A 144,179-nucleotide genomic window follows, 5' to 3' on the forward strand; every position below is an offset into this window, starting at 1 on the left:
ATGGTGCGAAATCTTCTTCTCCCAGCTGAGGTTATGATAAGCCATTTTCGACATCATCATACTCTAAGCCCTGAGCAAAATTTCCTGCATAAGTGTCTCTTTCATCCTCAACAATCATATTATGCAATATAATACAAGCTCTCATTATGTTGGCAAGCTTCTTCTTTTCCCAAAAACGAGTTGGACCACGTATAATTGCAAAGCGTGCTTGCAACACTCCAAATGCTCGCTCCACATCTTTTCTTTGCCCTTCTTGGTATTGTGCAAATAACTTGCGTTTCTCCCCTTGTGGCTTTGAGATTGATTTGACAAATGTGGCCCATTCAGGATAAATACCATCTGCTAAATAGTATTGAAAGAACTGAAGATTGATGGTTTAGAAGTTATAGTAAACTCTCGTTGCAAGTATAGTTACTAAACCAAGCAATCAACCTTTCTTACAAACATTTTGGTTGTCACAACTAACAAACCCCTAAATAAATTGATAACGGAATATTTAAACCTCGGGTCGTCTTCTCAAGGAACTGCAGGGAAGTATGTCCTTATTATTGGTTGTGAAGATTATAAATTGGGGTTGTGAAGATGAGGAACAAGTAATTTAAATTGTAATTGAAATAAGTAAAAGACTGTAAAGTAAGCAAATAACAGTAAAATAAACTTTTGGCAAGGTATGAGAAATTAGAAGTCCTATCCTAGTTATCCTTATAAATGATGATGAAGATTGAATCTTAATTCCACTTAGTTAGCCTTTACTTAAAGTAAAGAAAAGTCAAGTGACTAATTAGTTTGATCTCCAAATCCAAGTTAATCCCTAAGAAAAGATTGGGATTATTGAAGTTCAATTCAATTAGCAAAGATAACAATTATCGATCACGTTGAGTTTGATAACTCCTGAGTTACTGATTTCTTAACCAAGACTAAAAGGGGAAAAATAAATCTACTGGAATAAAAATGTCTTCAGATTGGAAGCAAATATAAATAAAAGAAAGTAATAATAAACTGAAATACCTCAAATAACATTAATTCAAAAGAGTAATCTGTAACATAAAAGAATTCATAAACTAAATCGAGAAGATAAATAAAAAGAAATATTGAACCTGGTAAAAAGATAATTCTGAAAGCAAAAGAAATCCTAATTCTAAATCCTAAAAGAGAGAGGAGAGAACCTCTCCTTCAAAACTACATCTAATTCATGAATACTAACTAATTGGAGACTCTCCTCTGAATGGATGCATTCCCCCACTTCATAACCTCTGATCTGTGCCTTCTGGACTTGGATTTGGGCCAAAAAGAGCTTCAGAAATTACTGGGAGTGTTTTCTGTAATTTTTGGTGCGTGGCCTCTGTCACGGGGCCGCGTGGGTCATGCGGTTGCGTCAATTGGAGTTTTCCTTGTCACGCGGTCGCTTCAGTCAGGCGTCCGCGTCATATGCGTTTCGCTTAAGGCGCGCGGTCGCGTCAATCACGCGGTCGCGTCACTGCTATTTCGCGTTGGCACGCGGCTGCGTCGTCCATGCGATCGTGTCGCTGCCAGTTTCTTCAAAAACTCCGTTTTATGCTTTCCTTCCAATTTTGTATGTTTCCTTTCCATCCTTTAAGTCATTCCTGCCTTAGAAGATCTGAAATTACTCAACACACGAATCACGGCATCGAATGGTAATAAAGGGAAATTAAAATAATTACTTTTAAAGCATAGGAAATATGTTTTTCACATACATCACATAATAAGGAAAGGAAAGTAAAACCCATGCAATTAACATGAATAAGTGAGTGAAGGATTGAATAAATCATTTAAATTAGACACAAAATATATCATAAAATATGGGTTTATCAACCTCCCCACACTTAAACAATAGCATGTCCTCATGCTAAATCCAAGATAAAAAGTAAGGTAAGGTTGAAGTGGTGGAATCTCATGCAATGCAATCTATTCTAAATGCAACTATCTAAATGAATCATGCAATTCTAATTTTTATTCACTTGTATATAAAACTTACATGTAGTCAAATTAATTCACATTCTCAAGGAATCATATATGTATAGCCAAACCTTAGATAATGATAAAGCACTTTTACAACCGAGATGGGAAGGAAAAAAATATTTTATAAACTTGCAAGACAATTAATAATTCAAGCAGAGATATATGTTAATGAGCTATTGAACCCTCACTGGATTTTGTGTTTACTCTCTAGTCACTCAGTGTTTAGTGGGTTAATCATTCTATTCTTCTTTTTATCCTTACTTTCTATAACTTTGTTCTTCATTTAACCAATCAACAATTATAGAATATAGGCATACAAAAGTCATGAGGTCTTTAATTAAGGTTGTAATGGGGCCAAGGTAAAGTTAAGGGTATATGTATAAGGCTAAGTGAGCTAATTAAGCGAATCCTTGATTAGTCTAAGATCTCACCTAACATACATGTTTTGTAAAGCAAAGCTTCTCTACCTATTTTCCATATTTTTCCCACTTGTTTATGTTACATGCTCATATTTTTTTTTTTCATGTGCATTACTTTATTTTGTATTTGGGGAATTCTTTTGTATCCCCTTTATTTAAATACTGAAAAATAAATATTTTTTTAATGCACACGGTAATTAAATTATTTTGATTCCACATGAGCATGCTTCCCAAAATTTTTATTTTGAATTGTTTTTTTTTTCAACTTTCTACCCTTTGTTTTTATCATCCATGTTCCCAATAGGTTTCCCACACTTAAACAATTACACAATTTCTATCTTAAGCTAACCAAGGATTTAACTTGGGATTTTTATTTTGTTTTTCTGCTTAAGGCTAGTAATGTAGTTTGTAGAATAAGAGGGGATTTAAAGGCTCAATGGGGCTAACAAGGGTGATGTAAAAGGTAGGATAATTTGGGATAAGTGAGCTAAAATCAAACAATGGCCTCAATCACTCTCTTGGTATGTATTTCTATTCTATAATCGGACATATAGATTAAAACAAAGTAAAGAACACCAGAATAAAAAAGAAGGGCGGAACACACAGAAATAAAAATTATGGTTTGAATGTAACCATATAATTAAGCTCAAAACTCACAGGCTGTGTGTTTTCTAACTCAAAAATCATATATCAGTTATGTATGTCATGCAAGTAAGATTAAGAGTTTCCATTATTCTCAATGTAAATCTTAAGGTGGCTTTAAAGTTCTAGTGTTTCTCCTTGATGAAATGTTGTTAACTAACTAACATGGAATGCTATATATACAAGGTGTGTGGATTGCTTCTATTATGTTCAAGTCTCTAGTTTACTTCCTTTTATATTTTCAATTTAAACTAAGCTATCTTATGCTAAAAAGGGTAAACTATACTAATTAATCCACATTTTCTATAACTAATAAGTTAGAATTGCAACTGAACTAAATGGCTAAAATATGAACTAAAAGTGCAACATGCAGAAATATAGTAAAAATGCATGAAAATAGCAATGTATAAGTACTGAGAAATAAAAATAAAGATCAAAATATAGAAAAAGAACAAAATAAAATAAAAAGAGTCTGTAGTGGTTCACCAAAAAATACGCCAGAGATGGCGACCTCCCCACACTTAAAATGAAGCATCGTCCTTGATGCTCACTCAAGCAGGGTGTGAAGGGGTGTCATCACTGGAAGGACGGGTAGTTGGAGTCTCTGTGGTGGTGGTCTGAGGATCTGCCTACTGCAGAGAAAGTGCTGACTGAATAGGGATCTTTGGGTCTGCACCCTGAATCTGAGGCGGGGTCTCTCTCTGTGATGCAGCCTGCTCCGTGCCTGCCTACGCAGCCTCTGTCTGTGGATGGGTATCCGCCTCGTGATCACCCGCCTCCTCCTCAGATGGCTCTGATGGTGTGTCAGGCTCGGAGGGAATGTCGCCGTCAGAACGTATCAACAGCTTTAGGTGCTCATAGCGTCGCTTGCTACGACACTCAGATCTCTCGTATCGCCGCCGGTTGCGGCGCTCCATCTGGTCTAGCTGCTGAAACAGGCGGTGCACTAAGTGATAAACTAGCTCTGAGGCAGGTGGAGGTGCAGTGGTGGTAACAGGGGTAGCTGTAAAGGAAGAGGGGCCGGCAGATGGTGTGGCTGTCTCATCAGTAGGAGTGAGGAATGGAGGTCTGTAGCCCAAAGCCAGAAAGTTCCTACTGTGAGGGATAATTTTCTTGTATTCTACAGCAGGTGGCTTCTCATCAGCATCCTCCCAAGGCACGTCAGCTCGACGGCCTAGCTGTGTAATCAGATAAGGAAAGGGGAGAGTGCCTCGGACGTGGACCCTGGCCATATAGTACCGAATGAAGCGTGGCAAGTACAGGTCCTTACCCTCCAGCACACACCATTAGGAGGGTGATCATAGCGGCAGGTATCTCAGTCTCATGGGTACTCGGCATAACAAAGTTGCTAAGTATCTGATGCCATTGCCGAGCCTCATCATTTAAGTAAATCCGCTTGATTCCCTTTTGCATGGTGGTGTTCTGACCCATGATCCATGGAACGGTCGGGTCAAGGGTTATCTTGGCCTTGACTGCATCCCAATCAAACTTCATGAAGCGCATATCCTCCTCAACTCTTTGATAACCATCCAGCTGATCGGATTTAGGCAGAAGCTTCAGAACATCCTCTATGACCTCTTCAGTGACCAGTATCTGCTTCCCTCTTAGGTTCACTGCATCTAGGGAAGTTTTGAAGTAATTGCAATAAAATTTCCTTACCCAAGATGCATTGACCTCAGTCAGGTTTCTCTTCAAGAAGAACCAGCCTCTTTGTTTGATCTGATCAGAGGTGTATTGCTGGAGTTCTTCTGGGATTTTCAGAGTCCTCTCCAGGTACAGGTTCCTGGAGGTTGCAAACACTGGATACTTCAGCTCGCAGTATCGGTTTGCAAACTTAATGAGATCAGTAGCAGGGAGTAGCTGGTCAGCCTTCTCCTGCGGGGTAAAGTGTTTCTCCCTCCAGGAGTCATCATGCATGATGTCTATGATGGACATAGAGGCTTCTCCTCTTTTACGTTTGCCAGTTGTTGCCTTTCCTTTTCCTTTTCTTTGGGTGTCTGACATCCTGAAAAAAAAAACAGAAAACCAGGATATAATAAAAACAGAAAAACAAGTAGGCAATTAACAGAATAAGCACATAGTGGCAAAGGAGCAGTGGAGTAATGAAAATGAGTTAAGTAAATGTGCATTAAGGATTGAATAGGAGGTAAAAGTCCGAGAAGTAAAATTAACAATCCAAAATGTATTAGAAATCATGTTAATTAGGAAGAATTATCATCATGCCTTGGTTAGAAGGTTAAGGAGAATAGTGAAAAACCAGAAGATATATTTTGAAAGTTAGGTTGGTTAGGAATGAAAAAGAGGTTAGGAAGTTAAAATTAGTGAATTAGTAAAAAGTGGGTTAGAGTAAGTGGCATGATGAGCATTTTCTAAATAACGAGAATTCACAAATTAAAGCAACAGATAACTCAAATTCAAACAAGGAAGTTAAGGATGAATCAAATGAAAATAGCAAAAAGTGGAATTGAATCATCCAAGATGCAATTTATAAACCAGGAAATTAAAAAGAATAAGAAAGCTTGCCCTGTTATTCATGAATTGGTTTGGTAAAAGCTGAGTAAAGTAGAGTGCAAGTTTGCCAAAGCCAAAACAGGAATGAAAATCAAAACAATTTACAGAAATTTGGGCAGCAACCGGGCTAAAATTGGATGTTCCCGGAAAATAAATAGCAATCGGAATAGCTCATATGAATTAAAATATAGCTGCAATTACATAAAGGGAATATGAACATGGAAAAGCAGTGTAAAAAGCAGCATGAAATAAGAAATTACAGCATATGAACAATACTAACATCACAGCAATAGCAGAATTGCGAAAATTAGAAAACAAGGAACATGAACAGCACAATTAAACAGGCCTAAATCTACTAACCACATCCTAGGCTACCTAACAACCTAGAATCCACTATAACATGCATAACTAATTAGCCTAAATATGAACATAAACAGAAAAATAGGAAATTAACGATGAATGGAAAGAAGGGTGGCGTTCAGCAGAACTTGGAAGGCGTAGGAAAGAAAGTGGGGCAGAGAGGTGGCCGGGGGATGGTGGTGGTGGCGGCTGATGCGGCGGTTGATGGTGGTTGTGCGGCGGTGAGGGCTGTTCGGAGGTAGGGGGTTTTGGGGGTGGGTAATGGGGTTAGGGTTTAAGGGGAATGGAAGGGAAGGGGGTGTGGGTGGTGGTGGGTCGTGCGGCTGGGACGGAGCAGCGGTGGTGGCTGTGCGGTGGTCGCGGAGGGGTGGCAGTGGTGGTGGAGGGAAGAAGAGGAAGAAAGAAGAAGAAAGAGGGGGGAAAGGAAGGGAGTGGCGTCGCGGCGGCTTCTGGGTGGTCGTCGGGGGTTGCGGTGGGCGGTGGTGGTGGCTGGAAGTTGTGGGTGGTGGTTGTTTGGAGAGAAGAGATGAAGGAGAAAGGGGGTTGGGGGGGCGCGAATGGGTAGGGTTCGCATGACTGGGGATGTTAGTAAATTTGAATCCACGCGATCGCGTGGGGCACACGGTCACGTGGCAGGGGTGGAATGGGGGTCGACGCGATCGCGTGGGTGGCGCGATCGCATGGAATGGGTAAAAGAGTGAATGATGCGGTCGCATGAGGCACGCGACCGCGTCGCTGGAAATTATGCTAAACGCACAATTCCAGCGTCGTTTCAGCGCAACTCTCTGTCTCCTCTGGGGTGTTGTGCAATCCATGCGACGCGATCGCGTCGCTCACGCTGTCGCGTGGGATTGGTGTTGTACAAATGACGCGATCGCGTGGATGGCGCGATCGCGTGGGTCGTTTTGTGCGAAACGCACAATGGCCGCATGATTCCAGCCTAACTCTCTGGACGTTGGGGATTTACGCCGATCTCCAGATCATGCGGCCGCGTGGGTGACGCGGATGCGTGGGTGGTTGTTTTTCACAACTGACGCGATTGCATGAGCGATGGGGTCGCGTCGCACGTCCTTTTTTTTATGCAGGTATGCAATTATGCAATATGCAGTGCGAATGAATAATATTCAGGTTCAATTGAGAAGGAAAACAAAAATAAATAAAACAAAATAAAACTGAAAAAAGAAACGACCATACCATGGTGGGTTGTCTCCCACCTAGCACTTTTAGTTAAAGTCCTTAAGTTGGACATTGGATGAGCTTCCTGTTATGGCGGCTTGCGCTTAAATTCGTCCAGAAATCTCCACCAATGCTTGGAATGCCAACAGCCTCCGGGGTCCCAAACTAGGCATGTAAAGCTTCTGAGCAGCTTCAAACATATTCTCAGGCTCCCGGGGTGACGAATGTCAGAATAGATTCCAGGATCCCAAACTTTGCTTTTAGATCCGCCTTTGTCTTGATCTATATTTTTCCATCCGAGCGGTTTAGAAAGTAGATTCTCACCATGGTGACCAAACGATTTCCGAGATCCATTCGATTAATCGCGATGCCAATCCGTGTACTTCGAATTGAAGCATGGAACCTTATTGAACCTTGTGCACCAGCTCTGAGTGCGAGCCATTTCCCTCTTACTCTTAAAGCCGCAGAGAGCTCTAAGCTGGCCATCTGTTTCAAGCAAACCATATTCAAGTGGGAAAATAAAGCTAAGGGTTAAGGATTGTACCCACTTGAAGCTTGTATTGGGTGGCAATGGCCTTGGGATAGGTGTTTCTAGTGGTTTTGTAAGTTCTACTCCCTTGTGCTCTTCTGTGAATTTCTTCACTTCCTTGCAAACTTATTCAATTGGATCCATGTCCTAATCAAAGCCTTCTATGTCTTCCTCGTCACTGAAGTCATATATGGGAGGTTGAGAGAAATCTACCTCCGCATCATCTTCGTATTCACTTGGGGAAGATTCGTCGATCTCAGAGAATTCACTTGCTGATGCAAGTTCATCACTGGGAGAACTTGACTTGAGATTATCATCATCAAGGAAACTTGCTTCTTGGATTATTCCGTCTAGTTCCTTATAAAAGACTTGCCTTGGGGGTTGTGTACTATCCTCCTTAGCATCAATTGTAACGTCCTTGACAGAATTCTCCACAACTCTGGATTACCATAGAGGCTCAGCGTCTCTTAGGTCTTCAACCAACTCTTCTTCTTGTATAATGACAGCTTCCTCTACTTGTTCCAGTACGAAGTCATGCCCTGTTCTATCCACTGGAGTTTCTAGTATCTCCTTCATGCTACACTCATCATTAGATTGTCCACACGGAGTTGTGGGAGGTCCTTGAATGTTCGAACGTCTAGAATATAATTGACTTATTGCTTGCTCCAGTTGATAAAGGGTTGTTTGAAGTTGATCTACTGTTTCCTTAAGGCAAACCTCTGATTCTCGGGGTGATGGATTTGGACGTGGTACATTGGGAAGTGGTGGTGTTTGGGAGTAATTGGATTGGAATCGGGGTAAATGAGGATCATATGGTGGCGAATGGTGAAAAGGAGCTTGTGAGTGTGGTGGTTCGAAGTTGTGTTGAGAGGATGGTCTATAGGCATGGGGTGGGACTTGTTGGTAGTTTCAAGGTTGTCCACCATATCTATCAGTTTGTTACGCATTGTAGAATGGTCTTTGTCCATGATATATTGAAGGGTGTTGTTGCCTAAAGGGTTGATCAGATCCTCTTGGCTCCATCTATCTTTGATTGCTCTGACCTTGATGCATGTTCCTGTGATAACTTTCACTCCTTTCAACAATATTAGAACCAAACTCAAAGCGAGAGGGGTGAGGATTCATAGTAGCTAATGGAAATAAAAAGAGAAAAATAAAGATAAATAAACAAGTAAAAGAAAAATATTTACAATAACTAATAATAAGGCACACGATTGCAGATCCCCGGCAACGGCGCCATTTTTAAAGAACTGAAGATTGATGGTTTAGAAGTTATAGTAAACTCTCGTTGCAAGTATAGTTACTAAACCAAGCAATCAACCTTTCTTACAAATGTTTTGGTTGTCACAAGTAACAAACCCCTAAATAAATTGATAACCGAGTATTTAAACCTCGGGTCGTCTTCTCAAGGAACTGCAGGGAAGTATGTTCTTATTATTGGTTGTGAAGATTGTAAATTGGGATTGTGAAGATGAGGAACAAGTAATTTAAATTGTAATTGAAATAAGTAAAAGACTGTAAAGTAAGCAAATAACAGTAAAATAAACTTTTGGCAAGGTATGAGAAATTAGAAGTCCTATCCTAGTTATCCTTATCAATGATGATGAAGATTGAATCTTAATTCCACTTAGTTAGCCTTTACTTAAAGTAAAGAAAAGTCAAGTGACTAATTAGTTTGATCTCCAAATCCTAGTTAATCCCTAAGGAAAGATTGGGATTATTGAAGTTCAATTCAATTAGCAAAGATAACTATTATCGATCACGTTGAGTTTGATAACTCCTGAGTTACTGATTTCTTAACCAAGACCAAAAGGGGAAAAATAAATCTACTGGAATAAAAATGTCTTCAGATTGGAAGCAAATATAATAAAAGAAAGTAATAATAAACTGAAATACCTCAAATAACATTAATTCAAAAGAGTAATATGTAACATAGAAGAATCATAAACTAAATCGAGAAGATAAATAAAAAGGAGTATTGAACCTAGTAAAAAGATAATCCTAAAAGCAAAAGAAATCCTAATTCTAAATCCTAAAAGAGAGAGGAGAGAACCTCTCCCTCAAAACTACATCTAATTCATGAATACTAACTAATTGGAGACTCTCCTCTGAATGGATGCATTTCCCCACTTCATAACCTCTGATCTATGCCTTCTGGACTTGGATTTGGGCCAAAAAGGGCTTCAGAAATCGCTGGGAGGGTTTTCTATAATTTCTGGTGTGTGGCCTCTATCACGCAGCCGCGTGGGTCACGTGGTCGCGTCAATTGGAGTTTTCCTTGTCACGCGGTCGCTTCAGTCAGGCGTCCGTGTCATATGCGTTTCGCTTAAGGCGCGCAATCGCGTCAATCACGCGGTCGCGTCACTGCTATTTCGCGTTGGCACGCGGCTGCGTCATCCATGCGATCGCGTCGCTGCCAGTTTCTTCAAAAACTCCGTTTTATGCTTTCCTTCCAATTTTGTATGTTTTCTTTCCATCCTTTAAGTCATTCCTCCCTTAGAAGATCTGAAATTATCAACACACGAATCACGGCATCGAATGGTAATAAAGAAAAATTAAAATAATTACTTTTAAAGCATAGGAAATATGTTTTTCACATACATCACATAATAAGGAAAGGAAAGTAAAACCATGCAATTAACATGAATAAGTGAGTGAAGGATTGAATAAATCATTTAAATTAGGCACAAAATATATCATAAAATATGGGTTTATCAAGTATCCCATAGTATAATTATTACCATTAATAGTGTAATTTACCTCCGGAGCACAGTCGTTTAGAATATCATCGAATACTGGAGAATGATCTAACACGTTGATATCGTTATTTGAACCAGAAACTCCAAAAAACGCATGCCATATCCAAAGGTCTGAAGATGCTACAATCTCAAGTACTATAGTTGCAACCCCATGATAACCACTCATGTACATACCTTTCCACGCCTTTGGACAATTTTTCCATTGCCAATGCATGCAGTCAATGCTACCCAACATGCCAGGAAAGCCACGACCCTCCGCCATTTGTAGCAGGCGTTGTACGTCATTTGGTTTGGGTTTTCGCAAGTATTCATCCTCGAACACCGAAATGACACCTTCAACAAATTTTTCCAAGCATTCAATTGTAGTGCTCTCGCCTATGCGCACATAATCATCAACAGCATCAGCTCCTACGCCATATGCTAACATGCGTATCGCATCGATACATTTCTGGAGTGATGACAAGCCTCTTCTTCCAGTTGCATCAACCCTCTGTTGAAAATACGGATAGACGTTTGAGAGAGCGTCTACTATCCGAAGGAACACATGTCTTCTCATTCGAAATCTCTGTCGAAAAATGTCAGCATTGTACACCGGTTCATCTGCAAAGTAATCTTGAAAAAGGCGATCATGTCCTGCTTCTCGATCTCTGTTGATCCATCTACGAGTAATTGGGATAGAGCTTCTATCGATATCTTCTTCTTCTGAATCTTGGAGTAAACACTCATCGATCCAATTATCTATGACTGTGTTATCTTGCCATCTTCTTTTGCCATACAAAGCCTCATTAAACATATCATCAAAATTTCTAGCCATATTTAGAAATGTAATTTTTAGTTCTCTTTCGAGGTGAGAAATAAGAATTGAAGTGGAGTTGCAGAGTCATGGATAGTTGATATTTATAAGTGTGTCTGCAATAAGTACCTTAATGGTTAGTTAACGGCTAGTTTTGCAACGGCTAGTTTTGCAACGGTCACTTTCATGAACAATAAGGGCACAATAATATTGACTAATTTAAAAACTTACATCAGAAATAAATAAAACAAACTACATCATAAACCAGCAATACGCAAGAAAAATAAGAACATACTACATAACTCTACGAATACAAGGAACCATTAAGTAAACCACTTGGCGATTATTTTCTCACATGCAATCTCATGAAGAGCTTGTCGTTTTTCACTCATTGTAGACGTGTCAGCATTAAGTATTTGCATATCTATTTCCCTTTCCTTGGCCATCCTTTCTATTTCCCTTTCTTTTGCTTTTATCTCCATTTCTTTAATATACCTCTGAGTCTGTAATTCTTTTTCTTGCATTGCTGCTTGAGCTTGTAATTCTTGTTCTTTCATTGCCGCTTGAATTTGTAACTCCTTCTCTTTGATTGCCATAATCTTTGCTCTATGTTCCTTATCCTCTTCTCTTTCTTTTTCCCTATCCATTAGTTCCTTTTCTCTAACATTCTTAATATCTTCCATGAGAGATAATTTTTTGACAACCGATGATTTTCTTTCACTAAAATCTTCAGACATCTGTGCTTTTCCCTTACCTTTTTGCTTGCTCTTCTTTGATCCTTGTGGGTGAACGGGAGAGTCCACACCGGGTTCGTCAGCCAACGGTGTTTCTGGGTTTGATGAGGATGAGTATGCTCCAGTTGCACTAACCTTGGTTCTCTTTGAGCCGCTACTCTGTGTAGGTAGTTGGCTTCTCCATTTTTGCTCCAACCGAAGCATATTCCAATGCCTCTCAAAAGTAAACTTTTGACCATAATTTGTGGAATAAAGTTTATAAGCCAACTCCTTTATATCATCAGCGTTCGAACCACTCCTTATGTTTCGACTAGCTTGATCGTAGCAACCAGCAAATTGTGCAACAGCCTTGTTAATCTTATACCATTGTTTCTTACATGCAACTACCCCTCTTGTCATGTCGGAGCAAAATTCTACACAGTAGCTATGAATTTGACTCCAAAATGTTTTCCCCTTTTGATCGGTACCAACTACAGGGTCAGTTGAAACATTTAACCATCCACTGATCAGCATCTCATCCTCTTTCCAATGCCAGTGTTGAATACTATCTTGCCTCCGATCTTCAATATCATCATCATTAAGGTCGATAGCATCTAATACACAAGGGTTGACAAAATCTGAATATTACGAATTTGGACTAGATTGTATAGGAGTCTGAGAGGTAACTTGCCATGTGACAAGTTACCATTGGTTCTCCTTGAGTCCCTCTGACTCTGAGCATGGACTCATCTACCTTGAACTCCGTGAGGGAATTTGCTTCTCTGCTTCTCCAACGATAAGTTTCTCAAAGTGTCAGAAAAAAGTTGAATGGGGATCACCCATTGGAGATGCTCTGAAGGGTTGACCAACAATTTCGAGAACCTCTTAATCAATCAACATCCAAATTTAGAATTGCATTCCTAGAAATGATCCAAGAGATTGTTACTATGTATGGTTCATAATAACTCTCGTTTTTTCGATATAGTGGTATCCATTTACATTCCAATAGAAGCACAACGAGTTGGGCATGTCAAATGTGTTTACCAAGGCGTGAAGCTAGTAATTATGCGAGTGTTGTCAGCAAATATGATTGGCAGTGACCTTGCTACATATTTTTGGAAGTCTCATGAGTTTGCAGTTTTGAAGTCTTAACTAAGCAGAACAGCAAGATGCACACAAAAACCTTTAGATACTAAAATTCAATTTTACTTAACAAAGGTAACAATGAAGAGAGAAGTATACAGCCTAAGACATATTTCAAAAACCAAAACAAATACCAAACGCATAATTCCATATGCACAAGCATGACTGATGGTTCAAGGCTATAAATGGCCGATTTAGATGGTTCTAACGAGTTTGAAACTTTCATTAGTGTTGCAACCTCCTGCCCGGGACAGTGCAACTCGAAGGTGACCGAGAGATGGAAAGGATAATCGTCGTTTTTCAAGGAAATTGCGCTTTGAGATCCGGAGTCGCCAGCAATTAATTTTTCATAAGAATGGAATGCCAAAAAATGAGAAAAAGGTATATCATACTAGAATTTGAGTTAAGGAGTCGATTACAAATAGAAAAGGGATTAACATCTTATATTGTTTGATCTTAAACAATTACCTTTTGTCTATTATTATTTGTGAATTTAATTTTATTGGTCTTCTTTTAAAAAATATATGTTTTTTTATTTATTTTTATTATTTTGACAACTACATCTCATCAATACAATTAGCGAGAAGAACTATATTATATTCTAATAATGTTAACAGAAAAGATATTTATTTTATATTATTGTCATTCTTTTAATTAATAAAAATCAAATTTAATCAACGCTAATGATTAAACCTAGAATATAACCTTAAGAATATTATTAGAAAGAAGTAATTTTAATTGGTAGCCCAATCTTCTTCTAATTTCTATTATAGATTAATTTAAAGATTTATAAAATATATTATAGTAACATATGTTTATAATTATGATAATATTATATTATTTATAAAAATATTAGTCAAAGTAGTATGAAAACATAAATATTAATTAAGTATATTCTTGTCTAATATCACATCAAATTATAAGTAGCGGAGTGTTGAATGTATTATATGTTACAGTTAGGCTACACATCCATATAATTTTCTATCCAAGTCAATCTAAGGTGGTTCAACACCAAAAAAAAAATCCCAATCCCATTAAATGAGCGTGTATTACATGCGCCCAAACTCCCGAAAACGTTTAACATTCATTCGCACCTTCATTATGAAACAACGTTTCTTCTTCAACTTTGAAACTGGAGAACTTCGAATCTCTCTCAAAATCTCTCAAAGCTTGATCGTTTTATTTGCGAAAACTAATTCTACTCAAGAATCACGAGAAGATTTCGAAAGGAAGAAGAAAAAATAAACGAAAATAACAACAAAGACTGCGAAAGGTATGATAAAAACTACTGTTCATTTAAAATCTCGCAATCTCGTGTTTCTCCTAGTTGCATTTTAGGTTTACTGGATTGAGTTGCTTCGTTTAGTAGATTGACTTATTCTGAATCATTTTTTTTTTGCGTAACTAGGGCATAGGAATGGAAATGTGTTTTTATTTTTATTTAGTTCAGTGGAGTTGGTCATTTTGATTCACTTGATTGTTAGTGTGTTCAGTTGAGTTCTTTTGCATGCAAAAATGCTTTTGTTGCTGATTGAATATTTATCGCATTTTATTCAAAACATGAATGGTGTTCGGTTCAGTGGATTTAGCCATTTTGATTCACCTGATTAAAATATGCATGCTTGTGCTTGTTGGTGTATTGAGTGAAGTATTGACCAAATTTTTTTGTCTTAACAGCAAAAATGAAAAAGATGTTGGTGACAAAAAAGCAAAAGCCACGCTATAACGTAAGCATATGTACACATTAAATATATTTATCTCCTTTCATTCAAATAAACTGTATTTTGTATTATAAATATATCGTGACATACTGTTTCGAAACCTTGCAGAAAACTCACAATCTCAGATGCCAAACAAACGCAGTAGCGAGGGTGTTCAAGGCAATGAGTTAGGAAAAGAAAGATATAGTTGAAGAAATGAAATTCGTTGCGCTGGTACATGTCCCGGAAATGAACGTCTCTCACAGCCTCTTGAGAGAGTTGATAGCTTGCTATGATGACTATTATGGATACCTGAACACTCTCTATGGGAAAATATCCATAACACCTGACAAGATAGCAGCTGCGCTGGGCATAAATCACGGCAGTAATACACTTTTCTCCTTGTGCTTATTTCGGTTCATTGCTTGCTTTATTTTCGGTTCACTTGTATACAAAAAATAAAACTGAGCCTATTTGATTGGTTAAAATATTATAGGGGATCATTTTCGTGAAAAATTTGACTGCAACATACTGAATGAGGCAGAAAAGCAGATTATTGACGGCTTCAAATATGCTACCTTGACATCTTTGACAAAATCTTTCCTCGATATGAGTGTTGAAGGGGAAGAGAACCGGCAGAAATTCCAGAAGACTTTTGTTGTCTTCGTCCAGAAGTGCTTCTTGCTGCTGACGACGGTAAGCATGGCCTCCCTGATCCATAAGTTGCATGTCCTTCGTGTGGAAAACATCCAACAGTGGGATTAGGCAACTCATGTTCTGAGCTTCCTGAGGAAGGAGATTGAAAACAGGAGAAAGGGAAAGAAATAATCCGTTGATGGCTGCGTGTTTGTGTTGATGCTCATATATTTCCATGAATCCAAGTTCCCTCACTTGGATGTACCTGAGGCTCCCGGGCCACTGTGGGTGGCCCACTGGACATAGAACCTGAAAAGCAGGCCGGCAAGGAATCTTCCCCGAGGAGGACGGAACCAGAAACTCATCATTTTTTATAATCTTTCATGTTATATGATATTGCTTTTTCATTGTTCCTTTAAGTTGTAATTAGAATTCTTTTTCTTAGTTTTAATGGTACAGGATAATAATTCCGGGTCGTTATTGAACTTTTTTCTATTTAATGCAGCAGCCCTCTCAAAGAGCAACAGCAACCGTGCCAAGAAGCTCCGATGGCACAGCAATTGGAAGAAGAAGCACAGCCTAGTTTGTAAGTTTTCTGCTTGTTCAAATATGGATAATTTCGGTTCATTACATGGTTTAATTGTGGTTCAGTTGAATTCAGAAATCAATTACTCTCTTCTGTTTGTTACACCTCCCCTCCGGAACCCAAAAAGCAGGCCGGTGAGGAATCTTCCCCGAGGAAGACGGAGGCAGAACCTCCGTTGAATGTGTAAGTTTTAATTAATATAATTTTTTATTAGATTTCATGTTATATGCTATTGCATTTTCATTATTACTTAAAACTTTCCTCTGTCGTCTTGCAGTGCTTCTCTTCCTTCTTTGTGGGAATATGATGCACCTTCATTCGACCTTGGCATAAGTCCCCATCATCTTAACCAACTCCCCCGACCTCTCAGCCGACGGTGACACAGCTTGAAATCCTGGCAAAGGCAGTGATAGATGCTAGGGTGGCAGTAGCATTGAAATTTGCTGACGTAACAAGTGCCAAGCTGAGCTTCACAGCCACTGAAGGATACAAAACTTCGGAGAAAGAGAAAGAAATCACAGAGGAGATGAAGGAAAAGTATTATCATTGGATGATACATGTGAAAGAAACCGAAGATAGTACCAACGAATATGACGTCATATTCATCTTGAACCATGAAGCGAATTTCGAGGGGCTTAGACATCATTTCTTGTCTCTAATGCCTGAACAACATGTGGAAAGCACGGTAAATTCTTTGCCTATTGCGTTAACATTAATTATTTTTCTAAAGACTCGTATGCCGTATATCTTATAAATTTTCTTCCTGTAGGTGGTCAATGCATTGCATGATTCTCAACGACATAAAATGTCTCTAGTTTCAGGAAGAAATATACTGTGTGCTGACGGATATTATTGTAAGCCAAAATTTTTATTCCTTGAGTAATTTACTGGTTCTAATAAATAATTCGGTTCATTTGTAATTTACTAGTAAGCCAAATTTTTTATTCCCTGCAGATGTTTATGTTGGGAAGCCATGGCGAGAATTACATTGATCCAAAGACCAACAAGGCCTACCGGATAGATGTCGATCAATATACCCACTACCGCCGTTTTGTTGACAAAAGAAAACTCGCATTGCATCCATTTGTAAGTTATGATTTCTAAAAATTCTTCGATAATTCTCTCGTTTGCTATCGTTTAAACTGAAATATTCTATCATTTTTCCAAACTTCAGCTGTTTGTGCTTATTTGCAATGGAGGATACTAGTGGTTGTGGATTGTCGATGTCCAGAAAAAGGCATTTTATGTGCTTGACCCTGTGAACAAGAAGAAAGATGAAATACCTAACTTGAGAATTAAACTGAACAAATTTGTTATAAGTTATTTAAATCATACATATTTTGTTGTAAATTATTCAAACATGAGTAGAATTCGGTTCATTAGAGTTGGTGATTTACATTCAATTCATCCTTAAGTATTCAATTGAGTTATTTTGCATGTAGAAATATTTTTCTTGTTGATTTAATGTTTATCACGTTTTATTCAGAACATGAACAGAATTTGGTTTATTGTAGTTGCTAATTTTTATTCACTTTTTGTATCCTTTTCAGGGATTAATAATCTCCCAGATGAGGATTTACGCTGGGGCGGAACTCTTAATGGAGGACGGAGAGGGAGAAGAAGCAGAGTATATCAGGCTGAATGGTCAACGTACAAGGTAAAAATCTTTCTCTACTATAGTTCTATTTTTAATGTGTTTTATTTTATATACTATTAATCATATTTTACTTATTTTTTGCTTAGCTATGATTGTGGGATGTACATCATGAAATGGCTAGAAACAATTGATCCTCGAAAGATTAAAAAAAGAAAGAGGTATCAATATAAAAACTGGACACAAGTAAGTAATTTCTAAATAAATGAAATTCATTTAATTTTTTATTTCGGTTGGGTTCATTTCTTATGTAACTAATTCCTTTCAATTGAATTGTAGGAAGAAATTGATGCCTTCAAGCGCGAATATGGTCTAAACATTCTGTTGCACAAACTGAACAAAATCAGAGACCAAGTGATTCGGGTATCTGAAGCAATAAGACTCCCGAAGACATCTGCTGCCCTCTCCAGCCCTTTTTGTAAATTCACATTTGCGGATATAGATAGTAAATAGGATATACTTTGTTTGACTGGTTGTAATTAACACTATTTTGTTTAACTTGTTTAAAAAAGCAAACACTACTTCTTTCAATGTATATATGTGAATAGTAATGAAAATGTTATTGGAAATCTAATGTTAATGTATATATCTGATTCAAGATGGATTAGTCCTTGTTCTGTCGGTCTGAGATGTTAATGTATGTATCTGTTAGAACTGTCTGGCTGCTGTTTTGTTCCAGGTTCAAACTGAATGGAATCAGTGTATTTATCAAACATTAAAAGCCCAAAAATACAAATGAACTGAAACTAATACACTGGGTGAACCAAAAAATTCTATATATCAATATAGCTGATAGTTAATTTTAAAAAGATATTGCTATCAGTATTCAGTTTCAGAAACACCTGAACTATTTGACATAACAGAATAAATTGACTATGCAATAAACAAAAAAGTGACTATTCAATAAAGACCAACATCAGTCAGAAATTAACCCTCATATAAGTCTATAACTACAATGAACCAAAATTTGCTCATACATAAATGGAAATTTATGTTAATAAAAACTGAAACTCCTATAATCCTCTCTGGGATAATTCATATCCAGTGCATCGTAAAGGCTGGAGCTTGACTGAATTGTTGATCCGCCGTCTAAAAGGTTCAACTGCAAAAGAGAAAATAAATCGTATATTAGCAAAATGCACAAATGAATTTTTTCCTAATCGAAAACAAATCAATGTTACCTCACTTAGAGCTGGGTTTTTCTTTTTCTTCGTGGCGTTTGAGATCTTTCTTTCCTGGTTTGATCCCAGTCTGTTCTTGGGCCGGCCTCTTGTTCTGACACATGGGGGCTTTGAAGGTCATTTACATCGCTCAACGTTGCTTCTTCATGGGATAACGAACTTTTTTCTTTGCTTCTCGCTTGATATTCTTGCATCTCCGCCATGACATTGTCAAATGCTTGGTGCAGAAATCCAATCAGCTCCTCAGTCTCTGACGTAAATTTGCAGATATTGTGCAACCAAAAGACCAAATCGTCGAATCTCTTGCTTCTCGACTCTAGTAGAGGCTCATCTTAGTTGCTCTTGATGTGTGTGTGTGCCTCCTCTTTATGTTCTTTCTCTAGAGTTCCAGTATGTATTTTGGTGCCTGATGCACTACTATTTCGTGGTACATTTTATGTTGAATTGAGTGGATTTTATCCATTATTCTCACACTTATTCATTTAATTCGCATGTTTTATATTTTCCTTCCTAATTCTGTGTTTTGATTGAAAACGTGCTTCTTTGGCCTTAATTTCGCTAATTTTTAATCATCTCTTATTATCATTCGATGCCGTGATATGTGTGTTAAGTTATTTCAGGTTTTCTAGGGTAGGAAAGGCTTAGAGAATGGAAAGGAAGCATGCAAAAGTGGAAGGAACACAAGAAATTGAAGTTTGGAGAAGCTGGCAGCGACGCGCACGCATGGACGACGCGTACGCGTGACTAGGGATTTGTCCAAGCGACGCGTATACGTGGACGACGGGTACGTGTGACAGAGCGTCACATGTTGCATTAAACAGAAGACGCTAGGGGCGATTTCTGGGTTGTTTTTGGCCTAGTTCCAAGCCCGAAAACACTGCTTAGAGGCTACAAAGTGGAGCTGGATGGGAAAAATCACTCATTCACACTTCATACAACATTAGTTAGGTTTTAAATATAGTTTTCTAGAGAGAGAGGCTCTCTCCTCTCTCTAGGTTTTAGGATTTTTAGCTTTAGCCCTTCTCAATTTTAGATTTCTACTTTACTTTAATTTAGCTTTCTTTTACGTTTGTTTGTTCTAATACTTTAGTTTATCTATCTTCTCTTGTTGATTTATTTATTCTCCAATTTAGTTTATAAACTCTTCATGTTAGATTCAATTTCCATATTAATGCAATTTATGGTTTCCATATTTATGATTGCTTTCTTTAATTTGTGTTATTGATGCTTGCAATTGGTTATTTAAATTTAATATTCCTTGTTACTTTTCTATGCTTTTAATGTTGTGCCTACCAAGTATTTGATAAAATGCTTGGTAGGATTTTAAATTAGATTTTTGGTATTCTTAGCTTAGATTGAGTAATTTGGAGACTCTTGAATTGTCAAAGTCTCTTGTTGGTTGGTGATTGAAAGTTGCTAGTTGGCTTGAGCTTCACTAACTCTAATCTTTGATTAGGACTTGTGAACTCAAGTTGAATTGCTCACTTGACTTACTTTCAATTGTTAGAGGTTAACTAAGTGAGAGCAAAAGGCAATTGCCAACACAAGTGACTCTGATAATGAGGATAGGAATTCTAATTCTCAATCCTTGCTAGGACTTTTCTTAGTTGTTAATTATTTTCTTGTTATTTACATTCCTTACTTATTAAACTCAAAACCCAAACATATACTTTCCCATAACTAATAATAGCTACACTTCCCTGAAATTCCTTGAGAGACGACCCGAGGTTTAATACTTCGATTACTTCTATCGGGTTTGTATTTGTGACAAACAAATTAAATTTTAATTGAGGTTTAATTGTTGGTTTAGACTATACTTGCAACGCAAAATTTTTGTGAAAATCTTTACCGACAATTTTTCTACGTCAGTGCCATGTTATCTACTCGATCAAAACTTAAGACGCTCAGAGAACGGCGGCACAGTATGCCCCTTGACTCGAACAGCAGGCACTGGCACTTTACCTCTCGTGATACTGCGCCGTAGGTGACGAAAAATTTGTTGAATGTGGAGTTAGAAACCTGCTCTACGACTTCGTATGTTGTGAAACCTAGGGTGGAATTAATTGATCTTGTGATTCAATTCACCTTTCTTCTGAAATGTCCTTGAACTTCCCTGAACTTCTCGTGGGTATACACGTGCTGAAACTGAGCCTTTATTGCTAATTTTGTTGCGTACGGTATCATAGTGTGAAAATCTGCAGCATCCAATTCTCTCTCTCTTTGCTCTCTACTTGCTAGGCAATTGTCGTATTGCTTCACGGATTGACTCAAGGAGCTGTTGCACGTGATGAACTTGTTGAAAAATGTGTGCATGCTCTCGCTCCTTTGTGTGCTTCTCATCTCGTCCCAGAAGTGGTGATCCAGGTAAATTGGAATCCATATATGCCGATCTTTGTATAGCTTTGCATAATGAACCAAACACATAAGCTGGGTTAAACCAAAAGTTGTGCACGTTTTAACCCATAAAGTAACCGCATGAAAATAATTCGAATTAAAACCTCGGTTACCTGAGAGCCACTTGTTGCCTCTGAGGCCGAACTTTGTGACAAAATCATTCCAGTTTCTGTCGAATGCATCTTTTGTGAACAAGTTCCAAACAACGTGATTCATCTCTTGTTCGATTTCTTCGTGTCACTTCTATCCGTTTAGTTTGTTTGGGATCTTCTTCATTATGTGCCAAATGCACCACCTGTGAATTGTTGTTGGCATGCACATCTCGATGGCCCTTTGCATCGATGCGCATTGGTCAGTGAAAATGCCTTTTACTGCCTTCCCTCCCATGCAACGGAGCCAACACTCGAATAGCCATTTGAATGATTGAATATCCTCGTTTTTCATCAAGGCGCATCTGAGAAGTGTCGATTGACCGTGGTAATTTACGCCCACAAAAGAACCAAAAACCAAATTGTACCTGCATAAATAGACACTCTCACACAGTTATGAACCAAAATGTGTAGATTATGTGAATGTAAAGACTTAATTTCGGTGAATTGAATACCTGTTTGTGTTGTAGGTGGTGTCGAATGAAACCATGTCTCTGAAATACTCACATGCAGCCCTACTTCTTGCGTCGGCCGAGAATGCATTTTTGATGGAGTGATCGACTTCAAGGTTGAGCTCTAAAAAGAAATTTTGGTTCTTCTCTTTCATTCTTAATAGGTACTTTCCGAATTCTTTGGCATCGTCTTGTTTGGAAACATTCCGTACCTCCCTTGTGATATAATTCCTCACGTCTTTTTCTATAAAACTCAGTTCTCGGTGACTGCCAGCTACTGCTACGAATGATTGGTAAGTTTTTCTTGGTCTAATTCCGGTTTCCTCGCTGGTTTTGATGGTGCGACGCACGAACATGCTTAGCTCCCTGTGTTGTTTGAGCATCTCTGCCCGGTCTGGACAGCAGGGGCGTGAATGATTCAGAACAACTTTAGAAATTGTACAAAGACTGACGTCCTTCAATATGTGTACTTAAATCCTGGCTGGACAGTTTATGCCGGCTGAGGGATTTGTCTTCAGAGTTGGAGATATCTTGGATTCCCAACTCCCCTCTCTGCTGCATACGATTAGTTGATTGTTAATCTCGTCTCCCTTCCGAGTCGTGTTCCTTATTTTGGTCGAAAATCCGACAAGTTTGGAATAATTTTTGTAGAACTTTTTGGCTTCTTCTAGTGTCTTGAAAGTCATCCCAACCTTTGGAACAAATTATTTATCCATAACACACCTGGTCTGTAGAATGAACCGAAAGGTGAAACAATTATATAATACTAAATGAACGGAATATTATCCATTATATAAATTCAAATTCGAATGGCTGTCTGCATACTGAACCGAACATGTTATTAAGATAAAATAATTGTATAGTACTAAATGAACGGAACATTATCCGTTATATAAATTCAAATTCAAACAGCTTTCTGAACCGAACACATTATTAAGGTGAAACAATTGTATAGTACTAAATGAATGGAACATTATCCATTATATAAAATCAAATTCAAAACATCTGTGTCTGCAATTTAGAGATGATCGATTAAATTCAATTCAATTCAGAATACCTGCGTCCATTCAATTCAATTCGATTCAAAAAATAATTCAAACCTCGTCCGCTAGATTCGTTTCAGAAGAATAATTCAAATCGCTCTCATTCAACTGATTTGAAGTTGAATCATTCATTGTTTCAATTCAGAAGATAAATGCTATGTACAGATCGAAGAAGAAAACGAAGAAGAATGGGAAGAAGATAAATGCAATATAAACAGATCGAAGAAGAAAACGAAGAAAATGGACGCAAGCAGAGAAGAACGTTGAAACTTATTACGTTGAATGCAATGCAAATCGACAAAGAAGAATGCGAGCAGAGAAGAACTAGGAGAGCTTTACGTTGAGTAGATAGTTTAGGTTGCAGTAGAGAAGGTTTATGTTAATATGTTAGAGCGCGTGTATCATAAACAAGTTGGGGGTGGGGGAGGCGCGTCTAGCAAAAACTGCTTGGATAAATATATTTTTTGTATAGATGTAGAGCATTATTGTATATATTATATGAGAAGAGTTGAGTTTGATTCTCATCTCTTTCATTTTTAACATAAATCTTTAAATTATTAAAATAATAAATAAATTCAAAAACCCTTTACGAGAGAATCTTAGCTTTTAATTATAATAATAATAAATAAATTAATTAAAAAAAATAAAATAAAAAGAAAAGGAAGAAGACACGTTAAATAACAAAAATAAAGTAATGTAGAAAAAAAAAAAAGAAAAAGACAACATTAGATAATAATAATAATAGTCTTTCAATTATAATAATAATAAATTAATAAATGAAACAAAGAATGGGACTTTTTTTAAATAAATAATTTAATTATTTTAATTACCGAAATATATAATTTGTAGCATATTTATTAATTTACATCGCATTGATTTATCTCGTTTATAGTATAAATGAGATATGTATATTTATAAATATAAAAATATAATTTTTGAAAATAATAAAAAATATTAATAATTTAAATTAGACCAAACTCTTAAAAATAAAACATTTTAAAATAACAGAGATAGACGGTTTCAAATAATAAAAAAAGATGAATGATTTTAAAATAATATGAGAAATAGACCATAGTTATCAGAACCGAACCGGTAATTGATCCGGTCATATGACTGGGTCACTGGGTCACTGGTTCAACTGGTGGGTCACTGATTTACCCAGTTGACCCGGTCATAATTAAATAAAAATATAAAATTATAAAAATAAAAATAAAACTAAAAAATTAAATGCATGTTTTCAAAAAATATATTTATCATTAATCAAATATCAATTCTTAGATAATATTTATGGTGCAAAAATAGATAATAAATTAGTCACTAGTATAAAATATTTTCTCAATTTAAATGAACGAGAGAAAATAAAAGATAACAAAATCAATATTAATATATCAATATGTTTGTATATTAGGTATTGTTATTTGTTTGGTATCCATGTCAATTCATGTTTAAAAGAATAAGAAAATAAAAATTCATTTATGATTATTATATATTTAATTTTTGTCATAAGAATTATAAAGATGCTTGATAGCGTAGCGACAGGAGCGAGGGTCTGCATACTCATCACTCCATGTTCGAATCTTCCATGTTGCGTTTTTTGGAAATTGATGTGGACGGGAGCTCCTACTGTGGTTCAGCGGCGCGCATGTGTACCGTGGACCCGCACGGGTTTGATGCGGTCTGGAGCTCAAATCGGCCGGTTTTCAACGGATTTGACCACCGTTGACCGGTTCAATTACATATTCGGTTCAACTCACTAACCGAACCGGTCAGACTACCGGTTCACCAGTTTTTCGGTCGAACCGGTCGGTCCGGTCCGGTTCTGATAACTATGAAATAGACTATTTTAACTCACTAATTAATGTACGACTGAACCATATCATGTAATTAAAAACTATCCATTTAAAATTAATATATTATTTTTTTACAAACCAACCCATTTAAATTAATATTTAAAAAGAATACTTATACGGAAGAAAATTAAAAAAAAAATCAGATATCAAAATTACTAATGAGTATATAATTTGATATTCAGTATATAATTCGATATTGATAATAATAACTATTGTTATATTATATTTAAATTTGATTGTGTGTGTTGGTATTATTATATGCATCGAGGCAAATATCATGTACTGGTGGTGGCGAAGAACGCGCACGTTGAGGCAAATATTTAAATTATGTACTCTTTTTTACGATTAATTTAAATGGGTTGATTTCTAAAAAAATAATATGTTAATTTTAAGGGCAGTTTTCGAGTATATGATACGCTCAGTTGTTCATTAATTAATGAATTAAAATCGCTTATCTCCTGTTATTTTAAAATCATCCATCTTTTTTATTATTTGAAATCGTTTATTTTTTCTGTTATTTTAAAACATTCCATTTTTAAGATTTTAGTCTAATTTAAATTATTAATATTTTATTATTTTTAAAAATTATATTTCTGTATTTATAAATACACATATCTCATTTATAACTATACATAAACTTTCTAAAAGAATATATAAGACTTGTTTGATTTGGAAAAAAAATTATTTTCATTCTAAATATTTTTATTTTCAAGATTTAATGAAAAAGCAAATGAAAATGATAAATTAATTTCTATTTTTATTTTCTGTATTCAATTTTTTTCATAAAGTCTTAAAAATAAAAATATTAAAATAAAAATGGAAAACGTTTTCTGTATCGCTTGTTTCTTTTCCAATAATGAATGCCAGAAATTAATTTCCCTATCCCAGTTATACAGATCTTAAACAAAATACAAAAATCTCAAACTTATTCCCGGAAGCATAATTGATCTAACAATTACACGCAACTTACATAATGGAGCAGCTATCATTATTCCTACAAAGAAAAACTCATATGATCATAAGATTATCCGAAGTTCAAATTTGAAAAATAAGATAATTTTTCTATAAAAAAGAAAAGCTATTCTAAATATAAAACAAAACATTTGCCACAATTGAAATAGCTTATCATATCTTTAGTTGGTTTTATTTATTCAGATAAATTTAACATTTTATAATAAGCAAAAAGATTTGTAATTTTTTTTACAATTTTACTAAACTAATCTTAGGCACAAAACACAACATTTTCGCACCTTTTAATTTGCAAAAGAATAACAATAAATAAAAAAGTGAAAAAAAAAGGCCCTACTTTTTAATATAATCCAAATAAAGCGCTACTTCCACGTCATTTGATAAGTTATCTTTAGTTAAGTAAAAGTAGGCGATTTTAGACAATATTTTTTAAAAAAATATATAAGAACCAATTTTTATTAGTCAATTTTAGTCAATTTTTTATTTTAAAAGTTCTTTTTTTTTTTGAAAGTTTTGAGATTTAGAAAATTTATAATTTAAGATTAAAAATTTATAATTTAAAAACTAAAATTTAAAGTAAGTAAAATAATTTTAAATAAATTACCTGACATTGATTAAAAAAAAAATTGATTTCATAGAATTACTCTATTTTTTGTCCATCCATCTATCTATTCTTATGAAAAATGCAAAATTCGTACCCTTTCCTGTCTTCGTAACTGCTCAGAGCTTCCTCAAATTTGAGCCAAAGGGTATTTGTATCCTGAGGATTCACATTTTGAGGCCCTACACAATATGCTTGAACTACGAACTCTGGAGTTCTTTCCCTAAATTTAAAATAGAAGAGTTGAATTGACTTGGTTATACAATTGAAAATAAAACAAACAATTAAAATAGTGATTATCAACATTCAATCCTTTTTCTTTTTCCTTTTAAAAAAATACTTTTCAGCATGCATTTTTGTTTAGGGAAGTTATTACTATTGTCAGCTTAATATTCTTCTAATACTTACATGATACACCGAAGTTATCTGTTACCGTGAACATTTAACATATCAAGGTGATTCTTATGTGTCAAATTTTTTTATGTCAAATATAAATCCCCAAAAAGAACCAAATTGATCAATTTTATATTAAAGGACTTTCTTTTTACCTACTATAAACTAACAAAAATCGCAAGAATATAATGGAATGTTTAGATATGTAAAGAATTGTTTTGAATATTATTTAAATTTAATTTTCAAGAATAATTTAAAAAGTTATTTTCCAAGTCCAACTTTTTAGAAGTGTATTTTTGTAATCTTGTGTCTCTATCCTAATAAGATTTTGGGGTTATTGAGAGTGAGAAAACCATAAAAGTGAGAAAGAAGAGGGAAAACAGAATTTCCGTTTTTATGCAAAAAAGTAAATTTCAAATAGCAATTTCTCATTCGTTCACTGTTGGATTGGCTTGAAATGTGAACTGCGTGTTCTTCTCATCTTGTTCTACATTCTAGACGGCGAAGATGTTGATTGGAAGTCTGAAGGGGGAGAAACTGACTTCTCAAAAGAGAAAATAGGTTTTTCGGTTTCACACAGAGCAGCAATCTTTGAATAGCATTTTCTCATTCTTTCACCGTTAGATCGATGTAAAATTCGGATTCCAGATTCTTCTCATTTTGTTCTTCATTCTGAACGGTGAAGATGTTGATTGGAGATTTGTAGAGAGAGAAATAGGCTTCGAATAGCAGTTCTGTTTATTGGGTATTTTTCATCTTCTTATTTCTCATTTGTAAGCTTTGGTGCTTTGATGTTTTGACTGGTTATATGCACGATTTGTGCTTTATTTGAGACTCTCTTGTACTTTATTTGATCATAGTGGAGTTATTTCATTGGTATGGACGACTCGTGGTTTTTACCTCTCACATTGAGGGGGTTTTCCACGTTAAAATCTCGGTGTGTTCTTATTATTGTTTTACTTGCTATATTTGCTTGTTCATAGTTACTGCCATATTATATTGTGAGTGTTTCCATATTGTTCTTGTGTTGGATATTTGTGTTGTTTTCGCTGCTGGACTCTTTCATAATAGTATCAGAGCTTGTTGGTATTTTTCTGGGCTTGTGATTCTGTGAACAATGGAAGCTAATACTAATACTAATAGGATGATCACTCTTAATAGTTCTAATTATGATTTGTGAAAGTCAAAGATGGAATTTGTTACATTTAGGAGGAATTTGTTTACGTCTTATACTCTTGGTAATTTTGGTGATAATGGCTCATCAAGGTGTTGTAAAATGTGCCGGTGTTGGACAGGTTTGTTTAGAAACATCCAATGGTACTAAGTTGACTTTGAAGTGTGAGAAGCATGTTCTAGATATTCGGTTGAACTTACTTTCTGTTGGTAAGTTGTGTGATGAAGACTTGGATAGCTCATTTTCTCGTGATAGTTGGAAACTCACCAAGGGTTCCATGGTTGTTGCTAGAGGTACACAACACTCTACTCTTTATTTAACTCAAGCAAATATTGTAAAAGATGTTAATGCTATTGAGTTTGTTGATGAAACTGATTTATGGCATAAGAGATTATGTCATATGAGTGAAAAATGCATGGATATGTTATCCAAGAGGAATCTTTTATCTGGTTGCAAGGTTGCTTTGCTGGAAAATAAAACAGGGTTTCTTTCAAGAGCCATCCACCTTCAAGAAAGCTAGAGATACTTGACTTGGTGCATTCTGATGTATATGGACCGATGAAGACAAGAACACTTGGAGGGTCTATCTATTTTGTAACCTTTATTGATGACCATCCTAGAAAATTATGAGTTTATACTTTGAAGACCAAAGATCAAGTTTTGAATGTGTTCAAATAATTTCAAGCTTCTATTGAAAGAGAAATAGGGAAGAAATTGAAATACATTCGTACTGACAATGGTGGTGAGTACTCAGGTCTATTTGATGCTTATTATAAAGAGCATGGTATAAGACATCCAAAGACTCCTCCGAAGACTCCTCGGTTGAATGGCTTGGCTGAAAGGATGAACAGAACATTGGTTGAAAGAGTTAGGTGCTTATTGTCACAGTCTAGATTGGCAAAATCCTTTTGGGGTGAAGCTTTGAGCACTGTCGTTCATGTCTTGAACCGGACACCATGTTTTCCCTTACAATTTGAAGTGCTAGAGAAGGTATGGTAAAGTAAAGATGTTTCTTATGATCATCTAAGAGTCTTTAGATGTAAAATTTTTGTTCATATTCTCAAAAATGAGAGATTCAAGCTTGATGTAAAGACTAGGTATGTAGTGTATCTTTATTGGCTATGACATGGATGAGTTTGGTTACAGGTTTTATGATCCTGTTAGCAAGAAGGTGATTCGGAGTAGAGATGTTGTCTTTATTGAGGACCAAACATTGAAGGATGTTGATAATGCGGAAAAGCCAATGGTTCAACCTAGTGATGATTTTTCTGACTTGGATATTACTCCCTTTATGCCTATGGTAAAAGATGGTAGAGTTGAAGTTCAAAATAATGAGCATGATACAAGTGCAGGTGAAGATGAAACAGTTGATCCAATACTTGATGAATTTGGTGATGATGATCAAGATAAACAACCAGCTTTAGAAATTCCTGTAAATGCACTTAGAAGGTCTACTAGAGAGAGGAAGCCTTCGTCAAAGTATTCACCACATGAGTTTGTTTTGTTGATTGATGAGAGAGAACCTGAATTTTTCGGAGAGATTGTTGAAGATGAAAGCAAAGCTCAATGGCTTAAAGCTATGCAAGAAGAAATAAAGTCCTTGCTTGAAAATGATACCTATGAGTTGGTGAAGCTACCTAAAGGTATGAGAGTTTTGAAGAACAAATGGATATTCAGAATTAAGAATGAAGAACACAATTCTAAATCTCGGTATAAGGCTAGATTGGTTGTTAGAGGCTTTAGCCAAAGAAAAGGTGTTGATTATGAAGAGATTTTTTCTCCTATTGTGAGGATGTCATCCGTTCGTGCTGTGCTTGAATTAGCAGCTTCTCTTGATATGGAGATTGAGCACATGGATGTGAAGACAACTTTTCTTCATGGTGATTTAGACAAAGAAATCTACATGGAGCAACTGGAGGGCTCTGTTGTTAAAGGAAAGGAAGATTTTGTGTGCAAGCTTAAGAAGAGTCTTTATGGGTTGAAGCAAGCTCCAAGACAGTGGTATAAGAAGTTTGAATCTATTATGGGGAGCATGGTTATCATAAGACAACTTTAGATCATTGTGTATTTGTGCAAAAATTTTCTGATGGTGATTTTTTCATTCTTTTGCTTTATGTGGATGATATTTTGATTGTGGGCAAGAATGATTTGAGGATTAATGAGTTGAAGAAATAGTTGAGTAAGTTCTTTGCTATGAAGGACTTGGGTCCTGCCAAACAGATTTTGGACATGACTATTACTCGTTGTAGAGATTGCAAAAAGCTTTATTTGTCACAGGAGAAGTACATAAAGAAGGTGCTTCAAAGGTTTGGCATGAATGATACCAAATGTGTTGCTAGTTCTTTTGCTCCTTATTTTAAGTTGAGCACCAAGCAGTGTCCAACCACTGATGAGGAGAAACAAGCAATGGATGAAATTTCTTATACCTCAGCTGTTGGAAGCTTGATGTATACTATGATGTGTACTAGACTAGACATTGCTCATGCGGTTGGTATTGTGAGTCATTTTTTCACTAATCCGGGTAAAGAACATTGGAATGCTGTTAAATGGGTTATGAGATATCTCAAAGGTACAAGTAACTTGAGTTTGAGTTTTGGTAGTGAGCAACCTTTTCTAGTTGGCTTTACTGATGCAGACATGGCAGGAGATATTGATTCTCGAAAGTCTACTTCAGGTTATTTGGTCAAGTTTACAGGGAGAGCTATTTCATGGTAGTCAACGCTACATAACTGTGTTGCACTTTCTACCACAGAGGCAAAGTTTATTGCAGCAAGAGAAGCATGTAAAGAGTTGTTGTGGATGAAGAAGTTTCTTGTAGCACTTGGTCTCAAGCAAGACTGTTATGTGTTGTTGTGTGATAGTCAAAGTGCTATTCATCTTGCCAAGAATTCTACTATTCATACTAGATCTAAACATATTGATGTTAGGTATCACTAGATACGGGATGTGTTAAATTCTAAGTCATTAGAACTTGAGAAAGTTCACACTGATTATAATGGTGCTGATATGATGACAAAAGCATTGTCAAGAGATAAGCTTGAAACATGTTGTTTGATCACCGGAATGGCGAGGGCCTCCACCTAGTCGAGAAGGGGGAGATTTGTTGGACCTTTTTCTCTTCTTTGTGAGAGTCAAGTCCAATTTTTTGGAGGTTTATTCTTGCACCCTTGTGTCTCTACCCTAATAAGATTTTTGGAGTTATTGAGAGTGAGAAAGTGTAGCCATAAAAGTGAGATAGAAGAGGAAAAACAGAATTCTCGTTTTTATGTAAAACAGTAAATTTCAAATAGTAATTTCTCATTCGTTCACCGTTGGATCGGCTTGATATTAAATTGCATGTTTCTATCATCTTGTTCTTCATTTTGGATGGTGAAGATATTGATTGAAAGTCTGCAGTGGGAGAAATTGGCTTCGCAAGAGAGAAAATAGGTTTTCCAATTTTACACAGAGCAACAATCTTTGAATAGCAGTTTCTCATTCTTTCACCGTTGGATCAATGTGAAATTTGGACCGTAGATTTCTCTCATCTTGTTCTTCATTCTGAACAGTGAAGATTTTGGTTGGAGGTTTGCAAAGAGAGAAATAGGCTTCGAGTAGCAGCTCTGTTTATTGGGTATTTTTTTATCTTCTTACTTCTCATTTGTAAGCTTTGGTGCTTTGATATTTTGACTGGTTATATGCACGATTTGTGCTTTGTTTGAGACTCTCTTGTACCTCATTTGATTATAGTGGAGCTATTTCATTGGTCTAGATAACTCGTGATTTTTACCTCTCACATTGAGGGAGTTTTCCACGTTAAAATCTCAGTGTGTTTTTGTTATTATTTTACTTGCTATATTTGCTTGTTCATAGTTGCTACCATATTATGTTATGATTGCTTCCATATTGTTCTTGTATTGGATATTTTGTATTATTTCCACTACTGGGCTCTTTCATACAATGTATATTATTTAAATCGTTATATTTTGCAATAATTTATTAGGAATAGCTGTTAGACAAGTAAATTATTGTAGGCTCCAACGATTTAGTTGGGAGAATAATGTTCAGTTATTTTAACTGTACCCTCCAGTGATTTAGTAGGGGCTACACGATAAACTGTTGCATCTTTCAACGATTTACTAGGGCATACATGGTTTTAATTCGTTGCCCTTGTAGTGATTTAGTTGTCGAGTGTTGTAAATTGTTGCCCCCTCCCACACTACTAGTAAGAAAGGCCCTAAAATCATTGCTCCCTCAAGATTTATCATAATTTTCCTTTCTTTCCTCCATTCTTACAGCATTGATGGAAGAAAAAACAAAGAGGAAAAAGTGATCGTAATGGATGAAATAGAATGTCTGCACTGATTAAACGACATTACTCAAATTATAGGTTATATAAACGAAGAGGTTAGTGCAAATATTCTTGATAGATTTGGTAGATTTTGAATTAGATTAAAAGTAGGTTAATTCTGAAATAGTTTTAGAATAGTAGTGATAATTTTGATTAGATTAAGTTACAATAGATAAGGCTAAATTGGAGTATGTGGTATGCTGGAAAGATTAAAAATTCAATGCACATATCAAACTGTAACCAAGTTGTTTGTAAGGGTTAAGTACGATTTTGGTGTCTATGGTTTAGGCCGAATTTTTTTTTAACCTTCTTTTACATACAAAATCGTCATTAAGATTCAACATAGTTTTAAAATCATCCTTTTAAACAGATTAACTTTTTAAATAAAAAAATACCGATTCTCTCGCTTCTCACCACCACCACCACCCCACCCACTACCACGCCATCACCATTTGTACCAAGAAATAACCTTCAACAACAACCTTAAATAAATCAAAATCAAAATAGCAATTTATCACTAAAATAAACATGAACAAGAAACAAGAAAATTATCACCATCGTCAAAACAAACATTAACAAGAAAGGGAGGGAAATGGAAAGGGAGGGAAAGGGTGGTGGAGGGCAGGGAAGGAGGGGAGGGAAGGGGAAGGGAGGCGCAGCGCGAGGAACACGACCACCACCACCACCTCCCCAACAACGATGAGGAACACAAGGGCGTCGGCCAGGCGCGTCGCGGCAAAATTAGGGCACGAGTCTTTGTGCTGCGAGGGTGAGGGTGAGGGTGAGGGCCAAGCAACAGCGAGGGTAAGGTGCTATGAGGCAAGGGCGAATCGCGGCGAGATTAGGGTGTGAGTCGTGGCGCCACGAGGGCGAGGGCCAAGCAACGGCGAGGGCGAGGTGTTGTGAGGCCAGGAGCTCGACGTTGGAGGGAGTGACGGAGAGGGAGGAGTCATGGAGAGATTGCTCGATGGAGTGAGAGGTAGTGGTGGAGACAATATGGCAGAGGGTTTTGAAGGTGGGGGAAGGGAGGAGGGGCGGTCCAAGTAGGAAGGGAAGGGTTGGGTGCTGATTTTGCTTCTGGTGAAGAAGAGGAAGAGATGATATGATTAATAAGAAGAAGAGAAGGGTATTTTGGTCCAAAGAACATTTTTAAAATTTTGTTAAACTTTAAGGACGATTTTGTATGCAGAAAAATGTTGGGGATGAAAAAATTTTCGTCCTACACCTTAGGGACCAAAATCGTACTTAACCCTGTTTGTGATCACTAGAAACTTGAGTTGCCTAACACATGTAAGGTCCACTATAACTTCTAACTTTCCAGATACCCTTTCTCTTTCGAAAGGTGATTCTTTGATCATAAAAATGAAATATAAGTAGCTAGTAATTCATGACAAACAAATTGTTGCGCCTAAATCCTAATTCTACATCTAGAAATTCTTGTTGTATCTTGACCCTCTAGATTCAAAGTTGAAAAGTGTAGCAAGTATTACTATTTTCTGGATCTTGAGAAATATTCCTTCTGGCTAGATGCAATGCAACTTGTGCCCTCTTGTTGTTATGATCTATCATGGAAGACACCTCGTCCTGGTTATCCTCTTGAAGTGCCTCTTCTATTAGATTTGGTTCTATGGAATCCACAGAAGATCTAATCATAGGAGGAAGATGGAGATGTCATTGCAACCGCAAACTCACTAAATGTACAACTAAATCTACTCCAAAACAAGGAGATGCACTAATGCTACATTCGACGCAACCATAGACATTGAACTAGAAGCTCTTCCAATAGACCATATTGAGGATTTGAAGCAGATCCTCCAGTGTTGGGCTACCATATCCTCAATCTTGACATACAATTTTGTGACTTTTACCTTTAGAAAACTTTTATGGAATAATGAAATTTAACTTGAAAATCATTATCACTCTCTATCACAAAAGAATCATATTTCACAAAATCTTGCAGGAGAGAATTTTGAATCTTGTAAAATAAGTTGGCTACATCTAGATTTCACATACTACAAGTTTTTGTGGTATGCTATTTTCCAGTTCTGTAAACCTAGTTGATGGACGAATAAAGATACCAGTTGGATCCTTATCATCAGTAAAATTATTTCCTCTCCATATTTTTTCTAAATCTTTTGATTATGGTGTACAAGGGCTAAAAATTAGCTTTCAGCCATTGTATTTGCAACTAAACAACTCACATTCCCGTTGAACAAACTTAAGTGTGTCATTTATAAGCCCATATTGTCTGCTAACACATTGCAACATATTGTGTTTTATGAGTATCCCACTAAATTGTTAGAGGGTGCAATAATTTAGAGTGATAAAGCCAGCTCTGATCCTTGATAAATAGCAGGAGTTTCAACAATTTAGTGTGAGCAAGCCACCTTCCTAGTAAATCGTGAGAGGCTACAACAAATTTAGTTATATTTTTCTCTCAGTTTACTTTCATGTAAATTATTGTAAGGTAACACGATTTACAAATTACTTGTACATCGTTGCATCGTCCTACAACAATTTGGTAGGTGGTAGGCCCATTATACTAAATTTACTTAGTAACGATTTACTAACGTGGAGTTTACGTATAGTAAATTGTTGCAGCTTCTCAGAATTTATCCTGGAAAAACAGGTCGAACTTGTCGGGCCGGCTTGCCAAATCCACCAAAATGGCGGGCTAGGATGAAATTTTAAACCTGCAAAAAAAAAACCCCGCCTAACTGCACTGTTGAACCCGTGGGCTCCGGCGGGACAGAGCAAGTTGGGCCAGCTGGATGAGGTTTTAATTTTTTAAAAACAAAAGGTATTTTGGTAATATGTCAAATCCTAATGGTTGGAGGCTTAGTTGAGTTGCATATCATATGCCTCCTTTAACAACCAGACCTGGGTTCAAGTCCCACAGGAGAAAAAATGAACTCAAAAAAATAAATTCATGTAGTATGTGTGAATGTGTTATGTGGGTGTGTGTGTGACGCATGGATAATGCCTAGGATTAAGACTGTCTAATCCACTTGACCAAAAAAAATCCTAAAATTAAAACACCATTCTCTCCTTTCTTTCACCCCATCAAACATTCAGAATCATAATCACACCGCTTGTCCCCTTTTCTCTTATTCTCTCTTCGTCAACTTCATCATCGAAGCTCCATGCACTAACGCTTTCATTATCTTCATCATCTTCATCATCTTCGAAGCTTCTAAAACGAGTGTATTCTTCATCGCGCGACGTCAAACAAGCATCAGCTGTGGTGTTAGCACCAACTGCAGTCTAGCAACACTAGCGGCGGCGAGCCTCCTCCACCCTGGACGCCCAGCAACCAACCTCCTCCTCTGTTGTAAATCAAAGCAGTTAGCTCTCTCCTCCGCCATCAACACATACCAACAACCTCTTTGTGTCTCAGCTAAGCCATCAATCACGGCCTAGCCGGCCAACCCCTCACTCCAGTAGTTTTTCCAGATTCGTACAGTTGATGCTTCGTTTCTTTTATTATTAAAATTTTACTAAACCAGTTCTTTGTTGCTATGCTAGTTCTATTGTGGAGCTTTTGATTCTATTATAGGTATTGATTGTCTCTAAATTTTTGGATTATGATTGCTTATCTGTTCCTAATTGTCCATTTTTTTTATTTTGCTTACCCTCTGATCTACTGTTTTGATTTTCAATGCGGGACTATATTGATTGTTGAACCCGTTTTTAGTTGTTACTATTGATATATATTTATTATATTAATACAGATTATTTAAAAAAAAATAGAGAGAGAATGCGGGCAAGCTCGCTAGCCCACTAAGCTAGTTCGCCTTTTGATGGGATGGGATAACAAACTCAGTCTATATCACTTTAGCAGAGTGAGCTAATCTGCTCTGCTTTGTGACGAACTTTAACGGAGTGGGGTAGAACGGATTGACCCGCTTTACTATCCCTAATTGCATGGCAATCAATTTATTTATTTATTTGATTTATCCTAGAAACAAATAAAATAATACATATATAGTAGGTTTGAAGTATGTCAAGCAAAAATTATTTAATTATTTATGAATTTTATTACTGAAGGTATATTTTTTTTTCAATCTTCTATTTCCAAAATTACTAATCATAATTATGGATTTATTGCAAAAATCAGTTTATCAAAACCCAAAATAGTAAGAATTGAAATTATAGGTAATTAATAATATAAACAAATTAATTAGGTAAGTAAATAAATAAATAAAAAATAAGAAAAGTATTAATTATTTCAGGTCTTATTTTAAGAGAAAATATGATAAATGAAAAAATAACATCTCACTATAAATAATTTGGAATAAGATATAGTTTTAATATATTAAGGAGATAAGGAGATTTCTCCAAACGTATATGTATATATACTTTAATTTATTTAAACTACTAAAAATATTATGCATAGTTGATACAACTGAAAGAGAATATGCAAGTATATAGCTGAATTTAACATACCTCTCTTCATATTCGGATAACCATGTCACATAGGCAGCACCAAAGTACATGGAAATAAATGGATTGTATAAATCTTCAGGGGATTCAAGTTTATAAGCCCTATAGCCCAATTGCCTAAGAAAGCAAGAAGTTTTACCATAATTAAGGCTAAAATAATATCTAGCAACAATCGAGAATATTTTTTTTTACTGATATATCAAATACATACATGTAAATCCAGTAGGCTGTGGAATAGCTAATTCCCATTATTCCTGGTCGCTCTCCAACTCCATGTAGAAAACGCATGCTTACAACTTCTGAAATGGCACAAAGTATTGTCTTTGAACCAAAGAATATTTAGAGACAGTGAGAGGGAATCAACATTTCAAATGTTAACAGTAATTGACAATTTGAAAGAACAAGATTGAAAATTGTGTTGTCATTTACACCAAATCAACGCACATGAAGAACACTAGAAATCTTGTACCACAAGAAAAATATAAATTCCTTTCCTAGTTTTTCAAAACATGCAATATTATTGTTAGTGGCCAAGAACATATTTAAGCCCATGAAGAAAACATATATAATAACCATTGTAGCAAATGGATTCTTGTTTTCGTTCGTAACTTCAAGATATCTCAAATTAAGTTTTGATAAATAGCAAACTTAAATATCATTGAATAATTTTATTAAAATATTATTTAACGATTGCTCTAGTGTTATATGTAACTAAATTTATTGACACGGAAGTAAGTAGAATTAGTAGGTTAATTATATTAGTTAATTTTTTTTTGAAATAAAAGAACTCAACACAATAGAGTGGAGCAAAAATCAATAAACAAACAGACTACCAACACCTAGAAAACAACACAAATAATAAGGGAATACAAGTCCCAAATTGTTTAGAATAGTGAACTTTGTGTTATGTATTAGTCTCACATCGTCTCATGTACCTTTTATTTATGAAATACAATTGAAGTTGATTTGAATATGAAATAAGTTGTGTGCTTATTTTCCTCTAGGATCTTTGAGAGTAAGAGGTGCATCCTTGGCTTAGCCAACTAAGATGGGTTTATGGCTATTTTCACCATAGTGGGGTTGTTAACCTCGCTAAGATTGGTGACCCAAATGACGTCCGACGTCATTTATTTCCATAAGTAATATAAGTAAATTAGGTGTCTTCTCAAACTCAAAAAGTTTAAATATCAAAAAATATAAGAATATAATTTCAGAATTTAAGTTGAGTAAATAAGACTACCTCAAAAGCAAGATTCAGAAAATCAATCCAATCATAAAATGGGTGAAACTAAAGATTTAAAAATTTAGGAACGGAAATTGAATAGTATATAATAAAATTAAAAATATGAAATTTTAGTATTTTATTATTTTAAAGATAAACCACTGAAAATAAATTTGAATTATTTTGATGCTGACAAAAATACTTTCGAATTTTGTTATCGATAAAACTACTTTCAAATAATTTAAAAACATGCCAAAAATGTCCGATCGTGATCAAATACTTTCTCTGTTAACAAAAAAAAGTGTGATGTGACTTACTTACTAATGTCAAAATCTCACTGGCCACATCAGAATTAAGCTTCGTTTGCCACATTATTTTTTTCGGTTAATATATGACATCTCAGTTCATAGGTATGCATTTGTGTCACGTTTTAAATAATTTAAATATATTTTAGTCAATAACAAAATTTAAGAGCATTTTTGTCATAAAATAATTCGAGTGCATTTTTGGTGATTTATTTAAACTAATTAATCGCTAAAAATAAGGTCCGTTTAACTATTTTTTTTTTTTTAATTGGTTCACTAACATCCAATTTTTACCCTAAACCAATGCAAACTGATCTGGTGGTTAGTTTCCAATTAACCCGATTAAGTTAATTGGCCTTGGCCACTTCGGTCCAGTTCTTAGATTATTTAATTTCTCGAAGTAGTCAACCTATCTTAGAAGCAACATAACACAGTACACCTCAAAACTTCATATATCTTATTCCCATCTGTAAAATTAATAAGAGTGCCAAATTGCTAACCTCAAAAAGTCATTAATAAAACACACGTTTTAGCAGTCAGTCAGTCACCAAAAAAAAAAACACACGTTTTGGCTCCAACCTTTAAATTGTGACTGTGCTAAATAAGACAAACTATTTAGAGATCAAATGCTTTCTCTATTTGTGCAAACTTTTATATATGGCCAAAGTCGCCGATATAAACAAAAGTATCACCGTTTATTTATTGTTAGGAAAATATAAGGACAACGGGTGGAAAAGGTTTCCAAAATATACTCTGTGACTTGAAGACTATTTTAATAAAAATGTCATGGAGTCTCTTTAGGTTGACAAGGATTTTGAGAAGATCAAGATATTGAAGAATCTGCTCTCAAAACTTCCTCTCCGTATTCTCACCTCATAAGTTACGCACTTATGAATATCAAGAGAACATAATTTGTAATTTAGGCATACATCTCCAACTAGATTACATTCCGATAAGTTGTGTAAGCCATGCATTGGTTAGAAAGCATCTTTAGACTATAGTTGCTGACTTTATTAACTCACCAATATTTCTGCACACACTATTGGTCCTATTACCCAATAAATTCTCTTGTATATCTGAGATATGTTTGGTTTCTTAGGTAAAATCTGTAAATTATCTCATAACCAAGAAGGGTTCTCAACTAAGTTGTTAAACTTGAGAATTTCTAAACACCTTGGATAATACGGAGTATTTGAACTCAACGGTTTTTCGTTGTAACCTAATGTGGTAGTGATCTCTACCCTGAGAAATTTTAAGAAAAGAATATTTAATATTCTTAGATTAAGTTGCGATCTAATCTAAGTCTTGCAAGTAAGAAAATATCCAAAGTTCTTAAATGGGTAAAATATCCAATTTGAGTCATCAAGACTTGGCTTGAGAAATTTTAAAGAAATAATATCTAACATTCTTAAGTTAGACTCTGGTCTAATTTGAGTCTTGTATAAGAAGGTCAGGAGAATATTTAAAGTTCTTAGATAGGTTGGTGAAATATTTAATTTAAGTCACTTCTTAATCTAAGAAGACTTAAGACAATAATATCTAAAATTTTTAAATTGGTGGGGAGTTAGTCTAAATCTGAAGTCTTTTAAAGACCTTAGTAATGGTCTTGTAATCCAAAGTGTCTTGGAAGTTATTTTGATGATTGTAGTTAAGTTTGTTATTTAACTCTAATTCAGATCATAATATTTTAGTCCATAACTTCAGAAGTTATTTTAAACTAGCAAAAGGATTTTTTGAGCTATATGCTAATATATTGTGATGCATACAAGTTCAAAGACTTGGTAAACATTCATAATTTACTTGTTAAATATTCTAGCACGATCTCCTTCTCATATTACATCTTTACTACATTAATTCATTTGATCATGTCTGTGCCATTATTCTAATGTTATTTGTCATGATCAGCAAGACAGAGACGAAGAAGGGGAAACTGTCACTGTTATAATGATAAAAGAAGATAGCTCCCCAAATAAAAGTTTTCAATATAGTTATAATGGTTGTCAACTTTTTCAACAGGTTATATATATATATCCTAATAATAATTTTCTATTATTCTTATGCACGAATCAAAATCGTTCTTGTAAAATTGTCTACTCACAGATTTCATTTTCTTTGTTTGAAGGTATTTGAATAGAATTATATCTGCAACTGCCTGCAAGGAAAAAAAAAAAGAATAGTATGATAAAGAACCAATTCATATTCAAATTCATTTTATGTCAAAGATACATTTTCTTATGAAAAAAGGAGTTGTTCTATCTTTAATTATATGAAAAATAAGAGAGAAAATATTTTGGCTTTAGTTTATAAAAGTAAAGAAAATTCTATTCAATTATTAACAGATTTGGTACCCATTATGTGTGACCATGTCACTAGGGCAATTTTTCTTTAATTTTGTAAGCCTCTTTAATTTCTCCGCAAATACTAACATTTGGTTGTTTTTTTATTAAGAAGGACAAAACCATCATTTTTATGAGAAATTAAAAAAAGGAGGGAGGGGGACTGGGGAGAGAGTGTGTATTTTTTATTAAGAAATAAGAAGGACAATATCATCATTTTATGAGAAATTAAAAAAGAGAGACCATGAATCTACTTTATTTGCTCGTAAAAATAGGCGAGTCATGTTAATAATAAAAGTACGACTCATTTATAAACGGATTATTTTAGCTTAACTTATATATATTGAAAATTTATGTCATCAAATAAAAACTATATATTCAAACCTTCAATTCGGCTCGAGAAAGATATGGCCTATTCTTTTCATCACGAGCCATAAGCACTTTCCCTGGTTCCTGTTTGGATTTAATCCACTCTTTTCGGACAACAGGATGATTCCACATATCTTCCATATTTTCTGCAGATACTCTAGAGTCCCAGTATGTGTCACCACTTGTTTCTATATTTGAAGGGGAACAAAATTATGAGAGTATGAAAGAGGATACAACATTCTCACAAAAGCCACGTAACTAACCAAACAATAAACTTATCAATCCATTTGTAAATGACGCAGGTTAAAACCACCAGGGCAGAAGAGAGAGATGAATCTAAAACCCCACATAACATTTCGTTTTTTCCAGAATTTCATCCATCGGTATACAGAAGGGGGACAAGGAGTAAAAAAAAAATAGGAAAAGTATTATTGTCTGCTAAGATCAATACAATAATAGAATAAGCGAAGTGAAATTCAAATTATCAAAAAGAGCAATGACAGTATATATATATGGTGCACTTGGATGAATCGATCACTTACCTTTTGAAATATCTGATAAAAGTACAAAAGATCCGACAGATCCAGTACGAGAATGAGCTTGAGATAGACCACTCCTGAACTCAGATCTTCTTTCATCAAAAGAATTTCTGCACAAACTTAAAAAAATGGCAATAAGATATTCTAATCCACTCCTATTATATTCAATCCTTCCCTAAATTACAGCCTAAAAAAGAAATAATATATCTAGGATATTTCCCTTATTCTTTAATTTACTGTTTAAAGTTTATTAAAGACGATTGCGTTTGTGTGAAACTATTTGGGAAAGAAATTTTATATATGCCTTTTCTTATCTTACATACTGAATTTTTTTAATAATAAAAATCGAATTTTAGATACTTTTGCATGATAAGAATATGTGCACCGCGGAGCAGATGAGTCTAAGCCGTTGTAAATTAGTTAGAAGAGAGAGTGCATCTGTTAGTTAGTTATGGTTAGAAGTTACTATATATAGCTAAGAGCTTAACTAACAGTGTAATTAAGATTCATTTCACAGATTTAGCAATAATATACGGCTCCTTCTTTGTCTCAACTTCGATCTCTCTTCTCTCCCTCTCCCTTTCTTCCCTCATTCTCTAACTGAGTCTGGTACCTTTCATGGTATTAGTGGAAGCAAGCTCACAATCAGATCTAACTGAAGTTCAATCATCTATGGCACCAAATCTCAACTCATCATGAATCTATATGAAGCTTGATGATGACAACTTTCTCCAATGGAAAGATAAAAAAGAATCAACAATAGAAGGTCATGATTTGTTGAATCACACTACTAGTAAAGATATGCCACAGCAAATTGATGTAACTGGAGCAAGAAACCTAGAGTTTCAAAGGTGAAAAAGATAAGATGCATTGTTATGGTCTTTGTTACTAGCCTCCATGTCAAAACCTTTCACTACTCGCATGGTAGGTGTGTATATGCGTATCAAAAGTGGAAAAGGTTAGAAGATTATTTCTCATCTCAAATTAGAGCTAGAATAATGCAATTGATGAATAAGTTAAGTAGTATAACAATTGGAAGTGCAATAAGTGAATATGTATTAGCAATAAAAGGAACGATTGATGCCTTAGCCTCAGTAGGTGAAACAATTCGAGAAAGTAATCACATTAATGCAATGATAGAGGAATATGCACCTCTGACCACAGCTGTGGTGTGAAGACCAACCAGTCTCTCAGTTGGAGAGTTAGAATTTTTTGTTCCACATGAGAGTATGCTTGAAAGGTTCAGACAACCAGATTCATTAATTCAGGCTAATTTAGCTCAACACTCCAATAATTTATAATGGTAGAGGAGGTTTTAGAAGAAGCTTTAGAAGTGATTATAGAGGTGGCTTTCGAGGAGGCAGATCAGTGAGGGGTGGACAATTCTTTTCAAATGGAGGAAGGTATGACAATATTGATTCAGGATTCAGTGATAGTGGTCAAAGATTCGCTAATGGTGAGAGGCAACAGTATTATCAGTTCAATGATGGTGGAGGCAGGTCAATTTGTCCAGTCTGTGGAAAGATTGGTCATATAGCTCTCAGGTGTTGGTACAGATTTAATGCAAATTTATTTTGATGTTAGGAGAGTCAAGCCAGAGATCACAGTATGGTGATTTAGGATCACAAGCCATTCTTCTGGCAAATCTCAGCAATGTGGTGGCCACACCAGCAACAATGTACGATCAGAATTGGATCCCAGATAGTGGAGCCGCACATCATATGACTCTAGATCCTCAGAACTTGACAGAAGGAGAAAGCTATCCAGGATCAGAGCAAGTTGCTATAGGAAATGGCTCAGGTTACAAATCAACTCTGTTGGAAACTCATATTTCAAAACTGATTTAAGTTCTAGGCAATTCTTGTTGGCTAAGTTACTGTATGTACTTAAAATTACCAACAACTTGCTTATTTGCATACATTATGCTGGGACAATGGTGTGTATTTTGAGTTTCATGTTGACCAATGCTATGTGAAATCTCAAAAAACTAAAGAGTTGATTCTTCAAGGAAATGTAGAGAAAGGAATGTATAAGTTTTTTAATTTTACTCCTTTGAAAATAAACCCAGGTGCTTATAGCACTGCACTCACGACAATTGATCAATTTCTTTTCTGGCATGCAAGGCTGGGTCATGCATCAAATAAAGTAGTAAATGTAGTGTTGAAGTCTTGTACTTTATCTTTTCTTAAGAATAAATTAGTTTGTACAACATGTAATTCGGGAAAAACTCATCAACTCCCATTTCCAATTTCAAAGTCTGTATATACTACTCCCTTAAAATTAGTGTACTGAGATTTGGGAACCTGTCCCAGTCTCAGATCAATTTGGTAATTTTTACTTTATTAATTTCTTTGATGCAAATTCCAAATTTACTTGGCTATACTTGTTGAGGTCTAAAAGACAACTCAAATCAGTATTTCAAAATTTCAAAAAGATGGTTGAATTTTTCAGTCTGACAATGCTGTTGAGTATGATAGATTGTTAAAGTTTTCACAGAAGCAAGGCATAATTCACAGGTTCTCATGTCCACACATCCCTCAACAAAATGGCATTGCAGAGAGGAAGCATAGACATGTGGTAGAAATAGGGTTGACTCTTCTTGTTGGGGATGGAATGCCTGCTACTCAACTTATTAATACTCATCCAACACCAACACTTTAGAATCTGTCACCAAGTGAGAAATTGTTTGTCTAAAAGTCAGAGTATTTGGGTGCTTGTTTCGTCCTCACTTTAGACCCTACAATAAGCATAAACTCAAATTCGGATCATCACCATATGTTTTTCTTGGTTATGGAACTTGGCACAAGGATTACAAATGCCTTACCAATACTGGAAAGGTGGTTATCACATGTAATGTTGTTTTTGATGAGTAGAAATTCTCTTTCAAGGATGGTCAGTTCACTACAGAATTCCTATTATTCATAAGTCAGCTCAAGCAATGCAATCACAACCTCATCTCAATTCCCACCCTTCACCTCCCTCAAGACTAAATCAACTCTTGATCTCAACAGATAGCATTTGTCGCCGCACCACTTACATGACCTCAAACAGTCCCTCATCATCTATTGCTATTCACACTCCTCATCAATTCACTTCTCACACTTCTCAATCTTTCTACATATCACACGGCAAACAGTTTTGAGATTATCTTCTATATATAACAAATAGATCCTAACATTTATATAAGTTTACATAAGAATAAAGGATAAATACGGAGAAATAAGAAAAATTAGTCAATAATAATTAACTATCAGTCTATCACAAATTTTGTACATTGTGTTATTTAAAGTTTTGTTGACTAATTATGAATCGATTTTAATTGTATTATTCTTTTCTTATTAGAACTGAATAACAAGAGTAAAACGTTTCTAAATTACCATATTAAAGTTTGAGAATTTCGAAGGAACAACAAATTTTCAATAATCTATCAAGATGAGGGTTCACCTTGACGGAAAACTTTCTTTGGCTAAGAGATAGCTTTTCCAAAATTGCAAAGTTGATTTGTGAGTTACTTTTTTTGTACCACCTTTATATGCTCTCACAATAAACTCTTCACTTCTTGCTCTGCAAGATAACAATTATTTCAGAGGAAACATTTATTGTAAGCAAAAACAGTTAAATGTATAATTATTTATGTGTCTCTTTTTATCGGTATAAATTTTAAAAAGAATAGTTTTATGATATGATACCAGAATTTTTATGATTTAAAAGTCTAAAATTCAATTTTTGTTAACTCTTAAAAAAAATTATAGTATAAGATAAATAAAAAAATATATATAAAGAATTCAAGCAGACTTAAAAGAAGTTGATATATGAGGGAACATGTTAAAAATATAACTAATTAATTATTTATGTATCTCTTCTTATCCGTTTAAATTTTTGAAAAAAGTAATTTTCATCACAAACTCCTTGATGGCACACAAGTCACAACATATACATGCATGCACTGGTGTTCAAGATCCGGCTTGGACTCGAGATATATTTTGCCGGATTCAGATTTGCCATTTTAAATCAGTGTTATTTTTGGGTCGAGTTTGAGTTATGTTTCGAGTCATCTGGTCTCGTTCAAAGTTGTGTTTTACAATAAAAATATACATTTTACAATGAAATTAGTAATATTATATTATACTTTTATACTTTAATTAATATTTTTTTATATTATACGATATTATTTTTGTTTTAGAATAATTTATTTTGATACAAAAATATATAATATTTGTTAAATTAAATTTTTAAAAATAAAATTTTATTACTTTAATATATAAAATTTACAAATTTGTATATGCTAATTTTATATCAGGTCGATTTAATTTATTTTTGGATCGGGTCATATCAAAATAGACTCAATTACCTTTTAAAATTGGATCCAAATCTACTTAAACTTGACCCTGAACACCCCTTCAGACATGAATTAGGTAACATGCAAAGTTCAGAGCACGTTTTGAATGAAAAGCAAGTTGAAGTCTATATATATATAGAACTTACATATCTTCGAAATTTGATAACCATCTAATATAAGCAGCCCCAAAGTATACATTTGTAAATGGTTGAAAAAGGAGAGCTTGACTCCCTTCTATTCCATAAGCGCCATAACCTAAGTCACTGTAAGCTAAGGTACATTAATTAACCTTAATGATCATAGAAAATCATAAAATTATTAAATCAATGAAGAACTTTAATTTTGGCAATATATATATACCTCATCAACCAATGAGCAGTTTTTGGTAAGATTTGCATAAGGCCTACAGTAAGTTCTTTAGAGTTGGGGGTAGTTCGCATAACAAGTAATTGTCTATCACTTTCAAGTTCAGCAATAGCACAAACCATTCTCTGCAAAAAATAATTAGGGATATAATAATAATGAGACCCTTTAAATGATAATGTCTAAGTATAATGCTCTTAATAATTATAGTTAGTGTTAACTATGATTTTGGTTCTTAAGATATGGCTCGAAAATTTTTTTATTTTTATCATTTTTTCATACAAAATCGTCTTTAAGATTTAAAACTAAATTTTAAAATTGTCTTTTTTACTTAAATATTAAAATTTTAGACTAAATTGTCCATAATAAAAAATTATAAAATAAAAAAAAATGTTTTTGCTCCAGGAAAGGAAAAAAGAGGAAGCTGTCCACGATCCACCTTTACCTCCGTTTTCGTCGTCATCTCCGTACGATTTTGGTCTCTAAGGTAAGGACAATTTTAAAACCAAATTAAACTTTAGAAACGATTTTTTATAAAAAAAAAGATTGTAGATAAAAAAATTTTTTAACTTATCTCTTAAGGACCAAAATCGTACTTAACCCTTAGAGTTACTATTGATTTCTATTATGAAAGTAATGGAAATCAATAAAATTTAAAGTGGTTACAGTAGAAAAATGATACTTATTGTACCACTATTTTTTGTATACATCTCAAGTGTACACTTTTTTTTATTTAAAACATTTTTTGCATTACTCCCTTTTAATTGTCCCTTTTAAAGAAAAATAGATCCTCAAATTAAATAAAACATTGGTAATTATAATTTAATAGATCATTTTATTTAGAGCTGTCAAAATGGGCTATGTTTATTGAGCCATCTTATTTACCTAATTTTATTTCTAAAATTAAGTCTGTTTAAATTTTTGGTTAAATTCGATTAATCTAAAAAATGACGGATTAAATGGGTTAGTCCATAGATTAAATAGGTGGTTCATTTAAATTTCATTTTATATTTTCAAAAAAATTGTATATTTTTTGCCAATATTTTTTTCGATTTGATTCGAAAATCCGACTCATCAACTGAAAAAATATTGTTTGTTTAAGATTTTTAGTCAAAAGATAATCTTTTTTGTTAAAATATTTTTTTAAAAAGAAAATAAAAAAATAAACGGGTCATCCCATTTAATCCGTCAAGCTAGCCATAAACGGTCTGGATTGAAAATTATAGCCTATAAATAAAGTAATCTTAAGCGGTCCAAGTCTAAACGGGCCAAGCTAATCTGTTTGATAGCCCTAATTTTATTCAATATTAGAGAGTTATGTTTCTTCTTCTTTTTGCTATTTTAGAAAGGATTTAATTACTTTATTGGTCTTATAGTTTTACTAAATTTATAATTAAATTCTGATATTTTTTTCCTTTTAATTGAGTCTTTACATTATTTTTAATTTTGTAATTAAGTTTTTATCGGTATAAAAAATGTTAGAATATTTTTTCACAAATTGAAGTTACCCATAATTAAGAACTTAATTAAATCTTTGATCACATATTTTTTAAAAAGAATATTTTATTAATTTTAATATTTTTGTTACGAAAAGGACCTAACTATAAAATTAAAAGCAAAGTAGAAGTTCAATTGAAAAAAAATACAAAAATCTAATTGTAAATTTGATAAAATTATAAAAACTAACAGAATAAGGGAAGTTTGGATTGGCTTCTAAAAAAAGTACTTATTTTTTTCATTTTTTCAAAAAAGATCTTTTTTAATAGATAAAAATTATTCACATTTGGATAGGCTTTTTAAAAAGAATTTTCGTGCTTGTTTGGATGTCATTAAGTTGATAAATTTTTTTTTCAATAAAACAATCTTTTTTCTATTTTTTAGTGTATTTGATACATTTCTAGTAGTAAAAATAAAAACGCTAGAAAAATAAAAATATCTTATTTGAGAAATTACAATTTACATATTTTTTTAAAGATTTTTCTTTAAAAATAATTTTTTCACATAATAAATAAACAAAAAAATATTTTTATATTTTGTTATATCCAAATGTAATTGATAAGATTTTTTTTTCACAAGATATTCAAATATAAAATTACTTTTATTTTTCTATAAGATATTTTAAAAAAAGATAACTCAAAAAAAAGATATTTTCTTAGAAACTCACACAAACAAATCCTTCAAGTATTAAAAACGTCTTTTATTTATGCTTTTTTTAAAAGTAATATATTGTTAGTTTTTAGAAAAAGCAAATAATTTATTTTTTTAATTAAAATATTTTTTTAAAAGATGTATTTAAATATGTTTTAAATCAAATAAAAATACTTTATAAAAAAAAGTACTTTTTCACTTAAAAAAATTAATTCAAACCAATACTAATTAAACCTTTAGCAAAATAATCAATAACATTTAATAACTCTAATGTCAGACAAAACAGGAGTAGGAGAGTGTAATTTGAAAAGGTTCGAAAAGAAAGAAGAGAATGAAGAGATTTCTCACTAGTAAAGTTACTCTATTGCATATTCAATAGAATGAGAGAGATAAACTATAAGTACATCATTCAACAAATATAATTAGTCATATTTTAAAAGGTAGGAACTCAGTAAAAATGTGTATAGAATAGAATACAAAGTATATTCATTGTAGAAAAGAAAAAAAAGAGATCTATTCTTATTTTCTCTCACTTTATATCTTTGCACTATTGGAATATGTATGGGAGCAACTGGCATTTTAAATGGATTATTCTAGAATATCTATGCTATGATGGCCATGGTGAATATGGTATTTTAAAAAGTATTATTAAAATTAAAATAATATTTTTTATTATTTAACAATGTTTTTTAAAAAGTGTTACTAAAAAAAATATTATTAAAATATAAAAAAATATATAACTTTTATTTTAACAACACTTATATAATTATTGTCGTCACTGTAGACTATAAAAATATACATACTAGATTTCAACTTTTATTTTAAAATAAGATAAAGTATATTTTTTATTCTTAAAATTTATTAAAAAAAATTTAAAAATATTCTTAAATTTTATTTTATTTTAATTTTGTCATAACAATTTCATAAGAATAAATTTTAATACAAGCTAATCAGATATAATTGTCATGTATTATTACTGAATTAGTTTTAAATTTCTTAAAACTTTAACTATCAAAAATATATTTGATACAAATTGAAAATTTTTAAAATAAAATTTAAACAAAATAAATTTTAAAAATATTTTTAAAATATTTAACAAATTTTAAAGATAAAAAATATATTTTTTCCTTTAAAATATAACTACCCTATGACTACACTTACCCCTAAAAATGCCTAACAGTGTTAACTAACGTAACAACTCATACACGCTTAACATCTAACGATAATATCCATAATTCTATTCAACATTCTTCAATATATTAGTCAAAGTTGAGAAAATAAAGAGTAAAGACAGATAAAATACTGAAATTAAATAAAGACATACAGGGTCTATCTGTGAAGGAAAGTTTCTTCTAATAATAATGTCTGTGACAGCCTGAAAATATTCAACATGAAAGAAAGTAAAAAATAACATACTCATTATCTAAATATATATTTTTATTATTTTCACCATTTTATATTTTTTTTCCACAAACCAATAAAAAATTTAAAGGAAGCTCATAAATAAACGGGCCTTTCAAACATATTCTGAATTAAATTATTTTATTAGTCTTTATAATTTCATCATATTTATAATTAAATTTATAATTATATATTTATTGTTCTAAAAATATTTAATTTAATAAAATATGTTTAGACATATTTGCTAATAAGATTCTAGTTACAGATTTAAAAATTCAAGTACAAACTTGAAAATGTAAAAACTTATAAATTTAAAAAAAAAATTTAATCAAATTCTAATAACGGCAACTTTCTTTCATGGTTCCATGAACGCCATCATAACACTTTATATACATTTTATAATTAGTATCAAGAAATTTCAAAGTCAATGAAATTAATTTACCCTCATTTCAGTTTGTGTTAGATAAGGTTGGCCATCAGGATCACGTGAGAGGTGAACCTTTTCACCTTTGACTTCTCCAGCTTTTAACCATTCGGCTTTGACTTCAGGTACCCTCCACATTGCTTCTAAGTCACGATGGTTAACGCAATCATCCCAATAGCTAAAACTTGTGGCCATCCTAACATATATACCAATTCGATGAATAAAAATTCTAAATTTGCACTTATAACTATAATTATCAAAACCGTGAAAAAAAATTAAAAGAAATAACAAATAGGTTCCTTACCCTTTTTTTTAATCTAAAAAATAAATAAATTGTTCACTAAATTTAATTACAAATAAGTTCTTCATCTTTATAAATAGAAAAACATAGATTTCTTCCAATCAGATTTAAACCATTGCGAAGAGATTTTATGTGTCTCCCGTTTATAAATGTTAGGAATTTGTTTGTATTTTAACTTGATGAGATATTTATTTTTTTTGATAAAAAATTTAGAAATTTATTTGTCTATTCCTCTATAAATTATACGTTGGGTAATGTTAGGTAGACAAAAAAAAAAAAGCCAGAACTTGCCTTATTTAGCATTAATTAATTGTCGCAACAATTAATAAATGTTAAATAAGACAATTTAAGGCTGTTTCTGGCTGATTTTCTTTGATTACCAAATATTTCTGTTATACGTTATTGACTATTTTTGAGATGTGTAATATTAAGGAGTCAATTTCTTTTCACTCAATTAAGCTAATTTGTTATTTTATTTATTTTAAGAAATTATAAATTTTTAATTCTAAATTATAAAAAGATATAGGAGAATCAAGTTTTAGTTAGCTAACATTAACCAACTTAAAATTTAGGATTTATAATTTAAAATGTAGGGTTAAGGCCTTAAAAATTTATGAATTAAGGTCTAGAATTTAAAATAAATAAAATAATTTAAAAAATGGCTAATATTAATTTAGAAAAATTGATACCTAAAATTACTCAATATCATGAATTCTAAATTTTTCAAAAACTAAAAATTTTTAAAATTTAAAAAATGAACTAATATTAACTAATCAAAAATTAACTTTTTATACTTTTTCTTTTGGAATATCAAGAATTACCAAAAATAAATAAACAGATAAAACTAGTACTTTCTTGACTTCCTAAAATGGTAAATACATTTCATCTTTTTTTTTTTATCAAAAAAATTTAAAAATACCAAAATTTTGAAGTTATATTCCGTAGGTGATTTTAGTCCTTAAAATCATGTTTTGTACGTTTAATTTTGGGATTCTATTGACCTACAAAATGTAATTAGAAAACTCAGTTCTTCTGAATTTTATGGACTAAAAGGAAGAACGAACAAACTTTCTTCAAAAGTGATCTTAAGTTCTATTTTTTCTTGTACTTAAAAACAAACAAATTGAAAGTCAAAGACTCAAAACAATTTTTAAACAAGATTGTCAAAGACAAAGCAGGTAAAGTCACAGTTACGCCCAATTAATTATTATAATCAAATTACATAGCCTAATTCTGCATAATAACTTATATAATATATGTGTGCGGGAAATTATTTATAATAATTTAGAGTTTAGATCTAAAAAATTTGTAAAGTGATAACGTAATAGAGTAAGATTTATTGGATCAATAGGTTATCTATTGCAAATGACTCTTCTCAAACAATGTAATAGTGAATACTAGTATTTTTACCCGTAATATTATTACGGGAATATAAATCTTTTAAAATTACGTCGATCTTGATATTATAGATTATGACACAAAAAATTTATAGCATTAAACTATTTTTATAAAATAGTCGTAAGGGACAAAAGTCTCCGTCGACTAAAAAGACCAGAGTCTTAAACAAAATTAAATAATAAGTTTTTTTAGTTATTATTTTCAAATGAAAGAGTTTAATTTTTTTTACTTAATTTTAACATTCGTTATCTAAAATTTGAAAGAATTTAACGTGTATATTTTTATATTTAATTAGATATTAAGTTTATTGTACAAATAGAAATAATTAATTTTTATGCTTGCTATTTAAAAATAATATTTTTTTATATATAAAAAAATATAATTAGATATTAACATAAAAAAATTTATATTGATAGTCATAAAATTAACTTATTTTTTTTAAAATAATTGAATCTTAATTTTAACTTTTAAACACAATATTAATATTTTTTTAAATTATATGTAATAAATATTAAAAAAATAAAAATATATATTAAAAAGATAAGCAATAAAAATTTAAAATTAAATAAAAAATATGTATATAATAATATTTTTTATTTAAATTATATTATGTTGTTAATTTTATTTTTTATAGAACATAAAGGTAGAGAAAAATAAAGAATGAGAGAAATGAGAGAGAAAGATAAAGAAGAAGAATGAGAGAGGGAGTTTGTTAATTTTGGAAGCTAAGAAATTTTTTTATTTTAATTATAATGAAAATATCTGGTGACACATTTTGATTTGTCAAATTACTAATATAAAATATGAATTATAAATTATATATAGAGTGGAAAGGATAAAGAGAAATAGAAAAAAAGAGAGAGGTAGATAAGAAAATATAAGAAGGATGTTTACTAATTTTAGAGGAAAATATTTTCTTTAAATTTTAATAAGAGAGTGTCATGTGACACATTTTAGTTATTAAATTAGTTAGTAATATATAAATATAATATATAATATAGCTATATTTCAATTTTAGTATTTTAATTTTAATTTAATTTAAATATAAATAGAGAATATTATGTTGTATATTTTGATTGTCAAATTTGTAATTAGTCTTGACAATGATATATAAGAGAGATAGAGTGAGTGAACAAATGAGAGAATAGAGAAAAGAAGAGAGAAGAGGGGAGAGTTCCTTAATTTTGGAGGGAAAGATTTGATTTCAATTGCGATGAGAGAGTGACATGTGGCACATTTTGACCTTAAAATTAGAGATATATAATAGATTTTAATTTTAATTTAATTTAAATACAAATAGAGAATGTTATGTTATATATTTTGATTGTCGAATTCGTAATTAGTTATTGATAATGATATATAAGAGAGATAGAGTGAGTGAAGAAATGAGAGAGATAGAGAAAGGAAGAGAGAAGAGGGGAGAGTTCTTTAATTTTGGAGAGAAATATTTGATTTCAATTATAATAAAAAAGTGACATGTGGCATATTTTGGCCTTAAAATTAGAGATATATAATAGATAATAGATGTCCAAAGTAGGAGAGAGATACCAACTATCAAATAAAAGTACTAACAATTTCAAATATGCCGAGCCGAGAATTATAAGAAAAATAGCTACAAATTTGACATACTATGAAGTACGACAATTTAATAAGTATATATTTACAAGGATCACCGGAACCGAAAAAAAAAAAAAACAACAACAATCATATATATTTAAAAAGAGAAATGCTAAGAAATGCTAAATGATTATCATAATTTATTGATTTTTACTCATTAATTAGTTATTAATATTTAAAAATATAAATTAAAATATGTTATTAAATTATTAAATTAAAAAAATAAATTAATGACTAAAACTAATAGCTAAAAATAATAAATTCTAATAATTTTCTATCGTTTAAAAATGTAAGTAATGAAAATAATCACAAAAAGAAGAAATAATTATTCATTTAAAGATAGACCATAAAGACATGGTAATTTCAATACAAAAGATGAAAACCAAGTTGATTTTTTATATATTTCACATGATGAAGCCTATACCAGTTAATGAATCATGACTATCCATGTATGTTGCAACAAAATTCTACTGACCTAAGATGCACCTGAAATTAAAGATAATAATAATAGTAATAAGTGCTAAAAAAATAGATGCATACTTACAAGAAAAAGATGAGATGATTCAGGGCTAGCAAGAAGGATTTGCAAAGAGACAATGGGATGCGTTCTCCTCTTTTCGGTGACAACAAAAGAATATGAATGAATAACAATTATTGCCAGGAATGAGATTTGGAGTCGAGTTTGTTTTGGCCATTACCAATTTACGGTTGCCATCAAATAAGGGTTACAAAAGATAACACACATTTTTGTGGTGACAAGGATCATTTCACGGTGTTTAGTCAACGCCTCTTGGCTTGCCATAATAAGTTCCTTAATTTTGAGATCGACGTAAAAATAACATTATATATAATAAAAAATTATATTTAATAAAGATTTTTTTATTTATCATTATTTTCTTAATAAAAATATGATTTATTTTTATAAATTCTTGTATATTCTTATATACTCTAAAACCGATGATAATAATTGTTATTGTCTATTGTAAAGTTTAAGAATTTGAGTTAGCCATTTATTTTAAAATTTGAAGTGAAATTGGATTAGACGGACTCTATCAAAATTATAAAATTTGCCCGAAAATTAAATAATCTTTTCATTATCAATATAATTATTATATATATTACTAAATAATTATTTAAAGATTACAAACTCTTTACAATGCTCATAATAGAAAAAAATCTTTCAAATAATGCATGATATAATAAGCTATCAAAGCATAAACCACCAACTAATTACAGTGAATTTAAAAAATAACTGCTCCACAACATTTTGTTCCTTATCTTATAGCATTTTCAATGAAAAGATTCACCGTAGGAATCATTAAATTAATTTTCAACAACAAAATGCCATGCAATATCCTAATCGTGAATTATAGTGTACAGAGCAAAAAGTATATAGATATACACATATTTTCTCAATTTAGGAAAAGTTTTGCAGCAATTTTTTAAAAAGTTGGTCAGTATTTAATCATAAAAAAAATTAAATAATCTTATATTATTGGATTAATCTCACACCATTAAAATATTATTGATGACCAATTGATAATTACAAAACACAAAAATTATTGGCGCTAACACAACTCAATTTATATGCGGTGTTGACATGTATAAATTTGTCTACAAGAAAAAAATAAATCAGCAGTTTCTAGTTCAAAGATTGTTACTGCTCATAGCTAAGTAACTTTACAAGTTCAACCAATTAGCCGCTTATGTTATTGACGTGAACTATAGTTACTTGATTTGGGCCTCGTTATTACAAGTTGTGATTTTAGCAATTATCTATCTATTTATCTATTTATTTATTTAATATATCAAAATTAGATTTTTTTAATTAATAAAAAAATATCAATTTTTTATGAGTTTCTTTTTCAAATAAAAATATTCTTTTTGATATAATAATAACATTTATTATTATTTATCAATTTTATTATTTTTATTTTTTACATTTATTAAAAATTATTTTTTAATATTTAAGTATTAATTATTGTTATTTAATTAACTTATTTTAGTTATTTAATTATTAAAATTTTAGGTATTAATTATATCTCGATTACAGTATTAAGACTTTATTAAACATGATCTCAATTTAAATTTTGAATAATATTAAGAGCAAGTATATATATGATATTTTAGGTATGAATTATTGTTAGGAAAATGTTACTGTGCTGAAATTTTTTTTTCAGTAGGTGCTAAAATGAGTTGGTTGTACCGAGAGAGGGATGCGTGTTGCTTGTAACACCTTATCATACTTAGTATTATACTTAAGTCATAAGATTGAGATATACAACCTCTAAGAATAGTGATATATATATATATAATAATAATAATAAAGAAAAAATTATTTAACTAGGAGCCTTGAAAAACGGGTAAAACAAAATCGCAAAATAAAAAGCGCAACGCTCAGAAAAGGATTACTTGCGTGCTAAAAAACCTAATAGGAACATGATAAAACAATAAACGAAAGGATAAAGAAAAGCCAAGGAACAGCATAACTAGACCCTGACTCAGCCTGCAAATAACGTAATACCTTACTATCTCAGTCTTATGACTTAAGCATAATACTAAGTATGGTAGGGTGTTACATTGCTGCTGCTGTCTGACGCAGAGACAAAAACTCAATCAAATCAACAGGAATCCGTCTGAACTAATGGAGTGTGTTTACGTCATAGAGTGGCATAATTAGCATGGATTAATTTATTCTTAATTATGCTAACAATTGAATTAGATTTTTTGTTGGGATTGGGCTCTTATTTTTTTCAAGTGGTCTGTATTGAAAATGTGTATACTTAATCTATGCAATTTTGGCATAAGACTTTTTAATAATAATAATATAATTTAATTTTTAAATATTCAAAAATTAAAATATTAGAATTTAATTTTTCATGTTAATAATGAATTAAATTATATTAAAAAATTAAAATATTATTATCTGATATGCTTTATTTTGTTTGTATAAAATATGCTATCGTTAATTAAAATTAAATTATATTAAAAAATTAAAATATTAGAATTTAATTTTTCATGTTAATAATGAATTAAATTATATTCAGAAATTAAAATATTATTATCTAATATGATTTATTCTATTTGTATAAAATATGCTATCGTAATTAAAATTAAATTATATTCAGGAATTAAAAAAAATAATTTTTGTTAGTATTTTGTAATTTTATGATTTTGATCTTTTATTTTTTTTATAAAAAATTTGAAGAGCACAGTAAATACAAAGTAATTAATGAATCATTAAAAGTTTAAAAGGATAGTGAATTTATGAAAAAATAAAACTAAAATAAATATATATTAGATTTAAAAATAAGGATAATTTATGTTAATAAATTAATTAAAAGTCAAAATTACATAGATGTCTTGAATAAAAATTAGTTACATGCATATCCTAAATAAATCTATATAAATTGGATCAGACAAGTTTAATTTTTAGGCATTTACATATAAATTAAATCAGGTTGATTTGATTTATTATGCACAAAATATACACAGTAAATTAAATACATACATAATAAATAAGTATGAATTGAAATAAAAAATTTATTATAATTAAATTTTTATTTTAATTCATACATTAAAATTTTTAATGTATTTATTAAAATGAAATTTATATTTAGGATTTATAATAATAATTTACATATTTATATAAATATACATCGTTAACAACTTAATATTTAGTTGTATAAATATAAAAAATAAAAATAGTAAAACATAAAAATTATTATTTATATTACAAATTTAAAAATATATATTTGGAATAAAATTTTTGTATAAATATTAAATATCTACATGTTAAAAATGATGTGTAAAATAATGGATAAAAAACTAAAAATAGGCATGATGACAAATTCTTTTAGGAAAAAAATGATAATAAATTTTATTTCATTTTTTTTGGCCCACTTCATAAAAAGAAGGTGGGACACTCTTGGATGTAAGTTTTGTTTGAGATAAAGTTCTAGCACTCCCACATCTTCAATTATTATTATTATTATTATTATTATTATTATTAAAAAGTCTTATGCCAAAATTGCTTGGATCAAGTATATATATTTTCAGTCCAGACCACTTGAAAAAAAAATAAGAGTCTAACTCCAACAAAAAAAATTCAACCCAATTGTTAGCATAATTAAGAACAAATTAATTCATACTAATTATGTCACTCCATAACGTAAAGTCGTAAACACACTCCATCAGTTTGAACAGATTCTGCCACTGCTGATTTGATTGAGTTCATGTCTTTGCGTCTGGCAGCCGTAACAACACGCATCCCTCTCTCGGCACAACCAACTCATTTCAGCACCTACTGAAAAAAAAAGTTTCAGCACAGTAGTATTGCCCTTATTGTTATTGCTTATGATTGTTGGTTCGGCCATGAGGAACAGTCCAACTGGAGTATTTTGATAATTTTGAGGTTGTTGCGAATGAAAATTACTGATAGAAATTGATGAGATTTGATAGCCAAGAGATTAACTGGAAAAAAAAAACTGTGAAAATTGGTAACCGTACTTGAAAACGAATTAAAAATCATATATATTTTCGGATAAATTACAAAAAAGGATTTTTGAATTTTAAGAGCTGTGTTTGCCACCAACATAACATTATTATTTTGGAAATAAATTTATATTTTGATAAAAATTGAGGTTGATTTTATAAATAAATAAATTTAGGAGTATTTTGAGTAAAAAGTAAGCATTAAGAGATGAATGGATATTTTATAAAATTTTGGATTATTTTTGTAAATATTAATATATGTGAGAGTTAATTAATAATTTTTTAAAAATATTGGGTCAAAAATAAAATACTTAAAAATTTGTGGTTTCATCCACGTGAGTCGAACTAATATAGATGCAGGTTTTTAGATTCCTATCATACTCAACTTGGAGAGCAAACTAAATGTTTCTCTCACTACTTCGGTTATCATCATCAAGATAATAACCAACTCAAACAATAAATTAAAATTATTTTTGTGATCAACTCTCTTGCATTTTGTATCTCTCAATATAAGAATGAAACAATCTAATTATTTGTCAAAAGTATTATAAAATAAAATAAAATTATTTTATATTTTATAATTTATATGTGTAACTGTTCTTGCCTGATTCTCCCGAGGTATAGCTCGTCCTCTGCTAAGATCGGTTGATTTCCAGAGTGAAGCAAGATATACGTCGGCGATGAGTGAACGGCGGGGAAGGGTACCTGCAAAGGCACTCCAACGCTCAAGTCAGAATTGATTGAATAATAAATTGTATTTTTAGAAAAGTGACCTACCTCTTTTAGCTTTCTCGTTTGCTTTATATTAACAGAAAAAGGTCGGCCGTTTTCCTTGAGATATAACGTCTAGGAAGAGGATTAATTGTAAATCCGACGTTACTGATTTAAGACCATTCATGGCCGTTATAAAATCGTCGGTTATGATTGGGTCTCAGACGTAACTGAGCTATAAGGCATAACCGAGCTATAACGTGTAACCGATGTTTACTGGTCATATCACAGCCCCCAAGCTTGACCTGACTTTTAAAGAGATAGGTTGAGCTTTATAATAGGTGAGTTATAGCTCGGTACACTGTGCCCCCAGGTCAGCATAGCTCTTTTAAAGTTATTGATAGGGAACTGAAAAGATTGGCTGCTGTAATTATTATCCCAGTCTCGAGAAATGTAAAACCTTTAATTATTGCTTTTCTAGATAGGTGCGAGTTCCAAAGGTTTAATTTTAACCGTTGGTAATGTAGTTCATTTAATGGCTTTAATTTTCAATATGTATTGGGAAGGTTTTAAGTAACTGAAGAGTTCAGTAGTTTGCTTCTTCCACTACATTCGAAGTGTTTGTTTCAGAAGTTTTTAAACACCATGAGTACCAGAGGTTAGTAACATTACCTTTTCTTTCGTCTAATCCTTTCTTCCCTTTTTCTGAATTCATCGAAAGCCATGAGTGAGAAGAAAGGAAAACCGTTGCCCAAGTTTGAGAATGGCGAGTGGTACGATTGGGTTGATGATGATGTCAAAATAAGGGCTTCTTTGTTTGTTGATAAGGATAGTGTTAATGAAATCAATGTAGCTAGGATAGTGAAATCTGGTTTCCGCCTGGAATTATTGCCATGCAATCGTTCTGATCGCGTGTTTCATAGGAAAAAGGATTTTGAAAATTTCTTTATGTATAGTTGTGTGTTAGAGGAATTGAGGGTTCGACTCCCCTTTAGCCGGCTCGAATGTGATATTCTGAAACAATTGAACTGTGCTCCCTCGCAAGTTCATCCTAATGGTTGGGCATTCATAAGGTGTTTTCAGATTTTGATAGAATTTTTGGAAGTCAAACCAGATTTAGAACTTTTCTTTTCATTATTTCAGGCAAAAGGGGTATGGAAGGGACTGTGGGTAAATCTTAACAGCACACCTGGTTTCTCTATTTTCAAATTATATAAATCTTCCTTTAAGGATTTTAAAGAAATGTTTCTGAAAGTTAAGTCAGTGGATGAGGATTTTCCTTTTTACCTGGATGAAAATCTTGGGGAAAAGTTTCCCTTGTATTGGTGTTGTCAACCTCAACACATTCTGGGTCCCGAAATGATATCTGGTCGGAACGAGTGTATTATATCTTTTCTGATTGAAATGGTATCCAAGGGGGGATTGATATCTGTCTCGGAGTTGCTTCCTTGGGAGGAGAATAAGTCAGCTGTGGTAGAATACCTTGGTGAGGTTATCAGGGTATAGTTTTATTTTGGTTTTCGTTTTACTGAATGAGTATTCTTTTGATAACGTTATCTTTGGTCTGTGGCAGCTGGAAAGTTTCCTGGAGTTACTGCCTCTACTCTTAGGGCTCGGTTTAAATCCAAGAACTTTGAAGGTTCATCTTCGAATGCTGAAAAAATGGATGCTGGGGGAGAAGTTGATCAGCCCCCACCAAGGAAGAAAGGGATTGTATTTAAGAAGAGAAAGACAGAGACAACTGCAACTGCAAGAGAACAGGGTAAAGAAGGTGTTATTCAACTTGATGACCTATCTTGTTTTAGTACAAAATAGGACAAGCTTCATGTTTTCGACAATGATGGAGATGGGTCATCTCTCTGGGACCGAGGTTTTCCGTTCAACGTCATTGCAGACGAGGTTGTGCAAAGTGTTTCTGACATAGTTCGGGTGGAAGAAGTCGGGGATGTCGGAGTTGACCAGTTTCTTCAGGTGATCTTATTGTAACTATTTATCCTGGTTAAACATTTGTATTGTAGGTTCTCATAAAGTTGATTCTTTAAATTTCAGGTGTTGGGCTTTCGATTGGCATGTATTGGCCGTAGCCAAGAAAAAAGGCACAAGAAAATGGTTACGGAGGCTGAACAAGTTGCTGCTTTAAAGGAACAACTTTCTTCTAAAGAACTAGCCTTAACCGAATTGCAGAAAAGTGTTTCTAATTTAGAAAAGGAATTAAAAGTTGAGAAGGAAAGTCGTGAGAAGGTTGCTGAGCTGTTAAAAAAGAAAGATACTGATGTTGAAAACATAAATAAGCGAGTTATTGAGCTTACCGTACAGATGAAGGAATTTGAAGCAAGTAGGGAGGGTGACGTTCTTGATGCTTTTGCTGAAGGGTTTTATCGTGCTGTAACCCAGGCAAAGTTCCTGATGCCTGATGCTGACTTTCAAGCTATGGATCCGAGTAAAGTTGTTCGGGATGGCCAGCTTGTAGATGATGAAGAAGTAATTGAAGAGGGTGGTGATAACTTAGTTAATTAGCTGTAATATTTAGTAGTTTTGCTTTTGTTTTGGGAAACCAATGTCCATGACTGTTTACTTTGTTTGATTTATCTGCGTAATTAGGCTTTGGATGATCCTAATTACTTTGTCTGATACCCGTTAGAGGGATTTGGTCTGTATTTTGATGATTTATCTGTTTTGTCTGTAGCAGGAGTAATTTGGTGACAAATTCCTCATGATGTTATAATATAAATCTGAAATCGGTTGAATGGAACAAAAGAAATTTTATAAATGTACTTACATTTTGTTCAAAGCAGTACCTTACAAGCTTAATTTGGGTAGGCTGGCCTCGTTAAAACCTCTTTGAGCAAAACCCTTTTGGGAAAAATCTCAAGTGAGGAAAAAGAGTACCAGCACTCTGCTTTGCCTTAACTGAAGTATTGCTTTAAAGAACTGACATTCCATGTACTTGGGATCCTAGTACCGTCCAGTTGCTCTAGCTTGTAAGCTCCTTTTCCGAGAATATCCAGTATGCGATAAGGGCCGTCCCAAGCTGCCGCAAACTTTCCATGGGCAGATGGTCGGCGAGCTTCTTCAGTTTTCCTCAAAACCAGATCGCCAATGTTGAAGGATCTTGGTTGTACCTTTTTCGCATATCGCCGGCCGAGTTGTTGTTGTAAAGCTCGGTGTCGGATTGCTGCTGTATTTCGAACTTCTTCCACTAAGTCCAGCTCAACTTGTCGAGCTTGATCATGGTTTTCTATCTGTGTCCTCAAGGATTGCTGTGAAATTTCCAAAGGGATAATCACTTCAGACCCATATACCAAGCGGAATGGTGTTTCCTTAGTCGACGTTTGTACTATGGTGTTGTATGACCATAATATTTCTGGAACCAACTCGGCCCAGAGTCCTTTAGCTTCGTCGAGCTTTTTTCTCAGAGCGTGCAACAGAACTTTGTTGGCGGCTTCAGCTAAACCATTAGACTGTGGGTGTTCCACGGATGAGAAGTGTTGGTTTATCTTTAGATTCTGCAAAAAAAGTTTAAAGTTATGGTCGGTAAACTGCCGACCATTGTCAGTGATAACATGTCTGGGAATTCCATATCGGCATATGATATACTTCCAAACAAAAGATATCATCTGGGAGAACGTTATTCTTGCTAATGGCTGTGCTTCGATCCACTTGCTGAAATAATCAATTCCTACTACCAAATACTTCATTTGCCTAGGAGCAGTGGGGAAAGGGCCGAGGATGTCGATCCCCCATTGATTGAATGGCCAACTTATTACTGACTGGTGAAGCTGCTCGGCCGGGATATTGATGATCGGTCCGTGCTTTTGGCATTTGTCGCAAGTTTTGACTTTCTTGCTGCTGTCCTCCCAAAGAGTTGGCCAGTAAAAACCAGCTCGAAGTATCTTATGTGCTAGGCTTCTTGCCCCCGAGTGTATCCTACATATTCCTTCATGAGCCTCGGCTAACACAAGGTCGACTTCTTTCCTGTCCAGGCATTTCAAAAGTGGTCGGGAGAATCCCCGCCTATATAGAACGTTATTTATTAATGTGAAGAAAGAGGCTTGTCGTCGGAATCTTTTCTTATCTGGAACTTCATCCGGGACAGAGCCGTTTTTCAAGTATTGCAGATAAGGTAGCTGCCAGCTGTTTTTACATAAAGTGCTTAAAATGCTCATAGTATGTATGCTCGGCTTATCTAAAGTGGATTGGAGTAGTGTTGCTGTGTGTGCTTGTGTAGTGGCCAACTTTGATAGGATGTCAGCCCTATTGTTCTGTTCCCTAGGAATGTGGTGAATCTCTATTTTTGAAAAACTGCTTTTCAAGTTTTGAATAATGTCCAAGTATTTTGACAAAATTTGATCTTTAACTTGAAAAACCTGATTCACTTGTTGAACTACTAACAAGGAATCACAATAAACTTTTAAGTTGGTGATATGTAAATCAATTGCTAACCTGAGCCCAGCGACGAGGGCTTCGTACTCGGCCTGGTTATTGCTTGCTTTGAAGGAGAACCGGAGAGAATGCTCGAGGATTATGCCCTCAGGACTTTCTAGCAATATCCCTGCTCTTGACCCTTGGGGGTTTGAAGCTCCATCTACAAACAGGTTCCAGTCCGAGCTTTCTTCTTCCTGCAATGGTTGGGTAAGTTCTGCTACAAAATCGACTAAGTATTGAGACCTAACGGACCCTCTTGGTTGGTATTGAATATCAAATTCTGAAAGCTCGATGGCCCATTTGATAAGTCTGCCTGCTAATTCTGGTTTTGAAAGGATCTGCCGAAGAGGTTGTTCAGTTCTGACGAGGATTGTGTGCCCCTGGAAGTATGGTCGGAGCCGTCTTGATGAGAAGACTAAAGCCAATGCAAGTTTTTCCAATCTTGGGTAACGAAGCTCGGCACCTTGCAGTGACTTACTTACAAAATAGATTGGTTGTTGACCGATCTCTGTTTCTGTTAAAAGGACAGAACCAATAGCCACATCAGTAATAGATAAGTATATATGTAATGGCTCATTGGGCTTTGGCTTTTGTAAAACAGGAGGTTTGGAAAGAAATTGTTTTAAAGTTTGGAAAGCAGCTTCACAGCTTTCAGTCCATTCAAAATGTTTTGTGCTTTTCTTTAAGCATTGGAAAAAATTATAAGATTTTACGGCCAGACATGGTAGGAATCTGGATAAAACTGCGAGCCGGCCTGTTAGCCGTTGAACCTCCTTCAGTGTTGTTGGACTTTTCATTTCAAGTATCGCCCGATATTTATCGGGGTTTGCTTCTATTCCTCGGCTGGTAAGTATGAACCCGAGGAATTTTCCTCCGCGAACACCGAAAGCACACTTCTCTGGGTTCAGTCTCATATTATATCGTCGGATCTGCCCAAAGATCTCGGTTAGGTCGTCGATGTGCGACTTTCCGATCATTGTTTTTGCGACCATATCGTCGACGTACACTTCTATGTTCCGACCTATTTGGTTCTGAAAGACCTTATTCATTAACCGCTGATACGTCGCTCCTGCATTCTTTAAACCAAATGGCATAACATTATAGCAATAATTTCCATATTCAGTTATAAAGGCGGTTTTCTCTTTATCAGATGGGTGCATGAGGATTTGGTTATAACCAGAATATGCGTCCATGAAACTTAAGGAACCAAAACCACAGGAGTTATCGACCAAATTGTCAATGCAAGGTAAAGGATAAGCATCTTTAGGACATGCTTTGTTTAAATCAGTGAAATCGACGCACATGCGCCACTTACCGTTACTCTTTCTTACCATGACAACATTAGCGAGCCATGTTGTGAACCTGATTTCGCGGATGAAATTGGCAGTAATGAGCTTTTTAACCTCGGCAACGCATGCAAGGCGCTTCTCTGTCCCGAGGTTTCTTTTCCTTTGAGATATTGGGCGAGCGCCTGAATTGATTGCTAACCTATGTGTGACAACAGAGGGATGTATGCCGGGCATGTCTGCAGGGGTCCAAGCAAATAAGTTGGCGTTTTCACGCAGAAATCTTACGAGTGCTTCTCTTTCCTCGGTGGTGGTCGATGTTCCTATGAAGGTGAATTTCATGGGATCTTCTGCTAGGGGAACCTTTGTTAAGTCCTCGTTTGGTATAGGTCGGTCTTCAAAATCAGCTCTTGGATCTATTTCTGTCAGTCTCGGTTGGTCGGGCTGTATGGAGTTGACCTGTGCTGTGTTGTTCCTTTTGATAGGCTTCAAGCTCGTGTTATAGCATTGCCGAGCTTCATGGAGATCTCCGTAGATGGTTGCTACTAAATTTTCCTGCACAGGAAACTTCACGCAAAGGTGAACTGTAGACACAATTGCTGCAAATCGATTTAAAAATGGTCTACCTAGTATGAGATTATAAGGACTAAAACAGTCGACAACAAGATATTGAATGTCTTGTGTCTTAAATAATGGTTGCTCACCGAGTGTGGTTTGTAACCACACGGAACCGAGAACGGGAACTCGTTCCCCGGAAAATCCGACCAAGTCTCCATGATATGGTTGTAAAATATTGTTACTCAGCTTCATCTTCTCAAACGTGGTAAACAATAATACGTCTGCGCTACTTCCGGGGTCGAGGAGTACTTTGCGGACTATTAGGTCTCCCAGCTGAACAGAAATTACGACTGGATCATCATAATTAGGATCTGTATGATTAAGGTCGGTTGAACGAAAAGTCATTTCTGGAAAATCTTGAATCGGCTGAGGTATTTTAGGGACATCTGTAACTGCCAACATGGCTCTATAGGTTCTTTTTCGAGCCGAGCTTGTATGTCCGCCTCCTGCATATCCTCCTGAAATACAGTTGATGATTCCTCTGGGTTGGGATGGTGCCTTGTCTTTCTCCCTTGATGAGTGGCTTGCTGCTGGGGGGTCGGAGGCCGAGGTTACATTCTTCTGCATGCGGCCTGCGATAAACTTATCGAGGTGACCTTGTCTTGCGAGACGTTCTAGGAGATCTTTAGCGATCACACATTCATCGGTTGTGTGACCGTGCTTCTGATGAAAAGTGCAATATTTGGATTTATCAACAGTTTTGGATTCTGGATAGGCGCCGGCTTTACGAGGAGGTTTGATCAACTTGGAGTTAAGTATTTCTTTGATAATGTCATCACTTTTTGCGTTGAACTGTGTCTACGACTCATACCGGGGAACAGGCTTAAAGGTCTTCTTGCTGTCCCGAAGTTTATCATCATCCTTGACAGCGGCTGACTTTTCTGTTTTGCGAGCTTGCCGAAGTTCCTCAACATCTATTTGTCCCTTGGCCTTTTCACGAAATTCTGCCAAAGTTTTTGGCTTGCTTACAGCTATTATCTCCTTAAATTTGCCCGGACGAAGGCCGCTTTTAATTGCATGGAGATGGACTTCAGGATGGAGATCAGGTATTCTCATAGCGATCTTGGTGAAGCGGGTAATATAATCCTTCAAGCTCTCCTGCGGACCTTGCTTAATGGTCGTCAGATAGTCAGAATCATGCAAGTATATTGCTGACGCTGCGAAGTGATCCTCGAACTGCTTCGCGAACTCCTGAAAGCGTGATATGGAATCTGCAGGCAAAGAGCAAAACCAGTCAAGTGCAGGTCCATCTAAAAATGAGGGAAAGCAACGACATAAAATGGGATCTGATGCACCGTTAACGATCATAATAGATCGGAATTTCTTAATGTGTTGCTTGGGATCTCCAAGCCCATCATATGGTGTCAAAGTCGTCGGCAGGGTGAACTATCGAGGTAATTGGAAATTCATTATATCGGCCGTAAATGGGCCAGCAGAGTTGTCGCGTCCATCCTCGTCAGCTTCGGGTTGGCCCTCCTCATGATGGTGGCCTCCTTCCTCATTACTCTGAGGTGTTTCAGAGACATGGGTCCGAGCTGACTGACGCTCGTCATTTTCTTGTCGCTCATGGTGATTATTATGATGCTCTATTCGGGCATTAATTAGTTCCGCAATTTGATTCTGCATCCTTTGATTGTCTTCCGCCATCCGTTGATTTGCTTGCTGAAGTTCGGTCACCATCCTCAGAAGCTCGGATGAGGTAGGAGGGGGAACGTCGGCCATGTGCGAATGCTAGGGTGTTCTGGGACCTTTAGTGAGTTATGTCTTTTACTCTTCGGCCCCACGGTGGGCGCCAAATGTTCTTGCCTGATTCTCCCGAGGTATAGCTCGTCCTCTGCTAAGATCGGTTGATTTCCAGAGTGAAGCAAGATATACGTCGGCGATGAGTGAACGGCGGGGAAGGGTACCTGCAAAGGCACTCCAACGCTCAAGTCAGAATTGAGTGAATAATAGATTGTATTTTTAGAAAAGTGACCTACCTCTTTTAGCTTTCTCGTTTGCTTTATATTAACAGAAAAAGGTCGGCCGTTTTCCTTGAGATATAACGTCTAGGAAGAGGATTAATTGTAAATCCAACGTTACTGATTTAAGACCATTCATGGCCGTTATAAAATCGTCGGTTATGATTGGGTCTCAGACGTAACCGAGCTATAAGGCATAACCGAGCTATAACGTGTAACCGATGTTTACTGGTCATATCAGTAACTAAAAATTATATCTTATGAAATTTTTAATATTATAAAAATTTACTATATTATAATTGATCTCAATAAAGAAAAAAAATTATATTTTTATGTAGTAATATGATTTATCTTTATTTATTTAAAAAAAAGTTACACTTGTCTTTGTAAAATATTATATATTAAAAAATATTTATTTATTTGTATACTAATATATTTTATATTTATTGAGGTCCAGGGACGGACATAAGGGGGACGAGTGGCGGCCTCGGCCTCCCAATTTTTTTTAATAGTAATAAGTTATTATGTATAATTTAATTTATTTTAAAAAAATATTTAGTATTTAGTCTAATATAAATAAAAGTTCAATCTAATTTAAATATTAATAATTTTTAATATCTAAAAAATAAGTAACAATATTAAAAAAATCTGAAAAAGATATTAATATTAATATTTTTTAATTAAATAAAAAATTTTAAAAATCTCATAAAGTGAATTCTTTTTCTTTTTGTGGCCGTTTTTTTTATTCGTTTGGTATTTATTCTCTCTGTTTCAACTGCTACAATTAAGAGATATTTTTCAACTATGAATATTGTGAAAAATAACTTAGAAACAAAATAAAAGATGAATTTCTTGCTAATTGTCTTTTAATTATATTGAAAAGAAAATTGTTGAAAATTTTGACACAAATTCTATTATCGGTGAATTTTATGATACGAAGAATCGACCACTTCGTTAGTAAAAAGTATACACATATTTTTTTTACTTTAAAATATATTCTCTATCCATATATTTTTATAATATATCTTATATTATATAATTTTTTTACATAATTTTTAATATTATATGTATTATTGACCCCCACATAATATCATTTCTAGATCCGTCCCTGTTGAGGTCTATTAATACTATTTTTTTTTATAGCAATTTTTTTTATTTTTATTTAATGAATTCAATAGTTTTAGACAAATAAGATTTTTAAAATTTTTAAATATAAATATCGAAAAGATAATGCATGAAACATTAAATTATGTATGTTTTGTTGCAATTATTTTTTAATTTACTTAAAAATAAGTTGAAAAAAAATTACATTTCAAAAATACCTAGTTGAAATGAAAAAATAACTTATTAATGTGTATAATTACTTTTATTATGAGTCAAAGGATATATAGTTAAAACGGAAAAAAGAAAATAAAAACCTTCTTATTGTTACGATATGGATGTCCATATCCATTCTATGTCTACTCAGCAAGCACTCTTGGAAAGTACATGCATTTAAGAATGTGCGGTGCATGCTTTTCAACCTTTGAAAATGTGAACCTTGAACTTGTATAAATAGAGGCTAAACCTCTGTACGTGATACAACACAAGCAAATAACAAAATCACTCCTCTTTTATACTGCAATCAAATACTCTTCTCCTTATATTTTTACTACAATTCTTTCTCTTCTTTTATTTTATAAGTATTTTAAATTCTATTTTCTATTACTCTTTGCATATAATATTAATAGCAATATTAACCATCTTTATTATATTGAGATTGCAACAATAAACAAATGCGATTCTCTCTCTCTTTATTTTTAATACTTCTTTCTATCTTTGTATATATATACACAATACAACATATAATTTTATTATATATATATATAAATTATTATTGAGCTAATTATTTTAATACTAGAGTCTTCTATTTATACAACTTTATTATATATATCTTTTATTTCACAACACGTTATCAGCACGAGACTCTGATCAAATTTTTAGAAGACTCAGGTAACAAATTTTTATTATGTCAAAACTCTTTCATCTTGAATATAATGCTTTTGATATATTTGGAAACAATTATTTACCATGGATACTAGATGCTAAAATCCATATTGATTCAATGGATCTTGAAGATACCATTAAAGCTGAAAATAATACATCCCAGAAGGATAAAGCCAAAGTCATATTTTTCCTTCATCGTCATCTTGAAGTATGATTGAAAAATGAATATTCCACATTAAAAGATCCTGCAGATCTGTGGAAAGACCTTGAAGAAAGGTACAATCATGTGATACTTCCTCAAACCCGATATGTTAGAGAAAATTTTCTCGACCTTCCATGTCTCAAATGTGCTCCTGCAGCAGCAGTATCGAGAAAAAGAAATTAAAAATATTCTGAGTTAATTTCTTGCCTTCTTATTGCTGAACGCAACAATGAGTTAATTTTGAGAAATCATGAAGCGCGCCCAGTTGGTGCCGCCCCATTTCCTGAAACAAATGCGGCAAATCATAACTCCAAAAGAGGTAAATAGCAAGATTTTGGTAGTAAGAAAAATTATGGAAGGAAAAGGAATTATGTTCACAAAGGATCTCACCAGAAGTGGGATGAAGAAAGAAATATTGGGCAAAGTAAATTAATTGAGGATAAATGCTCCCGTTGTGGTGGAAAGGATCATTGGTTACGTACCTGTCGTACCCCAAGGCACCTAGTTGATCTTTACCAGGCATCTTTGAAAAAGAACGACAAAGGAAAGGAAACAAATTTTGTTTCAAATGATGCTGAGAACTCCACCACTCATTATGATGTATCTGATTTCTTTGAGGATCTTGAAGGAAATATTGGCTATTTAATTAATGATGGAATAATTTAATATGTGTTTGTTAAGTATTCATGTGAATAATTTTTACTGTGCATGTACTTTTGCTTATTTTATTATTATTATTATTTGTCTTTGAAGAGAAATGGCAAGGATATATTCCAAAGATATTTGCCTTGCGGATAGTGCAAGTTCGCATACTATTCTTAAAAGTGATATATATATTTTACCAATCTTATGCCAAAAGAAGAGTATGTTAATACTATTATTGGCTCGGGTAATGTGATAGAAGGCTCCGGAAGAGCTATAATTTTGTTTCCTGAAGGAACAGAATTTGTAATAAATAATGCACTATTATCTACCAAGTCTCTGAGGAACTTGTTGAGCTTCAAAGATATTCGCCAAAATGGATATCATATTGAAACAATGAATGAGGGAAATCATGAGTATTTATGTATCACAACTCATGATTCAAATAAGAAAGTTATATTAGAAAAATTACACTCACTTTCATCTGGGTTGTATTATACCAAGATTAGTGCAATTGAATCACATGCCATTGTAAACCAGAAGTTTACTAGCCCAAATGAATTCATAACTTAGCATGATAGATTGGGTCATCCGGGAACAACCATGATGAGGAGAATTATTGAAAACTCTCATGGACATTCACTAAAGAACCAGAAGATTCTTAAAACTAGTGAATTTTGTTGTGCTGTGTGTTCTCAGGGAAAGTTAATTTTAAGGCCATCACCAGTAAAGATTGGATTTGAGTCCCCTGAATTCCTAGAAAGGATTCAAGGTGATATATGTGGACCTATTCATCCACCATGTGGATCTTTTAGATATTTTATGGTCCTAATAGACGCATCTTCGAGATGGTCACATGCGTGCTTATTATCTTCTCGCAACCTGGCGTTTGCGAGATTATTGGCTCAAATTATTCGATTAAAAGCACAATTTCCAGAAAATCCAATCAAAGCAATTCGTCTTGATAATGCTGGTGAATTTACTTCCCAAGCTTTTGATGCTTATTGTATGGCTAATGGAATAAGTGTTGAACATCCAGTAGCTTATGTTCACACGCAAAATGGGTTAGCAGAATCACTTATTAAGCGCCTCCAATTAATTGCTAGACCCTTACTTATGAGAACAAATCTCCCAACCTCGGTTTGGGGGCATGCTATTTTACATGCCGCAGCACTTATTCGTTTGAGGCCAACGAGTTATCATCAATTCTCTCCTATGCAATTAGCTTTTGGCCAGCAGCCAAATGTTTCCCATTTAAGAATATTTGGGTGTGCAATATATGTTCCCATTGCACCACCTAATCGCACCAAAATGGGACCCCAAAGAAAATTGGGGATATATGTTGGATATGATTCTCCCTCTATAGTGAGGTATCTTGAGATACAAACTGGTGATGCGTTTAAAGCCCGGTTTGCGGATTGTCATTTTGATGAATCAAAATTTCCAACATTAGGGGGAGAGAATAAGCTTCCTGAAAAGGAACTTAATTGGAATGCATCATCGTTGATGCATTTAGATCCTCGATCAGGGCAATGTGAACTAGAAGTTCAAAAGATTATACATTTGCAAAGAATAGCAAATGAATTGCCTGATGCATTTTCCGATACAAAGAGGATAACCAAATCTTACATACCAGCGGAAAATGCCTCAATTCGAATTGACGTCCCAGTAGGACAAGTAGCCACTGAAGCAAATTCACGCCAGAAGCGTGGCAGGACGGAAAATGCCCCAATTCGAATTGATGTCCCAGTAGGGCAAATAGCCACGGAAGCAAATACACGCCAGAAGCGTGGCAGGCCTGTCGGTTCCAAAGACAAAAATCCTCGAAAGAGAAAAGAGGTAAATAATATTCCTGTTGAAAAAGACATAGTAAAGACACCGGCAGTTGTCCAAAATTCTGATATAACGCCAGAAGACGTTCAGGTACCTGAAAATTGTGAAAATGACGAGATCTCGATAAATTATGTCTTTACAGGAGAGAAATGGGACCGAAATAAGACAATTGTCAATGAAATATTTGCATATAATGTGGCATTAGATATCATGCATGAAAGTAAGGATCTTGAGCCAAGATCAGTTGAAGAATGTCGACAAAGAAATGATTGGCCAAAATGGAAAGAAGCCATGAAAGCTGAATTAGATTCACTTGCAAAACGTGAAGTCTTTGGACCTGTAGTCCGTACACCTGAAGATGTAAAACCTGTTGGATATAAGTGGGTATTTGTGAGAAAACGAAATGAGAAAAATGAAGTTGTGCGCTACAAAGCTCGACTTGTGGCACAAGATTTTTCACAAAGGCCCGGTATAGATTATGAAGAAACGTATTCCCCTGTAGTGGATGCGATAACATTGCGCTATTTGGTCAGTTTATCTGCATATCATAAATTGCATATGCATTTAATGGATATGGTAACAGCCTATTTGTACGGCTCATTAGATCGGGATATCTATATGAAAGTCCCAGAAGGATTAAAAATATCCAAACCATCCAATGAATATTCGCAAGGGTTATACTCAGTCAAATTGCAAAGATCTTTATATGGTCTAAAGCAATCTGGACGAATGTGGTATAATCGTCTTACTGAGTATCTGGCCAAAAACGGATTCAAGAATGATGATATCTGTCCGTGTGTTTTTATAAAGAAATCTGCATCTGGATTCGTTATAATTGCTGTGTATGTTGATGATTTAAATATCATTGGGACTCCTGAAGAGATTCCAACAATTATAAAAATTCTAAAAGAAGAGTTTGAGATGAAAGATCTTGGAAGAACTAAATTTTGTCTCGGCCTGCAGATTGAGCATATAAAAAGTGGGATCTTTATTCATCAAACAACATACACAGAAAAGATCTTGAAAAGATTTTATATGGATAAGTCACATCCATTAAGTACCCCAATGATCGTAAGATCTTTGGATGTGAAAAAGGATCAATTCCGTCCTAAAGAAGAAAATGAAGATATCCTTGGTCCTGAAGTACCATATCTTAGTGCCATTGGAGCGCTAATGTATCTTGCTAATAATACGTGACCCGATATATCATTTGCTGTGAATTTACTAGCAAGATATAGTTCCTCTCCAACCAGAAGACATTGAAGTGGAATCAAACAAATCTTTTGATATCTTCATGGGACGGTTGATATGGGATTGTTTTATCCCTATGGATCCAAGTCACAACTAGTTGGCTATGCAGATGCCGGATACCTGTCTGATCCACATAAAGGGAGGTCTCAAACAGGATACCTATTCACATATGGTGGTACAGCTATATCATGGAGGTCCACGAAACAGACGATAGCAGCAACCTCCTCTAATCATGCTGAAATACTGGCGATTCATGAAGCTAGTCGCGAATGTTTTTGGCTGAGGAGTCTGATTCAATATATTCTGTCATCATGTGGACTAATTGATCATAAGATAGCTCCTACTGTCCTGTTTGAAGATAATACAGCATGCATTGCTCAACTTAAGGGGGGTTACATCAAAGGTGATAGAACAAAACATATTTCTCCCAAATTCTTCTTCACTCATGACCTTCAAAATCAAGGGACAATTGATGTCCAACAGATCCGTTCAAGTGACAATCTGGCAGATTTATTTACAAAGTCACTCCCAAAATCCTCCTTTGAAAGATTGGTACATGAGGTTGGGATGCGCCGATTTCGAGACATTAAATGATGTCGGCAAGAGGGGGAGACTGTACTCTTTTTTCCTTGGTCAGGTTTTTTCCCATTGGGTTTTTCTTGACAAGGTTTTTAATGAGGCAGTCCCCATTACAAAGGATATTGTACTCTTTTTCCTTCACTAAGGTTTTTCCCACAGGGTTTTCCTTTAGTAAGGTTTTAACGAGGCAATAATCCTAAATGGACATCCAAGGGGGAGTGTTACGATATGGATGTCCATATCCATTCTATGTCTACTCAGCAAGCACTCTTGGAAAGTACATGCATTTAAGAATGTGCGGTGCATGCTTTCCAACCTTTGAAAATGTGAACCTTGAACTTGTATAAATAGAGGCTAAACCTCTGTACGTGATACAACACAAGCAAATAACAAAATCACTCCTCTTTTATGCTGCAATCAAATACTCTTCTCCTTATATTTTTACTACAATTCTTTCTCTTCTTTTATTTTATAAGTATTTTAAATTCTATTTTCTATTACTCTTTGCATATAATATTAATAGCAATATTAACCATCTTTATTATATTGAGATTGCAACAATAAACAAATGCGATTCTCTCTCTCTTTATTTTTAATACTTCTTTCTATCTTTGTATATATATACACAATACAACATATAATTTTATTATATATATATAAATTATTATTGAGCTAATTATTTTAATACTAGAGTCTTCTATTTATACAACTTTATTATATATATATCTTTTATTTCACAACACTTATTATGTAGATGTCACCATTATTAACACATGAATAATGTTCTTTTTTTTCCCTTCGAAATAGAAATATGAAGTATCAACAATATTCTAATAGCAGCTATTTCAAACAAATTTTTCCTCCAGTCCCAACACAAATTGACCCTTGCCATACAATCTTATAAGTAAGCCCAAAGAGCCCAACAAGCAGCTGGATAGAGACGACCCAAAAAAATCCCGTTACACAAAAAGAAAAGCCGCCTAAGCTAAACCTCTACCAAGCCTTGCAGATGTAACAGTGCTATCAACCTGCTTCCTGACACCACACATCCACAACACGTGTTGATGAACTATACATCTCTGTATATCTACAATCTGTAGACTAGAGTGACCCTATCTTAATTCAATTATACATAAATATACACAAACAAATCATCCAAATCCAATGATCCAATTATTCAAACAGCATCAGATACACAGTTTCACAGAATCACATTATCACAATAATTAATCAATTATTCAAATTCTTATTTCTAAATTGATAAAATCAATTCTCACTGGAGAGTGGAGAGGCGAGAACGAGAGAGAGAGAGACGCAGAGGCAGAGCGGCAGAGACGACGGAGTGGCAAGAGGCGAGTGGCGAGACTGCGAGAGGCGATGACCGAGCAACGAGCCAAGCAGCCAGCGACGAGTCAGCGAAGCAAGCGAGCAGGGCAGGTCAGGTCAGGAGACACCGGGACAGCAAGCCAGCGACAAGCCAACGGCGTCGACGATTCTGCGACAGTGACGCGGATTGCGGACAGATCAGGAGGTGCCGAGGTGGGTGGCGAGCTGTGCAGTTAGCCAGTTACTCGAGGCCGCGAGGGGGAGAACTGGAGAAGAAGGGTTACGCGAGGGGGAGAAAGATAGCAGAGACAAAAACTTAGACAGGAGAGAAGGAGAAGGTTACGGCTTAGGGATTTCAATTTTGGGAGTGGGGTCAAAATTATTTTGGGAGTGGGGGCAACTAAATTTTTTACTGAGAAGTACTCAGTAATTTTTCAAATTCTACAACTGGAAGCTATGAATCCATCCGTCCAGCAATCTTGTATTCAACCACAACTGGAAGCTCATTTGAAAGACTGATGGTAACTTGGTTAGACAATGGTGCTGCCTTTGTGAAAGAGTTCATGTACCGCAATGCAAATGTCAAGGACACAGGCTCATTCATCTCTACAGTAGTGGCTTCTTCAGGCTGCAATATCAATCAGTATGTATTTCAAATTATACGAGAACTAAATTGTACAAACAATAAAGTTATGATTAAAAAAGAACAAATAAATCTCTGTTACCTTGTTCACAGAAGAGTTATGCCTGCAGACAATGTTTGCAGTTCCAATATCATCTTTTGTGGAAAACTTTACACCTTCCTTAGTAACGGAAATGACAACTACAATATTTATCGCTCACTGAACAAATTGTTTCAGCTAAACTATTAACTTCCAAAAGAGAACCATAAAACCCCCGAAAATTCATAGCAAAGCAAATTACCAGTGTCACCAATACTGCAAATCCTAGCAAACTCGGTAGACGGCATTCTAACAATGGCATGGTACTCTGCCTCAGGAATTCCAAGGTGCTCACTGTCGATATCCATCAACTTCATCTCAAAATCAGAAATTTTATCTTGTGCTTCAGGACATAAACAGAAAAAAAAAAAAAGAATAGTCAGATTACAAATATTTTCAATATCCAAAACTTCATAATTCAGATCTTGAATCAAAATGTAATATTAACAGCTGCACTACCAGAAACAGATTCCAATACATGAAAGAAACACAGCTGAACACTATCTTGCTTGAAATTAAACACTAAAGCTTAATTCCTGCATATAAATTTTTACAATCCTAGAAATCCAATCACCAAACACTAAATTTTGTAGCAATTCATTAACAACTGAACTCATATCAACTACAGAATCAAGATCATGCCTCTCATCCCCTTGCAGAATACTAAACTTTCAAACACACAAAAAACAATGTAATAGGTCTTCCCTTTCCAGTACAGTTTTCTAGCAAGAAAGAATCCTAAGCGTCAATAAAAAGTTTAACGAATTAAAATAATACCATATCAAAATTAGCAACTAAAGATCAAACAGAAACAGGAAAATGAACCATGCAGATATAAAACCCTAGAAATAATCGGACAAAATTAAAATGAAAATTGAAATCAAGATTTCTTGGGAAAATGAATAGTACTTGGGCACTCGAATATGAAAGTGACGGTGTCGCTGCCGTCATCGCCCTTGACAGTGATGATGTCATTATTTCCGGCGCACCGTAGCATCTTGGCCATGTTGAGATTCATCCCCATCGAGATGTTGGGTCGCACCGTAGTGCTCGAACCCTTCGGACCGCAGTAGGACCGCCACGAGAGCAACGTGGCTCGAGTCCATGGCCTGGAGTGAGAACCCAGCCGCAGAGCAATCGAAGTTCGCATCGTTCACGAGCTCCCTGATTGCTTCTAGAACCTTCTTCAGCAAAGAGCCTTGCACCAAACGGAGTTCCAGCCAGCATCTTGAAAATGGGGGTGTTGCAGGTTTTCTTGCTTTCTTGCCTTTTAAGATTTTTTATTATGTCTGAACAGAATCAGTAATCTTTTAGCTGAATTGTTACTTTAGAATTATGCAAACATGATACACAATCAAAGATGCAATTCAAAATTCAAAGTGTTATAGAGACATATCACTGAATAATTAGAACAGTCCAATCAAATCAAATGCAAGTAATTCTTTAATTTTAGACCGAACAAATCAAAATCAATAAAAAATTATTATCCAAATTATCAACAATATCAACCTCAAAAATTAAAATAACATATTTAAAGTTTACTAACTAAAATTAATTTTAATTTAAAAATCTTAATTTTAAACTAAGTTAAATTTAAAAATTTAGGTTCAATTAAATTTAAACTAAATTCTAACAATAAAATTAAAATTAAAAAAAAAATTAAGTATTAAATTATAAATACATACCTTCTACTTAAGTAAACTTAACCATTTAATTCTTCAATTATCGAATTTGTTTTATATACATCGCTATAAGATGCACTTGAATACGATAAAAGAGGGAATGTAGGAGAAGAAGACATGACAGATTTTTGAGGACGTGATATTAAATTAAGATCTTCTTGTAACATTTTCACCACTCCTTTTATTGATGGTCTTTTTAATGGATCTATTTGAATACAACATAAGCCCACTAATAAAATCTTTTGTATTATAATTTCATCTTCTTTATCGAAAGCCAAACTCCTGTAATAAATAAAATCTTCATCTAGATCCTTATAAAGCCAATCAGGAAAGTAGGATTCACTGCCAGAGGAATGTTAGGGGGTCAGCAATTTTGGTGTTTTGTAACCATCAATTAGCCATCAATAGTATTTTTAATGGTGTGAGATTACATCTAATGGTGGGAGATCACTCACTTTTGTTTTGATGGTTAAGTGCTGGCCAGAAAACACAAAAGTTGCTGTCCCCTAGACTTTTCCTTCACTGCCATGAGATCCTCTAATATGTGGATCATCTTTTTCCTCCATCATTTCAAGAATTAACATTCCATAACCATACACATCTGACTTGTAAGAAATTCCACCATACGCTCGACTAAACATTTCTGGTGCAATATAACCCGGAGTTCCTCTTATGCTAAATGTTCGCCTACTACTTTTATCATTTTTGCATATTTTAGCTAATCCAAAATCTGCAATTTTTGGACAAAACTTTTCATCAAAAAGCACATTTTGAGGTTTGATATCAAGATGTAAAATTTTTGTATTACATCTTTCATGTAAGTAGTCTAATCCTTGAGTAATGCTACTTACAATATGATATAGTTCTTTCCAATCTAAAATAGAAAAGAGAGAACTGAGAGAGGAACGTCCCTGTTTATATTTATATCTCTCCAAAGAGCCATTGGACATAAATTCATAAATAAGAGCTTGTTTATTCATTTCGTAGCAAAATCCCCAAAGTGAAACAATGTTCACATGAGATGTTCTACTGATGATAACAACCTAATTTACGAATTCTTGCACACTTCCTTTTGACTCCTTAAGTATCTTCACTGCCACTTGACGACCATCATTTAAACTTCCTTTATATACAATACCATATCCTCCTGCTTCCAATTTTTCACAAAATGAATTTGTCATCTGTTTTACTTCTGCATAAGTATATCTTCTTACTAGTGTTATAGTACCATAACTTTCTATCAATCTATCAACTTGCTGATCAATAGAAGTTTTATTTTGTAATAAATGTTTCTTATAATAATAAACAATCACAACAAAGATGATTATAATAACACCAACACCCGCAATTGAAATACCTGCATGTAGACATTGAAGTAAAAAATAATTACAAAATAGAAATTTAGATTAAAATACTATTTAAGTATCATCTTATTAAATAATTAACTGTATATTATTTTATAAATTTTTAGAAAATAGGTAATAAATTAACTAATTTTACAAATCTACCAAAAAATATTAAATATATTATTTTAGTTAATTATGACATGCTACTTGAGAAACTTAATTAAGAGTTAAACCTAATTATAAAATTACAAAACTATTATTATTTATTTTATATTTAACAACCGAATAAACAAAAAAAAACTATAAAGCAATAACTTTAGAGTTAAAAACACCAATGTATGGATATTTAATAATTAATTATTTCTAAATGTATCATGTAATTTTGTAGAGAGTAAAAATATAAAATAAATATATATTATATTTAAAAGTGAAAATAATAATTTTAGTGAATAATTTTTTTTATAAGCCAACAAATATTGTATATGGACAAATGAAATTATATTTGTTTGGTAATGCAAATTTGCATACTAGTTAAATAAAATTTTAAAATATTTTAATTTAAAAGCATCATATTTAACAAAAAAAAAAAATACTAAATAAAGGAAGTTTTTCTCCAGAAAGGTACATCTTTATCCTAGTCTCTTAGTTATGAATTATTTAGAAAGCTTAGATATATATAGCAAACGTTAGGACCCAAATAGCACATCACTCATGACAACTACATATATTTTTAGTTTTATAATAGAACAAATTTTATTTTCCAATACTTTACACAGCCCAACTAACTCCATTAATAGAAGTGAGGTTTTTGATAAATTCGGCACACAATCTTTTGGCATCGAAAAACTCACTTCAAAATAATTGTTATGTAATTTATTTTAATGTTACATTCTATTGTTATAAGCTCATCATCCACATACAATTTTTTTAAATTACTACTTTTACAAGCAATCTCTTATTTGTATAAATTTATAAGTTTAACATTTTAATTTTGTTTTGTTTTTTATTTTTGTAAGTTTACCATTACTCAATATAAAAATAATAACGAGCGTACCTATAATGAAAGTAGAAGATAGCGAGGTTTTAGATGAGTGAGGCTGCTAAAGAAAAACATTCCCCGTTGTAATGACCATGATCTTTGTTGAAAATGGTGGAAGATTTTTCGATAAATTGTTGTTGGACACATCCAAAAACTTGAGTTGTTGTAGGCTTGTCAGGCTCTCTGGTATGGACCCATTCAATCTATTTTCACCAAGATACAATTGACATAGATCCATTAAATTTTTGAATGAAGGGGATATTAACCCCGTCAAATTCGAATTTGTTAAATTAACGGTTCTGATGTTGCCATTCTCATCACAAGTAATGAAATTCCAAGTTTCACAGGGATTGTTTCCTCTCCATGATTGCGCCAATAGATATGGATAATGAAATTCCTGAACAACTTGGAGTAGAGTAGTGACTCTGTGATCACAAGGTCCAGAATGATCTAAACAGAATTCATTAGAAGCAAGATTTACTTTTGGAGTCCGAACTTTATTAAATAAAGGAAGAGGACCCTGCAACCAGTTGTTTTCTAACGAAACTTGATAGATTTTATTGAGCAGTCCCAGAAAAGGTAAAACTACACCTGTTAACCTATTATTTGCAAGGAATAGATATTTCAAGTGTTTGCAATTAGATAGGTCTGGAATAGAACCCTCGAAGGAGTTCCCCTCAAGATTCACTTGAAACAATTGTGGCATAAATGAAAGAAATTGAATTGTATCCGACAACTTATTATCCTTGGGGTGGTTGAGTTTCAATCTAATTAGCTTGGTTAGTTTTGAAAAAGACTTAGGCAACACTTTTGTGAGGTTGTTTTCAGAGAGAGAAAAAGTTTGCAATACGGGAAAAGAATCAAAGATATCCGGCAAGGAGCCTATGAGGTTTGTATTCTCGAGTATGATGACAATAAGGCGTGAGTTGGTATTCAAGTTGGTGGGAAAGGTCAAGGGTGAGAGGTTGGTATTGTAACTCAAGTCAAGGAGCTCCAAATTTTCTAAACCATAGAAGCAATCGTGAGGAATAGAGGTGAAGTTGTTCTGGGACAAGTACAGAGATTGGAGGTAAGAGAGATTCAAAAAAGAAGGCAAATGACCACTGAAAGAGTTGTTTCCAAGATCAAGATAGCATAAATTAACGACATACTTGTTAATATCTGAAGGGATTGTTCTATTGAGCCGCCTTGAATTGAGCTGGATCTTTTCTAGATATCGAGAATTAGTGGCTGGAAAGTAACCACAAACCACACCAACCCATTCGCACATAACAGTATCATTGTCGAACCAATTAGAGAAAAGATTGTGTACGACTTCTTTAAACTTCAACAAGTACTTAGCTTCTTTATGACTAATTTCATTATCATTATTATTAGATAATACATGCGCACACATGATTAAAAAAAAAAAAAGGAAAGTTGCAAACATTTTGAGATGAGCCATCTATGCAATAATTTTGGGATTCACTCTGCCTTTTTTGTTCTCTCACTCTCTGTGATTTTTTTATTCTCTCGCAATGAAAGAGGAAGAATATTCCTCTCCTTTTATTATCGTTTAGTTTCCATATTAGAATAAACATGCGTTTAAATGTTAGCAGTTTGCTCGGCCTAAATAAACTATCATACAATCTTGTCCTTTCGATTATCAGACTTTACAAGGACACTTACAATAGAGCTAGTACTCACGAGCCCCAAGATTTACAAGCATAATGAAAATGAAGAAAATGGAGGTACCAACTTTTCTACAACTACTACTATTTAGAATTTTCCAAGTCCAAATCCTCGGCCTAAATAAAATATCATACAATCTTGTCCTTTCGATTATTAGACTTTACAAGGACACTTACAATAGAGGTAGTACTCACGAGCCCCAAGATTTACAAGCATAATGGAAATGAACAAAACGGAGGTACCAACTTTCTTACAACAACTACTATTTAGAATTTTCCAGGTCCAAATGCTCGACCTAAATAAATTATCATACAATCTTATCCTTTCTATTATCAGACTTTACAAGGACACTTACAATAGAGCTAGTACTCACAAGTCCCAAGATTTACAAGCATAGTGGATATGAAGAAAATGGAGGTACCAACTTTCCTATAACTACTACTATTTAGAATTTTCCAGGTCCAAATACTGTATAATATCTTCACCGCTTTTTTGAATGGTAGTGGTGTTGAATGGCAGTTTGGCACCGTACATATAATATGATTGAATCCTCACCTCTTCACGATTGAACCTATACATTCAAATTTTCACAAACAAACTACATCAATTCATTGACTACTTCTGAAAACTCACCTAGACTAAGGCATATTTTTATAAGAGAAATTTTAAAAAGTTGAAAAGTTTATATCAAGTTAAAGGGTTGAAATATTAAACAAACTAGTAGAATCATTGTTGCAAAACAAGTTCAGATCATATCATGTAAATAATAATATACCTGGGCATATACTTTGCACGTTTTGCTTCATCCCAAGCCAATGCTCAGCTTTCAAGAGGGCTCAACTTCCTTGCATGATCTTCAACCTTCTTCTCAAACACCTTGCAATAAGGATTCCATGATCCTTGATGACCCTCACCAGAATGAGATTCCATCCCACCATTTCGGGGCCTCATCGGAGTTGAAGCCCCAGAGTGAATTAGACTCCTAATTGCCGGAGTAGTGGCTCGAATTCGCGTACCGGTTCTTGAAGGCTCTTGGCTAGCAATTGGTGTCATCCCATTCTTAAACATGTGCCTCACCCTCACACAATTGACACAAGGACTACTGTGACCTGAACCATCTGCAAAATTCTTTTTATATAAATAAATTAAATAATGTCATTTCTTATCTCTCTATTTTTTATAACAGAAAAAAGGTATTAATAATTTCACTTATGGTTAAAAATTAATCTTTAGTTAGAGAATTAATTGGTTAATTTCAAAAGATATATTATTATTATTATTTATTAATTTTTTATTAAGTCTATTTATTTATTTATTTTTAGTTTAATACTAAATTAAATTTGCAAGATGAAATAAAATAGAAATAAACAAAAACAACATAATAATTTATAACTAATTATGGAGAAAAAATAATGTAACAACGGGACAATGATATATTGATTATAATTATGCTCACTCTTTAACTTATTGGAAGGGCTTACCATGTTACAAGCACATGCAAGTTTCAGCCTTGCTTTCTCTCAAATCTTAATCTCTGTCACAAAATCAATCATCTCTATTATTTTTTCAGCTTTGCTTTCTCTCAAATCTTAATCTCTGTCACAAAATCAATCATCTCTATTATTTCTCTGTCACAAAAATCACTCATGTTCCTACACTCTATTATTCTGAAATAATAATAATATATCTGGACAGATACTTAGCACGTTCTGCTTCATCCCAAGCCAATGCTCAGCTTTCAAGAGGGCTCAACTTCCTTGCATGATCTTCAGCCTTCTTCTCAGACACCTTGCAATAAAAATTTATAATCAGCAACCATCACCAATACAAACTTGCATAAATCAAATACAGTTAACAACACCAACACATCAACCTGGATTTATACAATTTCTAGTCATATTAACAAACCAACAACACATGCAACATCAGAAATTCAGAAAACAATCAACAGAAGTTCAGAAGACAAACTCAGGAATTAAAATCCATTACAATTAGACAATAAAATCAGAAATCAACACAAAATTAACAAAATACCATCAACAATCAACCATATTATTTCAAAAAAAAAAAAAAACTCAAATCCAGAAAAATTAACTCAAAGTCAGAAGAGCAGTGGACTTGAACAACCGTCGGAGGATGAAGGTGAAAGCAAGGGTTGCTACTGTGAGTAAGCAACCGTGGGAGGGAGACAGAGAGCTTGAAGAGAAAGACACGATGGCGACGAGAAGAGCTCCGAGCAGAGACGGGCTTGATGATGAGGGAAGAGGCGGGCTTGATGACGAGGGCAGAGACGTTGATGATGAGAGTGGCTCCGAGCAGATCTGCCGAGGGAGGAACCAAGCTGATGCGAGGGAGGAACGTCGCCAGAGGAGGATCGAGCAACCACGAGCAGATGACGAGAATAGGGTGAGGAGAAGAGGAACGTTGAGTGACGACAGCACCCTCCTGCCGAGGAGAAGAGTTTGGCGACGAAGAGTGGATGGTGGCTGGGTGCTGCTCCAAGGAGGTTTGGGGCTGGGTTCTTCACTCCAGTCTCCAAAGTCAAGGTTGGTATTGTAACTCAAGTCAAGGAGCTCCAAATTTTCTAAACCCCGAAAGCAATCGTGAGTAATGGAGGTGAAGTTATTCTGGGAAAAGTATAGAGATTGGAGGTAGGAGAGGCCTGAAAAGGAAGGCAAAGGGCCACTGAAAAAGTTGTTTCCAAGATCGAGAAAGCGTAAATTGACGAGAGATTCGTTAATATTTAAAGGGATTGTACCGTTGAGCTGCCTTGAATTGAGCTCGATTTTTTCTAGATATCGAGAATTAGTGGTTGGAAAGTAACAGCAAATCACACCAACCCATTCGTACATAATAGTATTATTGTCGAACCAATTAGAGGGAAGATTGTGTATGGCGTTTTCTAAACTTCAACAAGTACACAGCTTCTATATGACTAATCTCATTATCATTATTATTAGATAATACATGCACACACATGATAAAAAAAAGAATAATGCAATCATTTTGAGATGAGCCATCTATGCAATAATTTTGGTATGAACTCTTTGTGTTTTTTTTGTTCTCTCGCATCATGAAAGAAAAAGAATGTTGCTCTCCTTTTATTTTTGTTTAGCTTTCCATAATAGAAAAAAACATGCCTCTCAATGTTGATAGTTTGTTTTGCTTAAAGTAAACTATCATACAAATTCTTGTCCTTTCAATTATCTGACATTTACAAGCATGAATTCTCAGTAAAATTATAGAGCTAGCACTTAGAGTGAGGAATTTATAAGATGAGAGGTCCATTAACTTAGTGCCTTAAGGTTTTGAGTTGGATTTGGTGTCTTCTCATCTTATGTTTTCTTACTTGGTTCCTCTCCGAAGTCTCCCTGTTGGTCGAGAGCTCCCCACGGTGGCCCAACAAGTGGTATCAGAGTCGATGGTTAATTGGTCTGGTTTAAGGAGCTTGTTGGTCCACCGTGGAAAACTCTCGACCACCAGGAAGACTTCAGGGATGAATCAAGTGAGAGAACATAAGATGAGATGCCACCACCATCGGCTCTGATACCACTTGTTGGGCCACCATGGGGAGCTCTCGATCAACGGCGAGATTTCGGGGAGGAACCAAGTGAGAGAATATAAGATGAGAAGACACCATATCCAACTCAAAACCTTAAGGCACTAAGTTAATGGACCTCTCATCTTATAAACTCCTCAAACAATTATGGCATAGATGAAAGAAATTGAATTGTACCCGACAACTTATTATCCTTGGGGTGGTTGAGTTTCAATCTAATTAGCCTGGTTAGTTTTGAAAAAGACTTAGGCAACACTCCCGTTAGATTATTTTCAGAGAGATAAAAAGTTTGCAATACAGGAAAACAATCAAAGATATCCGGCAAGGAGCCTATGAGGATTGTAGTATCGAGTATGATGACGGTAAGGTGTGAGTTGGTATTCAAGTTGGTGGGAAAGGTCTAGGGTGAGAGGTTGGTATTGTAACTCAAGTTAAGGAGCTCCAAATTTTCTAAACCCCAAAAGCAATCGTGAGGAATGGAGGTGAAGATGTTCTGGGACAAGTACAGAGATTGGAGGTAGGAGAGGCCCGAAAAGGAAGGCAAAGGGCCACTGAGAAAGTTGTTTCCAAGATCGAGAAAGCGTAAATTGACGAGAGATTCGTTAATATTTAAAGGGATTGTTCCGTTGAGCTGCCTTGAATTGAGCTCGATCTTTTCTAGATATCGAGAATTAGTGGCTGGAAAGTAACAACAAACCACACCAACCCATTCGCACATAATAGTATTATTGTCGAACCAATTAGAGGGAAGATTGTGTATGGCATTTTCTAAACTTCAACAAGTACACAGCTTCTTTATGACTAATCTCATTATCATTATTATTAGATAATACACGCGCACACATGATAAAAAAAGAATAATGCAATCATTTTGAGATGAGCCATCTATGCAATAGTTTTGGTATGAACTCTCTATGCTTTTTTTGTTCTCTCGCATCATGAAAAAAGAAGAATGTTGCTCTCCTTTTATTTTTGTTTAGCTTTCCATAATAGAAAAAACATGCCTTTCAAAGTTTGGTAGTTTGTTTTGCTTAAAGTAAACTATCATACAAATTCTTGTCCTTTCAATTATCTGACATTTACAAGCATGAATTCTCAGTAAAATTATAGAGCTAGTACTTAGAGTGAGAAGTTTATAAGATGAGAGGTCCATTAACTTAGTGCCTTAAGGTTTTGAGTTGGATGTGGTGTCTTCTCATCTTATGTTCTCTCACTTGGTTCCTCCCCAAAGTCTCTCCATTGGTCGAGAGCTCCCCACAGTGGTCCAACAAGCGGTATCAGAGCCGATGGTTAATCGGTCTAGTTTAAGGAGCTTGTTGGGCCACCGTGGAGAGCTCTCGACCACCAGGGAGATTTCGGGGAAGAATCAAGCGAGAGAACATAAGATGAGATGACACCACCATTGGCTCTGATACCACTTGTTGGGCCACCATGGGAAGCTCTCGATCAACGGCGAGATTTCGGGGAGGAACCAAGTGAGAGAACATAAGATGAGAAGACACCACATCAAACTCAAAACCTTAAGGCACTAAGTTAATGGACCTCTCATCTTATAAACTCCTCAAACAATTGTGGCATAGATGAAAGAAATTGAATTGTATTCGACAACTTATTATCCTTTGGGTGGTTGAGTTTCAATCTAATTAGCCTGGTTAGTTTTGAAAAAGACTTAGGCAACACTCCCGTGAGATTGTTTTTAGAGAGATAAAAAGTTTGCAATACAGGAAAAGAATCAAAGATATCCGGCAAGGAGCCTATGAGGTTTGTAGTCTCGAGTACGATGACGGTAAGGCGTGAGTTGGTATTGAAGTTAGTGGGAAAGGTCTAGGGTGAGAGGTTGGTATTGTAACTCAAGTCAAGGAGCTCCAAATTTTCTAAACTCTGAAAGCAATAGTGAGGAATAAAGGTGAAGTTGTTCTGGGACAAGTACAGAGATTGGAGGTAGGAGAGGCCCGAAAACGAAGGCAAAGGGCCACTAAGAAAGTTGTTTCCAAGATCGAGAAAGCGTAAATTGACGAGAGATTCGTTAATATTTAATGGGATTGTTCCGTTAAGCTGCCTTGAGTTGAGCTCGATCTTTTCTAGATATCGAGAATTAGTGGCTGGAAAGTAACAGCACATCACACCAACCCATTCGCACATAATAGTATTATTGTTGAACCAATTAGAGGGAAGATTGTGTATGGCATTTTCTAAACTTCAACAAGTACACAGCTTCTTTATGACTAATCTCATTATCATTATTACTAGATAATACACGCGCACACATGATAAAAAAAAAGATGCAATCATTTTGAGATGAGCCATCTATGCAATAGTTTTGGTATGAACTCTCTGTACCTTTTTTGTTCTCTCGCATCATGAAAGAAGAAGAATGTTGCTCTCCTTTTATTTTTGTTTAGCTTTCCATAATAGAAAAAATATTCCTTTCAAAGTTTGGTAGTTTGTTTTGCTTAAAGTAAACTATCATACAAATTATTGTCCTTTCAATTATCTGACATTTACAAGCATGAATTCTCAGTAAAATTATAGAGCTAGTACTTAGAGTGAGGAGTTTATAAGATGAGAGGTCTATTAACTTAATGCGTTAAGGTTTTGAGTTGGATGTGGTGTCTTCTCATCTTATATTCTCTCACTTGGTTCCTCTCCGAAGTCTCCCCATTGTTCGAGAGCTCCCACGGTGGCCCAACAAGTGGTATCAGAGTCAATGGTTAATCGGTCTGATTTATACATATATCTGTCATTGTCTCAGCGCAACTGCTATATTGCCCTGTTCTCCTTTCTCTTTTTTTTTTTGCTCCCACCCTTTCTTCGCCCAATTATAATTAATTATCACCAAGCACTATTATCACAATTTTCAATCTGATCTATCACTTTGATCTATAACCATCTATTGTGTTAACTTTTATGAGTTATTAAAATGTTATTAAAACAATTCGTTTTTGTCTCTTTTAAATATCTAGATATATAAAAATAATAATTTTTTATTGACGCGCGTGTTAAGTAATTTTATTGTTCTATTAATAAAAAATTTAAGACATAAAGCATTAAAAAATTTTCTTAAATATAGATTTAAATATTTTTTCTTAAATATATAGATTTAAATATTTTTTCATGACAAAATAAATCCAATATTTGTCTTCTTTCTTAAAGAATATACCCCTTTGATAAGCTTTGGATTTTCTTTGGCACCTTTCACTCAAATTATATATTATATAATAATAATTAAATATCTTTGAATTTAAATTTGATATCCGTAACTTATTAATTCAAGAAAATTGTAATAAAATCTTCGCAACTTTACAATTTATATATGTATGAACCTTAGCTTTTTCCATGGTATAAATGCATCTTAGTCTTTATATAATTAATTAAAGTAGATAGACATATATAATCAATAATAATTTAGGTAGCGTTTGTTTTCAGAAATAGAACATAAAGACATGGACAATAAATGTTTAAAAAATATTTGGAAGTAGAGACATAGATACTGAACACATTATTTTCGAGACAGTTTTTTATATTTTTGTGCCCATTCTTTTACGAAGGACAATGATGGACACAGGATTTAAGAAGGTAGACATTGATTTTTTTATGAAATTTTTTTTCTTTTTGTCCATAGATATTTTTTTATTATTCCACTATTACCCCTTCTTATTTTCTCTAATTTGAGTTTCTTCTCTAATCGTCATTCTCAGATAGGCTCTCTTAATTCTTTCTCCATTTTTGCATTCTTTCTTATTTTTTTCAGATACTCTCTTCTCCTTGTACAATCTTTTACTTGATTGGATAATTAATTTCTTCCTTCTTATCATTTATTCTCTTCTCTTTGGCATTTTATTCTTCTACTTTATGTTTATTTATTTTTTATTTTGTTACTTTAATACCATTTTTATCTTATTGGTTCATAGACCAATTCTTCTTGTGATTTTCTGCACTCTTACATACTTTTATTCTTTATTAAATTAATTTGTACTGAATTTGGAATCACATGGCTATTTTAGTTATTTCGCATAATATTTTAATCTTGTTCATGTCTATTCAAACATAATACAGGACATTAAATTAGTGTCATGTATATCGTATCCAAACACAATATACAAAAGATCATTTTTAGTGTCTCCGTTCTATTGTCTCTGCCTCAGTGTCATGTTCTGTCTTGTCTCCAAAAATAAACACAGCCTTAGAGACATGAGGATATAGAAAAGGGTTGTCTCCATATGAAAATGATGTTTCCTTTTTTTGTTTTTTCTTCTTCCTATTTAAGATGATGAATTAGGAAAAAGAAATATAACAAGAGATGAAAAAGGAAGCATACTACTAAGGAGTAGGAATATGGTATGTAACATTACATAGAGTAGTATATTTAATTAGCTATATAATATTATATTGAATTTTGAATTGACAAGTTTGATGAAAAATTCAAAACAATAAAAAAGGGGGATTTTTCACTAAAATAAAATAAAAAATTTATTATTTTTCAAAATCCCACTTTTCAACTTTAATTTTTTAAATACGATTTTTTTTTTGTCTAAAGCAAGTTCACCAAACCCCCAGCAAACTCTATAATTTTTATAGAATTCACCTTTCCCTGGAGATATAAAACCATGCCAAAACAACAGAAAGTGTCGTCTTACCTTTCATCGGAGAGAATGTGGGCGGGATAAGACCACCATTCTCACATCACACCGTAACCATGAACAAGTGGGATAGAACCACCATCCTTGTCTGGTGTAGCTGACAAATCAATACACAAGTGGGACGAAACCTACGACCTTGTCACACAAGCAGGACAAACCTCTGACCTTTCCAATTCAATCTTTCAGACCACATTCAGTCGATAATCAATACGCAAGCGAGACGAAACTCACAACCTTGCCACTAAATAATCATTATCAATCACGAACACGTAAGCGGGACAAAACCTCCGTTTTTGCCAATTCACAACCACTTTTCAATCAAACATAATCATAATTATAACCAAAATTGAAATCAAACTGATAAACCATTATTTTATGATTTATATTGTGTTTAATTGAGTGGTTTTATCAAGTATTTACCTACTTTTTCATATAGATTGGATGAATTTTATAATTCCTTCCTAGTGTTGTTTATGGTTGAAAACTTTCTTCCTAAAAACCTTTAATTAGTACATTTTAACTCTCCTTTATACCACTCGATGCCGTGATCCGTATGTTAAGTGTTTCAGACTTCATAGGGCAGGAATGGCTTGGAGAATGGAGAGGAAGCTTGCAAAAATGGAAGGAACAAGAGAAACTAAGGAGATGACCAGCGAACACTGACGCGATCGCATGGCTCACGCGAGCGCACGAAATGAAGAAATCGCAGCGACGCGAACGCGTGCCTGACGTAAACGCGTGGAGTGGAGTCTGCATGAATGACGCGAACGCGTGGACGACGCGTACGTGGTGCACGAATTGTAAATCACACTTATCACAACTCGTACCACTAACCAGCAAGTGCACTGGGTCGTCCAAGTAATACCTTACGTGAGTAAGGGTCGATCCCACGGAGATTGTTGGCTTGAAGCAGGCTATGGTTATTTTGTAATTCTTAGTCAGAAAATTAGTAATAAAAATGATTGGGTTTATGAAGAGTAAATAGCATAAATTAAATAATACTTGTTATGCAGTAATGGAGAACAGATTGAGGATTTGGAGGTGCTCTGTCTTCCGAATCTCTGCTTTTCTACTGTCTTCTTCTTCACGCACGCAAGGCTTCTTCCATGGCAAGCTGTATGTTGGTAGATCACCGTTGTCAATGGCTACCATCCATCCTCTCAGTGAAAATGGTCCAAATGCGCTGTCACCACACGGCTAATCATCTGTCGATTCTCGATCATGTTGGAATAGGATCCATTGATCCTTTTGTGTCTGTCACTACGTGGTGCACGAATTGTAAATCACACTTTTCACAACTCGTACCACTAACCAACAAGTGCATTGGGTCGTCCAAGTAATACCTTACGTGAGTAAGGGTCGAATCCCACGGAGATTGTTGGCTTGAAGCAATCTATGGTTATCTTGTAATTCTTAGTCAGGATATCAATTATAATTATCAGTTTGGATTGCGAAAAATAAAAGAGCATGAATTAAATACTTGTTATGCAGTAATGGAGAATATGTTGGAGTTTTGGATATGCTTTGTCTTCTGAATCTCTGCTTTCCCCCTGTCTTGTTCTTCACGCACGCAAGGTTCCTCCTATGGCAAGCTGTGTGTTGGTGGATCACCGTTGTCAATGGCTACCATCCGTCCTCTCAGTGAAAATGGTCCAGGTGCGCTGTCACCGCACGGCTAATCATCTGTCGGTTCTCACTCATGTTGGAATAGGATCCGTTGATCCTTTTGCGTCTGTCACTATGCCCAACCCTTGTGAGTTTGAAGCTCGTCACAGTCATTCAATCCCTGAATCCTACTCGGAATACCATAGACAAGGTTTAGACTTTCCAGATTCTCAAGAATGCTGCCAATGGATTCTAGCTTATACCACGAAGATTCTGATTAAGGAATCCAAGAGATACTCATTCAATCGAAGGTAGAACGGATGTGGTTGTCAGGCACACGTTCATAGGTTGAGAATGGTGATGAGTGTCATGGATCATCACATCCATCGTATTGAAGTGCGAATGAACATCTTAGATAGAAACAAGCGTGTTTGAATAGAAAACAGAAATAATTGCATTAATTCATCAGGACACAGCAGAGCTCCTCACCCCCAATAATAGAGTTTAGAGACTCATGCCGTCAAAGAGTACAAATTTTAGATCTGAAATGTCATGAGGTACAAAATAAATCTCTAAAAGTTGTTTAAATACTAAACTAGTAACCTAGGTTTACAGAAAATGAGTAAACTAAGATAGATAGTGCAGAAATCTACTTCTGAGGCCCACTTGGTGTGTGCTGGGGCTGTGACTTGAGATTTACACGTGCCTAGGCTGTTTCCAGAGTTAAACGCCAGGTTGTAACATGTTTCTGGCATTTAACTCCAACTTGTACCCTGTTTCTGGCGTTTAACGCCAGAATACAACATGGATCTGGCGTTGAACGCCAGTTTAAGTCATTTATCCTTGAGAAAAGTATAGACTATTATATATTGCTGGAAAGCCCTGGATGTCTACTTTCCAACGCAATTAAGAGCGCGCCATTTAAATTCTTGTAGCTCCAGAAAATCCATTTCGAGTGCAGGGAGGTCAGAATCCAACAGCATCTGCAGTCCTTTTTCAGCCTGAATCAGATTTTTGCTCAGCTCTCTCAATTTTAGCCAGAAAATACCTGAAATCATAGAAAAACACACAAGCTCATAGTAAAGTCCAGAAATATAAATTTTGCCTAGAAACTAATAAAAATATCCTAAAAACTAACTAAAACATACTAAAAACTACATGAAATTACCCTAAAAAAGCGTATAAAATATCCGCTCATCACAACACCAAACTTAAACTATTGCTTGTCCCCAAGCAACTAGACAAATAAAATAGGATGAAAAGAAATCAAGAAGCAATAATATCTCATATTTTTAAGTGAAGCTCAGATTCTAATCAAATGAGCGGGACTGGTAGCTTTTTGCTTCCGAACAGTTTTGGCATTTCACTTTATCCTTTGAAATTCAGAATGATTGGCATCCATAGGAACTCAGAATTCAGATAGTATTATTGATTCTCCTAGTTTAGTATGTTGATTCTTGAACACAGCTATTTTATGAGTCTTGGCCGTGGCCCTAAGCACTTTGTTTTCCAGTATTACCACTGGATACATAAATGCCACAGACACATAACTGGGTGAACCTTTTTAGATTGTGACTTAGCTTTGCTAAAGTCCCCAATTAGAGGTGTCCAGAGTTCTTAAGCACACTCTGTTTTTGCTTTGGACCTCGACTTTAACCGCTCAGTCTCAAGTTTTCACTTGACACCTTCATGCCACAAGCACATGGTTAGGGACAGCTTAGTTTAGCCGCTTAGGCCAGGATTTTATTCCTTTTAGACCCTCCTATCCATTAATGCTCAAAGCCTTGGATCCTTTTTACCCTTGATTTTTGGTTTTAAGGGCTACTGGCTTTTTCTACTGCTCCTTCTTCTTTTTCTTTTTCTCTCTCTTTTTTTTTGCTGCTTTTTCTTGCTTCAAGAATCAATTTCATGATTTTTCAGATCATCAATAATATTTCTCTTGTTCATCATTCTTTCAGGAGCCAACAATTTTAACATTCATAAAATTCAATATAAAAAACATGCACTGTTCAGGCATTCATTCAAAAGACAAAAAGCATTGCCACCACATATAGATAATTAGAATTTTCCCTATTAAGAACTCGAAAAAAAATATTGCCTCCTTATTCTAAAAATCTGCTATTTTATTCATGTTTGATGATGATGAGAAAAATAAATTATAGCTTAATTGGAGATAAATCAAAATAGAGATACTAATTACTACTACTCATATATAACTTCTAAGGTAAATTTCTAATAAGAACAATTATCACAGAGTTAAGGCTAAGATTAGAACTCAACAACCTTGAATTTGGGAGGTGGATGCCTCTTTAGTTTGTGGAGTGCTTGGCCCTTCAAGAGATAGCTTCTGGTGCTTCAGTTCCTTCAGTTCACGCCCTTGCTCTTCTTGTTCTCTAAGTAGTTTACAGAGCATGCTGTTTTAATTTTGCTGTTCTTCCTTCAGTTGATCCACAACTTCTTGCAACTTGGTGACAGATGCTTCTAGGTTCTCCCAGTATTCAATTTGAGGGATTTCCGAGAGGAACTCCTGTGCTCTCCTCTTGATGGGTTCGTCCTGCACTTGTTGTCCTTCCATAGACTTTTTGGTGATTGGTAGCTCAACTAGGATGTACTCATCTACTCCCATTTTTATCCCAGCATCTTTACATAACAGAGAGACCAAGCTTGGATAAGCCAATCTGGCATTTTTGGAGTTCTTGTTTGCAATTTTGTAAAGCTCACAAGCAATCAACTAATGAACTTCCACTTCTTTTTCTAGCATAATGTAATGAATCATTACTGCTCTTCTGATGGTGACTTCAGAGCGGTTGCTAGTGGGCAGTATAGAGTGCCCAATGAAGTCCAGCCAGCCTCTGGCGACTGGTTTGAGATCTCTTTTGAGTTGGTTCGGGGCACCCTTTGTGTTGGTTGTCCATTTAGCTCCAGGGAGACATATGTCCTCTAGGATTTTGTCCAAGTTCAGGTTTGATCTCATCATTCTCCTATTAAAGGAGCCTGGGTCATCTTGTAGTTGAGGCAGCTTGAAGATCTCCCTTATTTTATCAGGGTGGATGTGAACCATCTTTCCTCTGACCTGAGTTCTATAGTCATAGAATGCGGTTCCCGCTATTCTCTGCCTGTCCGTCTGCCACAAATTTGCGTAGAATTCCTGAACCATGTTTCTTCCTACCTTTGTTTCAAGATTAGCTAGGACTTCCCAGCTCCTGTTTCGAATTTGCTCTTGGATCTTCGGATATTCGTCTTCTTTCAGATCGAATTTAACTTCCGGGATCACTGACCTTAGACCCATTATTTTGTAGTAATGGTCTGAATGTTCTTTGGTTAATAACTTCCCTTGATTCCAAAGTGGTTTTGGAATATTCTCTTTCTTGCCTCTTGAGTTGGTTTGTTTTCCCTTAGGAGCCATGATCTTAGTGGGTATTGGCTTAGTGATCACGGATAAACACATCAAACTTAGAGGTTTGCTTGTCCTCAAGCAAAAGAAAAGAAAGGAGAGGGATATGAGGAGAGCCAAGTCCGAATTATGGAGGTGGGGGGGAGGCCGAACTAGGATTTAAAGGGAAGGTGGGTGGGTTTTCGAAAATTTTGAAGAAGATATGATAAAAGATATGATTTGTAAAAGATAAGTATGATAGGAAAAGGATGCACTTTAAAATTTAAAAGATATGAATAATATGGAAGATATTTGAAAAAGATAACTTTGTTTTGAGAAAGATGTTGTGAAGATTTGGAAAAGATATTGATGAGTTGAAAAGATTGTGGAAGGAAAAGAGATAGATTTATTTTGAAAAGGATTTGAAAATAATTTGAAGAGGATTAAAAAAAGGGTTTATGAATTAAGATACATTTGATATCTTTTGAAAAAGGATTTGAAAAATTAGGATTTGTAATATGTTTGTGCGAAAAATCAAGAATTGAAACATAAAAAATGGAAAAAATTTAAATTGAAAACGAAATTGCGTACTCCCCACAATCCTGGCGTTAAACGCCCAACTGCTGCATGTTTTGGGCGTTTAACGCCCACTTGGTGCTTGGTTTCGGCGTTTAACGCCCAGCTGTTGCTTCTAGCTGGCGTTAAACGCCAGAAACTCCTTTGTTACTGGGCGTTTTTTTGAACGCCCAGATGGCTATCTCTACTGGTGTTAAACGCCCAGTAGATGCTCCTTTTGGGCGTTTAACGCCCAATTGTGCCTCTTACTGGCGTTTTCTTGCCAGTGAGCTCCTTTTTCCTATTTTGTGCTCTGAATCCTTCTGTAGCCCTGTGAACTTATTCAATTGATTCTTTACCTTGTTAATATTGAACTTATATGCTTTAAAAATAAATAAAATGAAGAATAGAATAAAATAAAATAACAGAAAGAGTTTTGCTAATGGCTGGGTTGCCTCCCAATAAGCGCTTCTTTATTGTCTTTAGCTAGACCTTGCTGAGCTTTTTAATCTAGCCTCAGCCTTGAGCATTCTTGCTCAACATTGCCTTCAAGATAATGTTTGATTCTCTGTCCATTAACAATGAACTTCTTATTAGAATCAATGTCTTGAAGCTCCACATAGCCATATGGTGACACACTTGTAATCACATATGGTCCCCTCCACTGGGATTTCAGTTTACCGGGGAATTGCCTGAGCCTAAAGTTAAATAGCAGAACCTTCTGTCCTAGTTCAAAGACTCTAGATGACAGCTTTCTGTCATGCCATCTTTTTGCTTTCTCCTTGTAGAGTTTGGTATTTTCGAAAGCAGTGAGTCTGAATTCCTCTAGCTCATTCAGCTGGAGCAATCTTTTTTCTCCAGCTAATTTGGCATCAAAGTTTAGGAATCTGGTTGCCCAGTAGGCTTTGTATTCCAGTTCCATGGGCAGATGACAGGCCTTACCATACACAAGCTGGTATGGAGAGGTCCCTATAGGAGTCTTGAATGCTGTTCTGTAGGCCCACAGAGCATCATCCAAGCTTCTTGCCCAATCCTTTCTACGGGTACTTACAGTCCGTTTCAGGATTCTTTTCAGTTCTCTGTTAGAGACTTCAGCTTGCCCATTTGTCTGTGGATGATATGGAGTTGCCACTTTGTGGCTAATTCCATACCGGACCATGGTAAAGTAAAGCTGTTTGTTGCAGAAGTGAGTGCCCCCATCACTGATTAGTACTCTAGGGACACCAAACCTGCTGAAGATATGTTTCTGGAGGAACTTCAGCACTGTCTTAGTATCATTAGTGGGTGTGGCAATGGCCTCTAACCATTTAGATACATAGTCGACTGCAACCAGAATATAAGTGTTTGAGTATGATGGTGGGAAAGGCCCCATGAAGTCAATGCCCCATACATCAAACAACTCAATCTCCAAGATCCCTTGTTGAGGCATGGCGTAACCATGAGGCAGATTACCAGCTCACTGGCAACTGTCACAGTTACGTACAAACTCTCGGGAATCTTTATAAAGTGTAGGCTAGTAGAAACCACATTGGAGGACCTTGATGGCTGTTCGCTCACCTCCGAAATGACCTCCAGATTGTGATCCATGACAATACCATAAGATCTTCTGTGCTTCTTCTCTAGGCATACACCTACGGATTATTCTGTCTGCACATCTCTTAAAGAGATAGGGTTCATCCCACAAGTAGTACTTTGCATCAGTAATTAATTTTTTTTTTGTTGCCTGCTGTACTCCTTGGGTATGAACCTTGCAGCTTTATAGTTTGCTATGTCTGCAAACCATGGTGTTTCCTGAATGGCGAACAAATGCTCATCCAAAAAGGTTTCAGAGATCTCAATAGGGAGGAAGAACGCCCCTTCTACTGGTTCTATTCGGGACAGGTGTTCAGCCACTTGGTTTTCTATCCCTTTTCTGTCTCTTATTTCTATATCAAACTCTTGCAGAAGCAACACCCATCTTATGCGCCTGGGTTTTGAATCCTGCTTTGTAAGTAGATATTTAAGAGCAGCATGGTCAATGTACACAATCACTTTTGATCCTACTAAGTATGATCTAAACTTGTCAATGGCATAAACCACTGCAAGCAATTCTTTTTCTGTGGTTGTGTAATTTTTCTGGGCGTCATTTAAAAGACGGCTAGCATAATAAATGACATGCAGAAGCTTGTCATGCCTCTGCCCCAATACTGTACCAATGGCATGATCACTGGCATCACACATCAATTCGAATGGTAATGTCCAGTCTGGTGCAGAAATAATTGGTGCTGTGACCAGCTTAGCTTTCAGAGTTTTAATCGCCTGCAGACACTCTGTGTCAAACACAAATGGCATGTCAGCATCTAGCAGATTGCTTAGAGGTTTTGCGATTTTTGAAAAATCCTTTATAAACCTCCTATAGAATCTTGCATGCCCCAGAAAGCTTCTGATTTCCTTAACATTGGCAGGTGGTGGTAATTTTTCAATTACTTCCACTTTAGCTTGATCTACCTCTATTCCCTTGTTTGAAATTTTATGCCCAAGGATAATCCCTTCAGTCACCATAAAGTGACATTTTTCCCAGTTTAAAACCATGTTAGTCTCTTGGCATCTTTTCAGAACTAGCGTCAGGTGATCAAGACAGGAGCTGAATGAGTCTCCATATACTGAGAAGTCATCCATGAAGACTTCTAGAAATTTTTCCATCATATCAAAGAAAATAGAGAGCATGCATCTCTGAAAGGTTGCAGGTACATTACACAGCCCAAATGGCATCCTTCTGTAGGCAAATACTCCAGATGGACATGTAAATGCAGTTTTCTCTTGATCTTGGGGATCTACTGCAATTTGGTTATAACCTGAATAGCCATCCAAAAAGCAGTAAAAATCATGACCTGCTAGTCTCTCTAGCATCTGGTCTATGAATGGTAAAGGAAAATGATTCTTTCTGGTGGCTGTATTGAGCCTTCTGTAGTCAATACACATGCGCCACCCTGTAATTGTTCTTGTAGGAACCAGTTCATTTTTTTCATTATGAACCACTGTCATGCCTCTCTTTTTGGGGACAACTTGAACAGGGCTCACCCAGGGGCTATTAGAAATAGGATAAATAATCGTAGCCTCCAGTAACTTGGTGACCTCTTTCTGCACTACTTCCTTCATGGCTGGATTTAACCGCCTCTGTGGTTGAACCACTGGCTTAGCATCATCCTCCAATAGGATCTTATGCATGCATCTAGCTGGGCTTATGCCCTTAAGGTCACTTGTGGACCACCCAAGAGCTGTCTTGTGTGTCCTTAGCACTTGAAGTAGTGCTTCCTCTTCCTGTGAATTCAAAGCAGAGCTTATGATCACTGGAAAAGTGTCACCTTCTCCCAGAAATGCATATTTCAGGGATGGTGGTAATGGTTTGAGCTCGGGTTTAGGAGGTTTTTCCTCTTCCTGAGGAATTTCCAGAGGCTCTTTCAATTCCTCTGAATCCCCCAGATCAGGTTGAACATCTTTAAAGATGTCTTCCAGCTTTGATTCGAGACTCGCAGTCATGTTGATCTCCTCTACTAAAGAGTCAATAAGATCAACTTTCATGCAGTCTTTTGGTGTGTCTAGATGCTGCATGGCTTTGACAGCATTCAACTTAAACTCATCCTCATTGACTCTCAGGGTTACTTCCCCCTTTTGGACATCAATGAGAGTTCGTCCAGTTGCTCGGAAGGGTCTTCCTAGAATGAGAGTAGCACTCTTGTGCTCCTCCATTTCCAACACTACAAAGTCAGTGGGGAAGGTGAATGGCCCAACCCTGACAATTATGTCTTCAATCATGCCTGATGGGTATTTAATGGAGCCATCAGCAAGTTGGAGACATATCTGGGTTGGTTTGACTTCTTCAGTTAAACCAAGCTTTCTGATAGTGGATGCAGGTATTAGATTAATACTTGCCCCAAGATCACATAGAGCTGTCTTGGTGCAATTACCCTCTAATGTGCATGGTATCATGAAGCTCCCAGGATCTTTAAGCTTTTCTGGGAAGCTTTTCAGAATGACTGCACTGCATTCTTCAGTGAGGAGAACTCTTTCAGTTTCTCTCCAATCTTTCTTATGACTCAAGATCTCTTTCATGAACTTGGCATAAGAAGGTATTTGCTCAAGTGCCTCTACAAACGGAATCTTTATTTCAAGAGTCCTGAGATAGTCTGCAAAGAGAGCAAATTGCTTATCCTGCTCCTCTTGGCGGAATTTTTGAGGATAAGGCATCTTGGCTTTGTATTCCTCAACCTTGGTTGCTGCAGGTTTATTTCCTACAAAGGTGGTTGGGAAAGCCTTTTTAGAGGGGTTGTTGTCTGATCCCTCACTGGCGTTTGAATGCCAGGGATGGAAGCTGGATTGGCGTTGGACGCCAACTCCTTACCTGTTCCTGGCGTTTGAACACCAGAACTAAGCTTCCTTTGGGTGTTTAACGCCAACTCCTTGCTTGTTTGTGGCGTTTGAACGCCAGAACTGAGCATGGGTTGGGCGTTTAACGCCAGCTCTCCATCCTTTTCTGGCATTTGAGCGCCATAATCATTCCTCTCTGAGCTCTTACTGTCCTCAGAGGGATTTTGGATGATATTTTGCTCATCCTCTGTCAGTTGTTCTTTCCTTGGCTTTCTGCTGTTTTAAAGCGAGGTATTTAATGTTTTTCCACTTCTTAATTGAACTGCCTGGCACTCTTCTGTTATCTGCTTTGATAACTGCTGTTTTGTCTGATTCAAATGTGCCTCCATATTTTTATTAGCATTTTTAGTGTCTTGTAGCATCTCCTTGAATTCTGCTAGCTGTTTTGTTAGAAAGCACAATTGTTGATTGAGTTTAGCAACTTGTTATGGAGGACCAAGTTCAGTAGACACTGCTTTGGCTTCTTCTTTTATGGAGTACCCATTACTTATGTACAGATGCTGGTTTCTGGCAACTATATGAATAAGCTCTTGAGCCTCTTCAATAGTTTTCCTCATGTGTATAGATCCACCAGCTGAGTGGTCTAGAGACATCTGAGCTCCTTCTGTAAGCCCATAGTAGAAGATGTCTAATTGCACCCATTCTGAAAATATTTCAGAGGGGCATTTCCTTAGCATCCCTCTGTACCTCTCCCGGGCATTATAAAGGGATTCATCATCCTCTTGTTTAAAGCCTTGGATGTCCAGCCTTAGCTGTGTTATCCTTTTTGGAGGAAAATATTGATTCAGGAATGTGTCTGATAACTGTTTCCATGTCCTTATGCTTGCTGTGGGTTGGTTATTTAACCACCTTTTAGCTTGATCTTTTACAGCAAACAGAAACAGTAACAGTCTGTATACATCCTGATCTACCTCTTTGTCACGTACTGTGTCAGCAATTTGCAAAAATTGTACCAGAAACTCAATAGGTTCTTCCTGTGGAAGACCGGAATACTAGCAGTTTTGCTGCCCTATGACAATGAGCTGAGGATTTAGCTCAAATTTGCCTGCTTTGATGGAGGGGTATACAGATACTACTCCCATATGCAGCAGTAGTGGGGTTAGCATATGACCCCAGAGTCCTTCTGGACTGTTCATTTCCACTTAGATTCATGACGGAGAAAGAGAGATGATGTGAATTGCAAGTAAAATATATTTTATAATTTTTTTATTTAATTAAAAATATCCGAAAAAATGAAATAAAATAAAGTGAAATAATTAGAAAATAAAATATAGATTTTGAAAATTAAAAGGAAAAGAAAATAAAAAGAAATTTGAATATTGAATCGACTAGTTAATTGAAAAGATTTGAAAATTTTTGAATATGATTTTTGAATAAGATTTTAAATTTTGAAAAGATTTGATTTTTAAAATAAAAATCTGGATTTTTAAAGGTGATTTTCGAAAAATCAATTAAAATAAGGAAAAAAGATATTTTTGAATTCAATGAGGAAAGAAAAAAACAATAAAAAGACACAAAACTTAAATTTTTTTAGATCCAATGCTCTTTATTTTCGAAAATTTTGGAGGGAAAACACCAAGGAACACCAAACTTAAAAATTTTAAGATCAAAATACAAAGAAGACTCAAGAACACCTTGAAGACTCACAAGAACAACAAGAACAAAATTCAAAGATTCAAGAACATAAAAAGAACACCAAACTTAAAAGTTTGGCACAAGATTTAATCAAAGAGAAATTATTTTTGAAAAAATTTTAAAAGGAAAATTCCCAATTACCAACAACATAAGCACAACGCTCTAGCCAATTCAGTTATAAATTTAAAGTGTTTTAATAAGGTATTTAATAAATAATTTTTTTTTGAAAACTAATATTTTGAAAAAGCACAAGAAAAATAAGAAAAGACACAGAACAAGAAAAACTAAAGATCAAACAAGGAAAATAAATAAGAACAACTTGAAGATTAAGAAAGAACAATGAACACAAATTCAAAAATTTAAAAGAAAATAAAATAAAAAAATGCAATCGACACCAAACTTAAAATATGAAACTAAACTCAAACAGAAAAACTCAATTATTAGTTTATAAAAATTTTTGAAAAATTTAAAAAGAGAAAATAAGGATTTAAAAAAAAGAAATTTCAACCAAAAACAATAATAGAAGACTCTAAACCAAAAAGAAAAAATTTTTCTAATCTAAGCAACAAAATAAACCATCAATTGTCCAAACTCGAACAATCCCTGGCAACGGTGCCAAAAACTTGGTGCACGAATTGTAAATCACACTTTTCACAACTCGTACCACTAACTAGCAAGTGCACTGGGTCGTCCAAGTAATACCTTACGTGAGTAAGGGTCGAATCCCACGGAGATTGTTGGCTTGAAGCAATCTATGGTTATCTTGTAATTCTTAGTCAGGATATCAATTATAATTATCAGTTTGGATTGCGAAAAATAAAAGAGCATGAATTAAATACTTGTTATGCAGTAATGGAGAATATGTTGGAGTTTTGGAGATGCTTTGTCTACTGAATCTCTGCTTTCCCCCTGTCTTCTTCTTCACGCACGCAAGGTTCCTCCTATGGCAAGCTGTGTTGGTGGATCACCGTTGTCAATGGCTGCCATCCGTCCTCTCAGTGAAAATGGTCCAGGCGCGCTGTCATCGCACGGCTAATCATCTGTCGGTTCTCACTCATGATGGAATAGGATCCATTGATCCTTTTGCGTCTGTCACTACGCCCAACCCTTGTGAGTTTGAAGCTCGTCACAGTCATTCAATCCCTAAATCCTACTCGGAATACCACAGACAAAGTTTAGACTTTCCGGATTCTCAATAATGCTGCCAATGGATTCTAGCTTATACCACGAAGATTCTGATTAAGGAATCTAAGAGATACTCATTCAATCGAAGGTAGAACGGATGTGGTTGTCAGGCACACGTTCATAGGTTAAGAATGGTGATGAGTGTCACGGATCATCACATCCATCATATTGAAGTGCGAATGAACATCTTAGATAGAAACAAGCGTGTTTGAATAGAAAACAGAAATAATTGCATTAATTCATCGGGACACAGAAAATCCGTTTCAAGTGCAAGGAGGTCAGAATCCAACAGCATCTGCAGTCCTTTTTCAGCCTGAATCAGATTTTTGCTCAGCTCCCTCAATTTCAACCAGAAAATACCTAAAATCACAGAAAAACACACAAGCTCATAGTAAAGTCCAAAAATATGAATTTTTCCTAGAAACTAATAAAAATATACTAAAAACTAACTAAAACATACTAAAAACTACATGAAATTACCCTAAAAAAGCGTATAAAATATCCGCTCATCACTACGCCCAACACTCACGAGTTTGAAGCTCGTCACAGTCATCCCTTCCTAGATCCTACTCGGAATACCACAGACAAGGTTTAGACTTTCCGGATCTCAGGAATGGCCGCCAATAATTCTAGCCTATACCACAAAGACTCTGATCATGAACCAGGAGGCTAAGAGATACACACTCAAGCTAGTGCAGATAGAACGGAGGTGGTTGTCAGGCACGCGTTCATAGGTGAGAATGATGATGAGTGTCACGGATCATCACATTCATCAGGGTGAAGTGCGAGTGAATATCTTAGAATAGAAACAAGTGTGATTGAATGAAAACAGTAGTAATTGCATTAATTCATCGAAACACAGCAGAGCTCCTCACCCCCAATCATGGGGTTTAGAGACTCATGCCATCAGAAATACAATGTAAAGTGTAAAAATGTCTTGAGGTACAAAATAAATCTCTAAAATTTGTTTTTATACTAAACTAGTAGCTAGGGTTATAGAAAATAAGTAACTAAGTGCAGATAGTGCAGAAATCCACTTCCGGGGCCCACTTGGTGTGTGCTTGGGCTGAGTAATGAAGCCTTCACGTGTAGAGACTTCTCTTGGAGTTAAACACCAAGTTGCAGCCTGTTTCTGGCGTTTAACTCTGGTTTGTAACCTGTTTCTGGCATTTAACTTCAGAATATGGCAGGAAGTGGGCGTTTGAATGCCAGTTTGCGTCGTCAAAACTTGGGTAAAGTATGGACTATTATATATTGCTGGAAATCCCTGGATGTCTAATTTCCAACGCAATTGAGAGCGCACCAATTGGGCTTTTGTAGCTCCAGAAAATCCATTTCGAGTGCAAGGAGGTCAGAATCCAACAACATCTGTAGTCCTTTTTCAGCCTCTGAATCAGATTTTTGCTCAGGTCCCTCAATTTTAGCCAGAAAATACCTGAAATCACAGAAAAACACACAAACTCATAGTAAAGTCTAGAAATGTGATTTTTGCATAAAAACTAATAAAAACATAGTAAAAACTAACTAAATTATACTAAAATCTACTAGAAAATAATGCCAAAAAACGTATAAATTATCCGCTCATCACAACACCAAACTTAAATTGTTGCTTGTCCCCAAGCAACTGAAAATCAATTAGGATAAAAAGAAGAGAATATACTATAAATTCAAAAATATCAATGAAACTTAGCTCCAACTAGATGAGCGGGACTAGTAGCTTTTTTGCCTCTGAACAGTTTTGGCATCTCACTTTATCCTTTGAAGTTCAGAATGATTGGCATCTATAGGAACTCAGAATTTAGATAGTGTTATTGATTCTCCTAGTTTAGTATGTTGATTCTTGAACACAGCTACTTTATGAGTCTTGGTCGTGGCCCTAAGCACTTTGTTTTCCAGTATTACCACCGGATACATAAATGCCACAGACACATAACTAGGTGAACCTTTTCAGATTGTGATTCAGCTTTGATAGAGTCCCCAATTAGAGGTATCTAGGGTTCTTAAGCACACTCTTTTTGCTTTGGATCACGAATTTAACCACTCAGTCTCAAGCTTTTGGCTTGACACCTTCACGCCACAAGCACATGGTTAGGGACAGCTTGGTTTAGCCGCTTAGTCCAGGATTTTATTGCTTTTGGCCCTCCTATCCATTAATGCTCAAAGTCTTGGATCCTTTTTGCCCTTGCCTTTTGGTTTAAAGGGTCATTGGCTTTTTGCTCTTGCCTTTTGGTTTAAAGAGCTCTTGGCTTTTTCTGCTTGCTTTTTCTTTTCTTCCTTTTTTTCTTTTATTTTCGCCATTTTTTTTGCAAGCTTTGTTCTTCACTGTTTTTTCTTGCTTCAAGAATCAATTTTATGATTTTTCAGATTATCAATAACATTTCTCCTTTTTCATCATTCTTTCAAGAGCCAACAATTTTAACATTCATAAATAACAAATTCAAAAAAATATGCACTATTCAAGCATTCATTCAGAAAACAAAAAGTATTGTCACCACATCAAAATAATTAAACTAATTTCAAAGATGAATTCGAAATCATGTACTTCTTGTTCTTTTGTGGTTAAAACATTTTTCATTTAAGAAAGGTAATGGATTCATAGGACATTTATAGCTTTAAGACATAGACACTAGATAATAATGATCATGTAATAAGACACAAACATAAATAAAGCTTAGAGAACGAAAACAGAAAAAAATAAATAAACAAGGAGATTAAGGAATGGGTCCACCTTAGTGAGGGTGGCGTCTTCTTCCTCTTGAAGAACCAATGGTGCTCTTGAGCTCCTCTATGTCTCTTTCTTGCCTTTGTTGTCAGGTGGATATAGAAAAACAAAAAAGCAATGCTTTTTCCACACCAAACTTAAAATGTTTGCTCGTCCTCGAGCAAAAGAAGGAAGAAAGGAGGAGAGAAAGAAGAAATGGAGGAGATGGGTGTGTGTATGGTAGGTTTGCCAAGGGTGGGGGAAGTGTGTATGAAAAGGTGTGGAGGAGAGAAGAAGAGGTGTGGTTGGTGGGGATCCTGTGGGGTCCACAGATCCTGAGGGGTCAAGGACTTAGCATCCCTGCTCCATTTTGTCATGTAAATGCCCTTAGAGTGCAATCCTGGCGTTTAACGCCAGACTACTGCTTGTTTTTGGCATTTAACGCTAAGCTGTAGCCTGTTTCTGGCATTTAACGCCAGACTGTAGTCTGTTTCTGGCGTTTAACGCCAGCTTGATGTTTCTTTCTGGCGTTAAATGCCAGTCTGATGCTTCTTACTGGCGTTTAAACGCCAATAAGCTTATCCTCTAGAGTGTGCTGTTTTTCATTCTATTTTTGATTTTTCAGTTATTTTTGTGACTTCACATGATCATCAACCTATAGAAAACATAAAATAACAATGGAAAATAAATAGATATAATTAACATAGATAAATAAGATTGGGTTGCCTCCCAATAACCGCTTCTTTACTGTCAATAGCTTGACATTACTGAGCTTTTAATCTAGTCTCAGCCTTGAGCATTCTTGCTCAACATTACCTTCAAGATAATGCTTGATTCTCTGTCCATTAACAATGAACCTCTTATTAGAATCAGTATCTTGAAGCTCCACATAGCCATATGGTGACACACTTGTAATCACATATGGTCCCCTCTACTGAGATTTTAATTTCCCAGGGAATAATCTGAGTCTAGAGTTAAATAGCAGGACCTTCTGTCCTGGTTCAAAGACTCTAGATGACAACTTTCTGTCATGCCACCTTTTTGCTTTCTCTTTGTAAATCTTAGCATTTTCAAAAGCATTGAGTCTGAATTCCTCTAGCTCATTCAGCAGGAGCAATCTTTTCTCTCCAGCTAATTTGGCATCAAAGTTTAGGAATCTGGTTGCCCAGTAGGCCTTATGCTCCAGTTCCACGGGCAGATGATAGGCCTTACCATACACAAGCTGGTATGAAGAGGTCCCTATAGGAGTCTTAAATGTTGTTCTGTATGCCCACAGAGCATCATCCAAGCTTCTTGCCCAATCCTTTCTACGGGTACTTACAGTCCGTTCCAGGATTCTTTTTAGTTCTCTGTTAGAGACTTCAGCTTGCCCATTTATCTGTGGATGATATGGAGTTGCCACCTTGTGGCTAATTCCATATCGGATCATAGCAGAGTAAAGCTGTTTGTTGTAGAAGTGAGTGCCCCCATCACTGATTAGTGCTCTAGGGACACCAAACCTGCTGAAGATATGTTTCTGGAGGAACTTCAGCACTGTCTTAGTATCATTGGTGGGTGTTGCAATGGCCTCTACCCATTTGGATACATAGTCGACTGCCACCATAATATAAGTGTTTGAGTATGATGGTGGGAAAGGCCCCATGAAGTCAATACCCCATATGTCAAATAACTCAATCTCTAAGATCCCTTGCTGAGGCATGGCGTAACTATGAAATAGATTACCAGCTCTCTGGCAGCTGTCACAGTTACGCACAAACTCTCGGGAGTCTTTATAGAGAGTGGGCCAGTAGAAGCCACATTGGAGGACTTTTGTGGCTGTTCGCTCACCTCCGAAATGTCCTCCATATTGTGATCCATGACAATGCCATAAGATCTTCTATGCTTCTTCTCTAGGTACACACCTACGGATTATTCCGTCTGCACATCTTTTAAAGAGATATGGTTCATCCCACAGGTAGTACTTTGCATCAGTAATTAATTTTTTCTTTTGTTGCCTGCTGTACTTCTTGGGTATGAATGTTGCAGCTTTATAGTTTGCAATGTCTGTAAACCATGGTATTTCCTGAATGGCAAACAATTGCTCATCCGAAAAGGTTTCAGAGATCTCAATAGAGGGAAAGGACGCCCCTTCTTGTTCTATCCGGACAGATGATCAGCGACTTGATTCTCTGTCCCTTTTATGTCTCTTATTTCTATATCAAACTCTTGCAGAAGCAACACCCATCTTATGAGCCTGGGTTTTGAATCCTGCTTCGTGAGTAGATATTTAAGAGCAGCATGGTCAGTGTACACAATTACTTTTGATCCTACTAAGTATGATCTAAACTTGTCAATGGCATAAACCACTGCAAGCAATTCTTTTTCTGTGGTTGTGTAATTTTTCTAGGCATCATTTAAAACACAGCTAGCATAATAAATGACATGCAGAAGCTTGTTATGCCTCTGTCCTAGTATTGCACTAATGGCATGGTCACTGGCATCACACATTAGTTTGAATAGTAATGTCTAGTCTGGTGCAGAAATAACTGGTGCTGTGACCAGCTTAGCTTTCAGAGTTTCAAATGCCTGCAGACACTCTGTGTCAAATACAAATGGCGTGTCGGCAGCTAGCAGATTGCTCAGAGGGCTTTCAATTTTTGAAAAATCTTTTATAAACCTCCTATAGAATCCTGCATGCCCTAGAAAGCTTCTGATTGCCTTAACATTGGCAGGTGGTGGTAATTTTTCAATTACTTCCACTTTAGCTTGATCTACCTCTATTCTCTTGTTTGAAATTTTATGCCCAAGGACAATTCCTTCAGTCACCATAAAGTGACATTTTTCCCAGTTTAAGACTAGGTTAGTCTCTTGGCATCTTTTCAGAACAAGTGCTAAATGGTCAAGGCAGGAGCTGAATGAATCTCCAAATACTGTGAAGTCATCCATGAAGACTTCCAAAAATTTCTCTACCATATCAGAGAAGATAGAGAGCATGCACCTTTGAAAGGTTGCAGGTGCATTGCACAGACCAAAAGGCATCCTTCTGTAGGCAAACACTCTAGAAGGACATGTGAATGTTGTTTTCTCTTGGTCCTGAAGATCTACTGCAATTTGGTTATAACCTGAATAGCCATCCAAAAAGCAGTAGTATTCATGACCTGCTAGTCTTTCTAGCATCTGGTCTATGAATGGTAAAGGAAAGTGATCCTTCCTGGTGGCTGTATTGAGTCTTCTGTAATCAATACACATATACTACCCTGTAACTGTTCTTGTAGGAATCAGTTCATTTTTTTCATTATGAACCACTGTCATGCCTCCCTTCTTGGGGACAACTTCGACAGGGCTCACCCAGGGGCTATCATAAATGGGATAAATAATCCTAGCCTCGAGTAACTTGATGACCTCTTTCTACACCACCTCCTTCATGGCTGGATTTAGCTGCCCCTGTGGTTGAACCACTGGCTTAGCATCGTCCTCCAATAGGATCTTGTGCATGCATCTTGCTGGGCTGATGCCCTTAAGATCACTTATGGACCACCCAAGAGCTGTCTTGTGCGTCCTTAGCACTTGAAATAGTGCTTTCTCTTCCTGTGGATTTAAAGCAAAGCTTATGATCACCGAAAAAGTGTCACCTTCTCCCAGAAATGTGTATTTCAGGGATGATGGTAGTGATTTGAGCTCAGGTTTAGGAGATTTCTCCTCTTCCTGAGGAATTTTCAGAGGCTCTTTTATTTCCTCTGATTCCTCCAGATCAGGCTGGATATCTTTAAAGATATCTTCTAGCTCTGATTCAAGACTCTTAGCCATGTTGATCTCCTCTACCAGGGAGTCAATAATATCAACACGCATGTAGTCATTTGATGTGTCTGGATTCCTCATTGCCTCAACCGCATTCAGCTTGAACTCGTCCTCATTGACTCTTAAGGTCACCTCCCCTTTTTGGACATCAATGAGGGTTCGTCCAGTTGCTAGGAAAGGTCTTCCTAGGATGAGAGTTGTACTTTTGTGCTCCTCCATTTCCAGTACTACAAAGTCAGTGGGAAAGGCAAATGGCCCAACCTTGACAATCATATCCTCAATTATGCCTGATGGATATTTAATGGAGCCATCAGCAAGTTGAAGACATATCCGGGTTGGTTTGACCTCTTCAGCCAAGCCAAGCTTTCTGATAGTGGATGCAGGGATTAGATTGATACTTGCCCCAAGGTCACATAGAGCTGTCTTGGTACAAGTATCCTCTAATGTGCATGGTATTATAAAGCTTCCGGGATCCTTAAGCTTCTCTGGTAAGCTTGTTAGGATGACTGTACTGCACTCTTCAGTGAGAAAAACTTTTTCTGTTTCTCTCCAATCCTTCTTATGACTTAAGATCTCTTTCATGAACTTAGTATAAGAGGGTATTTGCTCAAGTACCTCTGCAAACAGAATCTTTATTTCAAGAGTCCTGAGATAGTCTGCAAAGCGAGCAAATTGTTTATCCTGTTCTGCTTGGCAGAGTTTCTGAGGATAAGGTATTTTGGCTTTATATTCTTCAACCTTAGTTGCTGCAGGTTGAATTCCTACAGAGGCATGTTGAGAAGCCTTCTTGAGGGAGTTAGTATCAGCACTTGCAGGTGTCTGATCCCTCACTGGCGTTTGGACGCCAGAACTGGACGTGGATTGGGCGTTTAACGCCAGATTTCTACCCTTTTCTGGTGTTTAAACGCCAGAACTGGACGTGGAATTGGAGTTTAACGCCAATTTTTCAACTGTTTCTGGCGTTTGATTGCCAGAACTATTCCTCTCTGGGCTCTTACTTTTCTCAGAGGGATTTTGGGTAGCAGGTTGCTCATCCTCTGTCAGCTGTTCTTTTCTTGGCTTTCTGCTGCTTTGAGTTGGAGTATTTAACGTTTTTCCACTTCTTAATTGGACTGCTTGGCACTCCTCTGTTATCTATTTTGATAACTGCTGTTTTGTCTGATTCAATTGTGATTCCATATCCTTGTTAGCAATTCTGGTCTCTTGTAGCATCTCCTTAAATTCTGCTAACTGCCTTGGTATAGAAAATAGTTGCTGATTGAGTTCAGCAACTTGTTCCTGAGGACTAAAGTCAGTTGACACTTCCTTAGCTTCTTCTTTCATGGAGGACTCATTACTTATGTACAGATGTTAATTTCTAGCAACTATATCAATAAGCTCTTGAGCCTCTTCAACAGTCTTTCTCATGTGTATAGATCCACCAGCTGAGTGGTCTAGAGATATCTGAGCTTTTTCTGTAAGTCCATAGTAGAAGATGTCTAATTGCACCCACTCTGAAAACATTTCAGAGGGGCATTTCTTTAGCATCCCTCTGTACCTCTCCCAAGCGTTATAAATGGATTCATCATCCTCTTGTTTAAAGCCTTGAATGTCCAGCCTTAGCTGCGTCATCCTTTTTGGAGGGAAATATTGATTCAAGAATTTGTCTGATAACTGTTTCCATGTTCTTATGCTTGCTGTGGGTTGGTTATTTAACCACCTCTTAGCTTGATCTTTTACAGCAAACGAAAATAGTAATAGCCTGTATACATCCTGATCTACCTCTTTGTCACGCACTGTGTCAGCAATTTGCAAGAACTACGCCAGAAACTCAGTAGGTTCTTCCTGTGGAAGACCGAAATACTGGCAATTTTGTTGCACCATGACAATGAGCTGAGGATTCAGCTCAAAACTGCTTGCTTTGATGGAAGGTATACAGATGCTACTCCCATATGCAGCAGTAATGAGGTTAGCATATGATCCCAGAGTCCTTCTGGACTGTTCATTTCCATTTAGGTCCATGATGGATAAAATGGAATTGATATGAATTGTAAATAAAATGTATTTTTGTTTTTATTTTAATAGGATCAAACCGAATAATTAAAAATTAAATAAAGATAATAAGATAAAATAAAATAATTAGAAAATAAAATGTAAATTTCGAAAACTAAGAGAAAAATAGATTTGAAAACTAAAATAATTACTTAATTAAGAAGATTTGAAAAACTTTGGATATGATTTTTGAAAAGATTTTGAATTTTGAAATTTCAAAACTAAGATAAGATAGAATAAAATGTTTTAAAATAAAAATTTGAATTTTTAAAGAAAAATTTGAAAATTAATTAAAATAAAGAGAAAAGATATTTTTGAATTTAATGAAGAAAGAGAAAAACAGTAAAAAATGACACCAAACTTAAATTTTTTAGATCAAAACAAAAGAAACAGACAGGAAAACTTTGAATATCACGATGAACGCTAAGAACAACTTTTGAAAAATTTTTAAGAAAGCAGAAACACAAAGACACCAAACTTAAAAATTTTTATATTCTGAGCACTAATAATTCGAAAAAAATTGAAAGAAAAAATAAAATCAGGCAATTGACACCAAACTGAAAATATGAAACTAAAATCAAACAAAAGAACTCAATTATTAGTTTAAAAATTTTTGAAAAATTGAAAAATAAAATAAGGATTTTAAAACTTTAAACAAAAACAATAATAGAAGACTCTAAACCAAAAAGAACAATTTTTCCTAATCTAAGCAATAAAATAAACCGTCAGTTGTCCAAACTTGAACAATCCTCGGAAACGGTGCCAAAAACTTGGTGCACGAATTGTAAATCACACTTTTCACAACTCGTACCACTAACCAGTAAGTGCACTGGGTCGTCCAAGTAATACCTTACGTGAGTAAGGGTTGATCCCACGGAGATTGTTGGCTTGAAGCAGGCTATGGTTATTTTGTAATTCTTAGTCAGGAAATTAGTAATAAAAATGATTGGGTTTATGAAGATTAAATAGCATAAATTAAATAATACTTGTTATGCAGTAATGGAGAACAGATTGAGGATTTGGAGGTGCTCTGTCTTCCGAATCTTTGCTTTCCTACTGTCTTCTTCTTCACGCACGCAAGGCTCCTTCCATGGTAAGCTGTATGTTGGTGGATCACCGTTGTCAATGGCTACCATCCGTCCTCTCAGTGAAAATGGTCCAAATGCGCTGTCACCGCACGGCTAATCATCTGTCGGTTCTCGATCATGTTGGAATAGGATCCATTGATCCTTTTGCGTCTGTCACTACGCCCAACACTCGCGAGTTTGAAGCTCGTCACAGTCATCCCTTTCCAGATCCTACTCGGAATACCACAGACAAGGTTTAGACTTTCCGGATCTCAGGAATGGCCGCCAATAATTCTAGCCTATACCACGAAGACTCTGATCATGAACCAGGAGGCTAAGAGATACACACTCAAGCTAGTACAGATAGAGCGGAGGTGGTTGTCAGGCACGCGTTCATAGGTGAGAATGATGATGAGTGTCACGGATCATCACATTCATAAGGGTGAAGTGCGAGTGAATATCTTAGAATAGAAACAAGCGTGATTGAATGAAAAATAGTAGTAATTGCATTAATTCATCGAAACACAGCAGAGCTCCTCACCCCCAATCATGGGGTTTAGAGACTCATGCCGTCAGAAATAAATCTCTAAAAGTAGTTTTTATACTAAACTAGTAGCTAGAGTTATATAAAATAAGTAACTAAGTGCAGATAGTGCAGAAATCCACTTTCGGGGCCCACTTGGTGTGTGCTTGTGCTGAGTAATGAAGCCTTCATGTGTAGAGACTTCTCTTGGAGTTAAACGCCAGGTTGCAGCCTATTTCTGGCGTTTAACTCTGGTTTGTAACCTGTTTTTGGCGTTTAACTTTAGAATAGGGCAGGAAGTTGGCGTTTGAACGCCAGTTTGCATCGTCAAAACTTGGGTAAAGTATGAACTATTATATATTGCTGGAAAGTCCTGGATGTCTACTTTCCAACGCAATTTAGAGCGTGTCAATTGGGCTTCTGTAGCTCCAGAAAATCCATTTCGAGTGCATGAAGGTCAGAATCCAACAGCATCTGCAGTCCTTTTTCAGCCTCTGAATCAGATTTTTGCTCAGGTTCCTCAATTTCAGCCAGAAAATACCTGAAATCACAGAAAAACACACAAACTCATAGTAAAGTCTAGAAATGTGATTTTTGCATAAAAAACTAATAAAAACATAGTAAAAACTAACTAAATTATACTAAAAACTACTAGAAAACAATGCCAAAAAGCGTATAAATTATCCGCTCATCAGTACGGATGACCTGCATGATCTGCAGAAATAACAGAATACGCTGGGGGCGATTTCGGGCCGCATTTTGACCCAATTTTTGGCCCAGAAACACAGACTAAAGCTAGAGAACATGCAGAGACTCAATACGCATCCACACACATTCAGATACATCAATATTAGGATTACTTTCAGTTTTAGATTTGAATCTAGATTAGCTTTACATTGATAGTTTATGCTTTCTTTGGATTTTGGATGCTGAAGAGCCATTACCTCCACGAAGACATTACTTTAGTTTGTTTCCTTATTCCTTTACTCTCATTAGTTGCTCATTGACCCTATTCAATTAAGTATGTTGCATTTGGAGTTTATTAATATATAGAGTTACTTTTAATTTTAATTAATTTTAATTCTCTATTTTATTTTATTTAATTTACTATGTCTTCTTATATTTTTATGAATATTAATTCTATGTCAATGGAGTAGATTTCCTACTTGACATGGGGGTTGATTAAGAAGAGACACTTGAGTTGGAATGCTCAAGTGCTTAGTTAAATTAGACGTTGTTGACTAATTCTGTACCTACTAACGCTAGACCTTCCCAAGGGAGAGGATTAGGATTTGCGGGTAAGAGTTAGCTCAATCACTTGACTTTCCTTTATTTAGTAAGGGTTAACTAAGTGAAAACAATAACCTCTTTACACTACACTTGAGAAGATTCCAACAAGGATAGAACTTCCAATTAATCATTCTTTCAATCAAGGCCTTTTAATATTAATAATAATTCTTAGTTATATTGCTTTAATTTACAATTATTTTTATTCATTATCAAAACTCAACTTTTCTGGAAAACTTCTAGTTAATAAAATAGCACCCTTTCCTGCAACTCGTTGGGAGACGACCTGGGACTCATACTCCCAGTATTTTTAATTTTAATTTTGTGACAACCCCTTTTTAAATTGGTGAGGCAGACTTTAGCTGGTTGAGAGCTATACTTGCAACACATTTCTTTTATTAAGACTCTCTTAATTGGTCTAACTTCTGCCACGCACCACAAACTCATAATTCTTTATATTCAAATTTATCACAAGGATACTCATCTTCAAAGTGTGAGCGGGATAAGACTACCAACTTCATCATGGGCGGGACAAAACTACCATCCCCACAAAATAATAACACACTGAGCAAGCAGGATGATACCACCGCCCTTGCCAGACAATTAATTAATGTCATAATTCAATTCACTTATTTTAATCACAATTATTATCCATATTAATCAACCACACATAATTATACTTGGCTTATTTACTTTCAATAACAATATATTTAGTCTATATCAGGCCAAGAATCATATTCATTACTTTTGTCTTTAAATTCACAATCGAGTTCTCATACCTTTTAAAAACTTAATCGGACATCATACTCTATGGTTAAATCACAAAAGATATGCTCACTTCTAAGCTTTTCCAACCTGACCCGAATAATGCTTAGGTTCATCCTAAAATTCAAATCACCCTTTAGAGCCTTAGAATATAATAAATTTAAATCAAAATCTCATTCTTTCAAATTAACCCGAACCTCAGAAATCATAAACTTCAAAAGCCTTAATGCCATAACCATCCCGAGGGAAATTCACCATTTTCGCCTACTCTTTGCTCATACATATTCTATGTACATATACAACAATTTACTCATTTAATCATAATTATTATCCACATTAATCAACCACTCATAATCGATCTTTACTTTGCACTTCAATTATCAATGTCAACAAAAATCTTTATTCTACAAGTCTCACCAAAATCTTAATCTCAATAATTATATTACAACAAGAATCTCAATTAAAGTCACAATCCTCAATGTCAATAAGATCTTTATTTCTCAATTTTTACTTTATAATTTTAATTTGAATGACTTCAATATAACATGAATACCAACCAAGGTCGCAACCCTTAAGGAAATTACAAAATCAAGACTTTTAGGGACTTAATATTTAAATCTTATTTAACTTTGTGCTAAGTACTCTTGCTTATAATCATACAAAATTTTGACATAATCTCCCCTAAAATTGGGGTTAACCACCATTAAAGGTTTTCTTAATTTCAACCAACCTCATACCATTTATTCTACCATTCTTCAACATCAATTCAAATATCAATTTACATCCTTCATTCTCATGCGCAAAGCCATAAACTCAATCGAATTTAAGTCTAAGTCATACTCATTTGTTTCATCCTTAGCTTCCTCTAACTTTTTCTCAATAACTAACCAAATATCAAGTTGATCTCATTCTTTATAAAACTTTCCAACCCTTGAGTTGATAATAAATTAGCCTTTTAAACCTTTAATTAATTAATTCTCTTTTCAAGTTAACTTTAATTACTTTATTTATTGTTTTCATTGTTAATCAAATCAAACAAGTTAGCTTATCCCTAAACCTCATAATTAACATAACCATCCAACTCTTTAATCAACCAAGTCCTCAAACTAACTTCAACTCTATTTTAAGTTTAAAACTGTTTCAAGACATAATTCTTTAAATAGAAAATCATATCAATCTCCAAGATAAAGTCTCTAGTCTTTATAAAAACACAACAATTCTCATTATCTTATTATTCAATTTTTCATTTAGTTTTATAAAATTTTGGCAGAATCTCTCCTAAAATTTGGATATTTTCACCCTTCAAAGGTTCTATCTAGATCAAACCACTCCCAAACCCTTCTCAACCATTTCAAACACCAACCAATTTCTTAACATCAATGTATTTAATTTCTTATCTTAATTTATCTTTAAGTTATTAAATTTTCAAGAATTAGGGTAGCAAACAAGTTGTTCAGATCCTAATTCATCTACCAAGAGGCTTCAAATATTGTTACTAATTAATTTTATTACTAGAGCATTTAATCTCTTTTTAATCATTTACCAATTTCACTTCATTTCTCCAAAATAGTCCAATCTAATACATAAGACTCACACGATCACAAAAATATACATTTCGCATCGATATCGATTTATGACAATTTCGTGAAATAAAATGAGTTTAAGTAAAAGTCCCTACCTCAATTAACCACAATTTGCATAATTCAACGCATTAAATCCCCTTTTTCTTTCCGTCCATAACAGCGGCAATCCACAATGTCCACAGAAGCTCTGCCATAACCCTGCGACAGCAACAAACGCACCATGCAATCTTAGTGACTCAACCCTAAGACATTAACATCGTGAAATCCTCAATAATTTCTAACAGAACAACAATGGTAAGAGTTTTAGGACAAGAGTTACTCACTATACCAAAAAGAAACCAAAGAATGAAGTAGTTGCAGCTCCGGTGATGACTTCCGGCGAGCAGAACAGCAATAGAGACCTTTGGTAGTGACGCAGCATCTTGGTGACAGCGTACTAGCCCTTCCTTCTTGCATGCAGCAGAGCCAACATCCACCACCGTCTCCTCTCTTCCGGTCAGACCCAAACGGCGACGGCGACGGCGGCTGCTCCTGACGGCTCCAGCGACAACAGCGGCAGCGAGGGAAACCATAGCATCTCCCTCTTTTTGCCATCATATTCTGTCTCTCCACTTTGTGCTCGACAGTGACATGCTTCTTAGCGACGGTGATGGCTTCAACCAACGGCAGCAGTGGAAGCTTTAGCAGTAACAGCAACAAAGCTGGTCACGACGAGCGTGAACGGCGGCGACTCCTTCCTTGTCGTGGTCCCTAGCTCATATCTGTCTCTTTCAACGTTGCTCTATCCCTCATTCGTCTCTCTCTCCCTCTTCATTGCGACAGCGACGCGATGGCAGCTCCCAGCCCCGCCAGCACCGTCATCTTCCTCTCCTCCTTCTCTTCGCTCTGGATCACGCTCCTTCTTCTTTCTTTCCCTTTCTTTTTCTTTTCTTTCTGTCTGTTTGAGGTAGCGGCTGGGAAGTAGGGGTGAATGTGGATCGGATCGGATTGAATCCAATATCCGTAGTTTTTTTTAGTTTGGATCCGATCCGCACATTTGCGGATCAGATCGGATCGGATATCGGATATATCCACAAAACTCAAAAATATTTTTAAAATTTTATTTTTATTAAAAAAATATCAATAAAATTTATTTTTTCTATTTTTTAAAATATATTTACTCTTAAAATAATATTAAACATACTTTTCTTAAATAATAAATTAAAATAATACAACATATATTATAATTATTAGTTGAAATAAAACATAAAAAGAATATTTACTTATTTATTTCTTTATTTTTGTGGATACGCGGATATGCGGATACCTACACAAAATCCGCAATCCAATCTGATTAGTGTGCGGATATGCGGATCGGATCCATATATGCAATTTTCAGATCGGATTCGGATAAACACCGCGGATATGCGGATCGGATCCGATCCATGAACACCCCTACTGAGAAGTGAGGGAAGTGAGAGTGAGTGTGTGTTAGGGTTAGGGTTTTGTGTGTTTGAATTTTAGGGTTAATTAGGGTTTGATAATTTTAATAAAATTAGGGAATAGAGTAGTAATTTAAATCCTAATTTAATCTTTAAAATTACTTTAAGAATATCATTTTATTTATCAATTTGCCAATTAATTTTTCAAATAAGTACTCTATTTTAAAATTAGGGATCATATAATTAATTTTCTTTGTTCATAAAAATTAAAGTATTAAATTTCAAATCTCAATTATTTAAATTAAAAATTTTACAACTACTAAAATTTTAAATTTTAAATATAGAAATTATTCAATTATTATAAAATTAGATAAAAATCCTAATTTAATTATCAAAATTTGATTTAATTATCTTGAATAAAATAATTTTTAAAATTAAAATTTTTAACAAATAAATTAAATTAGAATTGGCTTATAATAAAATTTTCAAAAGTTCAGAGTCTTAAAATTTCATTTACTCAAACCAAATCACCCTACCTCTTCTTTATTTTCGGAATATTCCTTTTCCCGGCCCATCATAGTTAATAGAAAAACCTATTTTGGTTTTGCTGATACTCCTTTCCTTTAAACCCCAAGTCTGCATGTAAGATGTATGTGAATCGGATCGAATCGGATATGACTAAAATCTCAATTCGATCTATCCTAAAATCACATGATTGGGTCGAATCTAATATCCCCACTTTTTAGGTTCAGATCCAATTTGCTCTAATCTACAAATTTGCGAACTAAAGATCAAATATTACTAGTAATAAAAAACCAAAAATTCAAAAAATCCTTTAAAATATTTGAAAAATAAAAAATTAAATTAAACAATATTTTCTTAAATATAAAAATAAAACAACTGAAAATATATGAATAATAACAAAAATATCAAATGAAACAACCAAATCTAATTATCTAACATTTCAATAATAAAAACAAATAAATTATAAAAATTTTAATATCTCAAATTTTTATTTATTAATTTTTTTTTGAGAATCTACATATCGGATCTGCTGATGCAGATTTATAATTCGCTAATCCTATTTATCTGTGGATCGAATCAGATTTGACAAACCTACAATTCGAATTATATTCTCTAATTTTAAACCAGATGCGAATAAATACCAAATACTTGACCGTAGAGAGTTAAGACATTAGGATGATGTGAGTGTATGAGTGAATGTGACTAACTGTCAATAATTTTTATGAATGTATAACTAGACATTATGGATAGGTTTAATGCCACATTTAGACACAATTATAATAATTATAATAATAAAAAGTAGCTAGATTTTATTAAGCTTTCTTAAGATATATTTATGTTTTATTATGTCAATAATTTTAGAATTTAATTTTAATACATTGTTAGTATAAATTAATTTTATATGTGCATTCAATTACATAATGTTACGTTAAACAAAAATACTAAAAAATCACCATTTTTTCTGAAATTCACACGTACATCCCAATATAAAAATTTTTTTGCCTTATTATTAGAATTCTGCATAACTAGAAAATTTTCATGATATAGTTGTCTTGAAAAGAGTACGGCACATGTCACAGTCCAATAATCCCATCGATCTGTGTATCTGAATGTCAATTCCAATTCCAAACTTCACCATTTCTCTCTAGCAACAAAACCATCTTTGTCTAGGTAACTCAGCCAGCTAGCAACAAAACCATCTTTGTCTAGGTAACCGACAAAAGCAGCCCACCAACAGCATCATGACAACATCATTTCCTTTGTTTTATTCTCAATTTTGGTTTGGTGGGTTGGTGGCTAGCATTGGTGTTAGGAAAGGGAGCATGTGATTTTCCTCTATTTCCATAATGTCTTTTGCCTATGTTTTCACACCTCCTTATGTTGAACTCTCCATCATAGCCCTATCTCCATCTTGTAGGGACCGTGCATCTTTGCAAGATCCCAACATTCTTTAAATTTCCAGTTTCTTATTAAAATTATATTTAATGTCTAAAAGATTATGACATTAATAGATTAGACTATGTATTATTATTCCTCTTTTAGAATAGAAGCGACAGAGATTAAAAAATAATGATGATAAAAAAAAGTTAAAAAGAAAATATTATAAAACAGCAAAATAATATATATGAAACTATTTGAGAATGTAATTTTATAAATCAGTCAAGTTTTTTTTTTTAATCCCAATCCTTAACCTAGCGGAGGAACACAAAATTTATGTTTCTTCTATTTTACGATATAATTTAAGAAAATTATATGGTACAGATCTAAATCTGTACAGATTTAAAGATTTGTTTATCTAAACTACACTTTCTAAAGCCACACTTTTCATTTAAAACCGTAGCTCTTCACAAAGAAAAACGTCACCTAATGGAAAAAAGTAAATTAGAAGATTTAAGAGAAGAAATAATTAAGTTATCAAAATTAATAGATCAAAAATTAATGATTTTAACTAATGTTAACTGTAATGACACCGAATTCTTAAAATCAATACAAAATGATTTTTCTCAAAATCTTTATTTTACTATAAATTTTATTGAAGGACTTCAAAAACCTGAAAAAACTTATTTTTCACACGGAATTTCTAAGAAATGTTACCATGGAAATGATTCCCCACATCTTTATCATACTTTTAACCCACAATTAAATTCTATAGTAGATATGCTTGAAGAAATATTAGTATCTATAAAATTTCAAAGAAATAAGGAAAAAGAAAATCCCAAAGAAGAAAAATTTCAAAATATAATCAACGTAACAGATTTAAAAGTAAAACCACCACTAAAATTATGAATATTGAAGAAAAATTAGAAGAAGTTACAATGCTTTTTAAACAATTAAAAATGGCTCAAGAAAATAATATTATGGAACAGGGATTTCAGATAGAAGAAGAATTAGTAAATTCTGAAAATATAGAAAATGAAGAACACATCCTAGATTATTCAAGTGACGAAGAACCATCAATTCCAATACAAGTAAAAAATGAAGCTGGAACATCTAGGGATAATCAATCTCAATTTAAATGGGAAACAGGTTTTGATAATTATGCTTTTAAAAAAGGATTTATAAATAAAGATTCAAAATATACAAAAACACCATCAAAATACGTTCCTAAAATCCAGGAAATGGAAGGAGAAAGAATGCTCGATTTAGACTGTAAAAAGAATGAAAAAGAAATTTTCGAAAACTGGTTGAATTCCTTCTTATTAGAAGCCTTTACTAATCCAAAACTTAATGAATTATCTGGAAGAGATATTTGGAATTACATAGGGTTTCATACTAAAGGAGCTATAAGAGATTATATGACATCAATAGAAAACCAAATAATAGAAGAATTAGCAACAAAAACAACAGCTTATGATAAGATATTATATATAATGATGATTCTATATAAAGAATTTTTTGGAAAAAATATTATAGATCATAAACAAGAAGTCTATAATAAAGAATATCAAGAAGCAAAAAATCATTTAGCTAACATTCAGATATATGATTTATGTAATGTGGAGTCTTATATATGTGAATATAGAATACATTATTACAAATTAAAAGAAGAAGATAAAAATCATTATCTTAGTATGTATATAACAAAACTTCCATATCCTGCTAATGAATTTATTATGGGAAGATTTATAAGAGAAATAAATAGAGGAACAATTGAAAATAATTTTGGTGGAGCAACCTCTGCAATAAGAGAGGAAATAAAAGAACGTTGTATGCAAGAAGCAACTCAAAAAAGATTTGCAAATATAATTAGAATTTGCTGTCAGGATAATGAAGACATACCTCAAAAATATGGTCTTAATAAAAATTTTCAAAGAAAAAGAAAATATCAATTTAGAAAAAGAAAATACTATCCAAACTGGAGAAAAAAGAGGTATTTTAGAAAAAGAAATAACGATAAAAACAAAAGACAAAAAAGTGATTATTGCCCGAATAAAAAAGAAAATTGTAAGTGTTGGTATTGCCAAGAAGAAGGACACTATGCAAATGAATGTCCGAAAAAGAAGGATAAAAAGGATCTTACTAAACAAATAGAAATTGCTAAGTCCTGTTTCATGGAACCATTAGAAGAATCTGATGATAACTTAGACTATATTTTTGAATATGTCTCGGAAACAGACTCAGAGACTGAGTAATAATGCTACATTTATTACTATAAAAATAACAGAAAAGTTTATAAATGCTTTCATAGATTCTGGAGCAACGCAATGCTTTGCTAGTTCAAACATAAAACTTGATTGGAAAAAATTAAAGAAACCATTAAGAGTTAGAATAGCTGACAAATCAATACATAAAATTAACCAAAAAGCAGAGATGGTTGAAATTTTTATTCAAAATTATAGGTTCATTGTTCCATCTATATATATGTTAGACTCTGGAATGGATTTTATCATAGGAAATAATTTTTTAAAGCTATATCATCCATTCATTCAAGAATTAACATATATAGTTTTAAAAGCACCACACGATTCTTCAATAAATGAAAAATCAAAACGTATAAAAATACCAACTACCACTATAGATAAGATCTTAAAATTTAAAATATTTTCTATATTAGAGACATGTTATTTAAATTTATACTTTCAGATAAATGTCCCAAAAAATAGTCTTGAAATAAAGATAGAAGAACTTTTGGATGAAATTTGTACTGAAAATCCTTTAGATGTTAAAAATACAAATAACGAATTAGTAAGTATTAAATTAAAAGATCCTACAAAAGAGATAAATGTTCCAAATAAAATTTCTTATTCCGCAAGAGATAGAGAAGAGTTTTCATTAGAATGTAGAGATCTTTTGGAAAAAGGAATTATAAGATTAAGTAAAAGTCCTCATGCAGCTCCAGCCTTTTATGTCGAAAACAATAATGAAATTAAAAGGGGAAAACGAAGAATGGTTATTAACTATAAGAAGATGAATGAAGCAATTATTGGTGATGCTCATAAACTTCCAAGAAAAGATTCTATTTTAGAAAAAATCAAAGGAGCAACTTGGTTTTCATCTCTTGATGCAAAATCAGGATATTGGCAGCTTCGTTTAGACGAAGAAACAAAGAAATTAACTGCTTTTACTTGCCCAATAAAAGAATCAACAAGTGTGTTACTCTATGAATGGAATGTATTACCATTCGGATTAAAACAAGCCCCAGGTATTTACCAAAGATTTATGGAAGAAAATCTAAAAGAGTTAAATGAATTTGTTTTAGTGTATATTGATGATATACTAATTTTTACAAAACAGGATAGAGAAGATCATCTTCAAAAATTATTAATAGTTTTAGAAAGATGTAAAGAAAAAGGATTAGTTCTTAGCAAAAAGAAAGCAAGAATAGCAAAACAAGAAATAGAGTTTCTTGGATTAATTCTATCTACTCAAGGAAAGCTAAAACTTCAACCAAATGTCCTAGAAAAGGTAAATTTATTTCCTAATAAAATAGAAGATAGAAAACAATTACAAAGATTTTTAGGATGTATAAATTATATTTCTGATCAAGAATTTTTAAAGAATATAACAGAATACACTAAAAGCTTATTTCCAAAAATAAGTACTAAAAAAGAATGGAAATGGGATGAAAAAGATAGTATGCAAATTCAAAGGATTAAAGAATTATGTGAAAAACTTCCAGAACTTTATATTCCAGAAGAAAATGACTACTTAATAGTAGAAACAGATGCTTCAGACATAACCTGGTCAGGATGTCTAAAAGCTAAGAAAGCTATAAAAAGTTTGGAACAAGGAAAAGAATCACTAGATTCTAAAGATTCCCTAAAGGAATTACTTTGCAGGTATATTTCAGGGACTTTTACTCCAACAGAACAGAGATATACCACTCATGAAAAGGAAACTCTAGCAGCAATTAAATCTCTTAAGAAATGGAAAATTGATTTACTACCAAGAGAATTTACATTAAGGACAGATTCAAGCTACCTAACAGGTTTCATACGATATAATTTAAAAGTTGATTATAATCATAGACGATTGGTAAGATGGCAATTATTTTTGTTACAATATCCAATAAAAATTGAATATATTAAGGGTGACAAAAATGTTATTGCAGATACATTAATAAGAGAATGGAGTTCGTCTACAACGCATTAGATCAAGAAATTCAAAAATATGAGTAAGAGCTCGAAAAATGCAAGCATTGTCAGCAAATAAGGAAACAGATCCAATCCCTCAAGAAGGCCATCGAAGCAATGAAATCAACACAACAAGCAGAAACATCAGAGTTCAGCCAGCTAAGCATGGTGGACAAATCAGGTGAAGAAAAAATTTCAGAAAATAAAACAATTGCTGAAATCATTAAAAAATCCACCCAAGATAAAAAATATTATGTAATTTATAATGGCCCATGAAAGGAATATATGATGCCTGGGAAAAAGCAGCACCATTCACACACCAGTCAAAGATAATTCATAAAGGAGGATTCCTAACACTGGAAGAGGCAAAGAAATCCTTCAAGGAATATGAAGCTCTCCATCCAGAGCAAACCCTAAAAAGAGCAGATAAAGCTCCAATTCAAACCCAGAGAACAGGGATAATAAGAAACATTCCTACAAGGGCTGAAATCAAGGAAAAGAAAAGGGTCTGTAGATCTAATCTCAGAGAAACCCTTAACATAGTCCTGAATTGGACTGAAGAAAAAAGGGCAATTTTGGGATATTATCCTGTTGCCAAAGAACAGCTAACAAAGCTGGTTATATTTCCAGATGCTTCCCCATCTGACACCTATCAATTTTTCCAGTATGGATTAATTGATACAATCTTAATTTTTAATGATCTAAAAATTATTAGTGAGTTTCCTGCAGGATTTGTTGATGCAGTAAAGAGATTTAAAAATATGATTGACAATGTAAATCCAAGGGATATATCCCTAAAATTTACAAACAGTCAACCTATTTTTAATGAAGAAGAAGAATGCTTGGTTCCAGCACACCAAGTAATATTCATGTCCGTCTTCCCAGGAAATTTTCAACCAATTGATCAAATTCAAGATTTAACAATTTACAGTCATGAAGGAAGGCTAGCTAGCACATTAGCAAGGGTCTTTGAAAGATCACAAAAAATAACGAAGGAATCTCACACAAGGATTAATTATAAAAGTAGAAATACTCTGCTTGTGTCCAGTAAAAGAAATGAAATTGAAGAAAGAGAGATGAGACTCTTGGTAGAATTTGAATCAGCATTCTACAACTTATCTGGACTTTTAGAAAAGCTCCCTGAAGGGATAAAGAGGAATCTCTGCTATTTGATAAAAGACAGAGAAGACCACAAGTGCCAGCTATGTGCCTCAGAGTTATCTGAAGAAAGCAATAATGAAACGGAATCAACTCACATGATGAAGGAAGAAGACAATACATCTGACGGTCACATGATAAAAGAAGAGGACAGCACATCTGAAGCATCTCTCAACATTATTGCATAGTGACGTAAGCACTTAGGTCATAGAGCACCAACAATGTAGCTGGTGAAAGAGAACAAACAATGACGTAAGCAATGACGTCATAAGAAGGGTAAGGATGGGAATTGTCCATCAAACCCAACTATTATAAATAGGCTGCTTAGGCAATTGTAAAGCATCAGACAATAGAAAGCAGGAGGCTAAGAGTACTCATATGCTAGGAGAGCAAGGAGGAAGCTGCCGAGGCGATTCTATAGTCTGAGGAAGAATCCCCTTAGGGAAAAATAGTTCTAAACTCCCCTCTGGAGTTAGTATCTACAATCTTCCCTCTGGAGATAAAAACCCCTTATGTAAAAAATACTGAATAAAGGAAGTTTTTATCCAGAAAGGTACATCTTCATTCTAGTCTTTCAATTATGAATTATTTAGAAAGTTTAGAATTAACAGAAGAATCTGATTATTATAGATTAACTGCTTTATTAGATAATGAAAAGCAGGCTGTTCTAAAAACAGAATTAAATCTCAAATCAAATAAAAATTTTAATAAACAAAATCTTTTAAAAGAAGTTTTTAATAGAAAAATATAATATACTATGAAAAAATTCAACTTGAAGCTCCTATAAAAATAAAATCTGCCAATGGAGAACTTTAAATAGCTTTGATAAATAATGAAGAATTGAGTAAACAGATTGAGAAAATTAAGGACCAACAAAAAAGATCTAAAATTGGATGGATTCATATTAGTACTATACAAGTCTTAATCAAATCTACATATATGAAAGGAATTAATTCACCAATTAGTTTAGCAATCTGTGACAAAAGAATTACTGATGACCCAATAGATCAAATAATTGGAATTGTTCATGGAAATTTGGCAAACGTAAATGTTAAATTTAATGCCCATCTTGGATATGCTATACCTTTATCAACTGAAAATCTTGGAAGATCTGTAAGTTTGGCTTATAAATTTCATAGAAAGAATCTAATGGAACAAGATGATGAACTATTTTCAATTACATATGCAATAAATTATGCTTTAACAAATAGCCATCATAGTATAATATTTAAAAACAGAGAAAGAATTTATGTCGATGAATTATTTCAGAAAATTGTAAAAACAGAAATACCAAAATATAAAGCTATTGAAAACTCAGTTCTATTACTAAAAGAACCATCAGGAAAATTGGTTTCATCAAATTTTCAAATAAGAGAATCTAAAATTAATAGTCCTTTAAGTTTATCTAAGTTAAAGATTAAAGAAGAAGATTCTGAAATAAAAGAATTAACAAAAAAGGTCGAAAAATTAAATGAAACCCTAAATACTAAATTACAATAAATAAAGAAGAAATATATGTAACTTATCAAGATAAGAAACAAGAGCTCTTTGAAAGAGAAAATCATTTGAATTATTTGCAGTTTTCTGAAATAAATCAAAGAGCATTTAAATCTCTAAAAATAATCTATGACAAGTTAAAAAGATAAGTTGAAGAGTTAGAAAAATTAATAGAATCTCTAGAAAAAAGTGATGAAGCAATGATAGAATTTGCAGAAATTCTAAAATAAATAATGAAGCATACAAAGATTGAAAGACCAGAAAATAAAATAAAAAGAAAAAGAGCGAAAAAATTAAAAAGTAAAATAAAGGAGTATAAAAGGGAATTAAATAATCTTCAGATCGAAATTGATGACCTTATAATAAAAAGGATAGAAATAAGAATAAATATAAACAAGTTGAAGTTAAACTTAAAAAATTTATAAATGCCTGGAAAACCATATTATGACTTAAAAGAATTAAAGCTGTTAAAAGAAAAAATGGAGAATGAGGTTGAAAAATTAAAAAGATATTTAGAAACAACAGAAAGTGTAGAAATAAAAGAAGTTTTTGAAGATTTGAAAAAATATATTAAAGAAAAAGACAAACAGATAAAAGATTTTATAAACAATAATCCATGCAAAAAAGAATATTATAAACTAAAATAAGATTGAAAAACTATAAAAATGAAATCAGAATTATAAATACTAGTAATAATAATGGTCAACATCAAATCTATACACATTATAAACATAAAAGAGTTAAAAATTGGTATCAGAGCCAAGTTAACGATTAAGGATAACACTTTCTCTTTAAGCAACACTTTTAATGATACACTTTTAAACCAAATAAAAACAAAAATCTGTAAATCTGTACCAAAATGCATCTGTACACTAGATGGACCCTATAATTTATTGTTCTTTTATGTTTAGTTTTTCAATATCAAACGTATTTTATTATTTCTCTATGTTCCGATATCTTTTCTCTTAGATGTAATCCAACAGCTCTGTTTTGGAATTCTTTTCTGTCAAGAAAAATTAAAAAATTTACTTTCTTCCGTTGAAAAAGGGACGATGTGAATCCCCACATTTTCTAAAGAACTAGAGTCGTTTGGAAGAAGTAAGGGTAGCAGCGGGGCGGGTAGGGGCGGGTTTTTGCTCTTTCTGATCCCGTTCCACTGTACAACAACTCGTATAAAATCCGCCCCACTTCTATCCGGGAATAGTAAAACGTTGAACCTTAACCCGCTCTTACGGGTATCTGTCCCGCCCTTACCCGCTCCTATAATTATTAAAATCCAATAAATAAAATTAAATTTCAAAATCTATATAACTATCATTACACACATAACATAAATTAAAGTAAAAATTTAAATATGATACAATATTATTAATCATTTACTAATTATTTTACATATATTATACATATTATATATTAAAATTATATATATTATATATATAGCGGGACGAGTAGGGGCGGGTATTATCTAAACCCGATCCCGCCCCGCCCCTCCCAAGAACCCGCCCCGCTAAAAACCCGCCCCACCCGCCCCAAGCAGATAGGGGTGAGGGAGGTACCCACGGATTCGGATGGTATTGCCATCCCTGAAAAAAGCCTTACAAAAGCCAATAAACATTTTAACACATGCTAGGTGATAAAAAATATAACTGTTTGTTAAAAATAAACATTAATTTTGTTTTTAGTTTACTTTATAAATATTAACTAACACAATTTCATTCTCACAATTTCTTCAAACCTTCTTCAATATTTTTCAAAATTTTCCAATAAAAATTGTATTATTTTTTTTGTTATTGAAAAAATATATCCAAATAAAAAATTTAATTATTTTTTCAATTACTTACAAAATTTTTTTTAAGATTTAAATTCCCAACACTCACAACTTTCAAATTTTCAAATCCAAATTAAAATTTTACACTACTAAGTATATTTCAAAATTCATACTTTACAAAACCTTCATAATTTCAATTTTCAAATTTCTTATAATAGTTAATTACCTATTTTCCAACCAAAAATATAAGTCAAAAATAAAAAAATATTAAAATTTGGTTATCTTTTTGAATAATGGTCAGTTGTTATTATGCTGTAATAAAGGGCCTTTTGGTGTTAGTAAAGAGTAAATTGGCCTTTGGAGTTTCGACCAGCAAATTAAACGTGATTATTCATCAGCGCATCGCAACATGACATAAGCATACACGTGTTTTCGTTTTTTTTGTTAATATGTAAATGAAAGATAACGTCTGTATTTTTTTTTTTCATAAATCTTATACTATATATAATATATATATATATATATATATATATATATATATATATATATTTATTTATTTATTTTTATCAGTTATTTTTAATATTAAAAATAAAAGTAAAAATATATAAATAATATATATGTATATAATATTTTTTTTACCAATAAAGTCGTATGTATTTCTTTTGTGTGTTTATTTATTTTTTTTTAAATTAAGTCTAGTTTTGTCTAATATTACTGTATTGGTATGCAATTATATCAAACGGTTACGACGTTATTCTCTTTAAATATAATTGAAATTGAGTTTATTCACTTTATTGAAAAAGAACTAATATTGAAACAATTTACTCTAAATAGATAATTTTGACCCAAATTAAAATAAATAGGGTTTGATAAGCTTCATATGATACTAATAAACAAATAACTATTGAGATAAAAGAAATATGCAATACAAACACAGATAAAAAGATTAGAAAATAAAAGTAGACTGGAAATTTTATGTTCAAAAAGTTCTTGAAAATCATTTTCATAATTGACTTGCCAAAAACAAAATCTATATGAGGCTCATAAATCATCAAAGTCTATAGACTTAACCTAAAATCATAAAAAGTAGTCATTATATATTAATATGGAAATTTTTAAAAGAGACAGAATGTTATATATAGAATTTAAAATTATAGAGTAATAACTATTTTTAATTATGAAAGATTTGTCTGTTGATAAACTAACTACGAAAGAACTAAACTAGTTTTATACAACAACAATAAAGTCTTGTCCCATTAGGTGGGGTCGGCTACATGAATCAAACGACGCTATTGAGCTCTGTCATGTATCATATCTATTGAGAGACCGTTTACATGTAGATCTTGTTTGACCACCTCATAGATGGTCCTCTTAGGTCTTCTTCTACCTTTCACCCCTTATCCATCTTCCATCTCATCCACTCTCTTGATTGGGTGTTCTGTCGGTCTTCTTCTCACATGTCCAAACCACCTGAGACGCGATTCTACCATCTTTTCCACAATGGGTGCTACTCTAACTCTCTCCCTTATATTTTCGTTCCTTATTTTATCCAATCGCGTATGACCAATCATCCATCTCAACATCTTCATCTCTGCCACACTTAGCTTATGTTCGTGCTCCCCTTTAACCGTCCAACACTCCGTACCATAAAGCATAACCGATCTTATAGCAATACGATAGAATTTACCTTTAAGTTTTAAATGCACCTTTTTGTCACATATAAAACCAGATGCACTCCGCCATTTTGACCAACCAGCTTGGATCCTATGATTTACATCCCGTTCAATCTCTCCATTATCCTGTATGATGCACCCAAGATACTTAAAATTTTTAACTTTTCGTAGGATGTTTTCTCCAATCTTCACCTATATTAGGGTTTTTTCTTCTCAGACCGAACTTACATTCCATATATTCTGTCTTACTACGGCTTATGCGCAGACCATACACTTCTAGAGCTTCCCTCCATAAGTCTAATTTTTTATTTAGGTCTTTCCTTGACTCTTCCATAAGTACGATATCATCAGCAAAAAGCATGCACCATGGCACAGGCTTTTGGATGTGCTCTGTGAGTACTTCCAAGACTAATGTGAAAAGGTATGGACTTAAGGATGATCCCTGGTGTAATCCTATACCAATAGAAAATTTCTCTGTCACACCACTTTGAGTCTTCACACTAGTTGTAGCCCCATCATACATGTCTTTAGTTACACGAATATATGCGATCCTTACTCTCTTCTTTTCTAAAACCTTCCATAAGACATCCCTTGACACCTTATCGTATGCTTTTTCCAAATCAATAAACACCATATGTAGATCCCTTTTATTACTACGATACCTCTCCATCATCCTTCTTAACAGGTATATCGCTTTGGTGGTGGATTTTCCTGGCATAAATCCAAATTGGTTCTCTATTACTTGTGTCTCTTTTCTCAACCTCCGTTCTATCACCCTTTCCCATACCTTCATGGTATGGCTCATGAGCTTGATTCCTCTATAGTTTCCGCAACTTTGTATATCTCCCTTATTCTTGTAGATAGGTACCAAGGTGCTCTTTCTCCACTCAACAGGCATCTTCTTTGACCTTAAAATCTCATTAAAAAGCTTGGTTAACCAATTGATGCATTTTTCTCCAAGGCCCTTCCAAACCTCAATCGGGATATTATTAGGTCCTGCTGTCCTGCCATTTTTCATCTATTTTAGAGCCTCTTTTACCTCAAAGTCTCGAATCCGTCGATAGTAGTCAAAGTTTTGATCTTCTTCCCTTGTGCATAATCGACCAAGGCTCACAAGAGTCTTATGTCCTTCATTAAATAACTCATGGAAGTAGCTCTTCCACCTTTCATTAATCTTCTCCTCTTGAGCTAGCACCTCTCCATCCTTGTCCTTATGCACTTAACCTGATCCAAATATCTTGTTCTTCTTTCACGGCTCTTTGCGATCCTATATATACCTTTTTCTCCTTCTTTCGTGTCCAAAGATTGGTAGAGACCCTCATATGTTCTTGTTCTTGCTTCACTTACAGCCACTTTTGTCTCTTTCTTAGCCGCCTTATATTTTTTCCAATTATTTCATTGCGGCATAAAGACCACTCTTTAAAGCACTCCCTTTTTATCTTTATCTTTTCTTGTACACTCGTATTCTACCACTAGGACTCCTTGTCTCTTGGTCATATCCCTTTAGATTCACCAAAACTTTCTTTTGCTGTTCTTCTAATAACTTCTGCCATCTCCCTCCACATCTCTTTCGTGCTTCCAATCCCGTCCCACTTTGCCTCTTCTCCTACCTGTCTTAGAAAGCTTCTTTGTTCCTCACCTTTCATCTGCCACCACCTCGTCCTTGGGTTCTTCGTATGATGTCTTTTTCTTAACTTTTTCTCAATGCGAAAATCCATGACAAACATCTTATGTTGTGTTGTTAAATTCTCTCCCGGGATAATTTTACAATTAATGCAAAATTTTTGGTCGACTCTCCTCAACAAGAAGAAATCGATTTGAGAGCTTGTCATGCCACTCTTATAGGTTATAAGATGTTCGTCTCTCTTATTAAAACATGTATTTGCGATGAGGTCAAAGGTTGAGGAAAAGTCCAAAATAGTTTCACCCTCGGCATTGATCACCCCGAAACCATGGCCTTCGTGAATACTTCCATACCCAGTCACTTCTCTTCCAACATGGCTATTTAAATCTCCTCCTAAGAAAATCTTATCTCCCGAAGGTATGTCTTAGACCAAAGTTTCTAGATCCTCCCAAAACCTTATCTTGTGCTTTTTGTTCGAACCCACTTGCGGTGCATAGGCGCTAATCACATGAAAAGCACCTCCCTCCACCACAAGTTTGATAGAGATGATCCGATATCCCACCCTTTTGACATTCACTACGTCCTTCTTCCACTGCTTATCCACAATAATACCAACCCCATTCCTATTCTTCACTTTTTCTGTATACCAAAGTTTGAATTCGGAAGTATCCAACTCCTTAGCCTTCGCACCAACCTATTTTCTTTTTTGTAGGCACATAATGTTAATCTTTCTCCTTGTCATAGTGTCCACCATCTCCATGGATTTTCCTGTTAGAGTGTGATAGAAAATTTATTGTCGGTCTAGAATTTCTCTTAATAGAAAAGGAAATTTGTTGTAAGCATAGTTTCAAACCAACTAATAACTCTCAATCAAATCTAATTTTGGTTGTCACAAGTACAAACCCCAATAAAAATATAACCGAAGTATTTAAACCTCGGGTCGTCTTCTCAAGGAGTTGCAGTGAGGTATGCATATCATTGGTTATGGTATCACAAAAGGGGTTTGATTTGGTAAAAGGAGCAAGAAAATAAACCAAGCAAGCAATGAAAGAAAGCAATCAATAAAGAGAGACATTCATGGCAAGGATTGAAAATATAGGCTTTCTATCCTAGTCACTAATCATAACAATAATTAATAAGAATTTATCTTATTTCGTCATCTCTAACAATGGAAGAAGGTATGATGTTATCTTCACATAGGGAGAAAGTCAAATAAGACTAGCTAATCTCAATCTAAAAGTCCTAATCAACTTACTAATTGAATTAGCAAGAGATGAGAGTCAATGGAAATAATATTAACTAACAACTCTAGATCACCAATCTAAATTGGATATTAATGACTCAAGATTGCCCAATTTCTCTTTCCAAGCCAAGAATGCTCAAAAAGCTACTCTAACATCCTACCAAGCATTTTGTCAAACACTTGGAAGGCATAAAAGGAAAGCATTATAAATTGCAAGAAATAGTAAAATCTACAACTACCCAATACAAGGAATCAACAACAACAACTAAGGAAAGCAAAATTAACATGAAATACCTCAAATTGCATTAAAGGAAATTGAAATTGACAAGAGTGTTCACAACATAGAGAGTAACCAAAATGAGAAATTAACAAGAAAACATAGGGAAATCAAGACAATAGAATAAGAAATTTTAAAGGAAACAAGATGAAAGCAAGAAATTAACCCTAGATATAAGAGAATTTAACCTAAATTTAACCTAATTCTAGAGAGAAGAGGGAGCTTCTCTCTCTAGAAAACTAACTAAAGGCTCATCATAACTATTCTAAGTACTCCCCCTTTGTCCAATCTTCAATTCTGCATGAAATAGTCCCTGGAATCAATTGGATTTGGGCATGAGAAGCTCAGAAATCACCCACAGCGTTTTCACTTAAATGATGTCACGTGCGAGCATCGACTCGTACGCATGGGTTACGCGTACGGGTCGCTTGGCATTTTACGTTCCACGCGTACGTGTCATGTCACGCGTACGCATCGCCATGTGACTCCATATCCACGCGTGTGCATCTGGCACGCGTGCGCGTCGATTGATGCACTCCAAATCCTTGAATTCCATTTAATTCTCCACTTTGCATGCTTTTCTCTTCACTCCTTTGATCCATTCCTAGCCTTTTCAACCTGAAATTACTCAACAAACATATCAAGGCATCGAATGGAATTAAAGTGAATTAAAATTGGTAAATTTAAGGCCTAAAAAGTATATTTTCTCACTTAAGCACAAATTTAAGGAGAATTATAAAACCATGTTATTTTATTGAATAAATATGGGAAAACGTGATAAAATACCCCAAATAAAGCACAAGATAAACTACAAAATTGGGGTTTATCAAACCTCCCCGCACTTAAACCAAGCATGTCCTCATGCTAAACCAAGAAAGAGACAAATGATATTATCATTTATTCAATACAAATAAACTAAATGCAACTATCTAAATGGATGCAAGTACTTGATCAAAATAAATCAGCTTTCAAGAAAACATATGTAAGCATAAGGGCCAAAGCAATCAAAATCAAATCAAACCCACAATTGAATTGAGTTATTGAAAGATTTTACAAACTTGCAAGAAAAAATGATCATGGTGAAAACATGTAATTTAGCAATCGAACCCTCACCGGATATGTATCCGCTCTAATCACTCAAGTGTATGGGGTTGATTCACTCAATTCGCCTCTAATCATGCTTTCCAAGATTTGTTTTTCATCTAACAATCAACAATTATTTCATGCATGCATACAAATATCATGAGGTCTTTTTATAAAGTTGTAATGGGGTTAGGGTCAAGGTAAGATGCATATGGTTAAGTGACCTTGAGATTTGAATCTTTGATTAACTTAAACTTCCCTCCTAACCTATATAACAGCCTATACAATTTCAAAGCTAATCTAACTACCCATTCTTCACCTTTTCACACACTCATGCATTTTCTTTTAATTCACATCCCATATGCATTGATTTTTATTAAATTTTACTTTGGGACATTTTGTCCCCTTTTTATTGTTTTTCTTTTTCTTTTTATATATTTTGTTTAAAATATATACAAACATATCAATGCACATGGTTTTACCTATTTAATGCATGAGCATGTACCCAATTTTCAAAATTTTGAACAAAAATATAAAAACACACTTTTATTCTAATCAATGTTCCCAACTCTCCCCAAACTTGAATGATAAACACTCTCCTAGCCTAAGCTAATCAAAGATACAAATAAGGGACATTTATTGTTTTTCACTTAAGGCTTGTAACGTGCTAAAATTAAGAACAAATGGGTTAAGCATAGGTTCAAAATTGGCTAACAATGGAAGATATAAGGTAGGCTATTTGGGTAAGTGAGCTCAATGAACAATGGCCTCAATCATATAAATGCATGTATTGATGGGGGAAAAATCGTCAGTAAAGAATTTCACAAAAATAATCGCGTTGCAAGTATAGATCTAAAACGACAATTAAACCTCAATCAAATTTAATTTGTTTGTCACTTAAGCAAACCCACTAAAAATAACCGAAGTATTAAACCTCGAGTCGTCTCTCAAGGAATTGCAGGGAAGTGTACTTATAATTGGTTATAAGATTGTATCTTTTTGGGTTTTGAAATGAGGAACAAGAAAGTAAAATAACAAGGAAATAAAATAACAATTAAGAAAAAAATGTCCTAGCAAGGATTGATAATTGGAATTTCTATCCCCATTATCATAGTCACTTGTGATGGTAATTGCCTTTTGCTATCACTTAATTAACCTCTAACAATTGAAGGTAAGTCAAGTGAGGAAATCAACTTGAGTTCACAAGTCCTAATCAAAGACTAGAGTCAGTGAAGCTCAAACCAAGAGACTTTTACAATTTAAGAGTCTCTAATTACTCAATCTAAGCTAAGATCATAAAAAGCTAATTTAAAATCCAACCAAGCATTTTATCAAACACTTAGAAGGCACAAAATAAAAGCACAGAAAAGCAACAAGAGAATGTAAAATCTAAAACCAACAATTGCAAAATCAATGATAACAAATAACAGAAGGAGCAATAAACATGAAATACCTCAAATTTCATTAAAAGGGGAATCAAATCTAACATGAGAATTCATAAACTAAATTGGCAACATAAAGTAATCAATAAGAGAAATAAATAAACTAGAATGCTAGAACAAATAAAAGTAGAAGAGAAACTAAACTAAAGTAAAGTAGAAATCTGAAATTGAGAAGAATAGAAGTAAAAACTCTAAAACCTAGAGAAAGAGAGAGAGCCTCTCTCTCTAGAAAACTACATCTAAACCTAAAATTATGTGAATGAATTGTTGAATGAATGATTTTTTTCCATCCAGCTCCACTCTACAACCTCTAATCAATATTTTTGGGTTTGAAACTGGGCCAAAAACAGCCCAGAAATCGCCCCCAGCATTTTTTGATACGTGCAGCACGTAGCTCTATCACGCATACGCGTCGCCCACGCTTACGCATCGCTGAACTTTCGCAAGGTCACGCGTACGTGTCATTCACGCGTACGCGTCATCTAACTGCATGGCGACTATGGCAAATTGCATATCATTTTGAAGCCCTGGATGTTAGCTTTCCAACGCAACTAGAACCGCCTCATTCGGATCTCTGTAACTCAAGTTATGATCAATTTAGTACGAAGAGGTCAGGTGTGACAGCTTAGCAATTCCTTCAATTTCTTGTATTCCTTCCACTTTTTCATGTTTTCTTTCCATCCTCTAAGTCATTCCTGTCCTATAAACCCTGAAAACACTTAACAAACATATCACGACATCGAATGGTAATAAGAGAGGATTAAAATTAGCAAATTTAAGGCCAACGAAGCATGTTTTCAATCATAGCACAAAATTAGGAAGAAAAATGTAAAACATGCGAATTATATGAATAAGTATGAGTTTAGTGGATAAAATCCACTAAATTAAGTACAAGATAAACCCTAAAAATGGGGTTTATCATGTATACACAAAATAATGGACATATAGAATCAAACAAATCAAAGATTACAATCATAGAAAGAGAATGATCACACACAAGAAGGGAATAAAGTGGTTATATGATGTAACCACACCATTAGGCTCAAATCTCATATGCTTGTGTTCTTAGCTCAAAACATGTTCCACAAGATGTAATTCAAGCAAGTTTAATGAAATTTTTTTTTTCAAATCAATTGGGGAGGGGGGGTGTTGCCCTATAAGTAATTTCTTAGAAAATTTCATTACTTTAACAAAGTTTATTACCTAATTGCAATGTTGTGATTGAAAAAGGTAAAAATCCTTAGTTTAATCCCCTTTTCAATCAAACCAAATCTCGTATGTAAAAAGGGTGAACTAAGGTCAATGATCCATATTTTTTTTCAATCACAACTAAACTGATAAACTAAGATGCTATATATATATATATATATATATATATATATATATATATATATATATATATATATATATATATATATATACAAACTAAAGATGCCAAATACAATAAGGTAAACAAAAGTATCCAAAAACTAATATATACAATAATCCAAAGTGCAATAAACGAAAGTGCAAGAACTAAACTAAAACAAAATAAAGCAAGCTAAACAGAAGTCCGAAATGGTCACCCAATATGAATATCCTGCCGATGACGGCGACCTCTCCACACTTAGAAGTAAGCATCGTCCTTGATGCTACAAGTGAGCCTAAGTGAGAGGGTCAACATCTACATTTGGCTGCAGCTCTGGCTGTGGCTGTGGCTCTGTGGAAGCCTGAACCTGAGTAGATGCCTCTGCCTGCCTAGCCTCCTCCTGCTGATCTTCCTTTGCCTCAGATTGGTCAGCAGTGTCGGAATCAGAGGGTATGACCGTGCCCAGCGATGCTAGCATCTGAGTCAAGCGCTCAAAGCGTCGCTCGTGGCGACATTCGCAATGATCCATGCGCTCGATAAGGTGCTGAACTAGTCGGTAGGTCCTTTTGCGTCTGTCACTACGCCCAACCCTTGTGAATTTGAAGCTCATCAAATCCTACTCGGAATACCACAGACAAGGTTTAGACTTTTCGGATTCTCAAGAATGCTGCCAATGGATTCTAGCTTATACCACGAAGATTCTGATTAAGGAATCTAAGAGATACTCATTCAATCGAAGGTAGAGCGGAGGTGGTTGTCAGTCATGCATTCATAGGTTGAGAATGGTGATGAATGTCACGGATCATCACATCCATCATATTGAAGTGCGAATGAACTTCTTAGATAGAAACAAGCGTGTTTGAATAGAAAACAGAAATAATTGCATTAATTCATCGAGACACAGCAGAGCTCCTCACCCCAACAATGGAGTTTAGAGACTCATGCCGTCAAAGAGTACAAAGTTCAGATCTAAAATTTCATGAGGTACAAAATAAATCTCTAAAATTTGTTTAAATACTTAACTAGCAACCTAGGTTTACAGAAAATGAGTAAACTAAGATAGATAGTGCAGAAATCCACCTCTGGGGCCCACTTGGTGTGTGCTGGGGCTGAGACTTGAGCTTTACACGTGCCTAGGCTGTTTCTAGAGTTAAACGCCAGGTTGTAACCTGTTTTTGGCGTTTAACTCCAACTTGTAACCTGTTTCTGGCGTTTAACGCCAGAATGCAACATGGAACTGGCGTTGAACGCCAGTTTACGTCATCTATCCTTAAACAAAGTATGGACTATTATATATTGCTAGAAAGCCCTGAATGTCTACTTTCCAACGCAATTGAGAGCGCACCAATTGGACTTCTGTAGCTCCAAAAAATCCATTCCGAGTGCAAGGAGGTCAGAATCCAATAGCATCAGCAGTCCTTTTTCAGCCTGAATAAGATTTTTGCTCAGCTCCCTCAATTTCAATCAGAAAATACCTAAAATTACAGAAAAACACACAAACTCATAGTAAAGTCCAGAAATATGAATTTTGCCTAGAAACTAATAAAAATATACTAAAAACTAACTAAAGCATACTAAAAACTACATGAAATTGACCCTAAAAAGCGTATAAAATATCCGCTTGTTTCCAATGCCAGTAAAAAGTAACCCAGCCAATCGTATTTAACATCCAGAAAACTGCCAAATAAAATGCGTCCCAAGCCGAAATAATAATCCAGCTAGAAAACAATTGATACAGCTGGATCCCCCACCCCAATTAGTCGTACCTTTAAAGTCCATTTCTTCCCCATACTACGAGAGAAAGGGAAAATGTGAAAACTACCATTAAAGCAGCCCAAGCAAGATTTACTATATCCATGTGAATTTTATCACAACACCAAACTTAAACTGTTGCTTGTGCCCAAGCAACTAAAAACAAAGTAGGATAAAAAGAAGAGAATATACAATAAATTCCAAAAACATCTATGAAGATCAGTCTTAATTAGATGAGCGGGGCTATTAGCTTTTTACTTCTGAACAGTTTTGGCATCTCACTTTATCCTTTGAAGTTCAGAATGATTGGCATCTATAGGAACTCAGAATTCAGATAGTGTTATTGATTCTCCTAGTTCAGTATGTTGATTCTTGAACATAGCTACTTTATGAGTCTTGGCCGTGGCCCTAAGCACTCTGTTTTCCAGTATTACCACCGGATACATAAATGCCACAGACACATGACTGGGTGAACCTTTTCAGATTGTGACTCAGCTTTGCTAAAGTCCCCAGTGAGAGGTGTCCAGGGCTCTTAAGCACACTCTTTTTTGCTTTGGACCTCGACTTTAACCGCTCAGTCTCAAGTTTTCACTTGACACCTTCACGCCACAAGCACATGGTTAGGGACAGCTTGGTTTAGCCGCTTAGGCCAGGATTTTATTCCTTTAGGCCCTCCTATCCACTAATGCTCAAAGCCTTGGATCCTTTTTATTACCCCTTGCCTTTTGGTTTGAAGGGCTATTGGCTTTTTGCTCTTGCCTTTTGGTTTAAAGAGTTTTTGGCTTTTTCTGCTTGCTTTTTCTTTTTCTTGCTCTCTTTTTTTTCGCATTTTTTTCTGCAAGCTTTGTTCTTCACTGCTTTTTCTTGCTTCAAACATCATTTTTATGATTTTTCAGATTATCAAATAATATTTCTCCTTTTTCATCATTCTTTCAAGAGCCAGCAATTTTAACATTCATAAACAACAAATTCAAAAGACATATGCACTGTTCAAGCATTCATTCAGAAAACAAAAAGTATTGCCACCACATCAAAATAATTAAACTATTTTAAAATTCGAAACATGTACTTCTTTTTCTTTTTCAGAAAACATTTTTCATTTAAGAAAGGTGATGGATTCATAGGACATTCACATCTTTATGCTTTTCTTCCATTTTTGTATGTTTCCTTTCCATCCTTTAAGTCATTCCTGCCTTAGAAGATCTGAAACTACTCAACACACTAATCACGACATCGAATGGAAATAAAGGTAATTAAAATAATTAATTTTAAAGCATAGGAAACATGTTTTTCACATACATCATATAATAAGGAAGGGAAAGTAAAACCATGCAATTAATATGAATAAGTGGGTGAAGGATTGAATAAATCACTCAGATTAAGCACAAAATATATCATAAAATATGGGTTTATCACATGTCATCACAACACCAAACTTAAACCTTGCTTGTCCCCAAGCAAGAAAAGAATCATGCAATAAAGATTGACAATCCAAGGTAAGAAGGATAGCAAGTTAATGTTCATGGTAAGCTAGTTTTCTAAGCATGCTACAATCACAGAAGAAATGTAAATAATTGATGCTTCTATCTAGCTCAATTTATGAAATCTTTTTCTTATAATTTTTCTTTGAAACAAGTTTTTTATTTTCTTATTAGCTTCTCCTTTTGGGTGCTTTGCCCCATGAGTTGATAACAAAGCTGCGACTTCTAAATGCTTTGTTTTCAAGTATTACCACTTGATACATAAGCACCACAAGCATTTAATTAGAGGACTTCATTAAGCTCATTTGTTTCTTTTCTTAACTCTCTAATCGTTGATGCTCATAGTCTTGAGCTTTGAGGGAGTGATTTTGCACTTTGAGCCTAACCTTGACTTCTAAGTGTTTTGTTTTCAAGCATTTGGCTTGATACATAAACACCACAAGTACTTGACAATTGTCATTGGTACTCAGAGCCTTCAGCTTTCTCATTCTTCCCCTTTTTCTTTTCTTGCTTTAATTTGTAATTGCTTTTTCAAGGTTTTCATGATTTCAAAAGATTTCACAAAATGTCCTAGATGAAAACTTTAATTAAATAAAATCTAATGCAATTGAGCAATAATTAACCATACTAGCCTTCCAATACTTGTATGCACATGCTAAGTTCTTCTTTAATGCCTTGTTTGTTTATGATCATGATACTTTACTGCTTTGAAATTTACAAAACTCAAGTTGGTAGTCATAATGGCATGGCAACATGTTACAGATCATAATTCAGGCTATGCTCATTCATACCACACATGCATACAGAGAACATAAAGACAATCATGCAATTTAAAGTGCTGGAAACAAAGGAGAGGAAAAGGAACTTTACAACCTTATAATTCATCTTCTCTATTGTTGTCATTTTCCTCCCATTCTTCCCTTTCCCTTGCCAAATTCAGAATGCTTGTTCATCCTCAAGCAACAATTAGAACACTGGCTATGGGGCTAAGATGGATCATGAATGTCTTATACAATGAAATGTTAGTAGCACATGTGTTTTAAGCAAGCAAAATTAAAGATAACAATCAAGGCACAAGAGACAGAGACATTGTGATTGCAAACTTAAGAAGGTGTGCATAATACTTTGCATAAAGAATAAGTGGCACACCAAACTTAGTGTGACACTTTCACTTGGAATTGATGCAAGTATCTAGCAGATATTGGAACCAAATTTTGTTGCATAGCAACACCAAACTTAGAATGCAATCACATGTTCATTTTATTTGAACTAAGACTAAGCAAATGAAACTGTTATTTGTTAAGTACAATCACCAAGCCAAGAATCTGTCATGAATAAGGATCTCTTGGTGATGTACTAACAAAGACAGTTAATAAGCAAACTAGAGAAAAGCATTAAAAAAAAATAGAAAAATAACTAAAGCATGAAAAAGTGTTAAATCAAAAGAGAAAAATAAAACTGCAGAGGCATTGTGATTATACAAACAAGTGGTGCTACTGGATGACTTGCATAGAAAATTAAGTGGCACACCAAACTTAGAATCTTAGTGTGACACTTCCATGTAAAATTGATGCAATCATCCATGAAGATGGAAAACAGTTTGTTGCAGGGCAACACCAAACTTAGAATGTAACCATATGCCAATTTATTGAATGTAAACAAAGCACAGAAAGAAAATAAAGCAGAGAAAAAATGTTACCTACGGTTGGATTACCTCCCAACAAGTGCTCTTTTAGTGTCATTAGCTTGACATGTTGTTCTTCACTTTCTTCCTCTTCTTCCAGTTTGTTAAGAGGAATGATCTTAAGAGAGGAGAAGATTTAGCAAGTGTCCCTTGTCTTGGCCTTTCCTCAGCAAGCTTCCTTTTGTAAATAGCTTGATTGTTCTTCCCAAGATTTCTTCATCTCCTCTTCATATTTTTCGATCACAGATTCAAGAGAAGTTTGTGAGGGTTGTGAATGTTCATGTTCCTTTGTCACCTCAAGTGCAGTTTCATTTTCAACCACCTCATTCTTCATTGAAAGTTCACTTGACGCAGTAGCCTCCTCATCTTGCTCGTCCACTTTATCCTTCACATCCATCAATTGGTCTTCATTTTCCTTGCTTAGTAGTTCTAAGCGTTTCTCTATGTCCTCTAATTGCTCATCCGTCTCCTGAGAAAGGATTTCTTGTTCTCTCCAGGATTGTTGTTGTTTCTCCACAAGTCTGTTGAACCTGGACTCAAGCATTGAGAGTCTTTGGCTCGTGGAAGTTTGTGTTGGTTGTGAGTCTTGGGATGGATTTTGTGTTGAGGCATAGTCAAGTGATGAAGAATTTTCCAACTATGCTCTGGCAGCACGATCAAGTGATAATGTCCTTGAATAATTAGAATGTGGATCATTGCATTTCCCTTCCCAGCCATCATTTGTGTACGTGCCTTCACAGTGTGAGTCACTTTGTGGCTCTGGGAAATGTTCATATTCTTTCAATTCTTGGTGATATTCCCAACCACCATTAGAAATTTGTGATGGTGGGTGATATCCCAGAAAATTTGTTTGATCACAAGATGAGTTGAACTCCATTTGAATTTTGTAAAACACAACACCAATGAAAGTTGAAGTTCATGTCTCAGAGAAGAACTTCTGAGTGAGGCAATAACTTAAACACCTTGATTTCAATTTAGAACAGAGAACAAAAATAAAGAAAATGCTTGATCTAGACTTCTCACCCACTTAATCATTGTTGATCTAAATCAATCCCCGGAAACGGCGCCAAAAACTTGATGGTGTAATTTTGGAAAACGAATTCAATCACCTAAACTCACCGGCAAGTATACCGGGTCGCATCAAGTAGTAAAACTCACTTAGAGTGAGGTCGATCCCACAGGGATTGATGGATCAAGCAACTTTAGTGGGTGATTAGTTTAGTCAAGCTAACATTGAGTGAATTGTGTGATGTTGATCAACAGAAAGTAATTTGCACTGAAATATAAATGGCAGAAAGTAAATGACAATAAACGTAAAGGGCACGGAATGTAAATTGGCAAAATCTTAAATGACAAGAAATATAAATTGCATCAAATGTAAAGGGGGGTTGGGTGCTGGAAATTAAAGGAAGCAATAGATCAAGGCTTAGAACCCTTGCAAAAAGCTTAAATTGTAGGAAAGTAAATTGGGAGCAATGTAAATAGAGAAACAAAATTGCAGTAAATGTAAAGTTGAAGGAAATGTAAATCAAGCTCACAGCAAGCATCAAATGTAAAGTGCAGAGGAAAAAGGAGAATTAAATTGCATGAAAGTAAATTGAAAATAATGAGAACAGAAAGCAATGGGAACTAAAGATCAAGAGCAAACTCAAAGTAAATTGAATTTTAACTTGCAGCAAAAGGAAATTGTAGCAAATCTCAAACAGAAAAGTAAAATTACTTGAAGAAGCGAAACAGAGATGAAACTCAGCTTAATTGCAAAATGAAGCTAAAGATCTCAGGGGATCAAAGAGACTAGAAAACAAGTCTAGATCTCAACCTCTTCCTTGATTCAACAAAAAAATAATTTGCAGAAGAAAGAAAGATGGAAGCAGTAAATGAAAATTCAGATTCAAATCACAATTCACTTGAAAGTTTGCAGAAGAAGAAAACAGAGAGAATTCTCAAGGTGAGATCGAAACAAAATTTCTTCAATTCTCAACCCAAGATTCAAAACAAAAATGAAAACTAAGAGAGAGCTCTCAAATCCTAATGCTCCTTAGTGAAGCCAGCCTCTAATGATCTCTATTAGAGCCAACCTCCCTTCTAAAATGAAAATGATGCCTTATATAGGCTTTTTACAAAATGAAAATGAAAATGAAAGTGAAATTAAAGACAAATTACAATTAAATAAAATTCCTATTTTATCTATCTCTTGTGCCTTTGAGTGATGATAATGGGCTTTGCTTGCTTTGGATTTGGGTTGAAGATGGCCTCTGTTGATTGTTCCTGGTCTTGAGAAGAAACCCGTTTGCAAATTGGGCTTTGGAGCCTTTAAGTTTGAGTCAAAGTTTGAGGCAAACTTTAACTCAAACGTTAAATTCTGAAATTATGCAGAACGGGATTTATCTGTCACTCACGTTTGAGTTCACGTTTGAGGTCAAACATGAACTCAAACGTTCTCCCTTCAAGAACATTTTTGGCACAACGTTTGCCTCCAAGTTTGAGGCAAACTTGGGCGTCCCCTGGGTATATATGTTGCACCAATGTTTGCGCTTAAGTTTGCGGCAAACTTGGGCGCAAACATTGGCCTCCTCCAGGGTTATTTGTTAATGTATTGGCCAATTGGCTTTGCCATTCATCCATTATTAATGCCAATGATAGTATTAATTAAATGCATGCTTTACTTTTATTAATAAAGCCAATGCATTAGCATTTTTGTAATTGACATGCTTTCTTCCATTGGCTTTAATTAATAATGCATGCATTTCATTCATTCATTTATTGGCATTAGTAGTTAAGTTCCATGCATGCCTTCATTGGTTCCTTTAGTAATGCCGTA

At 34.4% G+C, this 144,179-nt stretch overlaps 1 protein-coding gene and 2 pseudogenes across 2 annotated transcripts; all 3 read right to left on the minus strand.

Annotated features, from left to right (window-relative positions):
- Window positions 1-11,190, minus strand: part of LOC107611232 (uncharacterized) — a 12,623-nt pseudogene extending 1,433 nt beyond the window's left edge.
- A 14,346-nt stretch (window positions 11,191-25,536) lies between these two features.
- On the minus strand, window positions 25,537-53,989 carry LOC107611229 (transglycosylase). The gene is made up of 13 exons (XM_088497399.1): window positions 53,887-53,989; window positions 50,045-50,222; window positions 49,526-49,576; window positions 46,051-46,181; window positions 45,837-45,953; window positions 44,796-44,915; window positions 41,355-41,461; window positions 40,828-41,000; window positions 40,206-40,259; window positions 36,792-36,901; window positions 36,584-36,697; window positions 26,338-26,463; window positions 25,537-25,664 (listed from the first exon to the last, which is right to left on the minus strand). The coding sequence occupies exons 2-13, from the start codon at window positions 50,219-50,221 to the stop codon at window positions 25,637-25,639; spliced, it is 1,308 nt and encodes a 435-aa protein (XP_088353525.1). The 5' UTR covers window position 50,222; window positions 53,887-53,989; the 3' UTR covers window positions 25,537-25,636.
- Window positions 53,990-74,201: 20,212 nt separating this feature from the next.
- On the minus strand, window positions 74,202-76,655 carry LOC107614230 (DNA sliding clamp PCNA-like; annotated as a pseudogene). Its single transcript, XR_015895747.1, has 4 exons — window positions 76,288-76,655; window positions 75,581-75,721; window positions 75,382-75,479; window positions 74,202-75,284 (listed from the first exon to the last, which is right to left on the minus strand). The product of XR_015895747.1 is annotated as a DNA sliding clamp PCNA-like (transcript).
- Window positions 76,656-144,179: the final 67,524 nt, after the last annotated feature.

This window comes from Arachis ipaensis, chromosome B8, assembly GCF_059453495.1.
Source record: "Arachis ipaensis isolate K30076 ecotype BB chromosome B8, ASM5945349v1, whole genome shotgun sequence".
NCBI classification, from domain to species: domain Eukaryota; kingdom Viridiplantae; phylum Streptophyta; class Magnoliopsida; order Fabales; family Fabaceae; genus Arachis; species Arachis ipaensis.

Bases quoted from the DNA above. Each gene is read 5' to 3' on its own strand.
- LOC107611229 (XM_088497399.1), bottom strand. From the start codon at position 50,221: ATGGCCACAAGTTTTAGCTATTGGGATGATTGCGTTAACCATCGTGAC. The intron at 46,182-49,525 runs GTATGTCTTTAT...TATTTTTTGCAG, and splicing joins TTCCTTCACAGATAGACCCT to AGAATGGTTTGTGCTATTGC. The intron at 41,462-44,795 runs GTGAACCCTCAT...AAGTTTGTGCAG, and splicing joins AAAGAAAGTTTTCCGTCAAG to AAATTCTTTTGATGAAAGAA.